This window comes from Mercenaria mercenaria, chromosome 2 (assembly GCF_021730395.1).
Source record: "Mercenaria mercenaria strain notata chromosome 2, MADL_Memer_1, whole genome shotgun sequence".
Taxonomy (NCBI): Eukaryota; Metazoa; Mollusca; class Bivalvia; order Venerida; family Veneridae; genus Mercenaria; species Mercenaria mercenaria.
In genome coordinates, this window is record NC_069362.1 from 60,385,334 (window position 1) to 60,493,588 (window position 108,255).

General features: G+C 35.4%; 3 protein-coding genes, 1 long non-coding RNA gene and 1 other non-coding gene across 6 annotated transcripts; 4 read left to right on the top strand and 1 right to left on the bottom strand.

Moving 5' to 3' along the window:
* The first annotated feature begins 15,590 nt into the window (after positions 1-15,590).
* LOC123564054 (fatty acid synthase-like) lies at positions 15,591-37,228 on the top strand. Its single transcript, XM_053536702.1, has 20 exons — positions 15,591-15,712; positions 18,556-18,858; positions 19,590-19,742; positions 20,393-20,566; positions 20,755-20,955; positions 22,348-22,470; positions 23,037-23,267; positions 23,713-24,149; positions 24,392-24,622; positions 25,098-25,287; positions 25,752-25,981; positions 27,106-27,410; positions 28,014-28,396; positions 29,547-29,795; positions 30,371-30,550; positions 32,602-33,826; positions 34,205-34,341; positions 34,644-34,939; positions 36,453-36,810; positions 37,071-37,228. Exons 2-20 carry the CDS (start codon positions 18,609-18,611, stop codon positions 37,211-37,213), a joined length of 5,496 nt encoding a protein of 1,831 aa, XP_053392677.1. The 5' UTR covers positions 15,591-15,712; positions 18,556-18,608; the 3' UTR covers positions 37,214-37,228.
* Positions 37,229-57,422: 20,194 nt separating this feature from the next.
* On the bottom strand, positions 57,423-65,508 carry LOC123564055 (major facilitator superfamily domain-containing protein 6-like protein A). Its single transcript, XM_045357320.2, has 2 exons — positions 65,376-65,508; positions 57,423-59,932 (listed from the first exon to the last, which is right to left on the bottom strand). The coding sequence occupies exon 2, from the start codon at positions 59,807-59,809 to the stop codon at positions 57,755-57,757; it is 2,055 nt and encodes a 684-aa protein (XP_045213255.2). The 5' UTR covers positions 59,810-59,932; positions 65,376-65,508; the 3' UTR covers positions 57,423-57,754.
* Positions 65,509-65,529: 21 nt separating this feature from the next.
* LOC123564056 (rho GTPase-activating protein gacV-like) lies at positions 65,530-79,613 on the top strand. Its single transcript, XM_053526077.1, has 5 exons — positions 65,530-65,792; positions 74,295-74,371; positions 77,969-78,043; positions 78,813-78,900; positions 79,479-79,613. The coding sequence occupies exons 1-5, from the start codon at positions 65,661-65,663 to the stop codon at positions 79,611-79,613; spliced, it is 507 nt and encodes a 168-aa protein (XP_053382052.1). The 5' UTR covers positions 65,530-65,660.
* Positions 79,614-80,584: 971 nt separating this feature from the next.
* LOC123565102 (U2 spliceosomal RNA) lies at positions 80,585-80,774 on the top strand. Its single transcript, XR_006689094.2, has one exon. It is a non-coding gene; the product is annotated as a U2 spliceosomal RNA (small nuclear RNA).
* Positions 80,775-81,410: 636 nt separating this feature from the next.
* Positions 81,411-105,747, top strand: LOC128555154 (uncharacterized). Of its 2 annotated transcripts, none has more exons than XR_008369838.1 (3): positions 81,411-81,543; positions 103,486-103,829; positions 105,386-105,747. It is a non-coding gene; the product is annotated as an uncharacterized LOC128555154 (long non-coding RNA). The 2 variants fall into 2 exon arrangements; XR_008369839.1 differs by lacking the exon at positions 81,411-81,543 and adding an exon at positions 82,414-82,573.
* The last annotated feature ends 2,508 nt before the right edge of the window (positions 105,748-108,255 follow it).

The following is a 108,255-nucleotide window of genomic DNA, read 5'->3' on the forward strand; positions in this document are numbered from 1 at the left end:
TTAACACTCTACGACTCGAAAGTGGTAAAATACCAAGATCACCATACAACATGTTATTAGGGGTACTCTGCTTCAAATTTAAAATAAGTTTTATATATTTCAACTGAAATTTATCAACAATATCTAAATTTTCAACCCCTCCCCCATACCTCTGAGCCGTACAAGACAATAGGAGTAACCATGGTATCGAAAAGGTGCAACTGCAAATAAATAGGTAAAAACAACTTCCTGAATTTACTAATAACTGCAAACATAGCTTTGCGTGCTTGATCAACTAAATGAGCCTCAGTTCTACCGAACTTGCCATTGAATGAAAATTGAATACCTAGGTATGAGAAGTAGTCAGCAATTTCTAAAATATTACCACTCTCAAATTGAAATACTGAAGCATTACGTATACCTCTCTTATTTTTCAAAAATATGACAACTTTAGCCCCTATGAGGTGCAATACTCTGACATAGCATTAAGAGCTGACTCGAGGTCATTAGGGGTCTCTGCTAAGATGACTGTGTCATCAGCATACAATAGCAAATATAACTCGAAGAAGAAAACTTCAAAATCGTTATCACTTAACATATTACTAGCATTATCAGAAAATAACTGAAGACCATGAAATTTACTAGACAAAAAGCTATTAATCATTCCAGAATAAAAAAAAAAGTAGAATAGGAAAGAGATTTTCACCTTGTCTAACTCCTGTATCACAAAAAAAATCAGATAGAGTATTGTTTGATTTTACACAAGACTTCGCTCAAGTTATCATACATGTTGAGAATAATTTTAAAACATTTACCATCAATATTGTAACTTAGAATCTTTCGCCGCAGAGCAATACGATTGACTGAGTTGAGAGAAATTTGGTTAATCCAAAAAAAGCACAGTACAGTTTTTTATTATTGACAAAATACATATCTATTAACAATTTTAAAGAAAATATATGATCAAAAGGGCTATAATGTTTTCTAAATCCAGCCTGTTCTTCACACAATATGTTACTGACCTTAAAAGTGTTTAACCTAGTGTTTTATAAAGACGTGAACAACTTTCCAAACCAGCTTAATATAGTTATGCCCCTGTAATTGTCAGGGTTATTAATGCTACCCTTGTTCTTGTACAAAGGTAAATAACACCATTACTCCAGATATCGGGAAAAATACCTGACAACAACAGACGACGGACACAGGTTAATCACAAAAGCTCTTCTAGAGCACTTCTTGCTCAGGTGAGGTAATAGACCCTCATTTTTTTCCTCTAATGGCACTTTTGCTTGTAAAATGGGGCCTTATTTCATTCTCAGAATGTATTTTCAGTAAAATAAGATAAGGTTCATGTTAAAGTGCATGTGTTTATGGCAAATACAAAGACAAACCTAAAATAAAGCTGATTACTGTGCGACGCTGTCAAGAAAGCGATCCACAAAGGATTAGTGAATTCAATCTGGCGCCGCTTCACCCCATTTACTGTTCATATTCTCACATGTTATTTATTGCAGTTGCGATTATATATTAGTTGGTTTGAAATTCTAGAAAATATAGTCTTGTATGAGACACATCGTCGCATTACGGTCTCATGATGGTGAACATTTGTGCCAAGTTATTTCAAAATCCCTAAATGCATAAAGAAGTTATGGCACTGACACGAAACACAGACCATGTTTCTCCTTTAAATGTAACTTTAAAAAGAAAAAGGAAAGTAATAAGATGGGCATTAACTACATATGGCCGATGTTTGTATGAGAACTTTGAGAGAGGTAGGTGCAATATCACTGAAGTAATTGCACGACCAAATATATGAGGACACATATACAAACAGATCGAACAGACAGACCGCATGGTGACTGCTTTATACCACCCTCCTTCAAACATTGTTTGCGGGTTCTAAATATGAAGAAATACTACAGGAGCATAGGAAACGCCGACATTTTGTAAAGAAGTCACTCACAAACAGGCATACAGTCTTTCTACCAAACTCGCAAGCACTTGTACAGAAATTAAGCAAGCATGCATACAGTCAGGAAATAGTACTGAATCTTCTTTCCTTTACGGTTATAAACAAATTCGAGAATTTATCAATGATTTTATTTCATTTTACCAAACTAGTATTGTTTCTTTATCCATGAAACAGTGGAATTTACATATAGGTCATTCTTCCAGCAAGAAAATAAGTACTTGTGATGCCGACAATGTATAATTTCTGGACAAAATCAGTGATCAATCGAGTTTTTGCTATAATTCTACCTGTCATCAGACTAGCACATTATATACAGAAACAAGTCATGTTCAGGTTCTAATAAAATGAAAATATATATACCTTGAAAGCAAATCATCCAATCATAAAATGCTGTCTTTCAACGTTTAGCTGTCAGTTTATTGTTTTGATCACTCGCAAGAGGAAGAGGGGAAATACAGTCGTTTATAGGGTGTGAAAACTGTTAATACTTAAGATTAGCTCACAGAACATATTTTTTCTCATTGCATTATTAAACATACATTTGTAACATTATGCTAAAACAATATCCCTTAAAAAGAATACCAGTATTTTATATGCGCTAGAAGGAACCTTTTGGTAAGCTAAATCTTGTTATACATATTCTCGATACACACTAAGTACAATAAGTTACCATTTTCCAATAACATGTTTGAGAAAACCCCTCAAATTTGACCGCTGTACAGAGTAAGTTTACATTTACATTTCCATGTCCGTGTCCGTGATAAAGGTCTAATAAGAAATAACTGGTATTCAACTATTGAGATTCAACTCACATCTTTTGTTGTTCTAGGGAAAAGGTGTTATATTAACTATAATATAAGATACGGTGCGGGACTGTGAGCCATTAATTGGAGTGTAGAAAAATACATGTGACGTGTAAAATCAAAAGGGATCATGCATTGCCCATGGGTAGTTGGTCTGTGTTCAGACCCTGTATTTTGTTCACAGGAGATAACTCCTTAGGCTATTCAAATTTTGTATAATTATTTCCCTTGTCTTCTCAAAACTGAAGTCAGAATATATAACAGAATTATTCTTTCTAAAAAAAAAAAGAAAGATGATCTAGTCGGTAGCCAGACTAGTGGGTAGTGTGTATATTAAATTTGAGGGATCATATAATGGACGGACGGATAGAATGATGACCTACACCATCTCATAATAAGTCTACGTAAAAAGTGAACCCCGGGGCGAGACCAGTTTGATTTGATTTGAAAAATTTGTTTTAGTAAAGAACCACTATATAATGCTATATGCCAAATATCTAAACTCCGGGCCTTGTGGTTTTGCAGAGCAAGATTGTTAAAGATTTTTTCCCTTTTGGTTGCCATGGCAACGAGAATTATGTATGGAATGGAATTCTTTGAACTAATTTAGGAAATGACTATGCAAGAAATATCCAGGCCAAGTTTCCACTGAATGGTTTCAGGGCAGATGTCCTTTGAAGAAAAGTGTTGACGACGACGGACGGTAAGTGATCGAAATAGCTCGCCCAGACATAAATAAAACTTCATAAAAACATATACAATTCGTTGTAGACCTTAGAATAATATGTTAAGTTAAAAAGGGACTAAATCACGAAAAGATAATCTGACATAAAACTCCCCAAGAATATGTCCATGTCCACTTGATGTTGGCGTTGTACCAACTTTCATTTGAATTGGATTGAAACTGTAGGAGTTTAGTACATAAGGTACACAGCTAGTTGCAATTTGTAAAGTTAAAAACCGCGGCAAAAAGTCTACTTATTGAGACATGTGAGTCTAACAGTATGCACATGTGTACTTCATATTCATGATGTATAAAAGTTTCATTTTAATTCGACGAAAGCTGCGGAGCTGGGTAAAGAAGGTATCGATGTAGTGTCGAAGACAGGGGCATACCTTGAAAAATCATAAGCAGATATGGAAGTATTAAGCATATGTGAATTTAAACTTCATTCTGATGATATCTACCAAGTTTCATTTGAACTGAATGGAAACCTTAGGAGTTCAGATGACTGTTGTATCTGTCGATTCCAAAAAAGGAGTCATCGGACATGAATGTTCCGACCGTTGTAATCCACGTTAGAAATTCATTTTCCTAAAACCTACACGTCTCTTCAATACTACAGTGTTCTAACATGTCAGAGGTTCGTTTTCGGAGAACAGACTTTAATGTTTTCAATTTTCTGTCTAGAAAGCTGATTGAACATAACTGAATGATGAAACACGCATTTAATACTAAGTCAAAATGTTTTAAATGTTATCATAATTTAAATCTCGGCAAGATCAAACATTTGAATATGATAATTTTATGCGGAGCTTCATGATTTTTCAAAATAACATCGTGAAATTCAGTATTAGTTGATGGATCATCAGTCAAATGTAAATATTTCTTACAAGTTTCAACACTTTTATAAAAACAATATTTCCCCACACTATATTGATTGCACTGTATTATTGTTTAGAGCTTTGCATTACCATTAACACCGCGATGAGTAGTAGATAGCCGCCCGTTGGGGAGAGTGCCTGCAGCGGGCGGCTGTCTACTACTGTGATGTAAGTCGACATCAAACGAACCAGTACACTGTTGTTTCCTTCATTAGATAGTGTTCAAACTTAAAACACAACACTCAGAAGCATTATACTCGTGTCTCCATCATAAAGAATAGTTAGCAGATCACTTGCAATCCAGATTACAGAGCATATGATGGGCACAGTTCTACATAGTCTGTAACTGTAACTAGTATAAATTAATTTAGTACATTAACACATTTTCCTTAACCAGAATTTTGTGAAATTCTGTTTCTCTCATTACCAACTTCACACACCAAGCCTATGTACATAACGCCTATATATGAACATTTGTGGAGTATCGTTTTGCTGGCTCGCTTATACTTGGTCTATGCGAGATGATATCCCTACCCATTACCATGCCTGTCTTGTCGAAAACATATATTTATAGACGGTAGATAGATCGTCGTCTGATGAGAAACAGTACAATGACATCACTATAGTGCTTATGCCGAAGAAAAGAAAAACCGTTTCCACTGTACCGAATATGTTGCACATGAATCGCATTTATACTTTCAAAATGTCCTTCATAAAATGATGTAAGGGAAGTCATATTCATTACAGCATGGATTGAGAATTGCATTCAGTCTGCAATCGGCAAAGACTATTGTATTGTAAATGATACCTTTCTTTAATTGTTGAAGCGCGGCTATTGTGATACATTTTTATCATTAATATGAGCGGATTACCTTCCCTTCGTTTGTAATAACTGTATTGTAAATTACATTCGCATTGCATTGCATTGTATTGCATTTTAATAAACAATAGAGCGTAGTCTTTGACAGCGTGCTATTGCAAAATCGCTCTTGAGAAATGATCATATCACCGTGCTTTCGGTAGCATCACTTCCTTCGTTTATAAGCAATCTTTCCATCTATCGTAATAATATGCAGTACAGTCGTGATTTTTCGTTTTCAAAGTCTTTCTTGGCATCAGTCATCATCGCTATGCCATCTTGATCACGCCTGATTATGATCGTCTTGTTGTCTTGTCATTCCTTCTTCGACATTATGCCATTGTGAAGTCAAGTTCTGAAGTCGTCTCGCTTTTTTGACATCCCTTGTCACCACGATACCAGCGTGATGTCAAGTTTTTAGTCGTCTCGCTTTCTTGACATCCTTTGTCACCACGATACCAGCGTGATGTCAAGTTCTTAGTCATCTCCCTTTTTTACATCTTTCATCACCGAAAGGTTATCCGGATGTCAAGTTTTTAGCCGTCTTAGTTTCTTGACATCCTTGATCATCACAATGCCATCGTGATGTCAACTTCTTAGCCGTCTCGCTTTCTTGACATCCTTCATAATGACAAGGCCATCGTGATGTCAAGTTCTTAGCCATCTCAATTTCTTAACATCATTAATCATCACAATGTTATCGTGATGTCAAGTCCTTAGCCGTTTTGTCTTGACATCCTTCATCATCACAATGCCAGCGTGGTGTCAAGTTCTCACTCGACTCGCTTTCTTGACCACCTTCGTCACCACAATGCCGGCGTGGCATCAAGTTCTCAATCGTCTCGCTTTCTTTACATCCATCATTATCACAAGGCCATCGTCATGTCAAGTTCTTAGCCGTCTGGGTTTCTTGACATCCATCATCATTACAAGGCCACTGCCATCGTGATGGTAAGTTCTTAGCCGCCTCGCTTTCTTGACATCCTTTATCATCACAGGGCCATCGTGATGTCAATCTAGCTCTTAAAGCTCTCTCGCTTTCTTGACATCCTTCATCATTACAAGGTCATCGTGATGTCATGTTCTTAGCCGTCTCGATTTCTTGACATCCTTCATCATCACAATGCAATCGTGATGTCGCGTGTTCTAATATGCTTTGCTTTCTTTGCATGTTAGACTTTCTACAGCTATATTTAGTAATCCCTCCTTCACCATCGTTTAGTCATCGTGCTTTCGTGGCATCGCCACTGATCTGCTATGCCACATTATTTATTTAGGCAGCATGATATTTTCAGCATTACAACTTTACAATTATGCCCTTCTTCATTTTGTTTCTTAAAATTATATGGTCGTTTCATCCCCGTTTCTCAAAGGAGGTTAATACGGTGGCTGATTTCTGTCATGTTGTGTTGGCGAGGTAACAACACTGTGTGGTAGTGTGACTTCGGCCAAGAAACTCCACTATTTCTAGGGGTAACTTGGTCCCAGTTTTTAAAAGTGCATGTTATATACCGAAATGTTCGTAAAAGTTTGTAGATTCAGAAAGTGTCGGCATAAATTGGCATAAATGGTGGCGAGCTGAGAAATCCAAGGTGGCGTCCAAGATGGCCGCCATAAAATCGAAGAAGGTGCTTTTTGTAAAAAATAAGGTTTTCTTCATTCACTTTCGATGAAATAAACTGCTGACATGCAATGTTTTGTCGAATTATTGCAACACACCTTTCATGAATTGTAAAACATTTAAACTGTTACATTTAAAGTAAAAATAAAATATGTAAAATAGGTCAAATTCCTGCTAAAAATACAAATTTGTTGTTTTGAAAATTAGAATTAAAAAATACTTTTGAAAGAATGCAAAGAATGGCACAAAGGATTATCTGATAAAAAGAATGACAATTATTGATGTTTTTCTGTAAAACTGTTTTAAAGGTTCTCATACTAATGTGACTTTATATGCGCATTATAAGCAGGTAAACAGAAAAGTACTTAAGAAGTTGATACATATTGATACATGTGTCTATTTTTCTACCTCGAGTTATGCAGGTATGAAAAACAGAATGATGTTGTGGTCAGTTTTTAGTTCTATCTTATGTTTTGTATTCCCCCAAGGATATGGATTTTTTATCCATTATGAGGTCAGAACATCAGATTAGCTATATATTTGGTTCATATACAGTATTGTTGTAATTTGATATTTTATGACATTGTTGATTTAATGTTCAAATTATATTACTTAACATTATCTATCTAACTGCCATACCATTGATACCAATATAACTGTAACTTACGTGATTTAAATGTGATATATTTAAAGTTATTTCAGTCAGGTGACATACAGGTCCACTGGGCCGGGTACTGTAACTTTGTTTTGTCATGTTATGAACTAATATTTGCTGTTTTATGTACATGTCACTATAATAAAATATTTACTTACTTACTTACTAACTTACAGTAATTGTTCTAACTTCTGTATATTAGTACGGACACGGATAATGTCATATTATCCATAGACAGGTTTTCAATGCTATTCGATTATTGTGTGGTTATTGCCTCAAGCAAAGATTTTCATACAAAAATAGTGTATATTTTTGCATAACTTGAACTATATATGCACCTTGATAGAACATTATAAAACGTTTCTGAAACGTTCCGACGATGTCAATGAAATAACTAAAAGTCGAATAAATCAGTTTTACAGAGTTGAAAAAAAAATAAACATCGTCATATTTTCCAAAGAATTATATAATCATATTCGGTTTGAAATATCAAAACTGAAAACAAATTGACACTTTTATCCTGTTTAAACATAAGACAGATGCCATATATAAACTATTTCTTCAAACCGCTTGTCCAAAAGTTGACTGACGACCTATCCCAAAAGTGGATATGGTAGGTTGACACAAAATTTTGCCCCTCTTTCGTTAGAGAAAGGGGCATCCGTCCTGTGATGCGTGTATGTGGTCGCACGGTCACATTTTTTATACAATGGTGTCCCGTTTTAATGTGGTGAGAAATGTTGAGTGGGAAGGGCTCTAAGTGTGCTGGGGTTGTGTTGTGATCACAGCTCTGAGTACTTTCCACAGAACATTGATCATCTAGTAGTGTTCACGGCACTATGAGTACTACTTACTGGGAAGTTTGGGTAGTGTTCACGACAGCGTGAGTACTGCTCACTGCTTAGTAGTGTTCAAATAACCGTGAGTACTGCTCACTAACTGAATAGTGTTCACTGAGTAGTATTTCACGGTACTGTGAGTATTGCTCACTGAGTAGAGTTCACGGCACTGTTAGTACTGCTGTACTGCTGACTGATTAGTATTCACATTACCGCGAGTACTGTGTACTGTGAGTACTGTTCAAGGTTCTGTAAATATTGCAGGTGCGGCCCTCGCGCATTATTACGCCCGACGTATAACCACCCATCGTGCATAAATAGTGTTAAAGCACTCTTTTGCTATAAATTGTTTCTTAAATACACATATGTTGTGAAACATGTTAACGTCGACATCCAAGTCGCTTATACGGGTAACACAATAAACAAAAAAAATTATCTAATTATTCTTAGTTATTATTTGTAATATAATATTTTACATTAAATATTGTGCAGCCCGCCCGCTTAGCTCAGTAGGTAGAGCGTCGGTCTACGGATCGCGGGGTCGTGAGTTCCATCCTCGGGCGGGGCGTATGTTCTCCGTGACTATTTGATAAACGACATTGTGTCTGAAATCATTCGTCCTCCACCTCTGATTCATGTGGGGAAGTTGGCAGTTACTTGCGGAGAACAGGTTTGTACTGGTACAGAACCCAGGAACACTGGTTAGGTTAACTGCCCGCCGTTATATGACTGAAATACTGTTGAAAAACGGCGTTAAACCCAAAACAAACAAATATTGTGCATGCCATGAATTCCCAGTCCAATATTAGCCTACCACTTTATATTTTCGCAGTAGCGAACTGTTGCATGTCTATATCTTCTATATCTGCATGTAGTTCTCGTGTGGCTATCGGTGTGTAACATAATCGTGTTTGCATTAACCGTTAATTATAGACTACAGCATTTATTTTTATCCATCGGTTTTCAAAAAAAAATAGAAGTGTTAAAGACCCACCAATACCTAGTGGTCTACTTTTTCCTCTCACATGGACTTGGTGCAAATAATAGTTGAATAATATATTTAGACATTAAATACATTGTCTTAGCCCTATATCTGTTACTGTAAAACTGTAAATAGATACTTGTTATTTCTCATTTCTTCATATAAAAGAATGTATAATTACCATCATGGAAATACAAAAGATTACAGTTACTTTGTGGTGGGTATTTAAGGTAACTTGACAAATAGCCACTACTGACCTTGACATTTTATAGGTAAAAATACAAGTATATATAACTCTCAAAATACACTAAGCATTTAGAATTGGAGCTCAGATAAGAGCTGGCACTATTAGTCACAAACGCCCCCGAAGTGTGCCCAAAAATGCTACAGTTGTCTGCGCAAAATATGCCAGAATAGTTTAGGTATGACTCATTTTGCGACCAGATTAAACAAGTTCTCCGAAGGTAACCTTGACCTTGGATCTAGGGTCTGGGTTTTGAGCATGACACACCAGCTCATCATAGGGAAGAATTGTGACAAGTAATTTCTGATGAATGGCAGAGCTATTGACCGCACAAGAAAGATACAATGTTAAGCCTAAGTGTGACTTTTACCTCGAAGCTAGGGGTCTTGGGCTTGTGTCATTTTAATATAGGGAACGTTTATGCCATGTAATTTTGAAATCTCCTAATCGGTGGAAGAGTTATGGAACGGACAAGAAACACACCATGTAAGCTGTCAACCTCTAATTGGGATCTTGACCTTAGAGGTAGTGGTCTCTTCGTTATGGGGAATATTTATGCCAAGTAATTTCGAAATTCCTTGATGAATGACAGAGTTACGAACCGGACATAAAACAAACCCTATTAAACTTTGACTTGACTTCTAAGTGTAAACTTGATCTTGGAGCTAGGGGGTCTGGGTCTTGAGCGTAACACATTGCCTCATTATGTTAAACATTTATGCCAAGTTGTTTCAAAATCCCTTCATGGATAACAGAATTATATACCGGACACGAAAAATGTTCTTTTAACCTATGACTTCTAAGTATGACCTTGACCTTGGAGCAAGAGATCTGTGTCTTGCGATTACACATTGTCTGATTATGGTTACCATTTATGCTAAGGTATTCCAAAATCCCTTCATCGATGGCAGAAATATGGACCAGACACAAAAACAGATCCTGTTAACATTTGAACTCTAAGTCTGACCTTAACCTTGGAGCTAGAGTGTCTGGGTCTTGCCCATGACATGTTGTCTCATTAAGATAAACGTCGTCTCATTAAGGTTAATGTTTATGCCAAATTATTTCAAAAATCCTTTATGGATGGCAGAGTTACAGCCCGGACAGGAATTTACAAAATTACGGTCGGACGGACGGACGGGTGGGCGGACAAAGCGATTTTGATATGACCACCTTCGGTACATAAAAATCAAAGAACATACTGTACTGTTTGGGAACCATTTTCCGGACACATTTTAATATTTCAGCTCTATTATTCCCTGAAAAAAAATATTTGACAAAAATGAAGCCCACACTGCAAAAATTTCAGTTCCTGACGCATCCAATGTTGTAATCAGCATCGCGTTGTGATGTAAAATATGGGTTCCATGGGGTCTCAAATGAGGACACTAAAAGAAGTTATTTTGCCCGTCAGGTAAACCAGTTTCCGGACAAAGATTCTGACGGTGTTTTGCAGTCAATTTGATATCAAAATAAGTAATTAAACTATTTCTACACATTTCTTTATCATTCATCTCTTCAAAATTGCACTTGAAACATATCCAGACTTTCAATAGCAGCTACGAAAGCAAACCGAGGTTGACTGTAAAGCTCGAATTTCGTCTAACACGAATTCTTGATAATTCCAATAAATATAGAATTAAATTAGTGCAAAAATCGAAAGCCCTGCATCTTACGTAACTTTTACCGTGAAATTTAAAGTAGAACATGTTATCATCAGACAATCATTAGGTAGTTTAATTATTTCTTCCCCACTTGATACCTCGGCTAGTGTGAACTACTGCACATGCGCAATGCTATTTTCATGCCCCGTTAAGACAGAAAGTTGTTTTGTAAACGCAGGTGAGTTATCATCAAAACCCAAACATTATACAGCCTTACAAGTTAAAGCATAGCAAAAGTTCCTTCTAGGGCATATCTATATAAATATAAAATGATCATCTTGTAAAATTTTGGTTGCAATGTCTGTTTTATACTGCCAAAAAAATTTCAAGTAAGTATTTACGCTAGTTATTTAACATAAATTGTTAAATTCAGCAACAAATTAAATCTGTTACCACTTTCAGTAGAGTAAATACGGCAATAAGACATTGACCCGGTTAATCAATTACGATTCGATGCGTGAATTTGTTGCGCATAATTAGAGGGTCGCAATGGGGTTTGTTTTCATATATTAACTATGCATTTCAAGGTAACGATAATATTTAGTTGTTTACATTTAAATTTGCTGATATAGGTCTATCTGGTCGACTGAATGTATGTTATATTCTTCAAGAATGGAGGAAATAACATCATCGGGTTTAGTAATATGTAATCCACGGAACGCGTTCAGTCAGAGAGTCGCCTCAATGAGGAAAGAATAGTCTAACGTCAGAAGTTATTTCTAAGGTCACGGAATTTTATTGGCCAGGTTGTAATGACAACAGCTTTCGGTATCAGTAGCTCAGTCAAGTGTGACTTATTGAACTATAATATTCCTTCTCAAGAGAAGGAATAATAATATAGTGGTTTGTTGTAGACATGAAGAACAAACATCTTAATGATCTAGATGAAGCAATTACATGAATAACAACGAAATTAAGCGGATATTACATGTGTCCGGAAACTGGTCCTGTCCGGAAAAAGTTCCCAACCAGTAGTATAAATAAGATGTTATTTGCTGAAACATCATTAAAAGATGTAAAGATGTTTTTCGTAAATAAAATCTAGAATTATCAACTGCTTTTGTAAAATCCTTGAAATAGATATATAATAATAACATAATATGTTAACAAAATCTGAAAAGTAGATCCCTCGGAAGCACTGATGACAAGGCTAATAGTGAATATTGCAGACTCGATTTGATTGAGACCGCATTAGCTGTAGCGTATTTATTTTGTACACTAGTCAGCAGTGTACATGTATCTAGATAACTTGCAACCATGCTTTGCACGAAATGTCACAGATCAGAGGGGTAGACTAGCTATATTCACCACTACACGGCTACTAAACGCTAGCGCCACCACCAAATTGTGGTGATAAGGAAAAGAGCTATCGATATTTCCGTGGTGCAGCTATCACCCGTTTGAAAATGTAAGCACGTGAGTAAAAATTATATTTTATCTTATATTTTTATTAAAAGAACTTTTTTCAAAAATCGGAGAATGTAGTTCCGTGTAACAACTCTTTAACTAGCGACTGGCTGTGATTTCATTAAAATAATATGCACATTGTGGTGTCAGGAGCTTTTCTCCCGAATCTGACAGTGGCACATTTTCATATCGGCCAGTATTCGAACACCATTTCGATAATTGGACTCACTGTAAGAATATACCTGCGCATGCAAATGGTGTAGAAATGATAAATAACTATATACGCACACCCATGAATAATAGAATCTCGGGCTAGAAGAAATATTCCAGGATTTTTAAAAGTGATGGCGCTATAACTCTAGTGATGGCGCTATACAGTAGTGGTGGCGCTGTTACGGCATTCAGTAATACGAACTGCTGACGCATCCGAAACAAAAAAAACACCAACATTCTCTAACTGATAATATTCCTGCAAGGAATTGTGTTATTAAAGAAAGAAAAAACACGATCATAGTTTATTTACCTTTATGAAACATTCTCTATACAAGAAAAAATGAACAAAATACTCACAGGCCCTTGGGACTCTTGTAGTCAAAGTAAATATTTTCCTTTGTTTAAAATGTTAATGTAGAATTATTTCTAACCTTTAAATATTCTACCTAAATACTAACGTAAGTGTAATTTAAATTCAGGTCATGAAAAATAGTAGCAATACTTTTATTTCAAACAAAGATTTGTGTAGAATTTATTTGTTATATTAAGATTCTGAAAGTTACTTGCCTTTGTTTTTTACGTCGTTTGCATGTTTTGTAAACAAAAGACCCTACTTTCACAATTCTTTCTGAAAAGTGCAGTACATTTTCAATTCCAATCGATTAATATGATTAATCAATACAGTTTAGATGTATAATCTGAATCCATATACATGTAGATTATTTTGCGATCATGTAGAGGTTACTACATGTATTTTGTTGAGTAACGTAATTTGGGTGTAGTGTGGGATAGGTTGATAACATCAATTATTGTAGAAATTTCCGTGGCTTGCAGTCAGACATTTTCATATTTTAAAATTGAATATATCAGCCACTAATCATATACAACAGCGCCACCACTACTGTATAGCGCCACCACTTGAGTAATAGCGCCACCATTTTCAAAAATAGTCTGTGTTTTAACTTTTTACTGTGTTTTTCGTAATTCTTTGGTGTATGGGAATACGTGTAATTCAGTTTTACACGATTTGCATGCGCAGGTATGTTTTTACAGTGTGTCTTATCATCGGAATGGTGTTCGATTACTAGCCGATATGAAAATATGCCACTGTAAAATTCGGGAGAAAAGCTCCCGGCACCACAATTTGCATAATATTTTAATGAAATTACAGCCAACCTCTAGTTAAAGTGTTGTTACACGGAACTACATTCTTCGATTTTCGAAAAAACTTTAATCAATAAAAATATAAGATAAAATATAAATTTTACTTACATGTTTTCAAGTAGAAACGGGCGGTAGCTGCACCACGGAAATGTCAATAGCTCTTTTCCTTATCACCACAATTTGGTGGTGGCGCTAGCGTTTAGTAGCCGTGCACTACAACCCGGCAAACTGTATGAAATCTAAAGTGGTAGTATATTCATGGCATGGTCACGTTGCGTCCGTATGGGTATATTTTAGGGCAACATTAAACTCAGTGTGAACAACACGCGTGGCATTTCATTTCCGTACTCACACGAGAAAATCTAGACAAGCTCCTAGACTATGATGTATCTTTTTTTTTTTTCATTTTTTATAACTGAATGTAGTGAGCTGAGCCAGCCTATATCCTATATCCAATATCATATTATGATAATTTTGACAACATTCCTCCGTGAAAATCTCTATTATAGACTCGCTTTTGTCTCTATGAAATTGAATTCGACAAAAAGGGGGAAAAGGCAGAAATATATTTATCAGTCTAGTGGCTAGTCCAGGGAAAATCGATCGATTCAAGTAACATTTTGCTTGAAAAGTTTTCTTTTTACTTGATTATACTTCTAAAAAAGCGTCGAAGACAGGGAAACTTACGGTGGCGTAGAGGGGACATAGAAAATATTTTATTTAACACGTGCGCACGTGATAAATAAAATATTTCCTTTGTCCCCTCTATGCCACCGTAAAAACTAATACTTTTCCTAGACACTATATGTTCTTGATCACAGACCAAATGCAAAGGCAATGATGCACACTGGCATTTGGGCGAAGTGTTCGAAGAAAGCATTGAGAATATGTGACAAACACTTGACCCTCATGTTCCTGTCTTCGGCGAAAATCCGCCAATTAAAAAAAAAATATAGACAAAAAATGTCACCAGGATGAAGTTATTTTTACCGTGTGTACGATACCGAAAAATCACGCGAGTTTAACATCCTGAACTTAATTATATACACATATGTATATTTTATTTCCCAAAAGGCGATATTCAAATTAACTGGAAGCTCTAGGTCACTCGTGGATACTTATACCGTAAACATTACGGAGTAGTTAAGTTGGTGTTTCATGATTTTAGAGTAGGCATTCGCCTGGATGGGGAGAATCTCTTTATGTCAACATCTTTCGTTCAAAACGATAGAATGACTCAGACGTGCTTGTAAAATACGAAAACCATTGTGAAATATACACTTTGAATGGGCGATTCACCCAAATAGACAAAAGATGAAAAATAAGTAGATATAGATTCTATATATCTAGATCTAGATTCTATATACAAAATTTAATTCCTTTAAAAAAAGATCAGTCTGGTAATAGGCAGGCGATATTATTTCTAGTGTTTATGTTAAGTTGCCTGATGTCGTATTGATTAAATATGAATTGTTACAATGAAATGCCAGGTATTCATTCAATATGTTGTTAGACCACGCGTTTTCCCGCCACAATGTCATAAAAATCAAACTTCATTTTGATTGGCTATTGGAAATCGTCCAACATCGCGCCATACGGGTTCGGGGAGAGGTCAGCTCACGTAAACAAAAACATGCCACATGAAAATTTCATCATTTACTTCATTTATAAAACTGCTACGGATAAGACTGCACGTATCTGACAGGTAAAGTGCTAGCTTATATTAATCTTAGGCAATATGTAGCTGTAATTTTAAGGTTTTTTTCTACAGCAAGCTTCTTCTTTCTATTTATAGAAAACGAAAGTAAACTGTAAAGGAGCGGCTGCTGATTGTAGGTTGGGAGAATAAACGTTCTGGCAGTTCGTGTTAATAAGAAGACAGAATATGTAACTTTTGTTTATGAACACTGATTATTTACATTGAAAGAATTGTATAATTGCTGAAAACATGTAAGAACAATGATTCTGCATGGCTTGAAACGTATAATTACCGTTATGTATCGCGGTACATGTTGGCCGGTCCTGTCAATCAGTCCATGAAATTCCTTTAAAAATCAATCGCATGTCCGTAATATGGCGTTTTCAAACATATTTACTTCCAGAGGTGAAAATGTTGCAAAAACATGCAATTTAAAATAATTCTATACTAGCCAAATCGAAAGTGAAAGTAGAACTGACAAACTAGATATTAATATTTCTTACATCAACCCTTAACCTGCTGGCGGCGATTGGTTTTGCCTTTGCGACCAGTGCAGACCAAGATCAGCCTGCACACCTGTGCAGGCTGATCATGGTCTACACTGTTTGCTATTCAGTTAGTGAACACCCCTTCGAATAATAAATGGTATTGCCCAGACTGAATGATGGAACAGTCCATTTTAGGAATACTGTCAAAATCAAACAACTGTTTCAACAACTTTTTTTGAAGATGTTCATTGTGCCCTCCATTTTTTTTATTCATTTTTTGGGGGGGGGGGGGGGGGGGGGGGGGGGGGGGGGGGCATGGGAGCTTAGATTTACACTTGTCTTTACGTCTGCCCTTCCACCCAGATCTCTATTGTGCATATCTCAAAAAGTATTTGACCTTAAGTCATTACACATTATAGATTTTTTTCAGCATGTTAAGTGGTGCGCACAGGGTTTTGTCTTGGATTTCACTCAACCAGAGCAGAGTTATGGCCCTTGATTTGGTAAAAATGTGAAATGGCTTAAAAGTTTTTTGCATACATCTCAAAAAATATTTGACAAAGAGCTGTGAAACAATATAGGTGTATTATTTAGCACGCAGTGTGCACTTATTTTCGGGTGGATGAAGGCTTTCATTCATCTTGACCAGAGTTGTGGCCCTTGACTTGTCAACAAATATACTAAGAAGTTTGTGTAAGAGGCGTTTCGAAGAGGATTTGACCTGGAGTTATGAAACTTCATTGTTATTTAGTATGTGAAGTTGTGCAACTAAGGTTTAATCTGGATTTGCCCCGGGTGACACCACATTCTCCATCCTACCTCCTCCCTCACACACAATAACAAAACTTTCTCTGCAGTTTCTTTTTTCTTGTGTTTCTTGATGATGTTTTGTAGTATTCATATCCCCACAATGCCCATATCCCAACCCTACTGATGAAGCCCAACTTACATTGTCAAATTGTACGTAACTTATAAATGTAGATTAGCGGGTATTTGGTTTCAGCGTGAATTAACCAAGACGTTTGGCCGCTGTAAGATCTATTACGGTATATCCAGTATATCTAGGCACTGAAATATCGAAAATATACAATAAAAATTTTACAGATCTTCAGCCCAAATACTGTTAAACAAACACTGGAACTGGACTGTACTGTACACTGGTCTCACTCCTAAACTCGCAACTGTGACTGCTGTGAACGATAATGGATTATTAGTGTGCATGCAAGTTAGACACATAAAAGAAAAGATAAAAGGACAGAAATGATGAAACAATGTAGCCATCTTGGATGCTTTAGAAAACTAATTACTTATTTCTTTAGCATGAAAATTATTATAAACATTACCAAACAGCTAAAACACAATTTCAGTCATTGCATAGTTACCTTAAAAGATAGAACACCACCCTTGAGAGAAACATTAATGGAATGAGGACAATAGTGTTAGTCTGGCATACATCTTTTCTGATGAATTCTAAGAAATTGTATCCTGCAGTATCATTTTTACACATGACCAGTCTTTGCAGTCCAAAAGTGAGGATATTGACAGTGTTTCATCGTTTCTCCAAACAAACGTAGCTCTTCAAGGCTAGGTGTTTTGTGAATAATGGCCCTACCAAGTTTAGAATGTATTATTTTGAAAACAAAATTCAGACAGTACTAATAAACATTGATAATGTGGCAGTTGAGTCCAATAAGTGCAGGGGTGTTCAAAGATAATCCATCATAGATCTATTGTAAAGCAAATATTGGATTTACCTGTATTGGAAAATAAACAGTGTCGATTGTATTGAGGTCAACTGCCACATTATCAAAGTTTATTAGTACATCAGTCCTGTTGTTGATATATACCCATTCATTGGCATTAGTGTCGGCTTTACAAACATTTTGCATGGAAGCAGATTTTTCAGACAACAGTCTTCAGCCCTGCATAAACCTGATTACATTTTACATTCTGGTATGAAAATTTATGTTTTGTCTTGTTTTTTAGTTAAAACACAGCATCAGCATATTATCTGGTGTCAATATAGGTGTCAAAAAATAATATCACCATACCTTCATGTATGCATACTATAATTAATCTTACAGACATTTCAGAATCCAAATGATATAATTGGTTAGTATTACACACAAACAAATTTAATCTGTGATTATTACTGAAAGACAGGTGCATGTTGTGATAGTTTAGCACTCTTGCTACAGTTAGACCACACCTGGTAGAATATGAACAACCTATTCCATCCGCTTATTTTTACGCAGAGGACATAATTAGAACTGTTATAACATTCACTTTCACATTTGAAAGCTTCTCAATGGGTTTTTTTTGAACGCACTGGTGTTCTGATTCCACATTTGCATTATTCAGGTCTACAGAATCAAGAAGTTATTGACAATAAGCACTGATTGAAGAGTAAGAAGATGCCGGCAAGGAGTTTTGATGAAGCTCCTGTATTGGAGGAGGTGGTACAAGGTTCTGGGGATGCTGGTAGTGACATGACAGCAGCAGGTCCTGGGCCAAATGAATCACTGATACATGCTGCAAGTGGGGAAGTTGTGATCAGTGGTGTGTCTTGTAGACTGCCACAGTCTGACAACATGGAAGAGTTCAAGGAGAATCTTATGGGAGGAGTTGATATGGTTACAGAGGATGATTCTAGATGGAAACCTGGTATGGCCTTACTTCATATGAAGTTAAAGATACCCAATTAGATGTCATGCAGTATCAGTTGATTGTTAAAAAACAGCCATTTTAAACCTCTTGGTTTCTGGCCTCAGGTCACTATACTGTTGACACTGTGAGTTTGTTAAAATCTTACCTGGGTGAAATGCTGCTGACTAAGAGTGCTCAGAGGGATAATGTTCATTAGCGCCAGTATATCTAAAGTTCTGGTCACCTTGTAAACTTGACCATGAGTTTTAAATCCCTGTCCAAAAAAAATGTCAGGGAAAAATGGCTAAGAAAAGAAAGAAAATGTGTTTTTGGTCACATTATTAATTGCTAAACTTGTTGAAGATCAATTGTTTAAAAGAAGTCACTGACCACAGTTGTTCAAATATAAATGAAAATGGCATATTTATTTAGTCATAGAAATGTTAATATTATAGTGAAGTTACTGTATTCAAACTTGTACTGAAGACCACCTTTGGAATAAAGACTGACTGCATTTATTTACCTGCATTGAAAAGATACTATTTTCTCTTCATTTTACCTATAGTAAAATTTATTTTGAAAGGCCACCTGTTTACAAAATGACATTTTCATTTCACAGAAATGGTCTTTATAGACATGTTTGACTGTATTTATAGACATTTTAATGTATCTATATATTTCTAGACATTTTAATGTATCTATATATTTCTAGACATTTTCCGACATTTTAATATAGATATGCTTTTTAGGTCTGTATGGCCTGCCAAAAAGGAGCGGAAAGTTGAAGGATCTTTCAAAATTTGATGCCTCGTTCTTTGGTGTACATCCAAAGCAAGCCAACAGTATGGATCCGCAGTTACGCATACTACTGGAAGTCACATATGAAGCTATTGTTGATGCAGGTAAGTGTTGGAAATTTGAGTGTTTATTTGTTATGCCCCCGGCATCTACTGATGCGGGAGGCATATAGTGATTGTCCTGTCCGTCCATTCGTTCGTTCGTTCGTCCATCCGTTTGAGGTTAACCAAATGGAACTGTTTCGTCTAGCATCAATACCCCTTACTAGAATGACTTGATCCTAATGCAGATGTAACCTGTGACCATTCCTCATCTTCAGACATCACCTGACCTCAGTTTGACCTTGACGTTGACCTCGTTTTGGACTTAGGTGCAAAATCTATCGACAAGGATGCAACTGGGGGCATCAAGCGTTAATTGAACACAGCTCCTTGTTTGAATTAATAAACACTTATTGAATAGCTTACCTGAAACTAAACCTGATGTGCTTGATACACAATTTTCTCAAGTGTATTTTAGTCAAAAGTTAGAGAAAATATTAAATCATATCATTTAAAAAAAAAATTCTAGAAGTGATGTTGAACCCCAGGTTCTGGGCGTATTTGTTGTTAATTTGTTGTCAAAATTGTTGGATTTATATGACTTTGATATTTTTATGTTTGGCCTATCTCTTGAAGGTTTGGACTTAAGAAGACCTTTGGGCTATTTGTAACTGAAGATTTTATGTACTCACGTTTTGTAACATTCTTGTCAGGTATAAATCCAGAGGATATTAGGGGATCAAAGACAGGTGTATTTATTGGTGCAAGTGCCTCTGAGAGTCATGATGCCTGGTCCATGGAGGTAGAGAATACAGTTGGATATGCCATGACAGGATGCACAAGATCCATGTTTGCTAACAGACTTTCATATTTCTTTGACTTTAAAGGTATGTGGCCAAATTTTATTTTCAGTGACCTCTCAGTTATATTAAAGTTATTATGTCAAGTTTCCTTAGAACATTTTCAGTTGGTTTAAAAGTACAAAAATAGCATTTCACGAACATTATGCTTTTACTTAAAGTCATCCTACTTCATAATTTTAAATGTTACTTAAATTAGAATTATGCAATTACAGGGCCCAGTTATGCCATTGATACAGCATGCTCATCAAGTTTATTGGCCCTGGATCAAGCATTACACAGTATCCGTAGTGGACAATGTGATGCAGCCATTGTGGGTGGAGCTAATCTTTGTTTGAGACCAGCTGTTGCTGTACAGTTCATGAGACTTGGTATGCTGTCACCTGAAGGAATGTGTAAATCATTTGATGCTGAAGGTAAATTACAGTGCTTATAGGGAATTGATCCAACCGATTTTATTCGCTTTGTGATGAAAATTGGGATCAATCCCTCTATGGTAACATGCGATATATACCGAATGAGATATACTATCATATTAAATAATGTGGCCTTCCAGCACATGTACAGAGCGTCTGACTTCAGATTTTTTGGAAAAATATGCTTTTTTCTTGTGCGTAATAAGCGTCCACATAACTTGTCTGAACTGCAACGTCTTGCACATCAGTACAAATATGGGCAGTATTGTTTTTTCTTTAAATTGATACAAACGAATATTTCTGGGCAAGCTGATGGACTGTAATGATTCCCGATTGAGGCATTGCCTTATTTCACATTATTGGTTTAAGTTAAAACATTATTGCCCAGCACATTTAATGCGAGGGAAAATGGTGACCTAGTTGGACATTTTACTGTCGGGTTCTTTGAATGTACTTTTGTTGCAGTGTCAGGAAATAAATATTTTAGAAAAAAAAAACAGTTTCCGGGTAGATTTCTTCCATTTCAAAGGGAATACCAGTTGTCTTACAGTTTGTCTGGGTGATTTGGAGTTCAGGGCTTTTCATCCTTATATAACAGAGGCCTATAAAAGGCCTCTTCCCAATCCAAAAATATACTATTTTTTCCCAACTGTGGCAGAGATATTTCCCAAAATGCAAGGTAAAATTTCCCAAAATCATGCAACAGATGGTTAAGATTTTGTTTACATTTTAGTATTTCCAGAGGAAGCGTTTGTCTCTTGTAGCACAATAGCCTAACAGCCCACAGAACCAGTTGTGACACATTGCCAGTCTAATATATTATGTTCCATGGCCTGGATTTTAGTCCATGTTTCAGGGGAGATAAATTTGCTTCGTCTTTCGATGTTTACTTTTGGTTGATATTTTTTCCCAAAATGGACAATTATCGCGCCTAAATTTCCCAATTTGGAAGGCCAAGGCCTCTTCCCAATTTCCTGATGAAAAGCCCTGGAGTTACCCTTGAAACAAAGTTTCACATAAAAATGTTATGAATAAGTCACAGAAAGGAAGTCTTGGGCTTCATTTCAAAACACTGGCCTTTCTGTGGGAATAGAATTCCTGGTTTATTAGTTTTTCATGCAGATATGTTCCTATGTAAACTTGTTTATTGAAGAAATTTAAAGCAAGGTCTTTTGTGCTAAATCAGTGTTGAAGAAAGAACATCTCAATATAATCTAGTATTTGTTCCTTGTGACAGTATTAATAAAAAAAAACTGGTAAGCTAGTACAAAACAAAATCAATTCTTCAAATTGTTCAGCATTATTTTAAAATTGGAATAATGGATTTGTATTATTTGTTTCAAATGATTGCATGAAGATAAATCATGCTCCATAATCTTCTGTTGCTTGTAGGCAATGGTTACTGTAGGAGTGAGGGTATAATTGCAGTGTATCTGCAGAAAGAAGTTGGTGCTAAACGAGTGTACTGCACACTAGTTCACTCAAAAACAAACAGTGATGGGAATAAACAGCAAGGTAGGTTTATATATGTTGGCTTAACTCAAAGCTATCTATTACTTTATGTCAACCATTCATACCATGATTGTTTGTCACCAATCCTGTATGATTTTTGAAGAGGCCTCTGTGGTCGAGTCATTAAGGTCACTGACTTCAAATCACGTGCCCTTCATCAATGTTGGTTGGAGCCTCATTCGGGGCGTTGAATTCATATGAAGAAGCCATCCATCTAGCTTACGGAAGGTCGGTGGTTCTACGTGATGAAATAATGCACGGAGGGGAACCTGGGGTTTTCCACAGTCGCCATATGACCTATAATTGTCGGTGCGATAAACCCAACCAGATTAATAAATATAATTTTTGATTATCATTTTCCAGTTCTGTTTGTATTGATTTTCCATGGAGAAAGAAAGAAAAGATATTGACATGACAGAATCTGAACTAAATGAAGGTTAAAATTGTAATAAACGCATTTAGAGAAATAGCTGGTATTTAAGGATTTTTTACTGTTTTAATTTCCTTTCATTATTATTGGAGACTATTTCCAACAAGGACAGCCCCTATTAATTTGTGCTTTATTCCAGGAATAACGTTTCCCTCGGGAGATGTTCAGAAGAGGTTACTGAATGAAGTATATAGTGAGGCATGCATTGATCCAACCCAGGTGTCTTACGTTGAGGCCCATGGAACAGGCACGAAGGCTGGAGACCCACAGGAAGTCAATACTATATGTGATGTATTCTGTAAGGACAGGAAGGGGCCACTGCCTATCGGGTCAGTGAAGTCAAACATGGGACATTCAGAGCCAGCATCAGGTATTCTATTCTTTGTAATTTTTTGGTATTTGAATTTTGTATATTTTAAGATGGATCCATGTCATTCTTGTATTCACAAATTCTTCATTTATCAGTTTTCCTTTATACATTCAGTACATCAGTCTGTCATTCAGAAACAAACATAGACATGGTTTGTGGGTCTAATGATAAAAACTTGGTACTTATGCCCTTGAAATGTTTAATGAATATATTTGCTTAAAAGTGAACACTGTTTGAATCTGTATGACATTATATTATTTTTATTGTTATCTTTACTCATAAAATAGAAGTATTTTATGTTAAACAGGAAAAGATGTGTTTTATTTACTGGTACACTTTCAGGTGCTTGGTTCTTAACATTGTTGGTTTTAGGATGACCTTGTGATTTAAACAATTTTCAATCTGTCCACCTATTATTCATTGTCCATTTAATGAATGTTTACAGGTCTAGCAGCAGTTGCTAAGGTGATTGTTGCTATGGAGGATGGTACCATCCCTAGCAACTTGCATTACACTTCTCCAAACCAAGATATTTCTGGTTTGACCAATGGGAAACTTGAAGTAGTTGATCAAAACAAGAAATGTGACGTTGGACTGGTTGGAGTGAACTCGTTTGGCTTCGGAGGATCAAATGTCCACACAATTCTCCGGTCAAACAAATTTAATGAAAAATCTGTGTGTGAAGGTTGTGAGAAGAAGAGACTGTTCTTATATAGCTCAAGGTCAAAGGAGGGTTTGAAAGAAACTTTGAGAAAAGTCAGAAGGCATCCACATGATTTGCATTTACATTCATTAATGAATGAGACTGCTCATTTGTCGTCTGCTACACATCCTTACAGGGGTTATACATTACTGAATGGTTCAGAAGAGATACATGTACAGGTAATTTTGTTTTGCTTTAAAGATTTATAAGCTAAATTGGATTAGCACATCATGTATTTTTGTGCTGAATTTTTACAAAGTACATGAAATTTGCTTTAAGTGTTCATTTTATGATTCTTTATTGCCAGTTGCATAATTAAGTGGAAAGTTTCTCAGAAAATAAATACAGTGATTTCAGACATGGAAGTTTTATTTTTAAGCATCAAACCTGTTTTAGCAAACATTTTACTTTAATTTTTCAGAAAGTAAGTTCAGAAAAGCGGCCAGTGTGGTATGTTTTTGCCGGAATGGGAACACAGTGGCACGGTATGGGCCGGAAAATGATGGAAATAGACGCATTTAGAACTTCAATATTGCAATCAGATGCATTGCTGCAACCATATGGTGTGAATCTGTATGATATGTTGATGAATGGAGAGGAAACTACCTTTGAAAATACCATCAACTCATTTGTTGGAATAGCAGCAATTCAGGTAAAAAAGGCCTGCCTGCCTTTTATATACTAGCTGTGTTAAGAAGATGCTAACTAATCCCCAAAATACGTTATGGTAGTTTTTTTTATGTCACACTTTGGATGAAGCGCTTTAATGGTATGACACCCAGAAAAATTGTCTTATTGTCAGTGTCTTTGAAATCCTGTCACAGGACAATATTAAAACCTTAAATATCTCAAAGCCTTGAATTATCTTGAGCAGCAGCAAAAGAACATACAGATAAGGTTGTGTTTTTTGAACCATCTTTCAGTTTAAAATTCATGCATTCAATTTACTGTAAAAACTTTTAAGCTGTTTTTCATTAGAAACAGTAATGAGCTACTGCATATAAAGAACACATTCTAGAATTCTAGTTCCATGTATTACTTAAATTTTCTGACAGAGTATGTGCTGTTTTAACACAGTTCATGAACCAAGAAATGGTTATTTGAAATATAGAATAAATTTCTTTCAGGTTGCTTTAGTAGATGTTCTCACAATCTTGGGTATCTCACCAGATGGTATTGTCGGACACTCTGTTGGAGAGCTTGGCTGTGCATATGCTGATGGAAGTCTGACGGCACAGGAAACAGTTTTAGCAGCATACTGGAGGGGTCACTGCATACAGAATGCCAAACTTCCACCAGGTGGGATGGCTGCTGTCGGTTAGTATAACAAACAGTCCATTTTTATTAATGTATTTGAATATGTTAAATTTTCTGTTTTCTGAAGTTTTAAGGAAGTATACATTTATGAAATTTTACTGGGATTTATCTTCTTGTATAACAGCAAAAGCAATACAAATTCATTTAATAAAAGTGCATAATACAGTTTTAGCAAATTGAATGGTTTGTGTTTAAGTTCAGATTTGAATTCAGCATGTCAAATGTTAATGAATACTGTCTCAATACTTCTGTGCAGAATGAAAACACAATAAGCAGACATTACCTCAGTGCAGATACACAAGAAAGATACAACAGTTTTGCAATTGGGCAGTTATATATATTGCATTTTAGTTGTATGAAATTGACTTAGAAACAGTAGGTTGTGTTACATTTTGAAAGGTACTGGCTTCAATGCACTGAAATTGTGAATATAGATTTTAATGTAAATTTTACATATAATTCAGGTTTGACATGGCAAGAGGCCCTTGAACAATGTCCCCCGGGTGTGGTACCAGCTTGTCACAATGCTGAAGACACGGTGACTATCTCCGGTCCTATTGATGCTGTTAGAAAGTTTGTCTCAGAACTGAAAGAGAGACAAGTATTTGCAAAGGAGGTGAACACTGCTGGCGTGGCTTTCCATTCCTATTATATGAAGGAGATAGCAGCATCACTTAAAACAGCACTAAATAAGGTTTGTTGTGATCTTATTCTTATTTTTCAAGGTAGGAATGAGGAGTTACTTATTTTCAAGGCAGGAATGAGGAGTTACTTATTTTCAAGGCAGGAATGAGGAGTTACTTATTTTCAAGGCAGGAATGAAGAATTATTTAAGAAATAATTTATAGCAAACCAGTGTTTTAACACACTATTTATACATGATAGGCAGTTATACATCAGTTGTAGTAATTTCACGAGGGAGCAGCCCGACTGAAATTATTTAGAACAATGTATAACCACCAGAGTGTATAAATAGCATTCAAACATGGGTTTGCTATAAATTATTTTGATTCTTATATGTCTTACTGTAAAATTTACCGGTAGATCAAATTGATAGAACTGTTTCTTTGCGCATGCAAGCGACGGCCCCAAATGGTAGGTTGTTACGCTTCTTTGTTTATAAACTCCAGGACTGGAAATGGTAATACGTTTTGCGGAAGAGTTCAGTTTGGGCAAAAATAATGGCAAATTATTCTGCAAAGGGAATAACCAACTCAATATGTGTATAAATTAATCAAGACAGTTGTGCAATGTGACATTTCATTTTAAACATGCTATTTAGTAAGATATTTGAACAAATTCGAAAGCGCCATTTTTAGATGCATACATGGCACTAAATATCATGTTAACGTGACGTCAACATAATAATGTTATGATTTAAGCATTGCTAGTCATATTAGAAATGTATTTAAACTTGATACTGTGAATCGTTTGATTTTGTGGGTATGAAATTTTGTTGGTTTTGTCCAGATAGCTAAATGTGAACCTGAATGAGCAGATTTGAACTTTTGAAGATAGAATGAATTGGATATTTTTGGGGGTTCTTGTTTGGTTGGTTTGGATTTAATTTCATGCTTTAACTGTGCCATGAAATCTACGAAAAATCCTCAACCCCCAACCACCCAAAACCCCCTCACCCAAATATCGGTGATTTCACAGAGACTTTTTCTTTTGAATACATCATTGTTTTTAGATATTTAGATCAGTTCTAGCCATTTAATGGAATATTTGGCTAAGACCTCTTTTTTCAGATGGGGAAAGAAGAAGAAAAATGACCATTTTAAAGACTTCTATAACATTCTTTACTCTACATTGTAGGTCATCAGAAGTCCCAAGGAAAGATCTGCAAGGTGGATCAGCTCTTCTATCCGAGAAACCAACTGGTCCTCTGACCTTGCCAGGTTCTCCTCAGCAGACTACCATGTGAACAATCTTGTCAGTCCGGTGCTGTTTCAGGAAGCCTTGAAACATGTGCCAGCTAATGCCGTTGTCATGGAGATAGCCCCTCATTGTCTTCTGCAAGCCATATTGAAAAGGTCATTGTCAAAGGACTGTTGCATTGTGGGATTGATGAAGAGATCACATGAGGATAATGTTGGATTTTGTCTCTCAAATCTTGGAAAGTATGTTTTAACCAAAAAATAAATGATTGTTTATAAAACTAAAACATAAATGATTGTTTTAAATAAAAATATAAATTATATCCTATCTGATTTAAATGATACATGTTTGTCTTAATAACGATATATCAAACACTAAATGGATAAAAAGCAACTAATGCAAGAACTGTTTACAGTAAACTGTTTTGTAACAAATGGTTAATTTAGTGACGTATAAATGTTTGCTGTTATTGCGAATGGGAAATACTGCATAAAAACATGGACATGCATAAGCTGATGCCAGGCAATACCATAAAATACAATATATGATAATCAATTTCTTACATTTAAGTAAAATAGATTAAACATTTTATGAATTTATAATAATGATATGTTACAAAAAATAAGAACCTGATGGAGGCATTCAATCATTTATTTATTGAATTATTCAGTTACCTTTGTGATAATTTGATTTATCACACTTATTAAACTGTTAGCAAACATTTCTACTTAAAAAAAACATCATGGAACAAAATATTATAATTTTTGCAGTATATAAGAAACTGGCGTGGGATGGATTTGTTAATTTTCAACTTGGTTAATGGTAAAGGTTTTATCAATTTTCAGATGCTATCAGCAAGGATTGAAACTGAATCCTTTGAAACTTATACCTGCTGTTTCCTTCCCTGTCCCCAGAGGTACCCCAATGGTGTCACCATTGGTGACGTGGGATCACTCACAGCACTGGAATGTTCCTACTGCTGACATGTTTATTGGAGGTGGAGCAAACTCTGCAAGTGGGTGTGGCTTTGATATTGATATGTCACATGACTCGGAAGATAGGTACTTGATTGGACACAAGATAGATGGGCGTGTCCTTTTCCCAGCTGCAGGGTATATGTTGTTGGCTTGGAAGACCTTAGCTAAACTGGAAGGGACACAGTATGATGAATTAACAGTATTATTTGAAGACGTTGACATTCACAGAGCTACAATCTTGCCAGAGAGCGGTAAGAATGACCTTCTGTAATCATTGTCTTCCTACATTTCAATACAGTCGAACTTATTCACCGGAACTCAATGGAACTTGCAAAATTTGTTCCAGTTATCAGTTGTTCAAGCCCTTGAACAACTTAGATTATACAGTGATTTTGCTGTGACCTGATTGAGTGATGAATGGTGTTCGAATAATCCAAGTTCGAGCAAACAAAGTTTGACTGTATTTCAGAAAGTTGACACCCCACCTGTTGTTAGTATTAAGTGCTTGATTAAAAGTTCTATAAGACAATCTGTCACACCTGTTGAACAACATACTTGATCTTTTTCATGTAAAAAAGCTGTCCAGCTTGCTTGCAGGTGATTGGTGGCTCTGATCAGTGAGCATACCTGTGCCTGAAAAAACACATTGAGTGGAAATTTGCATCTTGTTTGAACATAAAAGCTAAAAATTCTCTGAAGACAGTAACTGTCCATATATTTTTGTATATTTTCTGGTCCTTGGAATTCATAGTGTCCATTCCATTACCTGCATAATAGAATCCTGCTTTACCCAATGTTTGGAGACTTGAATAGTGTTGCACATTTCATTACCCATCATGAACAGACACAAAATTAAACCAGAGTTAAGTTCTGTGCTTCCAAAGGATCTTCTTACAGATTTTATTAACCTAAACAACACTATAGTCACAAACCCTTGATAATAGAGCACCTCTTTGTCTACTACTATGCTTGTGGTTATACCCCTAGAGTCAAGTTACTACATGGAAGTTATATTGGAATTAGAATTGTTGGTAAATCTATTCGTCATTTGTTTCCGGTGGTATATCTCCAAACCCATCTAATGGATTTTCAAATGACTACACATGACTGATGCCCCTGATATGAGGTACACTTGGGTCTAAGATCAAGGTCATTTTTGGAGTTCAGAGTCAGATAGCTTTATTTCATGTCATCTATCTTCTCAACAGATGGAAGGGTTCTGACAAAAGTAAAAATAATTGTTTACCTCATCAGCACAATGTACAGAGTGCTTAACTTCCCTGTATCAAAGTGGCATGTGGGAGTATTTATCAGTGATAACTATAGTTAAGATGTTAAAAAGTTTCCCTATTTTACTAACTCTCCTTATTTATAAACCAGAATCTTGCTTCTGTGTTTCAGGTAAAATCCATTTTGATGTGAGATATATGCCTGGTACTGGAAACTTTGAAATACAAGAAGGTGGAACATTGGTTGCCAGTGGAAAAGTTACTTGCCCTGAAAGCACTGATCTTGCCAGAAATGATGCTGATTTTGACCTCAGTACTGAAGAGTATCCGCTGAAATCCTCAGATGTGTATAAAGAGTTGAGACTGAGAGGCTATGATTATGGGCCAACATTTCAAGGCATAAAGGAGGCTGATATTTCAGGTAGGAAAAATATGTATACGTTTGACAGTGGAAAAGTTAGTCCAAATAGTAGTTCATAGGAAGGCAGAAGGTTTCAAGGTTTTTTTTTTTAATGAGGATAAGGGGCTACATTTTGGTTACAAATGAACATTATTTAGGTCTTGCCCAATGTTCAAAAATGGCCCGTTGTTCAAAAAACGTTTTTCAGTCTCTGTAGCGTTTGAGATTAAAATTTTAATAGCAAATTTTACTAGAACTTCAATATTGAATTCCAGTTTGAGACCGAACATCCATTTAAATAGTCACGAGTTTGATTTTAAACAAGCAATTGACATAAAAATAATAAGTTTCTTTTTCAAACTCAGCTGACACTGAATATGTTTTGTGAACATGAGGCCTGATGTCATACTAAATGTTGTAAAGACTGGTTCAGTGTATTAGGAAGTCATGTCCAATAAATTTTAATAACAGTAATTTGTACAGATAAACATAACCACCCAATACTGTATTCTGTGTTGATACCTTTTAGAGAAAAATGCTTTTTATTGATACTATATAGGTACCTTGGAATTATTTTAATACTGTTTAATTTTTAGGAGTGCATGGTAAACTGTTATGGACAGGAGAGTGGGTGTCTTTCTTGGATACAATGTTACAGATGACAATTCTATCACAGCCAGGCCATGGTCTCTGCTTGCCAACAAGGATCAAAGCTCTAACCATAGACCCACTGGTGCATCATGGGAGAGTCATAGATCTTGGGGATGATCAGAAAGGTATAGGATTTATATCAATTAATAGTGACATCATGTGTTTAATAATTATACCCCCACCAAACATGTTTGAGGGGGGTATATAGGAGTCAGTTTTGTCGCGTTCCGTCGCGTCCCGTCCGTCGCGTCCGAAATCTATTATCTCAGTTATTACCCAATGGATTTGATTCAAACTTAAAATACATGTTCCACCTTATAACCACATCATGTGACACAAGGTGCATAACTCTTGACACCAAGTTTTCATGAAATATGTCCCTTTTACTTAGAATTTAGGGTTAATTTTGCATATTTTCATCTATCTCAGTTATTACTAAATGGATTTAATTCAAACTTAAAATAGATGTTCCACCTCATCACCCACATCATGTGACACAGGTGCATAACTGACACCATTTTTTTTATGAATTATGCCCCTTTTTACTTATATTAAGGTTGATTTTGATGTATTTTCACTATATCTCAGTTACTACTGAATGGATTTGATTCAAACTTAAAATATGTTCCACTCATCACCCACATCATGTGCCCACATCATGTGACACAAGGTGCATAACTCTGACACAAGTTTTCATGAATTATGTCCCCTTTACTTAGAATTTAAGGTTAATTTGTTGTATTTTCACTATAGTCTCAGTATTCTAAATGGATTTGATTCAAACTTAAATAGTTGTTCCACCTCACACCTACATCATGTGACATAAGGTGCTTAACTCTGACATAAATTTTGTTATGAATTATGTCCCTTTTACTTTAATTTAAGGTTGATTTTGATGTATTTCTTTATATCTCGTTATTACAAATGGATTTGATTCAAACTTAAAATAGTATCCACTCATCACCCAATCATGTGACACAAGGTGCATAACTCTGACACCAATTTTTCATGAATTATGCCCTTTTACTTAGAATTTAGGTTAATTTTTATGTATTTTCACTATATCTCAGTTATACTGAATGGATTTGATTCAGACTTAATAGATGTTCCACTCATCACCACATCATGTGACACAAGGTGCATAACTCTGACACTAATTTTTCTTGAATTGTGTCCCTTTTACTTAGAATTTAAGGTTAATTTTGATGTATTTTCACTATATCTCATTCTGATTGGCTTAGAGCTAAGGAAGTAACTTTTTTTAACTTTTGTATGGAGTTTCTTCACCTTAAATTCAGGAATTGGTCTATTTTAGAAATCCTATTTTAGATTTCAAATTTAGGTATTTTTTAACTTTTTATATAAGTCTATGTAAAAGTAAATAAATTTTTCTGTGGTAACATGGTCGGTAAGGACACTTTCTTGTATTCATTTAGTGTATCTCTAATATTAGAGATTTAATATATTTACTAGTACTACTATACTATATTATACTAGTATTACTTACATGTGAAGCCAGGATGAAGTACTCAAAGACAAGTATTTTTAAGATTTCTTATGTTGCCATTCTTCTGTGACAAGACTGTTATGGTGGGGTATGAGTCACTCCTGTGACAGTTCTAGTTGTTCTTAGAAAGAGAGTCAAGTTCGCACTACTAGCATGGATAGAAATGGAGGCAAAAGATCCTTCATGACTCAATGATTAAGATCACTTGACTATGAATTGCTTGCCCAACTTTGCGTGAGTTTGTCATATGAAAAAGCCATCTGGCTGACTTGCAGAATCCGGCAGTACTACTCATGTGCTTGTTTGTGAATGCAATAATGACCTGAGGGTACCTGCTTATTAATGCTAGCCTGTAGTTATATGACCTGGACTGTGTCAGTGTTACTTTGTCAAAAAAAATGAGTAAATATATAATAAATAAGACATGAAGGTTATGTCAACAACTGGAATTTCTTTTTGATTTGTGCAAATGCCAAATGATGTACAGACTGGCTAGAACTTGAAAATGCTTAGCTTAGTCCTTGGGAGCATGTAGCTGGTTGCCTACAAATAGGGATGTTGGGACATAAATAAATTTAAAACATATTTATATGGAAATTCAGTAATTTTTAGTCTTTTGTACTTATAAACATTACATACATGGTGAATATTAAATTTCTGAACTTTCAGGATTCTTCGCTATAGTTGACAAGTATTGTGACACATGTAAATCAGGAGGAGTAAAGATCCTTGGTCTACATGCAACCTCAGCTCCACGTCGTCATGACTACCATCATCCAATCACAGAAAAGTATAGCTTTGTGCCATATCACTCACACATTCCTGTAAAAATGTCACAACCCATGGAGCAGTATGCCAGTCACTGTAAACATTGTGCTCACAAAGGGCTTACTAATCTTCTAACATGCCATGGGAACAATGGATTAAAGAGCAAACAACATATCAGAGCTGTTGTTGAGCTATCTGCGGAACAAGTTGATTCAGCAGAGATTTCCTCAGAACTAGACAGTCATGGTTTTCTTTCTGTTTTACAGAAAATCTTCAGCATTGACTATGATGATAATTTTGCTGAAAATGTTGATAAGTTAGTTACCAACAGTCATAAATCACTAATTTCTGATCCGCTGCTGAATTTGCTCACCACACCTGAAACACTGAAACCATGTTTTGACCTGGTTGTCGAAAATTCTTTGAATCAACGCTTGAAGATTTTGGAAGTGTCTGATGCTGGGATGAGCAGTCATCTAATGCCATTTGCTGCCAGTCATCCATTGTTACATGCATCATTCACAGTCGCCACAGCAAAAGGAAATGAAAGTATTGATGGAGTAGAGGTTGTCAAATGGTTGCCAAGTGTTGAACCTCTTCAGTCACTTCAGAAGAAGATACATTTAGTGGTTGCCAATAACATTCTTCATAAACAGTCAAATATCAGATCAGGGTTGTATAATATATCCGAATGTCTGGAGGTTGGAGGGTTTATTCTCATACAGGAGGTCACTCAAAACTTCCATCTTGCCTTGTTATTGGATGGCTTTAACAAGGATGATATTTATACTGATCTCAGCAGCAGAAGCTGCAGTATTTATTGTACAGCTGAAAAATGGAGGGAAATATTCTCACAATCTAGTTTAGAGATTATTTATGAAAAGTCTGACTCTTGCCTAAATACTGTGTTTTTATTGAGAAAAGTTAGAAAAGATTCTGTTCCGCAAAAAATTGTAAATGTCACAGATCTTGGTTGCGCATGGGTGGACAACTTGAAAGATGAAATGTTGTCAATGCAGTCTAAAGCAAAGGGAGAGAACTTATGGTTGGTTGCAGATGAGAACATCAATGGAATTATGGGTATGGTGAATTGCCTGCGACAAGAACCTGGTGGTGATAGAATTAGGTTAGTTACTTACCATTCTATAGGGAATTCTAGTGATAAAAGAAAACACAGTACTAAATGATCAGTTTATTATTATTCTGGTTTACTGTTAAAGTTTAACATACGGAGTAATAATCAGATTAGATCTTTAGTTTAGAGCGTTCTAAGTACTCACAATATTCATCTTGTACTTGATAGGTAAAATGTACCGAGCACTTTTTACTCATTACAGATTAAAAAAGTTTGTGTTATAATGACAATAACCAGATGCATAGTAAATAAGGGTAATGAATCACAATATTCTGAAAGTTTCATATTAAATGGGGAAGATTTTCCAAGAAAAAAATAATCACCATGTTATTCTTGCATTATTGAATGCTTGTGAATCTCACCATACAGATGTGTGTTTAATAAGAGCCATGAACCACTACCAGACATTGAGAGTGTTGTGAAAGACTTGTCAGAGAAAGATCTGGTTGTGAATATCTATGACAATGGTGTATGGGGATCTTTTAGGCATCTGCCTTTATCTTCAGGTAAGTCTAGATATGTGTGATGTTAGTACTGCTTTTTTTTCATAATCTGTAGAATAAAAAAAATTATATCAAGAAAATATTGCTATACACATGTCTTTACCTGCTTGTGTCAGTCTTTTTAAGATTTTAAAATTTAATTATGTATTTGTATATAATTATGAAAGTTTAGAGAAATGTCAAGAAAAACAGGCTTCAACTAAAGTAAAGAAACAAAGATTTGTCATGTAATCATCTGTTCATAACTGTTCTTATATACATATGTTATTGATATAAAGTGATGACTGGGTTTGATTTGTTTACAGCTACACTACTACAGACAGAGCATGCATTTGTGAATGTTTTGACAAAAGGGGATCTCTCGAGTTTACATTGGATCGAGTCCCCTCTGCGTTACTACTACCCAGCCCTCCATCCACAGACAGAGTTGTGTAGAGTTCATTATGCCTCCCTCAACTTCAGAGATGTTATGCTTGCTACAGGGAAACTTCCACCTGATGCTATCCCAGGAGGCATTGCTAACCAGGAGTGCATGCTGGGAATGGAATTTTCAGGCACAGATTCAAATGGCAGACGTGTCATGGGCTTAGTGCCAGCAAAGGTATTGTGAAAATTTTACAGAAAACCTTTGACAATGAAGAATAAAAGCATGACCCTTTACTTAGACTTATAACTTTAAAATTTGTGAAATTTATTTCTTTCTTGTTGGTATTTGTTATAACTTTGTACATTTAAAGAAATTTACAAAACAGTTTGAGTACATTGAGTACACGGGTTAATGGTTGTTGTTCACAGTACTAACTTAAAGTGCAAAAGTTAGCTTGAATCTGTTCCACAAATATTACAGCCTACTGCAAAATCATTAATTTTGATAGGGGGACTAATTTTTATGAATTTCATGGTTGAGTCAAACAACAAACTGAAATCACAACAAACAAGCAAAATTCCCTTTAGAATTCATATTCCCCACAAAATGGTTGTTTTGGCCAAAACCACGAAATTTCATACCCACGAAAATAAATTATTTCACTGTAATACAGATACCATTGGCAGCATTTTTAGCTCATCTGATTTTTTGAAAAAAAATGATGAGTTATTGTCATCACTTGAGCGGTTGTCGGCGTCGGCGTCTGCGTCGGCGTTGCCTGGTTAAGTTTTATGTTTAGGTCAGCTTTTCTCCTAAACTATCAAAGCTATTGCTTTGAAACTTGGAATACTTGTTCACCATCATAAGCTGACCCTGTATAACAAGAAACATAACTCCATCTTGATTTTTGCAAGATTTATGGCCCCTTTTGTACTTAGAAAATATCAGATTTCTTGGTTAAGTTTTATGTTTAGGTCAACTTTTCTCCTAAACTATCAAAGCTATTGCTTTGAAACTTGGAATACTTGTTCACCATCATAAGCAGACCCTGTACATCAAGAAACATAACTCCATCTTGCTTTTTGCAAGAATTATTGCCCCTTTTGGACTTAGAAAATCAGTTTTCTTGGTTAAGTTTTATGTTTAGGTCAGCTTTTCTCCTAAACTGTCAAAGCTATTGCTTTAAAACTTGCAACACTTGTTCACCATCATAAGTTGACCCTGTACAGCAAGAAACATGACTCCATCCTGATTTTTGCAAGATTTATGGCCCCTTTTGGACTTAGAAAATATCAGATTTCTTGGTTAAGTTTTATGTTTAGGTCAACTTTTTCTCTTAAACTATCAAAGCTATTGCTTTGAAACTTGCAACACTTGTTCACCATCATAAGCTGACCCTGTACAGCAAGCAACATAACTCCATCCTGCTTTTTGCAATAATTATTGCCCCTTTTGGACTTAGAAAATCATTTTCTTGGTTGAGTATTATGTTTAAGTCAACTTTTCTCATAAACTATCAAAGCTATTGCTTTAAAACTTGCAACAGTTTTTCACCATCATAAGTGGACACTGAACATCAAGAAACATAACTCTATCCTGCTTTTTGCAAGAATGATGGCCCTTTTTAGACTTAGAAAATCATGGGTAGGACAATATTTCTATTACACAAAAAAAAAATCAGATGAGCGTCAGCACCCGCAAGGCGGTGCTCTTGTTAAACTCTAAACTTACCATACACCTCCTTCAGGGTCTTGCCACAGTGGTGGATGTAAACAGACATTTTATATGGTCGGTACCCGATTCCTGGTCACTTGAAGATGCAGCAACCATCCCTGTGGTCTACACAACAGCTTACTATGCTCTGGTTGTCAGGGGCAACATTCACCATGGCGACAAGGTCCTCATACATTCTGGTAGTGGAGGAGTTGGTCAGGCCGCTATAGCTATTGCTCTCAGCTATGGTTGTGTGGTGTTTACAACTGTAGGCTCTCAGGAGAAGAGAAATTACCTTAAGTCGAGGTTCCCTCAACTTACTGACAGACATTTCTTCAATTCTAGAGACACCACATTTGAAAATGGCATACTGAATGCTACAAAGGGGAAAGGTAAATTTCATAAAATGAATATGTAAACTTAAATCTGGGTTTATAGAGAAAAATGGTTAAGATTTTAGTAAGATTTTCTAAATGAAATTTTTGTGTTTGACTGTTGCTGAATATTGTAAAATTATGAATTTTACAGCTATGTAATAGGATGTGATCTGGAGCAGAGAATATATTGACTGAAGCTATACATTAGTAACATCAGTATGGTATTTTCAAGTGTCAGATGTTTTAGTTAAAACATGGTTGTATATTTGTTTCAGGAGTTGATATTGTGTTGAACTCGCTCGCTGAAGAAAAATTACAGGCCAGTCTTAGAGTCCTGGCTCAACATGGACGGTTCTTGGAAATTGGAAAGTTTGATCTCTCAAATAACACTTCCCTAGGTAAGTCAGAAAGGAGATGAAGGAAGTATTTTTGATAATGTTTTCATGATAAAGGTGCATTAATTGATAAAAAAAACTACACTTACAACAGTTTACAGTGAATTCACCTCATTAATTGTTTAAAGCAAAGAAAAAGCTTTTAAATTGATTGGTCACAAACTGATTTTAAAACTGCACTTGAGTATGTATTGCATGTCCCACCCTTAATGAAATAATACATGGAGGGGCACCTGGGGTCTTCCTCCACCATCAAAGTGGAAAGTTGCCATATGACCTATAACTGTGTAGGTGTGACTTTAAACCCAACCAAAAAAAAAAAGAAAAGAAAAAGAAATTCAGAAAAAAGTTTCTTTTTGAGAACTTCATCATTGTTTTCATGTAAAATTTATACCCATTTTTTTCGGGAATGTCAATATTTTCGAACATCGTTTCCAGGTTTTTATGGTGCTTTGTTTGAAAAAGGAACCCCGAGACGGGTCTACTGTATTCGGTGTTTACGGGGGGATCGGGCGCTGTCCAACCACTGAAAGCCACAGTGTTTGATAGAAATAATGTAGAGGCAGCATTTAGATTCATGGCTCAGGGCAAACATATTGGAAAGGTCTTGGTTAATAATTTTAAAAAATTTAACTGACATTGTTGTTGATTGGTGGGGCCAATAATTTGGTTTCAATTGTTTTTGGGCCCATGGTTACAGTCAAAACTTTGAATCATTTAAAGGTTGTAAGGGTTTTACTAATTTTAGTTACAAAGTGCTAGAAATAAATCTTCTTTAAAGTAAGAATTTCCGCCCTGACATAGCGCAATTATGTAATTACTATGCCCCCTAAAAATCGTCAATCATTGTTTTTTCTATGCGTTAAAGCTAAAACTTCCTGCCTGGGGTTTTTTCAGTTAGGTCTTTTCTGTAAAGAAAACCAAAATTTAATCTTTTTTGCTTCACGGAAATTTTCTTAGAAAATTTAAAATTATTACGGAAAGTTTTAAACAAAAAGGAAAGTTTTTGGTTAAGTCAGGCATTTGTGATGCTTACCTTGTTATAATTACTGTTATTAATATATGTAAAGGATTTTTATTGTTGATGAAAGGATGGTTAAACTGGTTACAGGTTCAAGACAGTGATTTACCCACACCAGTATGTATACCAGCTCTTCCTCGTGCTGCATGTGACCCTGGGAAATGTTACATTATCACGGGTGGTCTTGGGGGCTTTGGTCTAGAACTGGCGCAGTGGCTGGTAGACAGAGGAGCCACAAGTCTCATACTGACATCAAGGTCAGGAGTTAGGACAGGGTATCAGAAAAGGAAAATTCAGTATTTACAGGTAAATATTTTAAGCTGATATAGATCACTGAACAGTAGGTGTATGCTGTATTTTTAAACGTAATTGTATAAATTCTTGATAATTTGCAAAATGCGAGTATTGTAGTCCATTTGTATGTATTCACTCAAGACATGACTTTTAATGTGAACATTTTCTTTTAATATTTATGATTATTTGAAACAAATATTTGATTCTGTGTTTTTAAGTAAGGCATAGTTGTAAAAGCAGTATTGAATGTTTTTTTTCTTTTTTGGAGTGAAGTTTTAGTTCAAAAAAGAAATTTTTTACCAGTAAGTATGTGAGTATCTGCTATGACACCATTGAAAACCGGGTGGGGGAGTCTTTCATCTTGCAGGGGTAGATTATTGCCAAATAATTAAATATTTTTTGTATCTCTGTTTTGAAATCTTTGCTAACTTCTTTAAAACACCTGAAAAAAGTAATTCAAACCCGGGGTTTCCTCATAGAAATGTGAGAACTTGTTACAGATTCAAAATACTTTTTTTTTTGAGGGAAAATTCAGTCGATCTTGTAAAGAAAAAGTAATGGTATTCAGTGGAAAAAGTATTTGCATATTAAAAACCTGCAATCCCAGTACTACAAAAGTAGATGAGAAACAAATGCATTATATTGTTAATTTCAGGTGCTAAAAGATGGATACCTGGAAAACTTGGATCAAGATTTTTTCCAAAAAATTTTGTGACCAAAAGGCAGGAACTTTAAACTTGGATCAGGGTCCCAGAGGTTTTGTAAGGAATTTGTGATGTTTGTTGTTTTTCATCTGTCAGTTGTGGGGGGCAAGCTGTAAATCAAATTATGGTTTTTGCTAATTCTGTGTGGAAAGGTTTTGGGAAGACAGGAGAAAGGATCAAATTCAAGGTATAAACTGCAAGATATTGTTGATACATCCTGTGGTGATCTGTTAAAACAGGATTTTTTTATACAATATGAATAGACTTTGCTCAAACCACATTTTCCATACTCTTTTTACACAAAATTTAGTCAGTGAAAACACTATAAATATGCTTAAAACAATATAATCACGTTTCCCTTAAAAGAGAAGGAATGAAAACTAAATGCATCTAATTTTGCAGTGAAATCTTTATTCAGTTTGAATGTAACTTAAGCCTGCTGCCGGCAAGTGATTCTTCCTTTGCAACCAGTGCAGACCAAGGTCAGCCTGCACGGATATGTCGCGCTGCACTGTTTGTTTGGGCTAAATCTTCTTTAAAACCCCCCCTTCAGATAAAAAAAAGGTGCCCAAATTAAAATGGGGCCCGGTACATTTTAGAAATTTAGAAGGCTAAATTTTTTAAAAATACACAAAAGTTTGAAGTTTTTAATTTTGTAGGCATGAATTTTCATGGTTTTGGACAAAATGCTTGTTTTGTGTGGACATGAATTGAATTTCATGGATTTCTTATTTTAAACATGCGTATTGTTTAGAGAACCTTTTGCTTCAAAAATTCACTTCCGTATTAAAAAAGTGGATTTTAACTTTGTTTATAGTCTGCTGCTTTGGTTTTTCGGATTTGCCATTCAGGGGGGGGTGCTATTGGTGTGTCGGAATTGTTCTTGAATCAAGGGAACAATACATTTTTTGGGGGGGAATTCTTCCACGCGCATCACTTCCTGTCAATGCCCCTTTGACCTCTTCCTTAACCAGTCAGCCCTGTTGTGTCGGTTTTGGCCGGACAAGCAGACAAAAAGCAGTCCAGTGAAAAAAAAACTTGTCTTTTTCTTGCTTTTTTCCCTTTTCTGGGAAACCTTAAACATCATTTTTTTCCCCTGTTCCGGTTATTCTAAAAGTCTTTTTGTTTGTAATTGGGAAAAAGGGGGCTGTAATTACAACCCGCTATTTCCGAAATAAGTTTTTCGGCATTCAAAACAAAATTTATTTTTAATCAACGAAAATGCAAAGGGCCCCAGCGACATTACGTAAACAAAGAAATTGCAGTTTTGTCGAAAAGGCCAAATGGAAGCCAATTGCCCAATAATTACGTAATCCAGCACGGTCGAAAAACGGGATTAACATCGATAAACTGGTTTTATCGAAGTAAAAACTAGGTTTTTCAATACTAACCTATATTTTCAAATAAACATCGAATCGGGCGTAAACCATAGTTCACGCTCGTGAACCCGGTTACGTTCGAAAAAACTAGGTTTCTCGATGAACTAAAAATTTCGGTCGTTACTTTTTTTTTGCCGAAAAATTGGGGTTTTTACGAAGTGAATCTAGTTTCGGTGTGAACAGGTTTACGGGGGTTTCCTTGTTTTCCTCGAAAAAATGGGTTTGTTTTTAAAAAAACCGGGTTTTACCAACGTTAACCAATTTCACGCTCGTAAACCCAAGTTCCTTTTCTTTTAAACATATTTTCGCTCGAAAAAAAAGATCAGATGGGGAAAAAACTAGGTTCCGGGTCTAAACTAGGTTCTGGCCGAAACCCTGTTCACGCCCCGAAATTTTCATTTTGTTTTTTAATCCTAATGTATGACCGTACCATGGTTTACTTTTAAAAACAGGTTTTACTCGATTGAACTAAAGTTTTGGTGTTATCCTATTTTTTCGTTCGAAAAACCTGTTATCGATTTTTAATATAGTTTTGGCCGTGAACTGGGGTTCACGTTATTATTGGACTTTGGTTTGCCATATATTACAAAATCGAAAAACAGGGTTTTTACGAAGGAAAAAACTGTAGTTTATGGCCGTAAATAGGTTCACTTTTTGTAAATATAGGTTCACGACCGTAAAAAAGGTTTAGGGCCAAAATTTATTTTTGTTTCTACCCTATATTCAATCGAAAACAGGGGTTTACATTCGTAAATATTCTCGTTTTAAAATATAAATTTTTGGTCGTTACCTTTTTTACGACCGAAAAATTTGGGTTTTTTGGAAGTGAATCACGTTTACGAGCGTGACATGGTTCCGTGTTATCCTATGTTTTCGCTCAAAAAAAATAGGTTATTTTGAAAAACCGGGTTTTTAGTTTAAAAATGGTTTATCGAACGTAAACCCTAAGTTCACGCTCGAAACACAAGTTCAGTTCGTAAAAAGGGTTTCACGCTGAAAATATGGGTTCGGGTCCGTAAACTATGGTTCACGGTCGTTAACATAGGTTCAGGGCCCCAAAAACCCATGTTCACCCCCGAAATTCAGTTGATTCAAATGCAAATATATCCCTTTAAACCATGGTTTTGTTTGAAAAATGGTTACTCGATTGAAAGGTTTGGTGTTTTTCCCTAGTTTACCCTCGAACCAAAGCTTCGAAGTAAACCCTATGTTTACGACCGTGAAGGGGTTTACAATCGTGAACACTTTACGAGGTGAACTATGGTTAACGGCTTTTTAACCCTATGTTTTCGCTCGAAATTATAGGTTAGTATTCAAAAAAAAAACCATTTTTCTTCGAAAAACCTGTTTATCGATCGTTAACCCTAGTTTTTCGCCCGTGAACTAGGGTTCAGTATTTTTTGGAAAATTTGGCTTGCCTATCCATTCCCTTTGGGAAAAATTTTAACTTTAAATCCCTTTAAACCCCCAGGTAAATTTTCATTAATGTTTTTTTTTAGGGAACTAAAAATCATGTGGCTGTCAGTTTTTGGGGTTAACTTGAAATTCTTGTCTAAATTTATGAAATCTTGTTTTTTCAATATTTGAATTCTTTGGTTAAATTTGATACGTGTTGGATAGGGGACATGTCAATCGTTACTTCTTTCTTTTAAACTGGACAAAACCCGCAAAATTTTGGGTTATCGGTTGTTAAAAAACCATTGAAAAATATACATTAATAGGGGTTTTGTAAAGCCCGTTTTTAAAAATGTGTTTTATTTTAATCAAATGTGAAAAAAAGCAAAGGTTAAATTCCCAAATTTTAATCATATGAAAAATGAAAAAACGGACCTGTAATTGTATGCTTTTGATATTAATCAAAGTTATTTTTCCTTTTTTCCTGCGGAATCAGGACCCCAAGCCCTAACCCTATGCTAGTTTAGGTGACCTTGGCCTAGATTCCATGATGAGTGTGGAGGTCAAACAGACACTTGAAAGAGGATTTGATATTGTCATGGGAACAAGGGAGATAAGACAGTTGACTGTGAATAAACTGAGAAGTATAGCAAACAATGATCATAGCCCTATTGAGCGGAGAAATCGGGAAGAGAAAACTGTAAGGTGAAAGAGGTGTAGTATTTGATGCCAAAAGAAATCATTGTAAAGTTTAAATGAAAGGCACCCAGTTCAGCCCCTTTGACTAAAAACCCTAAGAAGGTTTGTAAATGTTTTCCATGTTTGTTTCTTTTTGCGCCCAAGATGCTTTTGTTTTTAAAAAGAGCGCCACTTGGGAGGCATTTTGGGCCTCTTGGTTAAATGACAAAGTCAGCCCGATTCGCATGCCCATCCCCACGTTGTGTTGGAAACGGTAGGGGAGTAGAATTTTTCCCATGTGGGGAAAGGCGGGGGACCACCAAAGGGTTTTCTGTCCGGAATACCTGAAAGGTCAAAAACTTTGTCTTCCCCTTTTTAAAATGAAAATTTTCTATGAAGACAAGATCTTTGTTTTTAAAAGACTTAATTATGTTAAATACGGTTGTAGTGTTCTAGTCCTTTTTGTGTAAGACAGTAGAAAAATTAAAAAAGAAACCGTTACTTTTTAATTTCATTTTGTAAATTCACCTTGTTACGGGGTTTTTGCCAATTTTTTTTTTGGGAGAAATTTTTACTCAAATGACCGCAGATCTTTTCCATCCCATTTTTATTTTGTCTTTTTTCTGGTTTTTTATGGGGGGTTTATTTTTTTGTTGTTTTTGGCGGGTATGTTTTGTTACAGTATATGTCGCCACCTTGATAGCCTTTTTTGGAGTACGTGTACGATGGAGGCCTCCTCTGCATACGGGATAGGCGACTTACTTTCGGGTTTTGTTATATATTTTGCGGAAAAAAAATACAAGTTGGGTTTCTCGTGAAAAAATTTGGCCAACATTAAATTTTAAAACTTTTGATTTTTTTTGGTAAAATTTGGGGGTTCAGTTTTTGATTAATTTTCTAATAAAATTATATTTTTTTACCTTAAAAGGTCACTTTTTATCCCCCCAAAGGGAGGATATATTTTTTTGAACAGCTTCAGCCCGTCAGCTGTCGGTCGTCCGAAATTTTTCGTGTCTGGCCTATTTTTTAATCGATGGATGGATTTCCAAATAATTTGGCGGAATGTGTACCACAATAAGACGACGTGTCGCGCGCAAGACCCAGGTCCGTAGCTAAAAGGTCAAGGCACACTTGACGTTAAAGGAAGTGCATTAAAGGGCGTGCCCCGGCCAATCTTTGTCATTGAGGAGGGATTTTCAATAACTTGGATAAAATGTGTACCCAGAAGACGCGTGCACGCGAAAGACCGGTCCGTAGTCAAAGGTAAAGGTCCACTTAGACGTTAAAATAGTGCTTTAAAGGGCGTGTTGGCCCATTTTTTTTTGGTCACAAGGGATATTTTTTTCAAATACTGGAAAATGTGTACCACAGAAAGCCAATTTTGTGCGCAAGACCCGGGTTCTAGCTCAAAGGCAAGGTACATTGACGTTAAGGATAGGCTTGAGGGCGTGTCCGGTCCTATTTTTGTCATCGATGGATGGTTTTTCAAAAAACTTGGAAGAATGTGTCCCACAGTAAGACAAGGTCCACGCAAGACCCAGGTCCGTAGCTAAAAGGAAAGGGTCACACTTGACTTAAAAGGTCATTTTTCATGTTAGTGCATTGTGGGCAGTCCGGGTCCATATCTTTGTCATTCAGCATGGATTTTAAAATAACTATGCATGAATGTGTACACAGTAAGAAACGTGTCGCGCGCAAGACCTAGCTCCTGGGGCAAAGGCCTAAACTCTAAAAATCGGCCCTAACTATTCATTCAAAGTGCCCCGGGCATGTGTATCCCAGGAGGGGCAGCTCTGGGTTTTTATATATTCAACTAAAAAAAGTTCCTTCCAAAACCGTGTCAACAAAAACAAAACAAATGATGTCACTGTGAGTCATTAATAAAAAAAGAATAAAAAAAAATGGCGTTACAACCGTTTTGCACAAAAACATAACAAGACTTGCAGATTCAACCTTTTGGCAAAAAAATAAATTAAAACATAAAATTTTAGTATTCAAAACCCCAAATTTTAAGGATTATGTGACATGCAAAAAAATTAAAAGTGCAAAAAGTGACTTTTTTAAAAAATGCGTTACAACCGTTTTGCGTAAGCCGGATTTTTGCATTTTGCATTTGTCATTAAAACTTTCGTTCCTGTATTTCAATCTGTAATTTGCAAGTAAATAAATGTTTAACATTCAAATGTTGTTTTTAGGGATCTTTGACCCAACCAAACAACCATTCCCTCTTGCTGGCTATCTTTTGGTGCATGTTTGCCATAGGATGTACTTCGATAAGCCAATCAGAACCTCTACAGAAAGTACCCCGGGACTGTCCAACCTTGCAAAAACTTGTTCTATTGGGGGGTTCTACAAGTTTTTTGGCAGCTACAGGATCATACAGGGAACACATGAAATAAAAGAGGGAAGCCATGCAGAGACGCGCCCTTTTTGTAACTTTATGGGGAAATTTTTGCCAGCGATGTTAAAAGTGAGATTAGGATTGTAATAAACACATTTAACTGATGTTGTTTGTTTTTTAGTTGTTTGTGCATTGTAAAAGTCTGCTTGGCAAAAAAGGAAACAGAATTAATATTATTCATGGGGGATTATTTTTTTTAGGTCTTCAAAACCACAAATTAAAATTCCCGTGAACAAAAAAATCTCCCTGTTTTATTCAAAAAATGACATTTTATCTTTAAACGAGTAATTGGGAAACAAAAAAGTTTCGTGCCCCCGAAAAAAGAATGGTTTCACAGTATGTTTTAAGAAAAAATTTAGTAAAATTTATAAATTATTGGGGAAGGGTGGTGCCTTCTTCTCTTTTTGAATCATTTTTTGAAATTCAGGTAAATAACGGTTGTAAAGAATGTACAGCGCTCTAAAAAAATTTGATAATATATACTTCCAATTTAAAAGCAAAGAATACTAAAAATGAAACTTGGTGATTACAGTTACGAAAAAAATTTAGTTGCTAGAAATTTAAACCCCACTGAAATATTTTAAACCCCTTTATAATATTATGCAATTTTTTCTAAAATGCAATTTGTTTTAAAAAACCCTTAGGTTTTTAGCGAGAGTCAAGTCTGCTCATCATTAGAAGAAGACACAAATAGGGCATCAGGAATCGCTCCGTTCGACCCCAGTTTTCTCAGGGGATGTACTGAGGGGGCGAGATTTACCAGAAACTTGTTTTTTTGGTGAATCTTTCCTCAGAGGACGGTTTCCCAAAAAAATTTTCAGCCGGTTCTGCAGAAAAAGCTTTCAGCAGAAGGTCCTTAGAGCATGACTTGGCTTGAAAGAGGGTTTTTCTTCCTTTTTATAAAAATTTGGTTTTGTCAAGATATCTACAAAAAAGGTGAATTTCCCAGAAACTGCATTCATACCTATTGATAAACCCGGGGAATACAAAGGATTTTAATTGTGTTTTCCAGTCATATGTAAAATTTTTTCATCAACTATTCCCCCAAATTATCATATGTTTTTATTTTCAAAATTGGAAAATTTTTACGGAAGACAAAGTGCTGTGGGAACTTTCAGTGAAATTGAAAAAAATAAATGCTGTTAAACAAGGGTTTATTGTTTCTGTGTTAGTAATGTATTTTAGGGAAACTGTCTTTGAATTGAGATTTCACAAGTTTTAACTCAATATGTAATCATTTTAGGGTTTTTTTAACAATTATTTCTCCATTTTTCCCTTAAACGGATGCTTTAATTTGCTTGATCGGCCCCCGCACTTGGACTCACTAAAATAATAATGGGTACCCTCAGTTTTTAATTTTTTTTTTTTTTAGATCACTCAAACGCTGGTACCGCAGATATTTTCTCATCCTTTTTCAAATTTTGTGTGATTTGGGTTTTTTCGATTTTCAGGTTTGCACGCAATGTAGGATATAAAAAGTTTGGGGATCATGTGCCTTCCGCGGGGGTTCTGGGAAAAAATTTTGGCAAACACATTGAATCAAAAACATTCCGTACATGATGAATGGTGGAAATTTGTTGGAAATAACAAAAGTTGATCTCATCTCATTTTTTTTAAGTTAATGACTTGTGTGGATTATTTTCTTTTTTAACATGTCTGTAAAAAAACAGGGGGTTTTCATTTACTTTTTTATGGTACAAAAAACTCACAGCTAAAAAGATTTTAAACTTAATCTACAATACTGTGTAAAGGGCAGCTTTGAAATATTTTTACATGTGTATGTGACTTGGGCATAATTTTTTATACCAAAAAAAGGGAGTTATTTTCCACATATCTTTATTTTACTCGCCTGCTAAGATAATCTGACATTAATTGAATGTAATCTGACATTAAATGTTGCTGTTCTAAACTGAAATCCATAGGACTTGTTTTTGTTGTTCTAAATATATTTGGTGCAGTTTATTATTGTTACAGAGCAATTAATGATTCATTTTGTGACTCCCTTTTCTATTGTTTATAAATGTTGTTAAGGAATTTGTTTCTTTTGTTTTTATATTTTTAATGATGTTAAAAATGGAGATGGGTTTTTTTGAAAATTTTTTATCCTTTTGCTCCCTTTCTATTTCTCCTAATATTATGTTAATGATTTTTTTCGAAATACTAAGTGCTATACAATAAGTGCTATACAAAATTTACATGAAATGTTATTTATTTTTTGTTCATTGTATGTTGTAATTTTTTGGTACAATATTCTTTGATATTAGTTAATAAAAGTTGTTGCTGAGCAATTCTAGTTTCTTGTTGTTTTTTTTTATATTCTTTAATGATGTTACAAACCGGAGATGGATTAGTTTTAATTTTTTGTAAAATCATAATGCAGTTTAAACATGAATGAATTCACTGGTAGTGGAAATAATAGATTCTGATTTTGCACTAAGTGTAAATCAAGCATCTAAGGGAATAGTAATATGAAATTAAAAAAAAAAAAAAAAAAAAAAACATTGCTTCTTTTAATGGTCTATGTGTAACATTTCAAAAGAAAATTTTCTTGAAAAGAGATCACCAAGCACAATTTTAGATTCAGAAAAGGGCCCTGTCCCGCAAAAAAACACCAGTCCCCGTGTTTTCCCTTGTAGGTTTTTTTGAAACCCGGGATGTCGAATGTTATTAAAAAACCCCGTTCGAGGTCAAGGTCTAAATTTTAAGTAAAAAATCGAGTCTTGGTTTTTGGCGCATATCGACAGATTTCTTAAAAATAGTCAAATGTTCCACTGAATGATGTAAATTCCAATAGCAGCTCTGGGTCGATACAGTGTTTCAGTTTAAATTTATTCCCATCATTTTTAGCTCGGATATCGAAAAATATGGAGGCTATCTAACCATCCCGTGTTGGCGTTGGTTAAAGTTTTTTATGGGGAAAGGGAATATCTTGTATACCAAAACAAAGAAATTTTCTTAAAACATATTTATTGTAAAAGTCGTTTTCCTCAATATTTTGGCTGAATTTGGCCCTTTTTGGCTTGGAAATTGGGTTTGTTTTGTAAAGTCGTTTATTTGAAAAAATTTGACTGTGATTTGAAACTTTGAACATTATTTTTTTATAAAGTCTCTACCTGTACAAAAAGTACATAACTCTGTCAAGATTATGGCGAAAATTTGGCTCTTTTTAGATTGGAATTTTGGGTTTAGTTTCGTTTCCCAAATACTTTTGCAAAACTATCGACAGAGCTTTGAACACTTGTTTTTTTAATTGTCTCTACTGTAGGCAAGAATAAATAACTCTGTCAAGTATTTTGGCGAAGGCCCTTTTTTGGGCTTTTATTTGGTTCAGTTTTTGTACAAGTCAATTTTTTGCAAAACTATTTGACATGTGGCTTTAAAAATTTTTAAAACTTGCTTTATCATGATTTTTCCCTCTGTAGGGGAAGAGTAATATGTAACTCGCAAAAAATTTTGGCCCCGAATTAGGCCCTTTTTTGGACTTTGGGGAAAAAATTGTTAGTTTTGTACAAGTAACGTTTTGTCAAAACTATTTGACATATGGCTTTTAAATTTTTAACACTTTTTTTCGTATGATTTCCCTCTGTAAACAAGATTACTAACTCGAAACTTTTTGGGTGAATTATGGCCCTTTTTGGAATTGGAAATCAGTTAAATTTTTCTTTTCCTCCAATTTTTCCTAACCCGTTTGTCATTGGGTTTGACCACTTTTTTACCTCACAGTCTACATCATGCAAGGGGCACATAACTAGGACAAAGGGCTTCACCCAGTTATGCCCCCCTTTTTTACATGAAATTAAGTTTTGCATACCATTCCATATTTTGTCTAAAAATTTTTTGATATATGGGTTTTAAAATTTTTAAAATTTGCTTACTTCATGGCACACGGCCTATATGCAAGATATCTAAAAACCACAAAAACAGGCATTTTTCATCTATTTTTTTTTAAAATAGTCGGGAATACTTTTACCCCCTACCTCCATCAAAATTTTTGAATGTCGAGGGCCTGTCAAAAAACGCTCGTTTCATCTCTGGTGAAGTTTGAGATTTTTTAAATGCACCACATCAAAAACTTAAAAAACCCTTAGTAAATATAATATTGTTTCCTACAAAGTGCTTTTACAATAAACCGCAGTAATTAAATGTATTAAAAAATTTCTTTACTGACCAGTAATTGTTTGAATGCCAATTTTTTTCCCCCCCCCCCCCATAAAGGGGTCCCATTTTTTTAAATGTTTCATCATTTCTTGCACACCGGACTGGGTTTCCGGTGATTTTTTCCCATGCCCCGGCCAAAACCCCTCTGGACCCCCCCTGCCGATGCTTCCCCTGCTGTTAAAGACAAATAAGTGGTTCATGCACTGATAAAATTTTTGTTTTTTAAAAAACAAAAAAGCAGGTACCTTGTAGTTTCTCTCCTTCCTTATTTTATATTTTTTCCCATTCAAAATCGTTTTTTACTGTAAGAAATAAGTTGCTACAAATGAAAACTAAAGTGGAAAATTGTTATTTTGGGGAAAAGCAAAACTGACGTCACTTCTGCTTGCGGACGTTAATTTCCCGCGCTTTTTGTTCATTCTTCCATAAGAAAAGGGCTACTAAATAATCTATATTATTTGTAAAATCGGTTTTCAAGAAAAATAATCTGCCGAATGAAATGGGAAACTGTTACGATATGCAGAAAAAATATCATATGTGTTTTTTAATGGAAGAAAAAATCCGTCTTTCCCCCTCGCTGGGGGGTAATTCGGGAAGCCTCATTCCGCCCAATGCGCAGGGCCCTCGGGGCGATATTTTTTTTCAATCGTAAAAAACATGACAGATATTATTCTGTTTGTTTACCATGGAAGTTTATTTGGTTTACCAGCTTCTACAAAACTCAGCTGACATGTGTTTTCTCCCTTTAAAAGGTGTAATTAATTAAAAGGCTTGGATTGTTTGTTGGATTAAAGTAACGAGTCGGTTCCAAGCCTAATTGTATACAAATTTTGACAGTATGGTTCTTATCTTCTCCTGAAATAGTTATGGTTTGAACAATCTAGACTTCTCTTATTCTCTTAAACAGAAAGGATCAGCAATGGGTATGGGGGTTGGGGGGGTGGGGGCTTTTGATTATCTTGTGCCTGACTGAACGTGTTGGGCCGGTATTTTTGGTTTAGACTAAATAAACGATTTGTTCTGATTTCAGAGGTATGCAGTAAAAAAACCCGTTACGTCTCATTTTCTAGTTCTTTTCCTTTTACTTTAAATATTTTTAAACGAATGTCCAAAAAAATGCGGGGACTTTTTTAACATTAAAAAACATCGCACAAAAAAACACTTTTTAACAGTATTTTAGTTATGTTAGGGCGGGTAGTAAAAACAAAATGTTTTCCAGGATCCTGCACCCTTAAAACCCGTTCCCGCAAGAACTGCCAAATTGGGGCCCCAATTTTTTAAACAAAGGTGGAGGAAATTGATTTAGACACCTGTCTTTTATCAAATTGTTCGGAAACATACACCTTGCCTGAGAATTGAACTCGTGACCCGGCAATCCGCAGATCTGCACCCACCTGTTGGGCTAAATGTGCGCGGGTGAGATGGCAAACTGTAAAGTTTTCAGTCTTTCAATTTAAACATAGAAAAATTTTAAGCAGGTTTGTGCTTGAGACATCGTGCTGAAACCGAACGGCAAACTTTTAAAACACTGAGAAAAAGAAATTTATCTGAAAAATATTTCAGGAGGGAAAATTAACAACTGAAAGACAAGCTGTAAAACGTTAGTGTTTTATTGTAACCAACACCAGTAGATCAAAAAATGATCAGAAACTATAAAATTTGTATCATAGAACCTTTGTAATATAACAACCTTGAAAGGCCACAGTGGCACTGGAACAAAACAACTCTCGTATAAAATTTTAAGAGGATTTCTGGGGGAAAAAGTAACCCGAAAATTAACGAAAAATTTAACAAAAGTCTTTAAAATAAAAAATTCAAAAAAGAAGGAAAACAAATTACAAAAAAAATTTTAAAATAAAATAACCAAAAAAAAGCAAAAATGACTAATAATACGAATTTATGCGGTAGTACATTTGTAAAATGAATGTAATTTTAAAGGGGCATGTCTTCAAATTTACGTCTTTTTTTCAAACTTAAAAAGTATTTTCATTTACTGGCAAGTGTTATAAAAAAAAAAAACAAAAAGACTGATTCTAGACATAATTTCTTTTTTGAACACCCTGCAGTCGGGTAAATGTGTAGAAAAATTATTTACTTTTAAATTACTCAGTCCTGCAAAAAAGATTTGATGTAAGGAATTAAGCTGTCTTTAATCCACTTAGATAGCAATGATTAATATTTTAATAAATAAATATTTTCTCTTCAAAAAAACGGGGAACAAAAATGTCAATTTTTCTAGCTCATCTGGAGGCCTGCCCCTTCAAATTGTGAAGAAGAATGGAGGAAGACTTAACAAACTTTCAAACAAAGTCAAACACAACTATTCAAGAAGTAGGAGTGATAAAATTTTCATCTGTCACTACACTAAAATTACTTTAATATAATTGTAAAATTTTCCAAAATTTAAGCAAACTGAATGTTTATCAAACCAATATTGATAGCTCTAATGCTTTAATGGATATTGTTACAAAACTTGTTGAACAAATCACTAGTCAATAGTTAGTGCTATTGATCAGACTATCATTCAACACTAAATTTTGCTGTTCTAGTCAAAATTTGATGAAAGGGTATGAAAACTGATTTCTGATGTCATGTAACGGTCTTATTGAACAGCTTACCAGTCCGCAAGTGTATACTATATTTGGATTGTTGCTTTAATCATTTAAGGCTATCTTGTGATTTAATTGTTAGGCCATTCTAAATATTTGTAAAGATTAATTTAGCTACATAATTCAAGACTCGAGAAAATATTATATTTACAGGAAATTAATATAACGGTCCTTTTTCCAATCAGACTACTTAAATATGTTTTTTATACATCTTTCACTGTTTTTCCTGTAAAATTGATATAATTTTCATCTTGATTTCCAATCCATTTCTGACAATATCCTTAAATTAATAACAAGCTGACAACTGAAAAACTGTAATAAGTAGAATATAATAAATGAAGTATTAAAACACAGAAAGGACAGCTCGATTTATCGTTATACACATTTTCAACAATACAAAGTATCTAGGATCACAAATTACAGATTTCAGAATGACTGCAGTAAAAAAGCTTTTTATGGCACCCAGTTTTCTGGAATGTAAACAAGTTGGGAAAATAGAAAAATGTCAACTTAAATAATGAACTGTGCATGTAAATAAATAAATTTCTTCTATTTGCATAATATATAATATTATCTATATAGTAATTTGTCTTACACCTGACTACATGCACTGGTTTATTGTGTATGGATATTCAGGAATATTGTCATCACAGGCCTCCTAGCAGGCCTGAACAAAAATAAAGGTTTTTATAAAGGCTCCAATCTATGGAAATAAAGGCCTTTTAGTGTAAAATATTAAAAAATTAAGAGTAAATAAAGGCTATTTTTGTCGGAATTCTCGTTGAAAACACATAATATATATAGGCATTTACTACATGTATGTGGTCTGGTGAACACAACAGCATTCTGAAAAACTCTAGATGAAAGATACACAAGCAGTATCCTAATAACAACACTTAAAAGTGGGGAAGAAATACAGTAGTATAACCATTACTTGCTTTAAACTGGCACGGCAAGCAGTCTGAACAAAAATACAGGTTTTGAATGAAAATTACAGGCTATTTGGCCGTTTTAAAGGTTTTTTCAGAAGATTTAAAGGTTTTAAAGGTTTGCTCTGAAATTAAAGGTTTTTAAAGGTTTTAAAGGTTTCACTAGGAGGCCTGTCATCAGCAACAGATATTGTACATTTTCACCACACAGTGCTCTGTGATATATCAGTTGGCAATAACAACTTTATTTTGTAAAGGAAAATCTGGTTCAAGTACATAACATGCTGCCTATGACACCAACAGTTAGAGCTCCAAGTGAACTGTAAGTACGATCATGCTTCAAGTAACATAAGAGTAACCATGTAAAAACAAATTTAGTTAATATTCAAATGTGATGACTAAAATATTTGCATACATCTTGCAAGAATGAAATATTTGCCATTAATGTACAAGGCATTTATAAAGCCTTTAATATATATTGCCAAGTATAAATAATAAGACTGTTGCTACAAATACTATCAAAATTAAAAATAAACCTTACATAATCTATCTTAATCACATTTACACAATTGAAAGATACACAGAAAGTAATATGCAAGTCAAGAATAAATATGAGTACTTAAATGGTATTATGCAGTAAGATCTAAATGTAAGCTCCAGTTTTATAATATGTAATGTATATGTACTGTGAAATCATTAATATTCGTGGGGGACTTATTTTCGTGGTTGAGTCAATCCACGAAATTTAATCCCAAAGAACAAGTAAAATTCCAATTCATGTAATGTTCTAAAGTTGAAATCCACGAATTCATATCCCCACGAAATTGCTGTTTTGACCAAAACCACGAAATTTCATGCCCACGAAATTAAATGATTTTACATTAATGTTCTAAATGCATTGACTTTTCAATACTGAAAACAACCAAAATGTTAATCAAAATATAAGGGTGTAGTATATTTATCTCCCTTGATAAATAATTTGACAAAACTTTGTTCACTAAATACTATGCAGTACAAATTCAAACAAACCAAAAACTGAAGGTTATATTTTTATGTTTGAGAACAGTTCCTAAACTTCAATGTGTTCTTATATATGTACTTGTTCTTGTTTTTGTTTGTGTTAAATTTATATCAACAAATTGTAAATATGACCTCCAATCAATTACTTTGCTGGTCAAGGTAAGTTCCCAGCACATATATGCAGGTGGACATATATTGATAACTTGTGTATCAAATCAACCTTTAGCAATATTAGATACAGTATATAATAAAACATTTATGAACAAATAAACATTCTTCACTTAAAAAATATTACACAAGTTGAACACTCATTTTACTCATTCCATGCCAACAATCGAAAGATCCTAATGGAACATCTGGGAACTGCATAATGTTCTTATGCATGTAAGAAACTAGTCAAAGTTCTAGTTTTTGTGCATACAAAACATTACACTGTGCTTACACACATCATCTGCATAAATATAAATCTTCTGGTTATAAAGGGCATGTTTTCAGTTCATAAAATGACTGAGGACATAGATCATGTTTTTTTCTGTACTTTAATAGCTACTGGTAAAACAGACAAAATCATTAAGAACACAACTTTTAAAAACATTTGTTTGTTAACATGCAGAATAACTGGGAACACATTGTGTTTTGTGTACATATTGAATGTACATGTAAAATAAATGGAAGCTAGCATAGTGTGCTTTGTGTGTAAGTAATAAAACAGATCATAGAACACTGCAATTGGTCTGTGTATCATACATGTATATAAAACCAGTTTCAGAGAAAAAACAAATTATAACTTCTAAAACCAAATACACTTATTTATGTTATTGTCATTCAAACTCAGATGTCATTAACTATGAAAAGGGCACAACTAGATAACTTGGTATAAAGAAGATAGTCCCACAACGAGACAATATATTGTAAGGCACTCATTATTGAGTATTAATACTGTACATCCCTTTCCACCCACAAGAATAAAGCTATTCACATAAAGCACAAATATAATTACATTAAGTTAGCAAATATAAAAAGTCTTTATCATATAAAAATGCAGTACAGTCTTAAAATTCTGTTTAGTAACAAAATTCAAACACCTTAATTGTTCAAGTCCCAAATCCTTTTGGAAAAAAAAAAGAATCTCTAAGTGCTACTTGCTAGATCACAGTTACTGAAACTACCTTAACCAAAAGGTATTTGTAAAACATGTATGTCCCCATGATAAGTTCGACCAACTAAAAACCAAAACAATAGGGGTCATCTACTTCCTAAGCCCAATCATGCTATCAAGTTTGAAGAATCTGAAGGTTCTGGGTCAAGTGTTTCTCGAGTTACCGAGCAGAAACCATTCTCAAGGTTCATTCTTCCGACAAAAGGGCATGTAAAGTATTTAAGTTTCTTTGGATTTCTACTTTTAGAAAGGGACTACCTGTACCTGTCTATAAAGACCAGTGTTTTTGATTCTGATTTAAACATTTGCAGTGCCTTTTGACTCATAAACAAAGTCAAAAGGCCAACCTTAAAAAATACTAGTATCTTCATTTACTCTCCCGAGGCCAACATCATTAAAAGGCTGGAAAATTTCTCTACTAAAACTATACTTTTTCAATACATTTCCACTTTACATAATATGTTTATAATATAATGTGTGATATTAATCAGCCAGTAACTCTAGCATATATATAATAAAACTTGTTCAGCCATTAACAGCTTTGTAATTACAGACAAGAATTTAAAGAGGCGGTATGAATAAAACCTTGATTTATTATTTCATGGCAAAAATGTTAAGATGTCCATAAAATTAATAAAATTGCTGAGCAATACAAACAATTTTGTACAGATTCTAAACAAACTTTACAGAGATGCTTAACAAAAGAAAAACATGTTAAATCTGAAAGAAATTTGGCAAAAGAGATTCTATTTTTGGCAACAAAACAATTATGCAAATTTTATTTAAAACTACAAAGGAAATAAGAGCTGTCACTAATGGTGACAAATGCCCCCGCAGCGCCTTGACCTTTGACCTTGACCTTTGATCTGGTGACCCCAAAGTCAGTAGGGGTCGTGTACTCAATAAGTACTATCAGCATGTGAAGTTTGAAGGTCCTGGGTGCAGTGGTTCACGAGTAAAGTGCCTTCATGCAAAAAGTTAACGTTGTGACGAACGATTGAACGAACTAACGAATGGACAGACAGTTGAAAACTAATATGCCTCCCTTCGGGGGCATAAAAAGATGAAACTAAACAATGGCAAGTAACCCGGGTACCTAGTATAAAATTACTGTAAGTTAAATGGTGCTTGTCTACATCGATTGTTTTTCTTTAAATTTATACATTTTTTGTCCTGAAATATACACAAATGTATGCTGAAAAAAGAAAATGAAATATTTCAAATAATACAATCGGGACATCTAACATAAAATTCAGTCGCACATGCCCTTAAAGTTACGTTTTACTTAAAGCAAATCAAAAGGTAAAAATACATTGCAACAAATAAAATACATAACAAAAAGAAAATTACGAAAATTAAATGTTTTTGTATACATGCATAAATGCTGTGGATTTCATCATAAACTATTAACACTGTATGTACAAACTTTCATAAAAAATTATACATTTTCATCAACTTGAATAAATAGATTTGGAAGGCAAGCTATATTTAGATATATAAATATGTAATAATAAATATAGACCAGAAATACTCCAGTAAGCATGTAAGTTCGACATAAATATTGTATAATGTTTTGTAATTTCAGCTGGAAGACATTTTACGATTTTTCTGAGAATCATTAAAATCTATTATGGCCTATTATGAAAAATGTACAATAATTTCAATAAAATTATCCCACACTTCAATTTCTCTTTCCCTATAAAGGGACCTCAAATTTTTTTTATTCTGATGAATATCTTACTGAAAACTTTCGAAAAGTAAAACTGAGTAGTGATGTGATACTACTTTAATGTAAATTTGGTTAATGCAAATGATAACAATACTGACAGAATCTGCAAAACCCAAGAAAAAGATGTACATACTTTTGGTACAGTAACTCAGTGTAAGATTATTTATGTAAGAGTATATAACACTATACAGTCACATCTTGGAATGTTTTAAAGAAACTATGCTACTTCCACTGGTTGTACATGCAGATGGAAACATCCTTCTTCAGGGTAACTGTTAAGGTGATAATAAGGCTCTGCCTAGTTACCATAAATCAAGTTACCGATGAATTAGATATTTCCATCTGCACCTACTTCCAGTGATAAGATTCTTTTTCTTGCGTGCTGATTTATACTAAATAACAGAAGAAATAAATTAAAATGAACAACTTTATGTAAGGCACTATTTTGTAATAGAGGCATATATATTTGAACAAACCACAGGAGACGTATGTCCATAAACAAGAGTGTCATCATGACGTTTCAAATGTGAACAAAAATGTAAGAATTCCAGTTCAGTTATTTTACTTTGACATAACATTATGTATTTCTCAATAACACTTTAATTTCAAATCAGGAATTTAACTATAAGAAACAAAAAAGTATTTGATTGTTTTTCTATCTTAGTTCTTACACAAAAAGTAAAAATTAATGCACAAATCTATTTAATAAATGTAGTTTATGATGTTATTTATAGCAGAAGAGTCATCCCCCATCCCCATCCCCTTCCCTCCCAGTGTAAGATGCAAGTTTTCTAGCACGGAGGAAACTCCCAATTTGGTATGCAAGAATGTCACTCTGGAATGTAGCAAAGCAAGAGCAAGCAATGACAAAACAGCAATCAAGCTCATATCATTACATATATTACACAATTCGGAAATCAGTAACTAACACAACCTAAAACTCTAAATGGAATGTAAACACCATTTGGAATGCAGAGTATCACCACAATTACATCCATAGAAGTATTCAGATATTAAATCTCTGAAACAGATCCACCATAATGATTAATGTGTACTGTACATTTGTCAAATTTCCTAAGTGACAGTCTCTACCGATCTTTCAGCGCCTGTTCCAACCAATCATCTTCCATTGAGTCAGAATCATCACTTGCATCGTCGGAGTTTAGGAGACGTGTATATTTAACATGGCTTCTATCTTTCTCCTTACAACATCGCACACCTAAACACAGAACTGGGAACCAGCCTACAGACAGCACTGCACCAGCTTGGAACAAAATTGCTGGCCCATAATTCTCGTAAATAACTCCAGAAATGATACTGCCAAATGCAAAGCCAAGGCCAAAGTAAATGGAAGACAAGATTGACCTGATGCTTCTACTTAAAGCTGGTGAAGTATTGAAGGAAGGACTGCTCAGAACTGCCCACCACATGGCAGTGTGAGTGAATGCGTGAGTTACTTCAGCAGGAATGACCGCCCATGGTGTAGGTAAGAACGAATAATAGAGACACCTAGCTGACAAAATCAGGAGGGAAATGGCAATAACTCCTCCATTCCCAACCTTCTTAATTAACCTATCATTGAACAGCAACATGGGAATCTCAGACAAGGCGGCGATCATAATACAGACACCAAATGTGACCTCCTTACTTCCCATATCAAACAGTAACCAAAACAAGAAATTGTAGTAACTGGAATATATCACGCCCATAATCAACAAAGTTACTGTGAACATAAGGCTTCTCATGTTACAGCAGACAACTCTCATTCCCTTCATCACTTTACTGGCATACTTGTACTTTTCTGATGTAACCATCGGGTAAAAAAATGCAAGCAGGAACGTTAACCCAAGGAACCCCGCAAACAGGTAAAAATGTAGCATAAAGGGGTGAATCGACAGACCGAACAGACAGTTAGTGTTATCGACAATCAGTGTTACAATTACTGGAACCAAAATATAGGCCAATGTAGACCATATTCTCTGCATGCCGTATTTCTCCATATCATCAATGCTCTCAAGAAACTCGAACCAACCATCATCTGCTAACTTTTCTATCGGACAACATATCGATTCTCCCACCATCAAAATTACAAGTACCACAACGAACATTTCATTCTCCGTAGCTCGTATATGATCACGGAATTCACCATACTGCTGCACCAATTTCTTCCTGAAAGATCTCCATGCCGATTCTGAACCCTCGTCTTTTTCTGTATCAGAATCGCTACCGGAATCTTTATCTGCATCAACAGCCCTCTTTCTACGTCTTGACAAACCAGCTAAAATTGCTTTGTCTTCAGGAGATAATTTATCTATAGCTTCATTAAACAGCTTTTCACCAGCTTTAGTATCAATTAAGTCATTAATGAGTTCCATTAATTCATCTGAATTGAGCTTTCGTATTTTCTTTTCTGGCATCCCAACGCCTACTAAAATATTTCTCAGCAACTGTTCAGTCCTTTGGTCTTGAGGAATTTGTGCAGTTGTAGTTGGCGCTACTGTTGTACTTTTTGAAGTTGAAACTGTTGTCATGACATTTACTTCAGTTTTTGTTGTTTTGCCTTCCACGTTTTCACTAGGACTGCTCGTACCTATTACAACAAGGTCGGTGACATTTTTCGAACTTGTACCTGTTACATTACTACCTGCAGGTTGAGTGATACCACCAGTATTTTCAGTGCTGGCATTTGGAAGAAGTGTCAGTGCTGGTTTAACTGATGTTGTCAATGCCGGTTTTGCTGTTGTCTGTTTACTGAAATTGTCTGCTATCTGGGATACATTAAAGTTATTTTTTGTATTTGCGCACTGGGCAGCGAATGCCTCTTCATCAATACTTGGAACTGCAGTAAGAGACAGGTATGTCACTGCCATTATAAATATTGAAAACATCAGCACACAGCGTCTCCTGCCACAACGTACAGCACATTTTGACCAGAGTGGTGCAAACACAAGTCCTATAAGAGTCTTTGCTCCAATGATAAGCCCAGTCTGAGTTGCAGATAGTCCCAGTCTCTTCAGATAGATGGTGAGAAATGGAATCAAACAAGCTTTACTTGCAGCCAAGAAGAAATTAAACAAATTGCATAGAAAAATGGAGCGGACTAAATTCACTGGTTCGGGAGCATCTAATGTAGCCATCTTCATGTGAAATGCTTTTTCTCAGGTTTGAATGTATATTCAATAGAAAATTTTGTTTACTTCTTCATCTGAATATTTCAGCTGGAATGATGCATTCTGGTTCTTACAGTAACTCCAATTAGTTTCAGCCTGAAAATAGAAATATTTTCTTTAGAGATATACAATGCGCAACTTTTTTCTTCACTAAAATGGTGTTTTTTTATATATTTATACATTTTTTGAAGATCCTCATCAAAGGAATTTATCTTTACTAATTATATATAAACTATCTGTGTTTGTATTCACAATTAAATGGCTTGTATAACACTCATTTGTTTAAAAAAAATACCAACAGTTATTTTTAGTGCTAAGCATACTGAAATAAAGAAGCACTTATCCAGTTTTAGTGCTGAGGTGACAATATAAACTGTCATTCTGATCAGCTGACTGGTAGGCTACATTTTTTGTATCAAGAATCAGGGAGGGAAATTAACGGTTGCCCAGAGCGACCAGATTTTTGTATGGACCACCTACATTTCTGAAATCGTCGACCAGCCGGCGACCTAAAACGGGGCCGTAGATATATCTTACGTCAGGTTTTTATATCCATAGTGTAAACGTCTCGCGGTCTGGTTTGGTCCGAACGGGTTTTAGAGCTAAAGCTAAAAAAAAAATATGTGTGGTTCAGGTAACCTGACCTTACTTTTTACCGCCGACCCTAAGACCTTTTATCGATTTTTTTAACAAAAAATTTCAGCTTTCAGTCCGTTCGAAAAATTTGAGTTGAAGAATCTTTGAGATACAAATAAACTAAAGCAGTTCTTTTGGTTCTTTCACATGCCCAATGTATAGCATTGATACACCGGAAGAATTTTTAAAAGCCCCATCCAAGAGTTAGGTGGTACTTTCGCTATACATTAATATGTGTGGAATGGAACAGAAATTGAAATATATATATATAATGAAACTTTTAAGCATTTTAAAAAGCTTTTGAAAAGTCATAGAATAAAATAACTCTGTTTTGTGATAAATAACCTTATATAAATACCACAAAGGTAAACAAGAGCTGTCACTAATGGTGACAAATGCCCCCGCAGCGCCTTGACCTTTGACCTGGTGACCCCAAAGTCAATAGGGGTCGTGTACTCAATAAGTACTATTAGCATGTGAAGTTTGAAGGTCCTGGGTGCAGTGGTTCGCGAGTAAAGTGCCTTCATGCAAAAAGTTAACATTGGCCCCTGTGACCTTGACCTTTGACCTGGTGACCCCAAAGTCAGTAGGGGTCGTGTACTCAATAAGTACTATCAGCACGTCAAGTCTGAAGGTCCTGGGTGCAGTGGTTCGCAAGTAAAATGCCTTCATGCAATAAGTTAACATTGGCCCCTGTGACCTTGATCTTTCACCTGGTGACCCCAAAGTCAGTAGGGGTCGTGTACTCAATAAGTACTATCAGCATGTGAAGTTTAAAGGTCCTGGGTGCAGTGGTTCGCAGGTAAAATGCCTTCATGCAAAAAGTTAACATTGGCCCCTGTGACCTTGACCTGGTGACCCCAAAGTCAGTAGGGGTTGTGTACTCAATTAGTACTATCAGCATGTGAAGTTTAAAGGTCCTGGGTGCAGTGGTTCGCAAGTAAAGTGCCTTCATGCAAAAAGTTAACGTTTCTTAAACCAATGATATACTTGCAAAATATTTTAAAAGTTATGATTACTAGTATTTAACACTGTTATCATCATGTATTCATGGTAACTTGTACAAATTGAAATCTCTGTAAAACTAACAGGGAGTTTGTGTTTTGTAATGTAATCCCATTTTATGAATTTTACTACATGTAACTTTGAAATGCATGAACACTGTCCTGTAAAAAGAAAAGAAGCGTGATGACTATGGTTTTCTTGCTTTGAAATGCCTTCATAATAATCTTTAAATCTGCAAAGTATGAAATTATTCTGAACAGTTTATCAAATCTATTAAAGTGTACATCCTTCAATTTGACATTGGCATACATAGTATGATATACATGAATTACATATAATGCTTGTATTACATACAAATAGATTCGTGGCATAATTATGTGACTGAAATGATTGGACCACCAAATTTTTCTCTGGGCCACCATGATTAAGTAGTTACTGGTCCAGGTGGCCACCAAGCTGAAAATGTTAGTCTTCCTCCCTGAGAATGAAAACAGTTTTGCAATTAATCATGTTAATAGCTCAAAAGCAGGAGAAACTACTAAAAGAAAATCAGAGCATTTCATTGCACTTGAAACCTGTGTGAAACAGTCAAAATATGCAAATATTTCAAAACTGAACATAAACAACCATTTAATAGCAGATTTTTCAACTAATCTGGTTATCATGCTAAACTCTGTCGTGCAAAATTTTTCTGTGTATTTTGTTTAGATAATGAAATGATTTATCCTCCCTATTTAAATATAGATTTAACCTTTACCCTAAATTTCTAAAATGGACTGGTCCATCATTCAATTTGAGCAGTACCATTATTATTCAAAGGGGTGTTCACTGAAAATTTACTGACTGAATAGGGAACTGTGCAGACCATGATCAACATCATTTATGCATGTCATAACATAATATTTGATGCCTCTTAAATACTTTTGTAATCCTAGCCTATCCTCATAGGGTTGTCTAGGAATACGGAACTTCCGTAATCCTAGAATTGGAGGCTAGGATTACGGTACTGTAATAGTAGCCACTGCCAAGTGGAAAATCATAGTTTTCGGCAAAATGGAAAAAAAATGTCTATGAAAGATACGCCCTTCTAGTTCTATAGGGCGTAAGTGGGCACTTCTGTTACAAAATGTAAGTGCAGATACGCCCTTCTATTACTATGATTCTAAAAAAAGATTTTACTTTTAAAAGCCCTTTTATTATTAGTGAACTGAATTTGGTCAACACAGAAGTTAGTAACAAACTTTTTCTTTTAACAGGATTATGCTCCTTGGTATATCAGGGTTTTTTTTTATTCTATAGCAGAGGCCGAATATCGGCCTCGTCCCCCAGCCGAGGATTTCCCCCACAGCCAAGGATTTCCCCTACCGCAGTCGAAATTCCCCTACGTCCGAAATTCCCCTCTCCAAAATCGTAAACAAAGCAATGGAGATTACTCCCAGCGATTTTCCCGACCGAATATCGGACCCGTTCACAATTGCAGACGGTCTTTCACAATTTCCAATGGGTGTGAAAACCTTTAGAAATAGTAGAAAAATGTTAGAAGAGCGTTCAATGGACCCGAGGTTCCGGTTTTGACCAGCGAAAATCGATAAAAAACTCGTATCTGACCCGCACATAATATGCCGTGGGCGTCTGCTTGTCTCGCGGTAATACTCTTTGATGCGTAACGAGTTCGAAAGCTCTGCCCCTTGTCAATCAAAATCCCAGTGAACTTCATACTGTTTGTCGACACCAGCGTAAGTATGACAGTAGGCGGAGCGTCGTATGTTAATTAGCTACTGACAGATGTCAATCACGCCACACGCGGACTGACACGTGGTTATCATCAGTATGTAATATAGATGATTGATAAGCAATGCAGCATCAGATTATCGTGTTTGTACCTCTTGTTAATTAGCGGTAACAGCTTATGCTGTATTGTGTAATATGTGTTGTTAATTTAAAGTAATTATTTTATGTGCTTGATTCGATTAAATAAGCCGGTCGGCCGTTACGCAAATTTATTATCTTTGCCGAGGTATTTTGCTAGAGCAAAATAAAATATAAATGTTTTAAGTAATCAGATATTATAAGTATGGAATAGTTCTGGTGAAAAGATGAAATTTTATCAAGAATTTTTAATGTTTGCTTTCGTTTTTTCATATTTGTCACACGTTTTCGCGATCGTGATTTTCGGACTTTTTTATCCTTTCTTACAAGATCTTCTAGTACAGTTGAAATAAAAAGCCAACAAAAGTTTGCATTTAATAATAATATGATGACTCTTGCAAAAGCAACTCTTATTTTAAAGCATTTTTTGTGAATAAAAGCATGTGATCTTTAAATATTCAATGATTTGAGCATTTCAACTCTCCCCACCCACCTTGTTACAATGATAAGTGAACATTAGTGCAAGTCCAACTACTGCTAAGTGACAGTGTGTATAGTTGCTAAAAGTTGCAAGAATATGTAATAAAAACATAGTTTAAAGTGTTTATTATGCATAATTGTAAATTCCCCCCTGACTGAAAAAATCCCCCAGAACTGCTTGTCGCGCGCTATTTTCTTCCCCCAATGACAGGCTGGGGCCTCTTCCCCCAGACGTAAAAAAAACCCCTGTATATAGTTTCAAAAAATGTATAATTCATAAAAGGGCGTAACTAACATTATTCTGGGTCATCGATTTAGCCCAAAGGACTGCAGCTAACTCCGAAAGTCCAGGAGCTCTATTCTGTATTCTTAGATGTTGCTTCACCAGAACCAAATGCTATTTGTATTTACACGCAGACATACCGGTATGGACTTGGTAAGTACATTGTTTTTCATCAGTCATGATTAAAGGGGATTTATCCATGGTGCAAAGCGCCGCAGATGAAAATCCCCATGACGGTAACGTCTGTATATAGTTATTCGTCTTTATTGTCTGCATATCACTAAGGCAATTTTTTGGATGTTTTCCGTATAAAAACGTATATGAAATTACAGAAACGCACGCAATGACTCTTTACTAGCGTAAACAAAATCTGAATCGTCTGGATGCTTTATGTAACAGAGCACGGTCGGCATTAATTCTCCCACATTGAACGTACATACGCATTGAATGGTACTCTATAAACCTAGGTTAAATTATTTTTTACACTTAATGCCTGCGTATATCAAATAGTTGGGAATTAATATTGATGCTACGGTATTGTATTTTAAAGCGGTGTGGATTTAAAATATCAACTTCCGTTGCGGAGTAAACAACAAAAATGTCTCTTTCTAAGAATGTAAAAGTGAACAAACACTCTATGCATTCTTTAAACGAACAAAAATGATCCCCAAAACATAGCTAATGGTATATTAACCTACGGCATATGCTTTGATTGGATGACAGGATAAACTAAGATAAATGCCGCATTCCAGTCCCCGTATCAGTGTTGAAACTTGTTCCAGGTTTGCCGGGACCTTTTGCTTCTTTTTGGAATACATGATGAAAACTCAGTTGTTTTTTTTGAGAGGCGGTTCCGTAAACCGAAAAATAAAAAATATAAGGCTCTAGCAAAAGTAGTCGGCGGCAGGCATGCGAGTAGTCGGCGATTTCGTCGACCGCCGATGCTTCTTGAGAGCTCTGGAATAACTATGTACAGACGTTACCATCTTGGGAATTTTCATCCTGGTGTGGATAAATCCCCATTCTAGGCAGTGCCTTAATTCATATTACTATATTACAGTTAATTTACTGATTGGTTGCGGATAAACTGATCGAGAAGTATGAAACATGACACCGGTAACAACATTCAACATCGATTTTTGCAGAAATTTCTGGCTGAAGCTCAAAAAATACCTAAGAGAACTGTAAAATTAGATGACTTGATACAAATGATGCAATTCATTTCTTTAATAATTGTTTTAAACTCTATGAAATTCATGACCAAACCTGTTAAGTCTGTTGGATCCTGTTTGCCACGTTTCGGCAACAACTGCCTTGTTGTCGTAAATGAACGGAAGCGAGTATCACACTTACTACTCTCCTGTTGTATAAAATAAGTAAAATTTCATAGCTATCACTTCAAGCGTTATATCACTTTTAAGTAATGTTTTGATTAAATGCTGATTAAATATTTTAATTTCGTTGACAGTTCTTTTACGACAAACAAACCATTTCCGGGGACTGCCAGCGTGGAAAAAAATTGCTGCGTCAAGTACAAATTTAGAAAATAATATGTCAGAAAAAGCAACAGAAGCAGAATCACATGGTGCAGAGGTTGACCTTCCACCTAAACAAGCAATGGAAACTGACGCTCCCCCTCCCTATAATCCACCTGCGCAGACAGGACCAGATGCACAGTTTCAGGTGATTTTTTTCATGTTTTGACAGTAACTTTGGAAACGTTCAATATACATTTGTTATTCTGAATATCAAAAAAAACTAAATGAATAGCAATATAGGCAATGGTTCGTTAAAATCAGTTATATTCCAAACCAATTTTCAGAAAATAAAAAGGCCCAGGCAATGCTGATAATTTTCTTTATCTGCATGACCATCATGCCAATTATTTTTCTTATTTGTGCAAGACTTGTGCTGATTATTTTTGTTACTCGAAGAACAGTCATGCATGGGAAGTTGTGCCAATCACTTATTTTCCATATTGCTAAATATAAGTTGTATATATTTAATTAGTTATCCTACTTATCAGGTCTCCAGTTAGTCCAAATAATAGGATATTTCGGGACAGTGTGATAACTTCCGACTGTTGCTGTCTCTGTCACGTCCAAACTTATTCTGCATATTTCTGTTAGGAAATCCCTAATTAAAATCCGTTGGGAACGTTTTCTGGTACATGTACAAAGTATTTGTAATGATTACATCTCTGATAATGAATTTATGTTGAAATTAAACTCACTGATTAAAGCATAAACTTGCCTCGCTGACATTTTATGAATACATGTATATTTTGTGTTTTATTTCTGTAATTTAGTGTCATATAGGCAGCCTGCTGTTATTGAAACCGTTGTCAGGGTAGATATCTCCTCGCACCTGTATCATGATTTTCGAAGATATAAGAGACTTACTCTTATTTAAAATTATGGATTAGATTCAACCCATATGAAGTTTCTACATGAATATTTAGAATCGGTAATCTTTTCTAATGACTCAGAGACTGGTAAAAACAAAAAGTTCTATACTTTTGTGAAACATAAAAAAACCCAGACAATCATGGTGTAGCACCCTTAAAATCTGAAGGTAAAACTTATACCAAACCATATGATAAAGCAACAATTCTAAACAAACAATTTGAATCTGTTTTCTCAAAACCTAAACCAGTCAGTCTTAAACAACTTTGTGAATTAAATCTTTTTGAAAGTGACAAAATTCAGCAAGTAAATAAAATGACAGATATAGATATAACTGTAGAAGGTGTTTTGAAAATGCTCAAGGATCTGAATCCTAACAAGGCGTCTGGTCCGGATCAGCTGTCACCAAGATTACTTAAAGAACTTTCTCTCGAAACAGCTCCTTTTCTCACTTAAGTCTTCCAGAACTCACTGAGACCTGGTATAGTTCCAGAGGACTGGAAAACTGCTATCGTTGCACCTGTATATAAAAAGGGTCCTAAATATAAAGCTAGCAACTATCGGCCAATCTCCTTGACATGCATAGCCTCCAAACTAATGGAGCATATCATGGTCTCTAACATCATGCGCCATCTCGACAGCAACAATCTTCTCACACCTTTCCAACATGGCTTCCGTTCCAAACATAGCTGTGAGACTCAACTGTTATCCTTTACACAAGAAATTTTTGACAGTCTCCAATCTGGAAAACAAACAGATCTCATTATAATGGATTTCTCGAAAGCTTTCGACAAGGTCGATCATCAACTTCTTCTCTATAAACTCATGAAACTTGGAGGTCAACAAAACATCTCTATCTTGGATTCAATCTTTTCTTAGTAATAGCTCTCAATCTGTAGTAGTTGAAGGCTCACACTCTGATTCTCTACCAGTTCTATCAGGGGTTCCCCAAGGTTCAGTGTTGGGTCCTTGTCTCTTCCTTTGTTTCATCAATGACCTTCCCGACTCTGTTAAAAGTAGAATACGCTTATTTGCTGATGACACCATCATATATCTCACCATCGACTCATTAGTAGACTCTAACAAACTTCAAGATGATTTGACAAAATTAGAAGAATGGGAACGTAAATGGTCTATGGAATTCAATCCTGATAAATGCGAAATCATAAGAATCTCCAAAAAAAGAAAAAATATCATTTTTCCATATAAACTACATAATCAAGAACTAAAAACCACAGAAAATGCTAAATATCTTGGGATTACTATTAGTGATGACTTTAGTTGGAAAAAACATATTGAAACTACATGATCTTCAAAAGCTAATAACACTCTCAGATTCGTAAAAAGAAATGTACAATGTTATAACCGTAATATCAAAGAAACTGCCTTTAAAACATACGTCCGCCCACAATTAGAATACTGTAACACCATATGGCATCCATGGCAGAAAAACTTAGCATATGAGATAGAGCTGCAGCCAGATATGTTATGAATGATTACTCATACCAAAGCAGCGTAACATCAGTGCTTGAAATTCTTAAATGGCAGACATTAGAACAGAGAAGATTACATGCATCTTTAATTATGTTGTATAAAATATCACACAACCTCGTCTCTGTAGATCATAACCACCTGACAGCCTCTAGAAATTTAAACTTTATCATTCCATCTTCAAGAACACAATATCATATGAACTCCTTTTTCCCCCGCACGATCAGATACTGGAACGCCTTGCCTTATAACATCAAGGACAGTGTGAACCTTCAGTGCTTCACATCTGACCTAGACTCGCATATGTACTAATGTCATCATCCTGTTTTTATTTTTAACAAAGCTGTACATATTACTGCTCTTACTCTCTTAACACATGCATATCATGTATCATGTAACATAGCAACATGTTTTTAACAACTGCCCCGACCTCGCAGTCATGATCAGAAATTGATTGTTGGGAGTATCCCCGTAGATGTAGATGTATTAATGTTTAATTTATTAAAGCAAGTAAGTCTGAACAGTATATTATGACTTTTTTGGATTTTTTTAAAGTCTTCATTTTCCTAACAGTAAAATGCAGATATGGGTAAGGCTTAGAGAGATGACAGCTATAAAATATCAGATCATAAATTAAGTCATCATGATAAGCCAAATGAGTAAGGCTAGTCTCCAGTGTTCTAATTTGTGGTGAGATGCCATGTGTTGATTTCATTTAGTTGCTGCATACCTTATAATTCTAACATTTTAGATGACAGACTTAAAGAAATAATTAAACATGTATCTTTCATAAATTGCAAGAAAATAAAGTTCTATACATCTACTGGTATGTTAATTTTGATATTTTAAGACTCTAACTATGGAAAATACACAAATTAAGGACAAATTACACACTTCAATTACCATTGTACTTAGAAGCTTAATTTTGTCATAATCATTGGCCCCGCATTAATTACAGTAGGATATTTCTAAGCGTATAGATATGAGGGCAGCACCAGGAAGTGATCAGAATCTGCCTGGCTGGTGAGGAATAAACACCATGGAAATAAATGTGTTACAGACTCTGCCAAGCTGCTGTGTGATTATTATCATTGTAAAATAGATAAAATAATATATTACCAAATAATATTGGGTTCTTGACCTCCTAACATAGTCTGAGTCCTTACTCAAAACATTGTGTTTCGTTTTGGGGCCACGACGATAGGAAATTGACATTTTGGTAGATCCTGGGAATAAGAAAAATAATCAGCTGGACCGTCATGCAATAGACACTTCCAAATATAAATGGACTAATGTTTCAACATTTACAATTTCTTTTATGTTTATGAGTAGACAGTAGGCCATTAAATTGCCAATAAAAGACATCATTCTGATAAATGAAATATCGCTTACTTTTCCTTATATCAATGAATGTGACTATTTTAAGTCATTTCTGGGTATGTTATAGCTGTTACATAATTATGTAACAATGCTGTCAGCCTTTTTTGTGCACCTAGTGATAAATTTTGTTCATTATAATTTTGTACAATAATGAATACTAGAAAATTACATGCAGTTTTGTTGATTTATATAGTTTCAAGAATCTTGATTTCTCGAACTCTCTTACCTCAAAATCGAAAACATTTTCAAGCTTCATTCCAAAAACACATGCACAAAATATTATAATTAAGTTGAATTTCAGTTATTGCGAAGTAAAACACTCAGTCCCTTGGAATTCGAGGTACCTAGTAATTCAGTTGCATTTTACTTGTGTAAAATTTCCAGTATTGTAATTATGCGAAAATAGGTCAATTTCAGTGAATCCCAATGTCAGCATCTTCAGAGAGTGTTTCTGGTGAATTGAAATATTATAATGTTTTGACTCAAGAATACTTGCTTTTTGTACTAGGTAATGATAGTAGCAGATTCTGTGAAAAGAGACAAAAGTCACTTGATATATTGATAAGTCCATCAGAGATAAACTCCAAACTTTCATATTCATTTGCCGATCCTATTCTGTCGTTCATTTCGCATGAACACCAAAAAAAGTTGTCATTTCTTATATTTACATTTGTATTTCGTTTCCATTAGTAAACAAGATTATAATAAATCTAAATACCATAAACTGCACACATTTTGTTGCATTTAACATTTAAATGAGCTTCCCGGCCATTCTGTTCACCAGACAGAACAACCGCGACATCATCTAAGGAACGTTCTCCCTGACTATACGCGGAAGTCGTCAAAACAGCAACCCGTTACCACTTAAAGCAGTGTTGACGTTACATTCGCGCATTGCCTTTTGCTGTTCATACAAATGAACGTCATAATTTTCAATGAAAAAAATAGGGCGAATGTAAATATATATATATATTGATTAGTCCATCAGAGATAAACTCCAAAATTTCAACATATGTATTTTTAGCTCACCACAATGAATGCTGCAAGAGCTATTGTGATACACCTGGCATCACTCAGCATCGTGTGTAAACACCTTGATAATGATTCCCAGCAAGGTCATATCTCAGTTATTACTCATGACAACTGAATGAAATGTCACATGCATCGTTTGCCGTGATAATACCAGCTGAATGATATAGATTCTGTTACTCTAGCTATCATTTTGATGAAATATTCTTATTAATAAAAATTTCATTTGAACCAAATTCTGTTTGTGACCGTCATCAAGTTGGTATCTCAGTAACTACAAATCGCAACAGTTACTGAATGAAACTTCACACACTTCTTTTCACTGATATCACCAAGTAAATGACATACTCACTCACTGTGTGTCCATAACTCTTCAAGTCTCTTGCTATCACTATGTTGAAATTATGCTTCTTTTTGTACTTAGGCATTTTTAAAAAGATATTTCAACAAAATTTTGTTAGTTAGTATCTCAGGAGTTATTATCTCAGTAGTCATTAACTTCAGTGTACATCACAACCTAAGGAATCAAGTTACACATCTTTGCCATGATAATACCAACTGAATGACATGTTGATAATGTTGTCATTTTGATGAAATTATGCCCCTTTTTTAGGTTGCTGTGGCAAAATGTCAAGAGCTATTGCGGTATCTCTGGTATTATTAGTTACATGGCTTATTGTGACTGAATACAGGATATATGAGCTGCGCCATGAGAAAACCAACATAGTGGCTTTGCGACCAGCATTGATCCAGACCAGCCTGCGCATCCGCACAGTCTGGACAGGATCCATGCTGTTCGCTAACGGTTTCTCTAATTCCAATAGGTATTGATAGTGAACAGCATGGATCCTGACCAGACTGCGCGAATGCGCAGGCTGGTCTGGATCCATGCTGGTCGCAAACCCACTATGTTGGTTTTCTCATGGCGCGGCTCATATGCTGTCCAGGAAATCCAAAGACAGTGTATATCCTAAATCTGGCCTTGTGTTCACAAAACATTTTCAGTTTCAGGTGAGTTTGATAAAGAAACTTTAGTTGTCATTTACATCTAAATATCATGATTAAAACTAAGTTTAATAATAACTATTTTCAAGTGACTATTCAGTAATGATGGTCAGTCTCAGTTGGAATTTAACCTTGAAGTTTTAGTAAAATTGATATTAAAATTTCAAACTCACCTGAGACTGAAAAATGTTTCGTGAACACAGGGCCTGATCACCAGCGAGCCATGTAATGATTTTAACTTAACGACTACACTTTACTTATTTTCTGAATTCTGACATTACTAAAGTAAATGCAGTTTAAAACAAAATTCAGTTATCTTGCTGACTACTTTGTAATTCAGTATTTGCTGAATAAATCATTAATTACTAAGACAACAATGATAGGTGGTCACAAAGTGATACATGCAAAATTTTAGCAAACTTTGGGGTTTCATCCTTTTTCCTGTTAAGTTCTAACCCACACATTTTATGCGAAAAATAATTTCTCTCAAAAATCCATAAAAGATTTCATAACCATAATTGTTTTGCATTTTTACAAAATTATGCCCCTTTTTACTCACCTGAGCAATGCTCAGGTGAGTTTTTCTGATCACACATTATGTCTGGCGTCCGTCGTCAGTGTGACTGTCGTCTTGTCATCTGTCAACATTTAGCTTGTGTATACGATAGAGGCTGTATTTTTCAAATGATCTTCATGAAATTTGGTCAGAATGATTACCTTGATGAAATCTAGGCCAAGTTCGAAAATGGGTCATCTGGGGTCAAAAACTAGGTCACTAGATCAAATCAAAGAAAAACCTTGTGTATGTGACAGAGGCTGTATTTTTCAATTGATCTTATGAATTTTTGTCGGAATGATTACCTTGATGAAATCTAGGCCGAGTTTGAAAATGGGTAATCTGGATCAAAAACTAGGTCACTAGGTCAAATCAAGGAAAAACCTTATGTATGCGATAGAGGCTGTATTTTTCAAAACTTATCTTCATGAATTTTTGTCAGAATGAATACCTTGATGAAATCTAGGCCGAGTTCAAAAATGGGTCATCTGGGGTCAAAAACTAGGTCACTATATAGGTCAAATCAAAGAAAAACCTTGTGTATGCGATAGAGACTGTATTTTTCAACTGATCTTTGAATGATTACCTTAATAAACTCTAGGCAAAAGTTAGAAAATGGGTCATCTGGGGTCAAAAACTAGGTCACTAGGTCAAATCAAAGAAAAACCTTGTGTATGTGATAGAGGCTGTATTTTTCAATTGATCTTCATGAATTTTGGTCAGAATGATTGCCTTGATAAAATCTAGGGCAGATTGGAATATGGGTCATATGGGATCAAAAACTAGGTCACTAGGTCAAATCAAAGAAAAACCTTGTGTATGTGATAGAGGCTGTATTTTTTCAATTGATCTTCATGAAATTTGGTCAGAATGATTGCATTGATGAAATCTAGGTCAAGTTAGATGATGGGTCATCTGGGGTCAAAAACTAGGTCACTAGGTCAATTCAAAGAAAAACCTTGTGTATGCGATAGAGGCTGTATTTTTCAATTGATCTTCATGAAATTTGGTCAGTATGATTGCCTTGATGAAATCTAGGTCAAGTTTGAATATGGGTCATCTGTGGTCAAAGAGTAGGTCACTAGGTCAACTCAAAGAAAAAACATGTGTATGCGTTAGAAGCTGTATTTTTCAATTGATCTTCATAAAATTTGGTCAGAATGATTGCCTTGATGAAATCTAAGTCAAATTTGAACATGAGTCATCTGACATAAAAAACGAGGTCACTAGGTCATATCAAATAAAATACTTGTTTAAACTCAAGAGACCACATTTTTGGTCCAGTTCTAATGAAAATTGGCCAGAATATTTTTTTCCATGAAATCCCTAGGTTAAATATGTTTACACTGTTATGGTGTGTTTCTCAGGTGAGCGACCTAGTGCCATCTTGGCCCTCTTGTTTGACTTTATATTCATTCAACTGACAAGGCTGTTATTAAATAGTCAAGTGTTGCTTTCCTCTGACAGCTCTTGTTTTTATATGGCAAATATTTTTCAATGCTATTGCTGCCCAACAACTCTTGTTTGTTATATGCAATTATGCATGTACAAGTATTGGCACAATTGTTGTGTTTGGAATGTTTATGGAACATACATCAGTTTTCTATCAGCACTTTTTTGTTTTAAGTTTCAATTATTTATGCAACAACATTAAGGATTTTGTGTGTGTTTTTCTCTGCATTGGCTGTTGAAAGGACGAAAAGCAAACACACATTATGTATGTGGTGCGGCCTTGCTATGTTCTTACAGTTGCAGATGAATACCGATGCATTCAATTTGCCGGTATGTCAGATTAAGAAAGTTTGTTGCCGTATTGATGTCAGTGTAACAGCTTGATTTGGTTTCTAATGTACATGTAACGTGATCAATATTTGTTTAACGAGCTATTCTTCTCTTGAGTTATACTTCTTATGTTGATACTTGAACAAATAACAAAATACATTATTGCATTTCATGACATTGCTGTTTATCATACTTATGTCTTTTAGTTGAACTCCACCATGATACACTGATATTTCAATAGTATCATTTTAGAAGAGTTGTTTTGAAATTTTTCTTAGAAATCTTTAGGAGTGTTACCTGTGTTAATACTGACTAAAAAAAGAACAGCTGACGTGAAACTTTCATTAGCCATATGTTTCTAGCTGAGTGACAGTGGAATAATGGACCATATGCATAGTGGTATATAAAGCTTCAAATACATGTACTTGTCTCGTTAACTTATATAGATTTGTGTTGAAAAGAAGTTGACGTTGCAAAAATTGATATAGATATCATACAGGAGTGCATATTTCAGACAAAATGTTTTTCTCGTTACAGATGTTTATGAATCCAATGTTTGCTGAGCTTGAATCAAGAGTTAAAGAACATGAGAAAATTCTGGACAAAATAAATGAGTAAGGTCACAGTTTATTTTTAATGAAAGTGTTTTGATTCTTTTGGAGTCTTACGTGGTTATGTAATAGGATCTTTTCTTTGAAGTGCCTGCTGTAGGATTTTTGTATAATGTAAGTAAAGAAATGACTTCAGTGAGACCATTTTATATATTCGATCACAGACATATTTGATATGTGTAAGCATTGGACATCGGAGTTCTGATATTATTAGGTCTCCTAACTCTGTAGTAATTGCACTGCCCTTCTGTCTGTCTGTGTCCAGGCTGTTACATAAACCAACTACGGTCAAGGTCAGGAGGCTTTAAAAGGCCATTACTTTGTTATTAATTATTTGTAATCTGATTTTATTGAAAGTAAGTATAACTATATATATCATAGGGTTGTAGTTTACATTGTACAGAACATGTTAAACTACAATGTTAAACCGAGTCTGCTATTATTTTGCAAAAATTTGCTTGGTTGCATTCTATGCTTCCAAAGGATCTTTTTATAGACTTTATTAACTATCACAACAGCAGTCTTTAAGTGCCAAGTGGCGGCTTTAAGAAGTCTCCCCATACTTGAATTCAGTTTTGTTACCGATATATTTTTTGGTCCTTTGAGATCATGGAATCCATTCAATATCTGTGTAATAAAATTCCACTTAAAGCCGGTGCTAGGGGGCGTGATGGGTGTTTCACATTTCATAACCTCTCATGAACATAATCAAACCTAGTCTGCTATGATTTTGCTTGGTTGCATTCTGTGCTTTCAAAAAATATTTTTATAGATTTTATTTCCTATCTACAAGGTCAGGTCATTGTCAGAAGAGGTCACAAAAAGTCTTAAGATTTTATCTTAGAGACTTTTTAGAAACTCTTTCTTGTCCAAACCATACTGTTATAAACCCAGTTGTGATTTTTATTAATCCCCCGCCGTGGCGGAGGGATTATAGGAATGGTCTGCGTCCGTCCTTCCGTCCGTAACAAATTCGTGTCCGGTCCATATCTCCTAAACCCCTTGAAGGATTTTCATGAAACTTGGGTCAAATGATCACCTCATCAAGACGATGTGCAGAACCCATGGGTCAGCCTTGTCGGTTCAAGGTCAAGGTCACAACTCAAGGTCAAAGGTTTGAGCCTGCCATTTTGTGTCCGCTCTATATCTCCTAAACCCCTTGAAGGAATTTTATAAAACTTGGGTCAAATGATCACCTCATCAAGACGATGTGCAGAACCCATGAGTCAGCCATGCCGGCTCAAGGTCAAAGTCACAACTCAAGGTCAAAGGTTTGAGCCTTCCATTTTGTGTCTGCTCTATATCTCTTAAACACCTTGAAGGAATTTTATAAAACTTGGGTCAAATGATCACCTCATCAAGACGATGTGCAGAACCCATGAGTCAGTCATGCTGGCTCAAGGTCAAGGTCACAACTTAGGGTCAAAGGTTTGAACCTTCCATTTTGTGTCCGCTCTATATCTCCTAAACCCCTTGAAGGATTTTCATCAAACTTGGGTCAAACGATCACCTCATCAAGGCGATGTGCAGAACTTATGAGTCAGCCATGTCAGCTCAAGGTCAAGGTCACAACTGAAGGTCAAAGGTTTGAGCCTTCCATTTCGTGTCCGCTCTATATCACCTAAACCCCTTGAAGGAATTTTATAAAACCTGGGTCAAATGATTACCTCATCAAGACGATGTGCAGAAATTATGAGTCAACCATGCCAGGATTTTCATCAAACTTTGGTCAAATGATCACCTCATCAAGAACTCATGAGTCAGCCATGTCAACTCAATTAGGTCAAAGTCACAACTGAAGGTCAAAGGTTTCAGCTCTGTATCTCCTAAACCCCTTGAAGGATTTTCATGAAAATTTGGTCAAATGATCACCTCATCAAGACGTTGTGCAGAATTCATGAGTCAGCCGTGTCAGTTCAAGGTCAAGGTCACAGCTAAAATCAAAGGTTTTACCCTTTCACTATCCATAGCAGTGGCGGGGGATTTAGCTGTCTTTCAGACTGCCTTGTTTTTACTAAGACACAAGTATTGTCACAACATTGTGATATGCTCTGCTTACAATCTGTGGAGTTGCTTTCAAGGTATTAAGTCAAGAGCAGTCAGAGAGATAGCTCTTACTTTGATTTCTTGCCAAGGCCATAACTTTGTTACCCTTAATGTGAATTTGTTTGAGTATATATCCCAACATTGTAGTGTACAGTGAATAGAATCTGTTGATTTATCGTAAGTTCAAGGTCAGGAGGGCTCAAAAGGATCATTAAATGTCATATTTTCTTATTTGGGGCATAACTTTGTTACCCTTAATGGGATTCATTTAATTTGGTAGAAATATTAAAATATTGAGGTACCCACTGCACCGAAATCTTATTTTATCTTTAAGGTCAAGGTCGTGAGGGATCAGAAGGATCATAGATACTGCACTTTCTTGTTTCGGCCATAACTTTGTTACCTAAAAATTATTCAGATTTTTAACTTAGTACAAATACTGAAACTTTTGTGGTGTTCAGTCTTCAAATTAATTTATCTATCTTTTAAGTCAGGGTCACACAATGCAGGAAAGATCAGTTTCTGATTTCATTTTGATTTAGGAGAAGTATTCATCACAACCTTTAATATGTGGAGCCTAGCCTTCATTTGCAAGGCCAAGGTCATTGTTGGTCAAATGGGATTATGATACTAAAGTTTCTGATGCAAGCCATACCTTTTACACAATGTCTTCAATCCCAGCAGGCATTTTTTAACAACAGTCGTACATTGATAAATGTTTTGATTCAACAATTTCCTCGGAGTACTGATGTTTTTCAAAAGCCCTCTTTCATTATCAGAATTTTGTCCAGCGTCCACATTTCTCATTAAACAGCTTCTGTCTGTCAATATTAGATGTGTTGTTTCACTTGATTGGTGCTTAAGGAATTTTGTCATTTGTAGTTGTAGTAAAATATATGTTTACGAAACAAAGCAAGAAAAGTATTTCGTGCATATTTAATGGAAGTTTTCATTTTTTATCACCAACACCAACAAAACTCACAATTGCTTTTATGCTGTGTTTGATGTTGTAACAAGATATATCTCAACATATAGTCCATAAAATACTTATATAAAGCCATCTGTTACACTGTTACATTGTTATGTATAAATATATGTGTGATAAAATCATACTGATATGGTTTCGGAAAATCATTACATGTACTTTAAAAGCAATTGCATATGGTGTCCTGTTAAAGCCACTTTAAATTGGAGGTGGTTTTAATTAAAATTTCTCATGTTTTCATTCCTGGGATAATTTGACAATGTGTCCAGGTTCCATAAATTTGCCAGTGCTGATCTAAAGCATCATATGGCATAGCTCACTATGCAAAATTTTGTTTTTCTTTAAATTTCAGTCAATTACTATTCCATCAAGATAATTATTGTTAGTCCTTTAAATTTGACTAGTATCTACTCTGTTCAGTAAACAATACTACTAGCCAGATTTAACAATCCTCGGAAGGCTATTAGCATGATAGTTATAGATAATTATTGTGTTATAAACTTTGCGAAAACTGTTTATTGTTGTTTTAATTGTAGAATTTACACCCTACTTTTACCTGTCCATTTCAGAGATATGAAGAGAGAACAAGAAATGGAGAGAAAGGCAAAAGAACAGGCTCATCTGCCTGGACCATTGAAAGGGAGGCAAGTATATGTATATGGATTTTTAACAGTGCACCATGTCTCTAATAATTCTTGTAGAATGGCAGTGTATTATAATTTTGTACTACTGTGAAAACATATACATGCAGGGGTATGAGATTTCACGGTTTTGGTAAAAACAGCAAATTCTTGAGTATATAATTGATGAATTTTGAATTGAACGTAAAGTGAATGGGAATTTTACTTTTTCATTAGGGTTGAATTTTGTATATTGACTCAGCTACAAAATCCACAAAAATTAGTCCCATACAAATATAAATGGTTTCACAGTATCCATAAAATTTGTCCAAGACAAAAAAGATTTAAAGATTGAAACTGGCAAAACACAGTTGATTTATGGTTGAAAGTCTATTTTTACAGCAACAAAATTGAAACATAGCATTGTCATAGTAGTTACCTCCATTGCAGCTTTTTGTCCAAAAACATGTTAATATATTCTGTGTTATAACCCTGAGTGGTGATTTGGTAGAATGCACAATTACTAATTTTTTGTTTATGCTGATTTATTTTAGTTTGATTGTGATGAAAGGTTGAAGTTGGGATTGAACCCAAGACCTCGGGGTTGAGTGGCTGACACTTTAACCACTTTACCACTGCTCCTTGTCAATGCAAAACTATTGTGAGCAGACTAAAGAAGAAAAAAAGATTGTATTAAGGAATCATGTACTATAGTATTGCTTTCCTTAACAGCCCTTTAACTTCTTGCAAATTGTTCTTATAGTTTCTGGTAAGAGTTTATGATGTATTTCAGTGGGCAAGAGCTTTCAGATGTAATGAAGAAAGTAGAAGAGATGATTGTGTATGAGATTGATGAAGATGAAGAACAAGAACAGGAAAATGTAAGTTTCTAAACAATGATACATTACAGAAGCTTAGTCTTGTTATAATTGAGAAATCATTTTCATGTTATACTGAAAGAATAAAGAAACATGATACGCAATATCATGTTCTGTATTTCATATTAAATGTTGCCTCAAAGATAAAAAAATCATATTTTCATCTTAGATTTTGGAAATTTCTGTAAAATGAATTTAACTACTGTAAGCATTGTTATAACTAAACAGTAATAATTATAGCGCTGTTAAGGCTAATTCATAGCATGGCCCACCATGTGAAAGCTTTGATTGTTCATTTACAACAATTCTTAGACATTTTCTTCTTGTGGATTTTCTAAGTTTAAATGGAGTATCAAAATGTAGCAAAAAAAAATCTTTTGCATAATCTTTTGCAACTAATACCTATTATTGACAAGAGCTGAAATACCAGTTAAGGGGCTAGATTTATGAGAAAAGGGAATACAGGCTTTTTATTGCAATTGCTGCTGTGCCTTGTGATATGTTCTTAGAATTATGTCACTAGTGGAAATGTGTTAGAAAATATAAATTTGAACTGATTTATTCAAATTTTCTAATTTCAGAAAGAGGAAGAAAAACCATTTAGTTTCATGGATACATGGCTTGAGGCCCGACGTAAGAAAGCCCTGGGCCAGGAACCAGACGAGGAAGAGAAACAGGAAGTAGAACCACAGAAACCTCAAAAAGACAGGAAGTAAGACTTGCGTTTCCTTACAATGTTTTTTTCTTGCCTGCTGGACAGGATTTTACCATGCTTTTTCGGCACTAGAAAAACTCATCTTACACCCCAGGATGTTGTAATTTATGAATGAATGTACCTCATAATGGTATTTATTGATTCTTGAAAAATTATTTGATAGTATTTCAAGAAAATGAAGCAATATTTCAGTTCAAACTTGCCTGAAGCAGTAATATCTTCAGCACAGTTTTTGCTGTCTAGTTGAACTATTGATTATTGTTTTGTATAGAAAGGTGAAATGAGAAAACACAGATAAGTATAAAATGATCTTAATACTGTATAATGGTTTCTATTTGTGTGCTTTTACTTCCACTTAACCCTTATCATGCTGAAAATGATTGATTCTGCCTTTGCGGCCAGCGAAGATCATGATCTGCACTGTTCGCCATTCAATCGGTAACTTTTTGGTATGCACCCCTTTTAACAGTTAATGGTACTGTCCAAATTGAAAGATGGACAAGTTCATAATAGAAATTTGGCAGGGTAAGGGTTAATATAAGGATTCTAAAATTCAGTGAATTCAAAAAATGATTTAAATTTGCACCATAGACTGAAAAATGCTGCATGCTTTGTCATTAAGATGAAAGAAAGCAATTCTTACTTACAAGAAGACAACTACTTATTTTCTATATTTATTTCATACACATTTATAATTTTGCATATTTTATCAGTATTTATCAATTGAATTAAATTTGTCTATAACAACATAATAACTTTTACTTTATCCTATAGATATTGAAGTTTGGTTAATGTACACACTATTTTTGTTGCAAGCATAAAGAGTGTTGTACTCCGTTGTAACAACAAATTTCATGTATAGTAGATTATTTTAGCAAGTGAAAGCCTAACCTTAAAAGAAAATTTTTTCAGTTTTTGACAAAAAAAACCTACAAATTTTATATTTGAAAGTTTGTTTCTCCTTTTAGCACTATCGCTTCTCGCTTTTGGCTAAGATCAAAGTGTAGTATCTGTTCTTATCAGCTTAATATCTGATACGTCCCCCAATGGGGACTTCGATATTAAACTGATTTTTGGACACAGGTGAGATGTTAGGGGCTTGCTCCGCTCTCGCCACGGGTTGGCCCGGTATTGCAGTACCTCCGGGATCGGCCCACTCCCCTTAACGGGGAAAAACAAGAAATCAAATAATAAGAAAAAGTAGTCAGCGCCAGGGCATTCTGTCTGTCTCAGGAACTTTTACAGAAATAATAGGCTCTTTAACAAGCTCAAGACCATTTGCGCAATTACGTCCAAGGAGAGCTGCTGCGCTGCTCGTGAAATACAATAGAGACATATCAGTATTGCAGTAAGTTGCATAAAATCGAATCATAATTTTAGTGTTAACGTATCGCAATATCCAGCCTCTACAGGACGGGAAATGGCTGTATTGTACCGTAAATGACGTACGTTACGTTACGTCTATCAAACGTCCGATTGTTACGTCACAAACGCAACGTCTGTTTCTATGACGCTGACTTACCGGTAGCAACACGTCTCGGAGCTGACTTCTAGCACATTGATGCAATTGCAGGTGCGGAAAGTGATTGTAATACTAGTAATGATTATATTAATAACAACAGCCGCACACACAGGTCTGATGCTGCTGCTGATGATGAAGATGATGAAGATGATGATGATGATGATGATGATGCGGAGGAGGATATCAGCAACAGCAGCGACAGCATTCATACCTATACAAAATGTATCTTATAAAACACTTTGAACTGATGATGAACTTTTTTTCTTATTTTCAGGCAGTAAAAATGAGCTAACTGGACGTTAGTAACGTACAGCTATAAACGCTCAGCGTCTGTCTGTTACGTCAGAACTGTGACGCTGGTCTCCTAGACGTTGGCGTCTTTAAAGAAACACAGAATGCGATCTCTCTGGTAAGTAATCCTTTTATTATTATGAAAGAAAGAAAGAAATGCGTCATTAACAACAACAACGATGATGATAATGATGATGATGATGATGATGATGATGATGATGATGAAAAGGATGATGATGATGATAATTATAATAGTAATAATGACAACAACGGCAACGTTATAATTTTATTCGGATGCACGTAATATCGTGCGACGAAACGCGGTAAACTTGTTTCATTTCTCTGCGCATGCGCAAACACGTTTTTATTTCTTCACAATTTTAGTAATAATAATGTCTGAAGTAGCCAAATGTGTTGTTTCGTTATCAACAAGAAATTGTTCACAATATTTTTCTTTTTTTTTGGGGGGGGGGGGGGGTGTGCATATAGATTTTCCCTTTGACCGTCCAACCGAGAATGTTGTGTTGCGCCTGGCTCCAAAAGTATTTGACGTAGAGTCCTAAAACTTTACAGGAATGTTGACCAGCATGTGTAGTTGTGCACCTGCAGTTTCGTGTCCGGATTCATTCTGTCATATAGGAGTTATGACCCCTGACTTTTTAAAAATCGGTCATTTTAGTGATGTGTCGCGCTTAGCTCCAAAAGTATTTGACATAGAGTCACAAAACTTTATAGGAAAGTTGGTCAGCATGTGTAGTTGTGTACCTGAGGTTTCGCGTCCGGATTCATCCTGTCATGTAGGCGTTATGGCCCCTGACTTAAAAATTGGTCATTTTAATGTTGTGTCGTGTGTGACAATCGTGTGTAGGTAAAAGTGATGTTCTCTAAAGATACGTAAAGACGACCTGAAGTTGTCGTTTTTTATATGAAACAAAGAAGGATTTGAATTACTGACCTTTAACCTAAACAATCTTCGTGAGCCATCGCTGCTTGTTTATATTCGGCTACTCTTTGGATTTTATCGCTACGTTTGAAATACGTAAACTGTCTCCGCCAATGAAAACGTTCTTTACAACCACCGTTTTGTCAACGGTAATCATGGCAGGCGAAGGTAATTTTCGAAAGCGAAACAGTTCAATTGCAAATTTGTAAGTAATTACGAAGAGTTAAACCTGATGTTCGGTCTTGTTAGTTTGCATTTGGCCAGTTCTGACCGGTTGTAGCGTTATTTTTAACTGACAAGGTGTACTTGATGTGTTTTAGGGGGGAGACTTCGGTGCGAAAAATGTGTCGGATTTTTTCGGGTGGAGAAATCACTATCGTTTTGTACGCCGTTGCTCGCTCGTGATGCGTAAACGGTTTGGAACTGGGTTTTGAAGTAAGGTTTTTCTGAAAGATTAATCTCTTGCCGAAAAGGCGGCCAATCATTGATAAGGAAATATTGTTTTGAAAAAAAAATACGGACCTGGTAGCAATGCACGTGTGAAACTGTTCATATCTACCTTGTAGATGGCTCATTGTCACAGGAGCAAAACTTTTTTCAAAATGGCTTTTTGTCATTTTTTTCCTAAGAAAACATTATAATTGTAATAAATGTAAGTGCATATGGCCCATGGACCCATACTGTATCCTAGGTACGTTACTGCCACCTGTGATATGTAACACCATATTTTTGTAGCACCCAAACTGCGTGCTACAAGCATTTCCACCCTTTTAAAACATTGAATAGTTTCAAAGTGCTACACATGCAGTTCTTATTTTTACCTTAAACTTTTGCGGAACATGCTCTTTGATTAAGCAACAAACTTGTTATATATTTAAATTGTCTACCAGTGTTACTTAGGCGTGTGTGTTTCAATACACATGCATGTACATATAGATTGTGTGTTATGTAGCATATTGCAAACTTCTACTTTTCATAGTTTTCTTGTATTCAGAGTAAAGGTCACGGTACGCACATTATCTAAAATTAATCCCCGCACTAAAAATTTCTATGGCTTTTTACAAACATCCATGCATGCATTGTGCTACGTTTTAATGTTGAGATAATAAAGAAGTGCTCTATGTGCCTGTTCTTGCAGGTATACTGTGTGTTTGGCGGAGGGGGCGGGTGGTGATTGACCTTTTGAACCACCTGTTTAAACATACTTTGTAAATCTATCATTATGTTGTGAACAAAAGGAAGAATTTTATTTAATTTTGTGTGATATAATTTCTATTTACAATCAGTATGATTCACTATAAAATAAAAGTTCAAGGAATAACAATAGTTTTAACAGTGAAAAAGATTTAATACAAAGAAAACGTCTTGACAATGATCCAATGATGTTCAAACCTAGAATATGGAATCCGCTCACTGCAGTCACTTTCTTTTGAGCAAACAAGATCAATGTCATTAGCTGCTGGTACTGGAAAGTAAATAAAAAGTTCACTGTCAATCCTAAAGACTGGTGAGTTGTTTGACCTGTGCCATCTAAGGCATTTCTTCTATCTTTAAGAAACATGCAATGACAACGAACTTCATCATGTAACAGGCAGCCACTAAAACAACACAGTCTAACTATTTCCTATCAGCAGATTTCACAAATAGACCTCTAAAAAATTCAACAATCGTAAAACAACTGATTCTCATGCAATTGTGTTCAGATGTAGTATGTAGTAGCACCTTCATTTCACAGTTCAACATCTTCCTAAGGAAACATGTAGCACATCATACACTAGCAGATGTACTTACTCCAAAGAATACTATCAATAGGACGTACGAGCCAAGAAATTGGACACAAGCCCTGCTGCCACCGATCAATTTCTACCATGGCATCACCATCAGAGGGGGTATCCGCTATATTATAGCCAGCATTAAGATGTTCTGTTTTGTTTTGGGTTTAATGCCGTTTTTCAACAGTATTTCAGTAATGTAACGGCGGGCAGTTAACCTAACCAGTGTTCCTGGATTCTGTACCAGTACAAACTTGTTCTCTGCAAGTAACTGCCATCTTCTCCACATTAATTATCAGAGGTGGAGGACGAATGATTTCAGACAGAATGTCTTTTATCAAATCGTCACGGAGAACATACGCCCAGCCCGGGAATCGAACTCGCGACCCCGCGATCCGTAGACCAACGCTCTCCATACTGAGCTAAGTGGGTGGACTTTAAGATGTTCTACAGCAGGAACACTTTGTGTCATTAACAAAGGCCATAGCCAAAGGCGTCTCACTCAGCCACTGTTCTTTAATTGATGATAAATATATGCAACAGTTTCTGAGTTCAATCCCCAACTGTTGTCGGCGACTCCACAGTTCAAAAGGAGACTACATATTCATCGATTCCATACCAAATCGGTGGTCTGCTTATTCTGCCATATCTTGTAACATAAAAGTGTCTTTTTGGCAGTAACTGTTGTGTTGTCTCGAGTGACCGTCCAAATCCTCTCCAGCCGCCTGACCTCATTATTGATTCATAAGGACATGGATTAGTATAGGGGAATATAATAGGAATAACGGGACCGTTTAAGTTTAATAATTATAAAGGCTAAATAAGAAGTAAGGAAAATACTGTATGATGGACTATATATCTTAAAGCTACCATTTCATAATGTAAAGTGTACAATGAAAAATAACAACCATTATATTCATTTTATTTATTTATATTATGATGTTACCCTATGACACACATAATCAGACTTTCAGAGATCTCATGGCCATATACATTGGGTTCCAAGTTTGATTAAGATAGCTTTAGAAATGTTCATCCATGAGAGTTAAGGAACTAAATGTGGACAGATGGAAGCCAGACATAGATGGATCCTAAAAGCCCACCTTCAGCTTTCCTTGTAAGAGCTTCTTTTACTCTTGATGTAAAATATATGAGTCTAGTGCCATTGTGTTCAGGTGTAGTTATGTAGCACCTCCATTTCACACTTCTACATAGTCCTGAGGAAGCATGTAGCACAGTATTACACTAGCAGATGTACTAACTTGAAAGAATATTATTAATAGGATAAAATTCCTACTTTAATTTTGTAATTGTTCCCGAGTTGAGATGGCGTCCTCACTCCATTGTGCGGTATACCAGAACACCCTTCACCCAGCTATCCACATGTACATCGGCTATTTTGGCGGGTTTTGTAGGTCACTGAACATCAGTCACGGGTCAGTGAACGACAGCTACTACACACCTCCCCTTCCTATGAAGGATTGCCCTCCGACGTGGATCTTGGTTTGGTATTCGCTGATCAATTACACACACACTGACCCTACAGATGTTTTACTTTTGGATGTCACAAACACTAACACCGATACCCATAGAAGTAACCCTGACATCACCGTAATTAACGCCGATGTCGCCAACACTTATCCCAACCCCGATGCAACTGGCAGAATTATCAAGCCTTTTTCTTTTTCTGTATAATTTTCAAATGCAAGAGTTGCATAGTATGGAAGTATCATCCACATTAATGCCGATACTACCTAGATAGGTTCTGTGCCATTGATATGCTGGGCCACTCAGTGTTCTCCTACCATTATATGTTATTTTATTCTTTTTTGTATTGGAGTAACAAGAAGCACATCTATCTGTTTTGCTAGCCATTATGAAAGTGCATGTTTATAGTATATAGATATCACTATAATACCTGGTCACTATTGTACATGTGTACAGTACAGATGTATAAAAAACAAACTCAATGCATCATTTATCAGGAGCACCCGGGTGGAAAGAACTGAAGTACGGTTGTGTGACCAAAAGTTTTGTTCCACTTTTATTTTTGCTTTTCAGATATTTTTTTAAAATGTTAATAAAACTGATAATCTGCATGGTAAAAGTGTATTTATTGTTTTAAAACATTTTATAATAGACATACCTTAAATGCATATGCTTATTTCACTGAAAATACACATTGCACATTTTACAGAAAATATTACCCTTAGCCGCAAAATTGTAGAATTTCAACAAAACAAATATAAAATAAAATTATTTTTGTGACAGTTTGATAGGAATATAACTTATTTTTTGAGTATTTGAAGCCATTATATAAAATCATCAGCTATTAAGTCATGAGATGGCACTGAAATTTGGGCAAAATCCCTAGCATAATGTCAAATGTCTTTTTCTACTAAATGTATATTCGTTTACAACTCTCAAATATCAGATCACATCCCCTTTTCCCTTTTCTGCAGATACACCCTCGCTTTCTTCTTACACCCTTGTATTTCAGATGGAATCTTGAATCTTAGTATTCCTCATAATCCCCCCCCCCCTACACACACACACACTGCTACCCTTAGCCACTTCCAGAAAAATCTTCTTCTTACATTTCTCATACTAGCTTATATCTCATATTGTTTCTTAGATTTTTAGATTCCCTCATCCCCCGCACATACATCTCCGCCCCTGAATAAAAAAAAAACAATAAAAAAACAAGAGTTGTCTCCGTAGAATGACACATGCCCCCGATGGCACTTTGAATGAATAGTTATGGCCGATGTTAGAGTTTAGGACCTTTGACCTACGGAGCTGGGTCTTGCGCGCGACACATCGTCTTACTGTGTCACACATTCATGCATAGTTATTTTAAAATCCATGCATGAATGACAAAGATATGGACCGGACATGCCCATCAATGCACTATCGTGAAAAATGATCTTTAATGTCTAAGTGTGACCTTGACCTTTGAGCTACGGACCTGGGTCTTGCGTGTGACACGTCGTCTTACTGTGGTACACATTTATGCCATGTTATTTGAAAATCCATCCATCGATGACAAAGATATGGACCGGACACGCCCATCAATGCACTATCCTTTAACGTCTAAGTGTGACCTTGACCTTTGAGCTACGGACCTGGGTCTTGCGCACTGCACGTCGTCTTACTGTGGTACACATTCATGCCAAGTTATTTGAAAATCCATCATCGATGACAAAGATATGGACCGGACACGCCCATCAATGCACTATCCTTTAACGTCTAAGTGTGACCTTGACCTTTGAGCTACGGACCTGGGTCTTGCGCACTGAACGTCGTCTTACTGTGGTACACATTCATGCCAAGTTATTTGAAAATCCATCCATCGATGACAAAGATATGGACCGGACACGCCCATCAATGCACTATCCTTTAACGTCTAAGTGTGACCTTGACCTTTGAGCTACGGACCTGGGTCTTGCGCACTGCACGTCGTCTTACTGTGGTACACATTCATGCCAAGTTATTTGAAAATCCATCCATCGATGACAAAGATATGGACCGGACACGAAAATTGCGGACAGACCGACAGACCGTTCAAAAACTATATGCCTCCCTTCGGGGGCATAAAAATCTGTTTTCATCTCTCTCGCTTACAAATATTATGTAATAACAATAGTATTTTTATAAACTTTTTCGAATAGTAAACTGGGAACAACTCAGATAACTAGGTCCAAGGTCAAGATCACACTTGAAGGTCAAAAGTCATAATGATAACATTTTACTTTCCCTGAGAGCTCTAGCTGGTCATGTGTAAGCGGCTTACAACTGTTTGCTAAATTTTAGGATAAATATTTTCAGTAAAAATGAGGAAATTGTTTTAATTTTCGGATCACTGATACGGTCGAACTATTTAGACAAAACAAATATTTCTAGCTTCATGGAATTATGCATCTTTATTTATATCAATATTTTTATGAGCACAAAATGCACATTTTTTTGGAGGGTTGGTGGTGGTGGGGGGGGGGGGGGGGGGGGGGTTAACGCCGTTCATTAACATTTTTTGAAATACTGTTGTTAAACGGCGATAAACCCCGAAAAAAAAAAGACTTTGATAAATAAAATATACGGGACAGTCAATATTTGTAAGAAGCCAGATAGAATACTGATTTGGATAATTATTTCAAAAGCGTCTCAAAATTACACTCCTTTATATCAATTATTTTTAAACTGTACAGATATAGTTTTCAAAAATAATTATGCGTAGATTACTTACTGTAAAAAAAAAACAAAAACACTTTCACAAATAATAAATTTTAGGACTGGAACTGTGGCATTTGTTTCAGTGTTAAATCGAAATATCGAATCATCCTAGATGCAACTCGTGAAAGTATAAACTTGGAAATAATTCGGTTTTACTTATAAATCAATTTATGTACATTTTTAGTAGGCTATAACATCACATGCAATGCATAACGTTACGCTTATTTTATGTTGGAAAAAGAAATATAGTTCTACGAGATTGATTTCTTTTTCATTTTAATACAGTCATTTTCTACCGTTTTATTTTGTTAAAAACTGTCTAAATTATGTGTAATTCGTTCGCGTTAAATAAATGTTGCTGCAAGTGAAAATTGTATTTGGATTTCCCACATCTAAAACAGTGAGTTTATCAGGGTATAATGCATCGTTATGTTTCAGTAATACTCTGAAATCTTGACATGCAATTCAACACTTTAGTAACTGCAAAATGTACAGATGAAATCATAGGTCTTTTATTCAAACACCCATACATTTTTTTGTCTGGGTTGCCCAAATGTAGCTTTTTAAAGTCATTTATTTACACTGTTTGACGTAATTGTTAACCGACACCTTACTTTGAACACTAAATTAGTAATGTTAACCCTTTGGGACTGAAATGACTTTTAAAGCAATTCTCTCTTTGATAGGAATGATTGGTAAAAAGATGCTCTGATCTAATGTTTAGTAGAACTGTGGACAAACTTTAAGAATTTTAGTCCGCGGGATAACTGGAATGTAGCTTTAGATTATAACATGATAAACACATTGTTTCAAACGGAGAGAAATCCAAATATGATTTTCACTACATGCCATGTAGATCTAGTACGGAACTACACTTGAACGCGAAAGGATGTGAATTGTAAAGACTGGAAATGTGCTTCAAAAAAGACAAAGACGTATAGTAATGCTAACAAAATCACTAAAACACACGCCAAACGATTAAAATGTAAAAGAAAAATACGCGTCTCGTAGACCTATTTTACTTTTTTTCAACAAAAGCACTTGACGTCATGAAATACGGTGTGATGCTTGTCTATGCGGTTGAATAAGATAAGATAAGATTGGATTAATTTATTAAATTTAACTCGACAAGATATAAAACAATACAACATAAGCTGTAGAGCGATCATTGTCAGAATTAAGAAAAACAGTGTAAAATAACTAATAATGAAATATTTTTACTCTGGAACACCAGATTTAAGTTTAGGCCTACTCGGTGAAAGATATTTCGATCTTATACCGAAACAAAGAAATATTCCATTTCTATATCATTTTACAGCAGAAGTAGATAACAAACATCAATATTTTGAGGAAAAACGGCTCAAAAATAAGGTGAATCAAGCTAGGACAGAAATCTGTTTATCACATACCGGTATCTGACGTCGCGGAAATGAAATAAAGCCATTTCATAAAATTGATAATACGTATAGGTTAATAAATGGGAGAGCGGTGCCTTTGAGTGGTAATGGCCCTGGCAAGGTGATAATAGCCCGAGGGCTTTAGCCCGAGGGCTATTATCTTCTTCCAGGGCCATTATCACTCAACGGCACCGCTCTCCCATGTATTTACCTGTTTATTACATGTTTACCTATAATATAGTAAGAAATGTTGTTTTTTTGTGTCATTTGTATGGGTACTTGCATCTTCTGGCACAATAAATTTCAGCTTTTCAGTTTCTATATTATTTGTATAAGAGTCTATTTACTGTATAAAATCAAATACCTGGATAGTTGTACTTTAAAATACGTTATTTCACGAAGAATACACGATGTTACGCCCAAGATGATAAAATAAAATAGAAATATTCGCTGTTTTACCTCCATGAAACGCCATGACGTCATTTCTGTTTACGGACGTTAATTTCCCGCGCTAACGCCAGGGCCATTATCGATAATGGCCCCGGGGCTTATTATGATAATGTGATAATGCATGACGCAATGCGATAATGGAAGAATTTTCAGCACAAATTTGTTACTATTTATAGGTACTCATGTAATAAGTATAGGTTAATAAATGGGAGAGCGATGCCTTTGAGTGATAATGGCCCTGGCAAGGTGATAATAGCCCGAGGGCTATTATCTTCTTCCAGGGCCATTATCACTCAAAGGCACCGCTCTCCCATGTATTTACCTGTTTATTACATGTTTACCTATAATATAGTAAGAAATGGGTTTTTGTGTCATTTTTATGGGTACTTGCATCTTCTTGCACAATAAATTTCAGCTTTTCAGTTTCTATATTATTTGTATAAGAGTCTATTTACTGTATAAAATCAAATACCTGGATAGTTGTACTTTCTTGCTTATTGCATAATTTAAGGATAAAAATACGTTATTTCACGAAGAATACACGATGTTACGCTCAAGATGATATAATTAAACGGAAATATTTGCTGTTTTACCTCCATGAAACGCCATGACGTCATTTCTGTTTACGGACGTTAATTTCCCGCGCTAACGCCAGGGCCATTATCGATAATGGCCCCGGGGCTTATTATGATAATGTGATAATGCATGACGCAATGCGATATTGGGAGAATTTTCAGCACAAATTTGTTTCTATTTATAGGTACTCATGTAACAAACTGCTGTAATGAAGCTTTGACGTCGACGTCGTTTCAAATGATAGAAGACAGTGGTCAATACAAAGAAACTAGATTTTTTTATGTTTCAGCAGGAAAGGCTAACAGATGATAAAAAATATTACATTATTGAATTTATTGAACTCGTCGAATGCTCGACAGAGTAATATCCTTTATATAATTGTTATTATAGATATGTTTTGTGTTATAATCCCAAGAAAAATGCATTTTCACATTTAAAAATTATAAAATGACAGTCAAAATTTTAGTATCTGTATAACTGTTGTTAGATTTTGTTTTTGGTTTATAATCCTAAGAAGAGTGCGTTTTCACATTTGAAAACTAACTGTTTTCCTCTCTTACCTATCAGCCATGTCTGTCTTCCAGATCTACAAATATATACATTTTATGCTTTGTATTATAAGAATGTATGTTTTTCCTTCTAAATATCAGAACATTAAATATATTCGTAAGCTTACCTTTTTTCGCAAGGAGTTTAACTGTTTGAGGTGAGAGCATAGTACAATTCAATGATTTTTTGTTCATGTATTTAATTTCAGAACTTTAACACTATAGTTATGCATTACAATGTCTAAAATGTCTGAATTAAGCCCCATACAGTTGTGTTGTTAACTTTTTTGAAAACAGTTGCATTAACTGATGTTTAAGAAAATGTGACCTTCCTTTACTAAGTTTACTTCCTTCATAGCATTTGCAAAATGCCTATGTGTTCAGTTGGTCATTCTTTCTTCTAATATGCAAAATACAATGAAGTCCTTACTGATTTTCACTTTGTCATCAATAGTTACTCCCATTCACAAAACGGAGGGCAGTTTATCCCTGCCCATACGATGTTTCTTCTACAAAATATGATGAGGTTTGGTGTCATTTGCAAATAAAAGGGATAGCCATAGCTATCTTCTATTTGGTCAACATGTAGTTCCCATTCTATGACGATATTTGTAAAACACAGAATATTGTCCTGTAACCAACTCGTACTTTTTCATTAAAAGTTACCCCCCCCCCCCCACACACACACACACAAACTCTTGTCAAAATAAAGGGGGAATTAGATTTGCTATCTTCCAAAGCTACCTTTCCCTCGTTACCAAAACCGACTGCTTCATCCATCCAAAGTTATTTCTCCTTCCCTCCTAGACTCCATTTGCAAAGTAAAGGGATGATACTATAAGTGTCCTCTTTCCCTTCTAGTTTTCTTCCTCCAGCCACATCCCAATTGATAAAAGGAATGTTACCATAACCGGTCTCTTTCTTCCAATCCCCTTAACGCCATTTGCAAAATTTGCAAAATAATGGGGAGGTCATTCTAAGCGAGATTTCTTCCTTCCATCCAAAGTCAATTTCCCTTCCACCTAAACGCCATTTAAAAGGGGGTCACTCTAACCGACCTGTTTTGTTTTCATCCACAGTTACTTCCCCTACCTTCTTCGACGTTATTTGCAAAATTTTCTTCTTTCCAAAGTAACCTTCCCTAGCTCCCTTGATGCCATTTGCAAAGGGAGTTCACTAACTGACCCAGTTTTTCCATCCGAAGTGTTACTTCCTCTAACTCCCTTGACGTTGTTTGCAAAATAAAGGGGCGGTCACTAACCGACTAATTTCCTTTCGATCCAAAGTTACTCCCTACCTCCCATGACACCATCTGCAAAATAAAGGGGAGGTCACTCTAAATGACCCATTTTTCCAGCCAAAGTTACTTCTCCTATCTTGCTTGAAGCCATTTGTAAAACTAGGGAGGTCACTCTCAACGACCCATTTCTTTCCATCCAAAGTTACTTCCCCTACCTCCCTCGACGCCATTTGCAATATAAAGGGATGTCACTCTTACCAACCCATTTTTTCCATCCGAAGTTATTTCCCTTAACCGCAATGCTATTTGCAAATTAAAGGGGAAGTAACTTTAACCGACCCATTTTTTCCATCTAAAGTTACTTCCCCGAGGTCCTTCGACACCATTTGCAAAATAAAGTGGAGGTCACTCCAACCGACCAATGTTTTCCATCTAAAGTTACTTCCCCTAGCTCCCTCGACGCCATTTGCAAAATAAATGGTAGGTCACTCTAACTGAGCAATTTTTCCATCCAGTTGCATCCTCTACCTACCTTGATGCCATTTGCAAAGGGAGATCACTCTAACCGACCCTTTTTTTCATCCAAAGTAACTTCCACTACCTCTATCGATGTTATTTGCAAAGGGATGTCACTAATCGGCCAATTTTTTCTATCCAAAGTTACTTCCCCTACCTCCCTGATTCCATTTGCAAAGGGATGTCACTAACCGACCAATTTTTCCATCCAAACTTATTTCCCCTAGGTCCTTCGACACCATATGCAAAATAAAGTGGAGGTCACTCCAACCGACCAATGTTTTCCATTCAAAATTACTTCCCCATCTCCCTCGACGCCATTTGCAAAATAAAGGGAGGTTACTCTAACAATTTTTTTCCATCCAAAGTAAGATCCCTTAGGCGTCTCGATGCGGTTTCCAAAGGGAGATCACTCTAACCGATCCATTTTTCCATCTAGAGTTACTTCCCCTAGCTCCCTCGACTTCATTTGCAAAATAAATGGGAGGTCACTCTAACCAACAAATTTTTTCCATCCAAAGTTACTTCCCTTAGCTACCTCGACGCCTTTTGCTAGGAGAGGTCACACTAACCGGCCCATTTTTCCTATCAAAAGTTCCTCTAGCTCCCTCGACGTCATTTGCAAAATAAAGGGGAGGTCAACACCCGATCCATTTTTTGCATCCAAAGTTACTTCCCCTAGCTCCCTCCACACCATTTGTGAAGGGAGGTCACTCTAAGCGACCCATTTTTTCCATCCAAAGTTTCTTCCCCTAGCTCATTTGACGCCATTTGCAGAGTGAAGTCACTTTAACCGATCCATTTTCTTTCATTCAAAGTTACTTTCCCTACCTCCCACGATGTCATCTGCAAAATAATGGGGGAGGGGGGGGGGGGCACTTGAACTGACCATTTTTTCCATCCAAAGATACTTTCCCTTGCTCCCTCTGCGCCATTTGCAAAGGGAGGTCATTTTAACCGACCCACTTTTATCCATCCTAAGTTACTTCCCCTAGCTCCTTCGACGCCGTTTGCTAAGGGAGGTCACTCTAACCGATCTGTTTTTTTCTATCCAGTTACTCCCCTACTTTCCTTTACCCAGTACTTCTCCTAGCTCCTTTGACACTACTTGAAAGATCTCTCTTACCGACCCATTTTTTTTATTCAAAGTTACTTTCCCTAGCTCCCACAACGCCTTTTGCAAAATAAAGGGGAGGTCACTCTAACTTACCCATTTTTTTCCATCCAAATCTACTTCCCCTACTTCCCTCCACACCATTTGCAAAGGAAAGTGACTCTTACCGACCCATATCTTCTATCCGAAGTTACTTCTCCTACCTCCCTTGATGCCATTTGCAAAGGAAAGTCTTTCTAACCGAACTATTTTTTGTGCCCCCACCCCCCATGAGTGGTGGGGGCATATAGATTTGGTCTTGTCCGTCCGTCCGTGCGTCCGTCCGTGCCCGCGAAATGATGGTTAAGTGACTTCATAACGGTACTTTCTCTTTGATGTCATTCTTTCCGTTCTGTTTATGTGACCTTTTTCTTTTTATGTGACTGATAGAACAATAGAGAGAACAATGGGGGTGTCACATAAATACCGTTTCGTTAGAAAGTCCGTCCGTCCGTCCGTCCGAAGTTCGTGACGCGCCTAGCTCGAAAAGTATTTGATATAAATTGATGAAACCTTGCATGAGTCTTTACAATGATATGAACTTGCGCACCTCCTATTTTTCGTCTGGCTCCACCCCCTATTTTCAGAGTTATGGCCCCTGAAATAGTCAAAAATGTGCATTTTGACCTTGTGGCACGCCTAGCTCAAAAAGTATTTGATATAGATTCATGAAACCTTGCATGAGTCTTAATCATGATATGAACTTGCGCACCTCCTATATTTCATCTGACTCCGCCCTCTATTTTCAGAGTTATGGCCCCTGAAATAGTCAAAAATGCACATTTTCACCTTGTGACATGCCTAGCTCAAAAAGTATTTGATATAGATTCATGAAACCTTGCATGAGTCTTAATCATGATATGAACTTGGGCACCTCCTATTTTTCATTTGGGTCCGCCCCCTATTTTTAGAGTTATGGCCCCTGAAATAGTCAAAAATGTACATTTTCCCCTTGTGACACACCTAGCTCAATAAGTATTTAATATAAATGGTTGAAAACTCGCATAAGTCTTTATCATGATATAAACTTGCACACCTCTAATTTTTCGGCTGCCTCCACCCCTTATTTTTAAAGTTATGGCCCCTGAAATAGTAAAAAAATGCACTTTTTCATCTAATTATATACCTAGCTCAAAAAGTATTTGATGTAAATTCAGGAAACCTTGCTGGAGTCTTTATCGTGATGTGACCTTGCACACTTGGCATTCTTCTTGAGAATCTTAGCTCTTATTACAGAGTTATGGCCCTTGAAATAGCCAAAATAGTGGATTGTTTGTTTGTGATGCTCATAGCTCAAAAAGTATAGGGCCTAGAATAATGAATCCTTTTCATAAAATGTTTATTGAGGCTATACCCCATTAAGACTGCAAACATTTGAATTATTGCCCCTTATTTGTGACAAATGGACCAGTGGGGGCACACCCTGTGTCCTACAGACACATTCTAGTTTTCATCTGAACTTACTTACCCTACCTCCCTCAACGTCGTTTGCAAAATAAAGGGGAGCTCACTCTAACTGACTCATTTTTTCGAATAAAGTTCACTTTGACCAACCCATGTTTTCCATCCAAAGTATCTTCCCCTAGTTCCCTCGACTATTTGCAAAATAAAGTGGAGGTCACTCCAACCAACCCATTTCTTTCCATCCAAAATAACTTCCCCTAGCTCCTTCGATGCCATTTGCAAAATAAAAGGTCACTCTTGCTGACCCATTTTTTCCATCAAAAGTTACTTCCCCTAGCTCCCTCAACGCCATTTGCAAAATGAAGGTGAGGTCACTCTAACCAACCCATTTTCCATCAAAAGTTACTTCTCCTATCTCCCTCAATGCCATTTGTAAAATAAAGGGAGGTCACTCTAACCGACTCATCCAAAGTGTTTTCCCCTAGATCTCTCGTTGTCATTTGCAAAATAAAGGGGAGGTCACTAACTGACCCATTTTTCTATCCAAAGTTACTTACCCTACCTGCCTCATGCTATTTGCAAATAAAGGGGAGGTCACTCCAACCGACCCATTTTTTTCATCCAAAGTTACTTTCCCCAGCTCCCTCGGCGCCATATGCAAAATAAAGTGGAGGTCACTCTAACCGACACATTTTTTCCATCCAAAGCTTCTTCCCACCTCCCTCCTACCTACCTGACTTACTCAGATCTTATCCAGCAGAAAAACTGTCTATCTGCTGTATGGATTCGTGGCTCTTCTAACTAGAATGTGCTATTTCGAGTGAAGTTAGCAGTAGCAACACTCGGATTGAATCTATATGAATATCATAATTTTAAAATGTAATTAAGGTAACTTGACCTGGAAAACCAAGATGGCGTCACGAAATTGGGGTTGGTCACATTACTTACTCTTATAGACGATATGCTGCTACTGAGGTCTAAAGATGCATTTTAATCATTTAATACACACATATACAATTGTAAAAATGCATTTAATTTATAACATTATAAAATCAAATGTTTTGAAACTCACCATGAAAACTAGTCAATTTTGTGTAGATTTTGCGAAAAAATTATGTATCCAAACTGAAAATAATTTACTGTATATCCTCATATATTTGAATATGTCCTTCAGGTGCTCGACAAATAAACAAAAGAACTTAACCACTGAGTTTTATGCTATTTGCTCTGGAATTTCGTTGGTAAATTATAAATTTCAACATTTTATTGCAAATAAATTCAGTAGCAAGAGGCTATGCAATAAACATTAGTTTTGCTAAAGTTATTTCCCTTTTTCGTGTATCCACCATTTGCTGGAAAGCGCTTTTTTTCCGATGGTCAACACCGTGGTATAACTAAAAGCTATTTTTTTCTTTATTTGGTGTAGAAATCAATGTTGTTGTTCGTACAGTGTTTAGGGTAGAGCTAACAAACTTTCAATTCATTTAAATTTTAAGAAAATGTTAAAGTAGTTTTTTCCTCTTCTGAAGAAATGTCATAATGTGTCTATTCTTAAAGCATTTAGCTAAAACATGTTTACAGTATCTCTTGATGCGATCATCAAAAATAAAACAGTGTCAGTTAATTTATGGTAGCCACAACTACAAAGCATTCAGCTTTTACCATACTCTGTGTATTTTTTGTTCTCTCCCCCCCCCCCACCCCACACCCACCCACACACACACACCCTCATGAGTGGTGGGGGCATATATATGATGGATGTTTTCCAGACCGTTTAGGTGGGGATCCTGGATGGTTTGCATGCTGTTATGCATTTCACAGGCATCATACCGATTAATTCTATCTGTTCAAAATGTAAGATATCTTCTGTTGTGCTCTAAGGCCAAAAAAAATTATATATGTGGTTCAGGTAGGGCTGTCATCGATAGAAACGATATCGATGTATCAACGATATTATTTTGTCGATCGATTATCGATTCCCATTTTCAAAAATCGATACTTTACAGAGAGAAAAAACTACCCAAATAAACACTCAGATCCTAAAAAACAACTAAAGTTCACAAAGTTGTAAATTTGGATAAATGCAAAAAAAGGAGTGAAGGCAAAATAAAAATGAAAGATGTTATTAATTTTTATGTATTTCTTTTATTTCATAAATACAAACACAATACAATCAAACAGAAATATGGAAAGTAGGCAATAAAACTACAAATAGTATTTACAGGAAGGTATATAGTATGCATATGAACAAATAGGTCGTTAATCTAACTTAATAATCAATATATCGATGTATCGTCGATATTTGTCTTCTGATATATCGGTATCGCCGATACGCCTAAGACCCAATCAGTGACAGCCCTAGGTTCAGGTAACATTGCCAAAAAAAAATAGGGTAGGTAGGTAGGGTTTTTTTTTTTTTTTTTAGAAAACCAAATGTATGAGGCTAAAACTTATGTGTGGTTCAGGTAAACATTGGTCAAAAAATAGGGTACGTAGGCAGGCTTTTTGAGCAATACTGAAAGGGGACTATTCTAGAAACACTCCTGTAAAGTTTGATCAAATTGGCCAAGTGGTTTAAGAGTAGTCAAAATAATAGGACATTTCGGGACAGCATGATAACCTTTGACTCACAAGGATGACAACTATAAAATATCATAACATAAAAGAAGTCATCCCAATAAGCCAAATGAGTAAGGCTAGTTTAAGAGATGTCATTTAAAGCCTCCCTGGTAGCCATGACTTTAGCCAATTGCAAAAACATTTTATAGCCAAAAGTGCCAGAATTAGTAGCCATTATTTTTTTAAACTCTTTTTCATTTGATACTTTAACCATCCAATTTACTCTTGAACACGTACATCCTAATATCACATTGAATCAAAAATAGTTTTTAATCTTCTCTTAAAAATGTTTTATCCATTTTTCAAGAACAATTTCAAAGCAAAAGTAATTGCTCAATGTATGAAATTATCTCCCTTTAATGGGCATTTTCACTACTTAGATGTTTTTAAAACATTAATATTTAGCTCTTTATTTTTGACCTTTGTATTTCAAAATTATTATAAGGTCATTTATCAAAAACAGAGATGTTTTATTTTGTTTTATGATTTTTAAAAAGCTTTTTAAATGCTTAAAATTTCATTAAATATATATTTTTCTTTTTTTTGTTCCGATTGCATACATATTAATGTATAGCGAAAATACCACCTAAAGTTGTTTTGAAGCTCTTGGGTGGGGCTTTTAAAATTCATCGTGTATCAATGCTTTACATTGGGCACATCAATGCTTTACATTGCCATTACTTCCGCGAATCGGCTTGTTATTAAAAATTACTTGTAAATATATCTCTTCCGCGAATCGGCTTGTTATTGAAAATTACTTGTAAATTTATCTTGCTCGATGTTAAAAATAACTTGTAAATTAATCTCGCGTTTTAAGCATCAAGAAAATGGGCGGAGCTTTAGACAAAGCGCAAAACACATCAAGAAAATGGGCGGAGCTTAAGACAAAGTGCGCAGCTAATATTTCGTTTCATTTGCTTTCGTAGAAGTAGGTGGGGCAAAGTTTGGAGAACCAGATTGACTTATAATCGTTCTTGCATGAAGGAACACTCTAGCAACTCTCGGCGAAGTTTTAAATTATGCTGCCCTGGCGAAGTTTAAATTATGCCCCGGGATGTAATTCGATATTGACACGTTGGCATATTGTCTTGGCATATTGTCTTCGTGTATTTCTAAATATCGGATTATCTATCAATAGAAGCTTTCTTCAAACCGTTTCAGTTCGTACTCGGTATTTTTCATCCCAGGCTAATTCGTAACCACAAACAATTTTCGTTCCAAAAATCAATAAAAAGTCTTAGGGTCGGCGGTAAAAACATAGGGTCGGTAGGGTTACCTGAACCACACATATTTTTTTATTTTGGCCTAACCTGTCAGTTAATTGAATAATTAACGGAGACTTACATTCACGTTCGTAGATGGGAAGTTGAAGGTTGATTGGAATTTCATCTACTGCAAACCCCCTAAGAGCTCAACACGAGAGATGACGCAGCTACCGCAGCCGAGATTTTCAGGTTTTAGAGAAAGCAAAGGGTTCTGAAGAAACCTTTGCTGTACAAATTTGTAGAAAGGTAATATATATACGGGTGGGTTGGGTGGGCGTGTTGAGCTCTTAGGGGGTTTGCAGTAGATGAAATTCCAATCAACCTTCAACTTCCCATCTACGAAGGTAAGTCTCGGTTAATTATTCAATTTCATCTCCTGCATAACCCCCTAATGAGCCCCACACGAGATTTTAGAGAAATTTCTGCAAATTTGCATAAAATAAAGACAACTCAAAACATGATAACTTGTTATAAATCTATTTACATACATCATATTATGTGTCTTGTAGAATAGCAGTTTGAAATTGTCCTGACTGTAAGTTTTTTACATCTTTTAAGTAGAATTTTGCAAATGTCTTTGCATTAGACCACCCTGCTGCATCTAAAATGTTATGTAAAGCTACCCCTTGATTGTGTGCTTTTGAAGTAGATGCTGCCCTTGTACTGTGTGGTTTAAAGACAGTATCAATACCTGATGCAGCTAAGACTTTCTTGATCCATCTGCTTATTGTAGCAGATGATGTTTTGTTGTAAGGGCTTCATGTTGTGATAATCAAAAATTCACTCATCCTTAAATCCTTAGTCCTTTGCATGTAGTCTGTTAATGTGTCCACTATACAAATTTTTTGTTTTCCTGTATATTTATTAAGTATAATTGGCTTAAGGTGTTTTCCCGGCCTAGATTGTTTAAGAAGTTGACTAGGTAAGATAGTAATGCTAGATTTGTCAGCAGAAACAGTAATGTCCTGTATTTTAGTTAAGTGTAAAGTTTGGCATCTCTGGCCTTTTGTTTCATGTTTTGATCTGCCCACCTTTAATTTAAAACGCTATGTATCTTATTACAGTAATTAAGAAATAATTTATAGCAAAAGAGTGTTTTAACACTATTTATGTATGATGGGCAGTTATACGTCGGGTGTAACAATTTCACGAGAGTGCAGCCTGAGTGAAATTATTTGTATGACGTATTACCGCCTGAGTGTATAAATAGTGTTAAAATACGGCTTTGCTATAAATAATTTCGATTCTAATATGCCCTTAATCTAGAGCAATAGATAAAATATAGAAGCGCTCTTTCTTGGTCGCAGCAAAAACTTTGACGTCACTGCAAGTTAACGTGATATCATTCTAGTGTAAGAGTGTTTTAACAGAGACAAGCATATTAGAACATAATTTTAAATTCTTTCTATAATAGTGCAGTTACCAATTTTTATTGAACATTATTTCGATGCTTTTATGTGAAGTACTTTTGGAAGTATTTTTGTATGAAAAGAGTGCTATATAAATGTGGTATATAATAATAATAACAACAATGATTTAAAGGCACTGACCTCCAGATGGTACAACAAGAAATAAAGAGAAAATGTTTAGGTATCAGAAAATTATTGCTATACTTCTTAAAAAGGTTTTGAAACTTAGTTACTGACAGATTACATACATCCCTTTCGGAAATATTATAGTTTGCCACTTGTTTACACTTGTTGAGGTCATGCCATGACTATCAGGTGAACATGCCACAAACACTTTTGATAAAATAGGTACAATGATGGCAGAATGTTCATTTGGTGTTCACTTTCCACTTACAAATTGTGCAAACAAGATGCTGTGAACTTGGCATGAACAAGTAGCCGTGAAGTTCCGGTGAACAAGCTGCTGTGAACTTGGCGTGAACAAGTAGTCGTGAATTTCTGGTGAACAAGTTGCTGTGAACTTGGCGTAAACAAGTAGCCTTGAACTTCCAGTGAACAAGTTTGCTGTGAACTTGGACGTGAACAAGTAGTCATGAATTTCTGGTGAACAAGTTGCTGTGAACTTGGCGTGAACAAGTAGCCGTGAATTTCCGGTGAACAAGCTCCGATGAACTTGGCGTGAACACGTAGCCGTGAATTCTGGTGAACAAGTTGCTGTGAACATCCCACAAACATACCATGAACAAGCCAAGAATCATGACTACCTGTTGAAACCCAGCCAGAAATTGCCAACAAAATAACTTTTGCAGAAATAGTGCAAAAACAAATAAATTGATAGGTCCTGGAATAAGGAACATAACTTTATTCTATAAGCTCAAGCAGTGTGTCTGTTACATATTCAAATTGCCAATGTCTGAACTTTTTCATGTCATAGTATATGGTATACTTTGAATTTTAAAGATAAAATATGTATGAAATTTAGTTGTTTTAATTGGAGGTCAGTGCCTTTAATGGAGAAAAGAAAAGCATTTCTGAACAACAAATTTACACTTATGTATAGTTTTGTGCAACACATGATATGTCAGGTCATTAGCATTTTGCAGTTGTCAAAAGAAGTCACCCAATGACATATATCATTGACCTGTTTTTCACTTTTGATGGCATCACATCTTTATCATGTCATTGTAGGTGCATGTCATAAAGGGTCACATCATTGTCAGTGCCGTTTAGCTGTGATTGGAAAGCACAAGATCTCATGCAAATTCTAAATGCATTAGGACACTTGTATTTGAACTTATATAAGGAACAGCTATTTTCTAACAGCATTTGAATGCACAAAACATTTTTTCGGAGAGATCAAGCACTATTTTTGGTAATTTTCATTTGTCTTTTATGAACATTCCAGATAAACTTTGGCAGTAAAATTGAGCACAATTTGACAGTGCTTGTTCATGCAAATACAGTCACACTTTGTTCTCTCGAACTCACCATGATCAGCAAAATTAGTTTCTCGTTATCAGTAAATCTCGATATCAGCCTATGAAAAAGTCGATAATTGTTTTATTACATCTATTTTTAGACCAAATCAGGTTGATATTGGTTATCCAAGCACCTGCTTTGATCTATTTTTATTATCGTACTATTTATAACCCAAGATAAGTTGATATGATATGTACTCATTACTTTTTGAACTGTTTTCAGCCAATCAGAGAAACAATAGAATACAGTCATGTAATAAATAGAGGATATTACATGAGTGTCTTTTCATATTGAATTTATTAAACGAGTTAAATAAAATAATAAAATGCGAAGCTCTGCCGAGCATTTTATTAATTTTATTCAACGAGTTTAATAAATTCAATGTGGAAAGTCACAAATGTAGTATTCTTTTTATCACATGTTAGCCTTTCCTGTCGAAACATCAAAAATTCTACTTTCTTTTACTATAGAAACAAGTCAATTTGACCAACGTCTCCTATACTGTAAACGACGTCGACGTCAAAGTTTTATTACACTAGTGTATTATCATTTTTATTTAATGGCTTTATTACACTCCCGCGACATCAGACATGTGATAATGTAATTTAATCATTAATGATTACTGTATAACAAACGTCATCTATCTTGGCTGTTTCATTTACATAGTAGGTGAGGTCATACTTTGTCAGGGACCCCTTGGTCTTTGCTGGAAGATCACAGCAGATCTCTGTACTGGATGGCAACCTACAGGGTTGGCATGTGTTATACACAAATGAAACTTGGTACATGTATCTCGAATTCCAAGAGATCCAGCGTTTTACTTAGAGATATTTTTTTAATAAAATTCAACATGACATGATATTTTGTGCACACTTTTTTGGGACAGGACTTGAAAATGTGTTAAGATATCAGGAACTTTCAGATAAGCTAGTTCGAGATATCATGTTTTAACAGTATAATATATGTATATCATTTAAAGTACTGTATGATATATCATAAACATAATTAATGATCCTACAATGTAACTCTTGTTAAATTCTCGTTTACTTTTCTGTATAGGTGTCTCTGTGGTCGAGTGGTTTAAGGTAGCATCCAGCAGGCGTACAGAGGGTCTATGGTTGTACTGAAATATGGCATGGAGGGAACGTGGGGTCCTCCACCATCAAAAGCTTGAAAGTCGCCATATGACGCATAATTGTCAGTGTGAAACTATAGGACACAAAATATGATGCAGGAAAGGGCCAAAAAGAGTTTGACATTGACATCAGCCAAGGACCATGACTTCTGTGCACTGGCAGACCCAAAGAAAGATACAATGTTAGAGGTTTGGATCTCTGTCCAGACTGTGCCCCTTCTGCAGATTTGCAGTTTGAAAAAAAAAACCTTCATCAATCATTTAGATGGTAAATTTAATAAATAATTTGTACTTTAACTTTAACTGAAGAGGTAAATTTATTACAGTTTTTCCTGTTCAGCTCACCTGAACCAAAGGGTTTTGATGAGCTATAAGTGTAGCTGGACAGTCTAATGTCAGGTGTCAAGATTTGAACTTAAATATTTCCTCTGTAATTACATGTCAGAACTACACCAAACATAATCTGTACAAGCATGACATAGACCTCTACCAAGATTGATCAAATGGTTGTGTGTGAAGCTTTTTTGGGGTCACCAGAGCTGAAAATGGAAAAACCTATTATAATAGATAACTTCTTGATATTTTGATTAATACCAAACTTTGTCTGAAGCATCCATGTATATACCTCCCTCAAGTTGTTCAAAGACCATTATTGTACATATATGTATAACTTGATTAATGTTGATTGTGAAGCAAGATCTATAACTTATATACTAATCTAAACTTCTAATGTCTCCACAATATTTTTTGGTGCAGCTGTATTAAGCTCATTTTCAAGACCTAGCCATGTGACTAAGTTGGCAAATCAGATTGCTTCAAAGGTATTTTTAGTTCTACCAAAGATTTATGCAACAGTAATGCTTGCTGGATGAAACTGTTCAATTTTTATGCCCCCACACATTTGTTCTATATGCGTTGCTGCTGTCCATATGTTTGTACATCCATATGTCCTGAAGTATTGTGTGTCCAACTCCTCCCACACTATCAGAGTTTTTTCAAATTTCCACAGATAAACAAGCTAGATGTGCAAATGACCATAAAGGAAGGATATTTTTCTGTGACTTTTTACCACAGTTATGGCCCTTTGACAGTTTTGCTATTTAAAGTAAAATATCTTGGGTTTCCAACTCCTCACACACTATGAGGCTGATTTGCTTCAAAGTTTCACAGATGGACAAGCTTGATGTGCAGATGACCATAAAGGAAGGAGTTTTTAATGTGATCATCTTTTACCAGAGTTATGGCTCTTTGATAGTTTTACTACATGTATATAGAATATAGAAAAAAAAACTTGTTCAACTCCTCATACAATTTTTAAAGGAATGGATTCAAAATTGCTCAGCTGAAATACAATTGGCTTCAAACTTTCAGTCAAGCATCCTTCATGTGAATATGGTCTTTAGTAAAAGCTTTGCTATTTAGAGGATGGCACAGTGTGTGGGGGCATCCATGGCCAGTGTTTTACTTGGTGTTGTGTGCAACGCTGAAAGAAATGACAAAGTCTTCATCCTGAATGACACTGTTTACACTTTTACCGGTATGTGTTGATCAATATATTTAGCAGGTATATTGGTTTGTCTAAAAAGAAATGATAAATTTTGTAATCAGTTCAATAAAAATCCCCTTAAAATACTAAATTTTATAGATTTACATTGTTCAAGTGCATGTTACATCAACAGGTGTAGTTTTGAGGCACAATCAATTTTAAGTAGGGTTTCTGGTGACAATCTTTTCTGTGTAATAAACTACAGCCATTTTCATGCAAGATTTTAAAACTTTTAAATTAATGTCTTTTGTTAATGGCTTTTATTATTTGTCTTATAGAATAGACCAGATTCAAGCTGGAAAAAGTTGGTTACTGTTGGATCAAACCTAATGGAGCAGTTTCTTGATCTAGTAGGTATGTGCTAGACTTGTAATCCAGGGGTCACAGGTTCCATCTGCTGCTCTTCCACTGACATAGCTAATCATCTTTCAGGTGAGACTCTTAACCAAGATACCATGTATCCATATACCCCTGCTATACACCCTGCATGTAATAGAAACAGGTGTCTCTGGAACTGGCATTACAACTGTATATTTCACTACTTCCTGAAATCTAAAATAACTAACTTCTTCATATTGTGTTGGTCATATAGGCAATAATAAAGTATTAAAGAAGAAATCACAGACTTGAAATTGTTTCATTTTATTGAGTTGTACCATATTTAGTGAGTATTTTCTTCTTACCAGTATTTTTAGCTCACCTGTCACAAAGTGACAAGGTGAGCTTTTGTCAGCTTAATTATATGATACAGGCTATTACTTAAAAAGTGAGATATTTTCTCAACTATCTTGTCTCTGGTTTTTGGTTTTACAATAGAGGTCAATAAAATTGACAGTGGGTAGACTTCTTGAAATAAAACGTAGACCCCAGGACCTCACACAGCTAAGCTAGGCGGACACTGCCACATTGCTGCTATAAAAGCTAGCAAATAACAGCAAGGAAGTATAAGTGCACACTGATATGACATACTCTGAGTGCCATGCTATGCAAACGCAGTATGCCATACTAGGCAAACACAGTATTATATTTCTTCTGAATTTTTTATATTTCGGGTAAATAAGTTTTAGTGGTCTTCTGTATCAAGCCTGGTACTTGCCTAAATTGCCTGTCAGCAAACTTACATTTTATGATAATAATCACCTTTAACCCTTAGCCTGCTGCAGGCGAATTTAACAGCCTTTGTAAACAGCTTGGAACCAGATCAGACGCCGATTAAATCGGCGTCTGATCAGGTTCCAAGCTGTTTGCTACTCTGATAATATTTCTTCCAATTTTGGAGCAAATTGAATGAACTTTACAATTCTAGCAGACGACATTTCCAGCAGACGACAATTTACCTAGCATGCTAAAGGTTAATGAACATCCACCTTGACTGACTGAATAGTACAGGTTTGACTGTATATTATGATGACCAATAACTTAGCATTCCCATAATTAATTAATCTGTTTAATTATATATAGTTGTAATGATAAGAGATAAGCCTGTACTTTACCGTTGCCCACGACACATTGCATGCAACGTTCCGATCTGTTTGCGATATGATACTCCTGTGTCAAGGGTTCGACAATCTATCATCACTCGACTCTTGACGAGATTATCTGCTTTAATCAGGAACCTTTGAATATTTAATAATTTACAAACTGTCATACTGGCAAACTTACCTGCGGATGAGGTACTTTTGTGAAAAGGCGTATTGTTTATTGCTCCTTTGTATCTCGATTGTCAGTCATACCTGCCGATAAAATTGTTAAACGGCTTAATTTGTGTATTTTCACACATGGACAGTCAGTCGACGTCTATTTATTTTAATTGTTTTGAAACATCAAAACAAGCTTTGTATTTTAATTCAGATGTTTTGGCGCAAAAAAAACACACAACAAAATCTATGTCTGTGTGTCAGTAGGATAAATAAATATGTACATTATTTAGAATTATGTATGCTATTATTAATCAATTTTAGTGGTTTTTCTAATATTGGTGGCAGTTAAAACCGTTTTTAAGTAAGTCTTTGTTTGTATATTGTTTCTTCGTACTTTCATTTATGTTTTGTTCTGAATTCACAGTAGGAGATAATATTCCTTCTATTTGTTTGTCTCAAAAAAATTGTTCCCCTGATAGTTTTCTAGTTTTCTGTAGTTTCTGTATGAATGTTTAACAGAACATTTTTTTCGTGCAGAAATAATCTGAATTTTGTTTGACAATGTAATGCCTGAGTACATAGAGATACGACTTGGACATTTCAACTTTCTTTTTCCCTTGAAATGTTTGATCAGAGATATTTATTCAGTTCTGATAACCAGACTTTGGTGTATGAAAATTGATTGATTTCTGCACATTCATTTGTTTGTCCGGAGAAGGGCTTAACAAATACAATGACAAGTTTACTGCTTTCGAAAGTAAATGCATTATTCAATGATATAAGTGTGTATCTTTCATCAATTTTTGGTCATTACTTGGATACAGAGAAATGTCTATTTCTTCAATATTAATTACTATCTACAGTTGAATCATAATTCCGATACAATTGTTTTTAACAAGAGATTTCTATTGCAGTCTTAATTCTTTATTTTATGTGCTGTAATTTTGGATTTAAATGAATTTTAAGTGGGATTGATTTTAGCATTTTATTCAAATACTTAATGCACTTTCATGCTAAAAATGCCAAGCATTTTATTCAAATTCTTAATGCACTCTCATGCTAAAAATGCCAAGCATTTTATTCAAATTCTTAATGCACTTTCATGCTAAAAATGCCAAGTATTTTATTCAAATTCTTAATGCAGTCTCATGCTAAAAATGTCAAGCATTTTTTTTACATAAAATGCTAGGGATCACAGTTACTGCTGAAAAACATGGACTTAAATAGGGTTGTTAGGTGTATAAATTTCTTTAGCCAGATCAAAAATAATTATTAGAAATTAGATATATATTACTTTTACCTGGTTAAAATAATGAATAGAATATTATACGTTTGCTGTAAATTAAGATTTGCTGTCTGTTTTCATCTTTCTATCCATTTTCATCGTATAACTTTGATCATTGCCATCTGCTACATAGAAAAATATATGTAAAGAAAAATAATTGTGAGACATGAATAAATGAATTGTATACATAAATAATTATATATTTTGCGATTCACATAGAATG

Excerpts from the sequence above, each read along its gene's own strand:
- LOC123564055 (XM_045357320.2), bottom strand. The coding sequence starts at position 59,809 with ATGAAGATGGCTACATTAGATGCTCCCGAACCAGTGAATTTAGTCCGC.
- LOC123564056 (XM_053526077.1), top strand. The coding sequence starts at position 65,661 with ATGTCAGAAAAAGCAACAGAAGCAGAATCACATGGTGCAGAGGTTGAC. Across the intron at positions 78,044-78,812 it reads CCTGGACCATTGAAAGGGAG|TGGGCAAGAGCTTTCAGATG; the intron begins GCAAGTATATGT and ends GATGTATTTCAG. Across the intron at positions 78,901-79,478 it reads AAGAACAAGAACAGGAAAAT|AAAGAGGAAGAAAAACCATT; the intron begins GTAAGTTTCTAA and ends TTCTAATTTCAG.
- LOC123564054 (XM_053536702.1), top strand. The coding sequence starts at position 18,609 with ATGCCGGCAAGGAGTTTTGATGAAGCTCCTGTATTGGAGGAGGTGGTA. Across the intron at positions 20,567-20,754 it reads ATATTTCTTTGACTTTAAAG|GGCCCAGTTATGCCATTGAT; the intron begins GTATGTGGCCAA and ends ATGCAATTACAG. Across the intron at positions 34,342-34,643 it reads GCATCTGCCTTTATCTTCAG|CTACACTACTACAGACAGAG; the intron begins GTAAGTCTAGAT and ends ATTTGTTTACAG.